Raw genomic sequence first — 108,311 nt, forward strand, 5'->3', positions numbered from 1 at the left:
CAATAATTTGCTGTATCATATATTGTATATAAAAACACAACAAACTAGGAAATATAAAAGATGTTGTTTCATTAGTTTTATAATCATTAAAATAAAATGTATATCTCTTTTAGATTCATAAAACAAAACCTAGCCATCTTGAGCATCTTGACAGTGCATCCAGTACTTCACTGAAAAATATTTCTACACCTGAGTCAATGTGTACCTGAATTAATATTTTCACATCTGTGTCAGTTGTTTCAGCTAGAGTTACAAACAGTGTGCAGCACTGTGAAATAGGAGCTAGATTATCAGGAGCAGCAAAGAGACAGCAGGTTGCAGAAGAAAGGATAACTTGGTTCATCATTAAACGCCGTTAAAAAAGAGAGAAAGTCATTAACAGCTGTGGAATGAAGAGATCAGAAGGAATCAAGTAGATTATAATGAACCATCAAGTCAGTTGACTCCCTCACTGTTGCCTGAATAGAAATGCTGCTGCTTCTGCCAGGCAGTTAGTTTTAAACTTTAGGTTGAGTAGGAATAAAAGGGGGATGAACCTGTACCACTGCACCCTCCCTGGATTTGCCCCTGCTAGGATGCATCTTGTCTGGCCCTGCCAACTTGAAAACATTCGGCATACTGACACTCTTAGTAACCCCTAACCTGTTCTTCTACTACTCTAGGCCAGTGGTGCTCAACCCTTTTTCCCCAGCTGGCCACATGGGAAGTACCTGGCTTGACCATAGGCTGGATGGTGGTTCTAATCCAGCACCCAGGGCCAGTATGGCAGCCACCATCCAGCCTTGTGGAGAGGGTCAGGGGAGCAGCCTGGCCTCAGCCTGGGCCTGCTGGGAGGGAAGGGGTCTTCACCTGACCCCACAAAGGGATGAGATCTATACCCACCCCATGAACCTGGGCCTGTGGGGGAAAAGGGGGCATGGCCAAGGACCTGGGGAAAGAGGGTGGGGCCTGGCTTGCCAGGGGAAAGGGGGCATGGCCTAGCCCCAACTGGGCCACACATGGAAAGAGAGGACATGGCCCAGCCTCATGGGGTGGGGGAGGGGGCTTGGCACAGCCCTGCAGGGGGAAGGGAGTGCAGCCTGATTGGAGGGTTTGGGGTTTGGGAACTTGGCAGGGAGCGGGTGGCTGTATTAATGGCCACCGCTCCCTGCTGCCAAATTTCTCAACCCATGGGAAGCCCCACAGGCCAGATGCAATGGCTCTGCAGGCCACATTTGGCTGGTGGGCCGGAGGTTAAGCACACTTGCTCTAGGCAATAGAATTATGGTTTATCAGGGTGGCCATCCTTCCCAATTCTTTCGTGAAACAAAATCATAACGTGTCCAAGGGCTGAAAGGTCCAAAACATCTGAGATGTGCGTGCCCCAGAGACAATGTTTTGCACACTACACCCCAGGTCAAGTCATAATGTATTGCTAAGTGACATCCTCAAGTAAATAATAAGAACTGAAGAAAATGAAAAAGCAGAAAATAATAAAAAGCAGAAAAAGTGACAGAGGAAAAGGATGGTTTCATTTAGCTAATTCTCCTTCTTCAAGAACTGTATTTAAGTTGCCTGGGAAATGCATGTGGTTTGTGGGCCATGGCTTAGCTACCCCTGTGATAAGTAATTGTGTGGTTTCTCTGTTCTTCTAGCACCTAGCAGGCTGTAGCCTACATAGAAAGTTATGTTATGTGTAGCTCAGCGAGACTGGAGGAATGCTTTGACTGTCCAGGACAGACAAGGTTCTTTGGGTGAATCTGATATCTTTTATTAGACCAACTTAAATAGTTGGAAAACAATTATTAAGCAAGCTTTTGGGTTCAAAAACCCTTTGTCGGGCTAAGGAAGTTTCAGCAGTTGATGTGTGCTCTTCCTGGATGGAATGAAAAGTAAAGAAGCCAGCGGCTGGGCTGGTATGCATACAAGACAGGTAGTCAGTGAAAATGTAGACTGAGGAGTCAATAGGTGAGAGAAAGGCCGGGCGTGGGAGGGGGGGAGGGGAGAGAGCCCATGTGCAAAAAGGAAGCACAGGATTAGCAGCCACCACCACTGCCCCAAAGCCCCTGCTGCCCAGGATGCAAAAAACTGCTTATTATACCTCTGAGACAAAGACACCATCTCCTGCCCTTCATAGTGCTTCAGTTCACCTGGACCTGCCTCACACCAGTAAAACGTTTGTCTTTGCTCTCACAAATGTGAAAAACACACAGGAAATGACAGCTACACAAAGGCAGACATCTCCCAGATGCCTCAGCCCATGTCGAGACACCTCCCTCTCTCTTTCAGCCTTCCAAATGGACACTCTGCAGCTACTCCGCAGTTACTTGGGCTATGTCTACACTATAAAATATTGCCAGCAAAAGGAGTATCAGCACACAGAAGCAAATATCACTTCGCTGCTGGAAGATATACACATGCTAGTGCTTGCAGTGGCACCATGCCTGTTGCCCATGAGCAACTGTGTTGCATGAAGGTGAAGTGCACCATGGACACATTCCCCAGTGCTCCCATGACATCGTCTCACAATATGTACTAAGCAGGGGTGTCAAACTCCTCTGGGTTCCAGACTAGATATGAACCATGAGCTCCTTGTGAACTGGATCCAACCCAGGGAGTCAGGGCTGGGGTGTCAGAGCTACTGCAGTGGTCAGTTCAGCAGCAGCAGTGATGAGGGGTCTGGTAGCAGCAGCCTGGGGTCGGGTGGTGATACTGGCACTGGTGATAGTGGTGAGGGGTCTGGGGGCAACAGCAGAAAGTCAAATTCTGCTAACGGCCATATCCAACATCATGGCAATCTGTGGTAATCCCTCAGCTTCTGGTGCCTGCCAGTAACCCAGTGGGCCAGATAGAAAGGCTCTGTAGGCCACATGTATGACACCATATACTCCCATGTATGATGTGCGAGCAGCACATTATGAGATACTGTAGCTGGGAAGCGGGAATTGTGGGTACTTGGGCTCAACCCCACCTACAATGTCACTCCCTCTCCCCGTTATTTCCTCCCATAATTTGCATGGTATTTTTTTTTGAAAGCCCATAGTGCCTTGTGGTTTCTCTGCCCTCATGGACACCAGAGAGGTGGTCCAGTATGATCAAGTCTGCCCTGCTAACAAGAAACACAATTCTTTGTATTTGCATTTCCTGGATGGGAGAAGCATGAAATGTCAATGCGATGAGACACCAGTACACCAGCTCTGTGCAAGGTGAATCAATTGTTTCTACAACTAAAAGGTTACTAACCACAACCTGAGTGAGGCATTTTCCCACCATCTGAACACTGCTGAGGGGGCATTTTTGGGCCTGGGAGGCTAGCATGGACTAGTGGGAACACATCCTAAGACAATTCTAGGATGAGAAGCTGTAGCTGAAAAGCTTTTGAATGTTGAAGGCAACATTTCTAAACTGGTCTGAACTCATCACTGCCCTCCAGGGCTCTGACACAAGATTGATACCAGCTGTCTCAAGAAGTGGATGTTGATCTTGCTGTGGAAGCTGAAGACACTAGGCTATTCCTGTTCTGTGGGGATAGTTCTGGGTTGGGAGGTCCATGGTTGGAGCTAATATTGTGGTGTGGAGAGCTGACAGGAATGACCTGTGGAGGGTTGTGACTCTGAACAATGCAGAGGAAATAACAGAGTGGTCAGAGAAGATGGGGCTCCAAATTGTAGGGAGGCACACATTCGGATTCTGCCTCCTTTAGTCTTCCAGGACATTAAGAAACCTTGTTATATGGTGAAGGAGGCACTGGTGGGTCACAGTGGAGTGGTTCACACCATTAGTATTAGGGAGCAGCAAAGGCAACTGATGCTGGTGTCTTCAGGTACATAGGCCTGTTTGAGAGGCCACAGGGAGGACTCTCCTTCCAGGGACTATTATATCCATATCAGCAGCACTGAGAAGCCAATAATTTTTCTGAGAGATCCCACTTACCCTTTGCTTCTGTAGCTCAGGAGGCCATGTATGTGCAATTGGACAGCACCAAGGAGAAATTTAACTACTAGCCCAATTAATGCAAAATGAGAGCCAAGTGTGCTTTTAGGGGTTTGGGTTGTAGCCGTGTTGGTCTAAGGACATAGGCAGACAAGGTTCCTTTGGTGAATTTGATATCTTTTATTAGACCAACCCAAATGGTTGGAGAATAGTTATTAAGCAAGCTTTCAGGTTCAAAAACCCTTCGTCAGGCTAAGGAAGCTTCAGCAGTTGGTGTGTGCTCTTCCTGGAGGCATCTGAAGGTGCAATGGAGATGACTCATGGCTAGACTTGACCTTAGCAAACCAGACATTTCTATTGCTGTTGCTACAGGCTCTGCACAACGTTTGTGAGACTGAAGGGGATGTTTTGCTACTGGGGTGGCATCAGAAAGATTGCTTGTTGATTTTGAGCAGCTAGACACCAGGGTGTTCATGAGGCTGTTCAGCTGAGGGAGATCTTAGACGAGCCCTTCAGTTTTGTGTCATGAATTGTGACAGCAGTTGCTTTTGACTCCATATTGCCTTGCTCAAGGTGGGGCTCTCAGTTGATTTATCTCTATGTCAACACCCACGGAAAAGGTAAGTAACAATTTATAAGGAGGGGCTGAGCTTTATGTGTTTTGTCAGTATATGCAGGCTGCCAATAGAAACAGGTTTATCATTACCAAGGTGAAGGACTGTATTAGAGTCCTACTGCAGTAATGTTGTTTCAGACCTGGGCCCACTGGGATTCCAAACAGACCTGCCTGGCACAGTCTCTGTAATGAGTGTGGGACAGAAGGGAAGGTAAAACTCAGAAAGGTTATTAGTTCTCACCTCTCCATCATGGTTACAGAGACAAGTGGTGGTGGGTGGTGTCCAGAGGCAACAAACAAATAAACACCATCTTTAGATATTGCTGTGAAATACCAATTATTTATAATTAAGACAAATCTAATTAAAAAAAACCAACAGCTTATATTACCAGTGGAAGTTCCCTTCCAGGCGGTTGACTAGCTATGTGTCTCTTTTAGCTTCTTCCTGATCCTTGCAAGAACCTCTCATCTGCATGGCATCCTGCTTAGTGAAACAATGCTGACTTTCAGGTTGTTTTTCCTTATTAGCATTTCTGTCAATCCAAAGTTTTTCTGTCCTTGATTGACTTAGTGCTGTCCCTTATAATTGTGGCTTAATGGTGACACCCTATGATAAAACCTTGTCCAGCTCCTTATAATATGGATAGAGAGCAAAAAAGTGCCAGATGTCTTGTTTATATCCCTGGCTTCCTTGTTAGCTGCTTTGAGCTACTTGTGTCAGGGTAATTGGGTCTAGTAGCAATCAACCTGGGCCAGAGTTAGAATCATACAATCATAGAAAATTAGGGTTGGAAAGCACATCAGGAGGCCATCTAGTCCAACCCCTGCTCAAAGCAGGACCATCTCCAACTAGATCATTCTAGCCAGGGCTTTGTTGAGCCTGGCCTGGGTTGAGTTTTCCCTCGTTGAGGCTTATGAGCAATTGCTAAACAAGTAAGCCCATAATAGGCTGGTCCATGATAACCACAGGTGCTGACACATTCTATAGGGCTGCCTGCTTGGACCCCTAGGTCTGGTGTTTAGGGCAATTGCTCCACAGCTGATCAGCTCTGAAACCTGTGGCTGTCCTTCCAAACCCCTCAAAATTTCAGTTTGAATTCTGGTTATAACTTTTGGCTCAAGACCTTGGCTTGTATCATTGGACCCAGCCCTGCAGCAGATGTCCTGGTTCCAGACTTTGCCACAACCATTGGACTGGATTGCTCATATCCCAGTTTCTTTATACTTTGCTCAAGATCTGGCGCTGCTGGTGTTTCAGGCATGACATTAATCAGCCTTCCCTTAATTGGTCTGTAGAGCTCCATACAGTGTCGCTGCTTCTCAAGAGCTTCCTGAACCTCACCTGTCCAACTGAGCAAGAACCTTAGGACCCCATAGCAGCTCCAAGCAGGTGCATAAAGCATGGTTCATTGCTGTAGTGCAGTAATCCTAGTACTAATGCTGACTCCAGTGACTGCTCAGTCTCCAGTGACTAACCTTGGCTTTGCGCTAGCATTTAAACTGTGAGGTGACATCCAGTCAATATGGCCCCAGAACAATGGGTGGCACAACAGTAAGCAAACCTGCTGGTCCTGGCAGAATGCGAAGTATAGAACATGGATGCTCCCCCAAAGCATGGGTACACTGTAACCTAATACACTGTGGACTCAATATACTTTTAAATAGCAGTACAGAATGTGCCTTATCTTGCTTGTTAATACTGTGTGTATATACCGCACAACTTTTTCCCAGAACTTAGCCATCTAAACCCAGAATGCAAGTTTTAAGTGAGGAGGCTGATTTCCATGCCAGAATAGAGGCATGGGGATGCTGGAAAGGCTGCTGGTGACTGTGCTCCCTTCCCTTTACTTTCCAGCCATCTGAAGGAAGGGCAGTCTGTAGCTCAGCATTACTCAACCTCTCCTTGCAAGCTGCAAATTTTGATCTTTAACCCCAACACAGCTACTGTCAAATTGGCTGCTTAGCCAAAAGCTGCTGTCCATTCAGCAGTGACTGTGACAGAGTTAAAGCTTGACCTTCAAAGCTTGCAAGAAGATAGTAAGCGACAGTGAAGAGTAGATTCCATCTCTGTTCCATGCAGCCTGCATTCAGCCATGACTGGAAAAAACCTTTCCTCTTCTTCTTGCCTTCCCAAAACAAAGTGTGTGTCTTATTTAGCAGTGTGTGATATCTGAGAAAATGCAAGTGACACATATTGGTGGGTGTGTGAATGCAGGTTGTTTCATTGCCCCAAAAGGAGACTAGTGTAAACTAACAGCACCCCACTGAGACAAGCCCATGACATGAATTATTATTAATATGAATTTGTAACACAGAAGCACGCTACATTCAGGCAATTTATTCAGTGGCCCTAATGTATCAGCATAGCTCAAAACACATGATCTGGAACAGCAGAAAAACATCTCAAAACTTTACCATTCTTTCTAATTCTTCAGTGCCTTTAGATCAGAAGTGATTCAAACCATTTAGCATGTGGCTTTAATCAATTGGACCAAGTTCCAGTCCCAAATCATCTTGTTTTCATGTTGCGTATCATTCCCTCTCTGTGCCAGATCAAATATTGATCTCTATCTCTTCCTTCTCTGCTTTGAATCAAATATTTATATGCTGTGATATATCTGCCAAATTTTCTTGGTCACATTACAAACAGATGTAGCAACTTGCACAAAAGTGATATTTGGTAACATCATTCTTTGTTCTTGATCCACAAAAAGCACTTCTAAGGATTTACCTTTAATCTCACCCCCATTCAATAAAACACTTATGTCCATACTTACCTTTCAATATAGGTTTAAGACCCACTGATTCGATACCCAAGGTTTGAGGATTGAGCTGAGTCCTGTACCAACACTTCAGTCTATATTTTTTTAACACAGGGGTGAGCAATTATTTTGGCTGGAGGGGCACTTAATGAGTTTTGAGGACCTGTTGAGGACCACATTAATCTGTCTTTCTCATTCCCTCTTCCTCCCCAATCTGACTGGAACTGTAGTTCACCAGGACCTCCAAAGCTCAGCTGTGGATCCAGATGGGGGCTTCTGCTGCAGCGGGCAAGCAGCAGCAGCAGCCGTGGGTGCAGCCAGCAGGGTCCAGAGCTCCAATACAGAACCTGCTGGCAGTGTCACAGCTGCTGCTGCTGCCCACCCTGAGTGACAGAAGTACCTGCCTGGGTCTACAGCTGGTGCTGTAGTCAGGGCCCCAGTCAGGATCTTCCACTGTGTTGAGGACAGCAGCAGCAGCTGTGGATGTTGCCAGCAGGTTCTGTATTGGGGCTCCTGAACCTGCCTGTGGCATCCACAGTTGACACTGATGCCCTCCCATTGCAGCAGAAGTCCCACCCAGGTCTACAGCTGATGTCACTATGCCAAGGGCTGATGCTGCTGGGTGGAATCAGCCCCACCTGCCCACCCAGCACCATGCAACAACAACAGCTGCCAGCTGCCCATGGGCCAGATTCATTGAGTTGGCAGCTGTCCACCCACAGGCTGGATTGAATCTGGTGGTGGGTCCATATTTTGTCCACCCATTTTAACCCAACTGTGCTCTCCTAACAGCCAATAGACCTCTTCTGATCAACTTTATTTTTATGTTGTAGAACACAAGAGTTGCTGTTAGACTGAAAATCTCTCCATTACATTATTTGGTCTTTGACAGTGGCCATAAGAATGTGTTCAAGCCTTCCTTTTTCATGTCCTTGTGACAGGGTACTGAGCAGAATTTGCAGACTCACTGCAATCTGACAGGGCTGTCCCATGAATGCTTCCACCATGACCTCGAACTTGTGATCTCTGGGCTGCCTTGGCATCCATGCCACCCCATTCAACCCTTGAGTAGGAGGATATGTGATATTCTGAGATTGACTCAAGTGCTGAAAGATTACTGTCTTTCCAAAATGCTTGTTTTCCTTATTATGGTAACTCTAGATATCCTTCTTATCCTTATAAATGTCCATTTCTTTTTAGTCTCATCTGAGTAAGTTCTTAATTTGAACAACTTTTAATTGCATAGCCTAATTGCATTTTGTGTGAAAAAGTTTTCCCGTTACCAGGAAAACTATTCTTTAGTCTTTCCAGATCATCATGAAATATATTAAACAATAGGAGATGTAGCTCAAAACCTTTTGTCATTTACCCTCTGAATAAATGAGTCTTTTTTTGTTTTAAACTGGCAGTGAGCTCTTTTGTGGTCATTCCACTTTTTTTTTTAAGTGTTATGTACTTTGTCTTCAGTCTCATATTTTTTCTAATTTAGTGTTTTCTGGCATAGATTCTGATGCTCCTTTTTTAAAAATTTGATGAGTCTTTTCCCTGTGGTTCTTTGTTTTGCACCTATACCTGTTTGAAATAGTGGGTATCAAAGAAAAATTGATTCCCACATAGGAAAATGACAACCTGAATAGTCTCCCTAGGAGACACTTTAATTTAGCATTGGATGTATGGTCTGCACCCACCAGCACCAGGGTAGTGGGGAACTCCATCTGTACCACTGTCATGTCTTTTCACCTCCTTTGCCCCTCCTTCCTCTCCTTGGATGAAGTGTGGGAACAGCTTCCAGCTGGAAGCAACACAGAGACCAGGCAGCTAGAAGCTGTACCTGTATTGCAGGGGTGTGGGGGTGGGAGGAGTGATGGTGGTGTGGGTGAGTTCCCAGCTGCTTGGCCCTGGCACTGGTACAGGTGTGGATAAAGCCCTTCTGCTGCTGATATGCCACTGAAGTCCCCTGTCCTATGGGACCAGAGCTGTTACTGCCTTACAGCAATGTGTAGATGGCCCACCTTCTCAGCTGCTAGTGTTCCAGGGTCATAGCCCAGTTAGCTAATCTGTGCATCTGACATTGCCCCATGACCCCTTCAAGGGGCAAATGATTGATGAGGTTAGGACACTAAGGTTCACCTTGCTTCACTGATTCCTAACTCCCATTTGGCTATAAGGATCCCTGGCCCAACAGATACCACTGGGCCACTTCCTACCTCTATCCTGCATTGTCCAGGAACATGAACACTGTAGCCAATTCTTCAGGTCCTTCTGCACTGTCTGTGCTATATAACTGTTAGTTCCATTATAAGCTCCACCTGAAAACCTCCTCTACACTTGGAGCTCTCCAGCCCAATCCATACACCAGAGGAGTTTCTTACTCTCTGGCTTCCCAACCTAAACTGATACTGTCTTCCTGGCTCACTGGCTTTATAGCTCTTAGAGGGGAAAAGCTGGAAGTGATCTATCTTCTCTGCCCTATGCAGCCCTAGTTCCTTTTACCCTGTGTGGAATTTACAAGCCTCATCACAGGGAACTTTTATTTTTTCCCTTGGGTTGTTTTTCACTCTGGAGGTAAGATTAGGAGTCACACAGAAAAAGAGACAACCTTGATCCTTCACCACAGAATGGAGTTAGGATGGTAGACTATGAAAAAAGCCCTGCATTGTGATGGCGAGAAAATGTTATTTAGAGGTAGGTATCACATTAAAACAATGGTCCGGGGGGTGGTGGCAAGGGTTAATAGATTTCTCAAAGCCTGTTTGTGACAAAGTTCCTTCAAGGCCCACTGTGTCTGAAGCCAGCAGACACACAGGTTGGGAAAATGAAGATATGTACCACACTGTTCCATAACATGAATAGCATGCTGAAACAGAGGTAAGGGATCTGGTGCCAGATCACAGTGCCCAACTGCAGAGCCCTTGGGATTTCCAGTTTTAGTGAACAGACCAAATTAGGAAGCCCAGTAAATAATCAAATTAAGATGTGCGCATGTGATGGGTTTGTTGGAACAAAGCAACATGCCGACAGGACAGAACATGGACAGTGTGATTACCATGGGAAACCAATCAACAGTGCCTGGGAATGAAGAGTCATCAGAGGAGGAAAAGGAAAAAAAAGGAGGGATTTCGCAGAAGCAAAAGGTCTCTGAGAGGGAAACCTGAGGCTACCCTGGACAGAGGGCATACCACCAGCCAGTCTCACCCACCCCACTAGGGGGGTGAGCCTCAACCCTTGACTTCCAGGCTGCTGACATCTGATATTCAAGAAAAAACCTCAGGGTGAAGCGCACATACTGGCCACAATACCTTCCCTCTGTGACAGCTCTAGGACTGATAGATATAGAATTGGAGTGGGTTATTTTGTTTCCCTTGCCTGAATTATTCTTATGTGCTATCACTGTGTTTCAATAAAATTTGCCAATTATCGAATGGAGAAGTCGTGGTTTGCCTGAGGGCTTGGGTCTGCCCAGATCAAGGTATCTGGGTCATAAATCCAGTGCCAACACATGGTACTCATAAAGCTGCATGAGAGTTAGGAATATAGCCCAGTTCTGGGTTACTTCCTGGACCTTCCTCAGATGAATATGTCTATTCAGTTTTCCTTTGTCCTGGACAAGGAATGCTTGGGGGAAAAGGTGATTCAAGACATCATTGGGCGGAGTATTCTCAGATCTCATGGGCTAGGTTCAGACATTACATTTTTATCACTATAAGTGATCAGCAAACAGACTATACCCATAACAGAACAGAAGTTTTGCACACATAGAGGGGTTTAAAAATGCCAGAACTCAGTCTAAGATTTACTCCCTGCCACCAAAAGACAAATGCATGTTCTGCTCTCTATCAATTTAAACTATGCTACTTACAGAAAACCACCTAACTTAGATCGATTACACCTCAGGCTTTTCGAATGCCTGTACCTAGCCATGGGGATTAGGAGTGTTGGTCACCTTTTGTGATTTTTTTTGGAAACTGCATAAAACAGCCTGAGGGTTCATCCAGACAAGCGTGCACATGCCCTTTGCAGCACCTCAAAGGCTTTTGAGGCACCACAAAATGCATGCAGCACAAGTGAAAAGGTTCTCTGCACTGCAAATAGCAGCACGAATGCAAAATTAGATACTGGGAACTCCTGGTATCTAAAAAAACGGGGCAGCACATGTGGCTGCAGCGTGCGCTTCCCAAAACTGGAGCCTGGCCAGCCAGAGCCATGCTTCATGCGCTTGGATCACCAGGAGGTCCCCAGGACCCTAGATAAGGCTGCTGGAGACAGACCAGGTGCTGGCCCCAGCTTCCCTTATCCTACCCACGGTAATCTGCCATGTGCCAGAGCACACATGCAGGGATATTCCCTGGAGACAAGTAGGAGCAGCACAACTATGTGCTGCTGCTATTTGTCCCTGGGGAAATGCACATGCATGTTCATCTGGACATGCCCTGTGTGTCTGTTGGAGACTCTGGTTCCTGGAGCTCTCTCCTACAACTCACCAGGATTTCAGTGGCAGGGGTGAGCAGGCTTGAACAGAACCTGATAGGTGCCTGTACACAATGTGGGGATGTTGCTCCAACACACTTTGGAATGAGCTTTAGTTAAAGTTCTCCTGCCGCCATTTTGAAGCATGGGACTGCTGAATACAAAAGACACTGTGGGCACTTTAATTACAGTGGCTCTTGGAGCCGCTCTAATTAAAGCAGCCCCCCACACCTCCAGAGCACATGCAAAGACACCTGATGTGCTTGTTCAGAGTTCACTTTAGGTTTTAAGTTACTTTGATCCAGGGAAGAAATGCATTTGAGAGAGAGTTTTCCCATTCAGTTGTTGTTGAGCAGTTCTTCTCCACTTGCCAAAGAAAGGGAATGAGGGGAAGTAAGGGACTTGTTGCCCTGCTTTACTGTAATCATAAACCTCTTTCAAAGGCTTTCATAAATAGACTGAAATTTGTGACTGGTGGCACCTTGATCAGATCTATTTAAACAGTGAGGTGACATCCAGTCAATATGACCCCAGAACAATGGGGTTTATTATTGACAGACTTTTTCTTTTATAGGATATAATTACAGTCTCAGAAATTATTGGTATGTAGGGTTGGTTTCTCCTCATTAAGAGAAGGCTTTTGGTTGTGTAGATTGTACATATTTGTTTCATAAGTTTGCTTCTTCTGGTTTTAACCCCAGATCTGTCTCCTGCTTTCACTTTCTGTAAAATGGTAGCTTTGTCCTCCTTATGGTAAGGAATCTGAACTCATGGAACAGTGTCCTTAACCCCCTCTCTATAATCCTGGCATGAGGGTTTGGCAGGATTATGTTATGTTATGCTTTTGTTTCTAGGTATCTAACTCCCTAATTGTAGCAAAATTAGTTAATGCAATGGGTCTCAATAATTTTACAGTGATCTCAGTAGATATACCTACTATTAAGCTTGCTTTCACTCTTCATTATGTTTTCTGGCAGCAGTTTTGGTGGTTTTAACTAATTTATTTTTGATGGATTAGGCCACAAATTACTGTAGGGCTGTCCAACTTCAGAGTGGCTATGGGGTTGCATGCTGTGCCAGTGGTGGGCCCCAGGAAACACCCAACTCTGGTTGAGTTCTGCAGGGGGCCGCATGGGCTCCCCAAGACCCCCACTATATGAGCAGCGCAAGCTCCCCCCACTTCCACTGCCACATGTGTAATCCCTCCCCGTACACACATCACTGATACTATCATGCAGGCAATTCCCTTCCCCCTCAAACTTTCACATGGGCAGCAAGCTCACTGTGCCTCCTGCTGTGCTACCCTGTTCCACAGACCACTGCTGCCATAGCAGCCAGAGTAATGAAGGCAGTGGCAGCCAGGCAGAAGCCCAGGGGACACTTGCTAACCTGGTATGAGCTGGATGTAGCTTGTGGGCCACCAGGCAGACAGCCCTGAGTTACTGTGTATATTTGTGATTGAGAGTGATCATTCTTGAGTACTTATTGCTCGTCCCGGAGCAATGTGTAGATGAAGGCTTCTGGTGTTAGATTCCTTCTGCCCAGCCTGACAAAATGGATATAAAGCTCCCACATATATAATGTGCATAAGAAAAAGTGGATGGTTTATAGGAGCACGTTTCATAAAAGTGTTGCTACAAATGTATTTTTGTATCTTTTCACTCTAAAGGTGTGATCCAAAAGAGTTGTCCATATGTTTCTTACCTTTTCCAAGTTGCCTCAATTATTTGTTTTGGAACAGGCTATTGCTCACTCATTGTCATGTGATTTTTTTCCCTTGGGTTGTATTTATTCTCACTGTCCAATATAAGACTGTGGTGTCTGACATGTGAACTTTATCTTGGGTCTTAAGACAGCTTTTTTCAAAAGCCCAAGATGTAAATTATATGGTTCTCAATGTTTTTAGACTCAGTGCAACCCTCCATAACTTCTGTAAATTAAGTGGGACCCCATTTTAAAAAGAAATATATTTACTACAATGCTTACTTCCTTACAGAAGGGCCAGGCAAAGGAGCAACCATGCAGAGAGAGCCCGAGCTTGCCTTTATCTGCTCATGTCCTCACACATTTTGTGGCACTCTTCAAAGGCTCTCATGGCACTCCGGGGTGCCCTGACACCCTGTTTGAGAATCACTGTTCTTGGGTTACTGATATTTGGGTTTGGGTTCTTCCAGTAATGTTTCATCTTTATTAGATTTTTATTATTTTATAAGATCTTTATTAGATTTTTCATTCTCGCATATGATTTAGATCAATTTACTAACTGGAAATGTACTTTGTACTAGTGCAGGTGGTCAATTGTTTTTTAATTCATTCAGTTTTTATATGATTTTTGTCTAGTGTTTTTAATATATTGATCTTATTAAAGTATCTTTAAAGTTAAAGTCTCTCTCTCTGTCCCTCCACCCACCCTTACACTAGAAAATGTGTCCTGAACCTGAAAAACCTGTTCCAAAGAAAGTTTGATCACAGCTGTTATGTTTCCCCAAAAGGCTTTAGTTTCAATGAATTAGCATTTTTGCAATGTAAACATGCAAGCATAAAACGTATTTCCTCTCACTTCAGGCATAGTATCGTAAAGCACCATAACACCTTACCCCAGGGGACACATTCTTTGATCTTCCATTTGCATTCTTGGAATAAGATTGCCTACTGGAGGGATTTCAGTATTTGCAAGCTCTTTATCAGGGTGCAGATCAGCACCTGTTGGTTTTTCATCCCTTATGCGCTCTGCTGCTCTTCTCAGGGTAAAAGCTTTTTGTCTCTGCAGCTGGTTGTTTTTATTTGGTTGGCTTTTTTTACAAAGAAATAGAAAACACTACACTCACCACCAATATTTCTCAAAACAGCTGGAAACAACATCAAAACCAAACAAACCCTGCTCATAAGCTTTTAATTGTAAGAAATTAACCTGTATTTTTCTACTTTGTGAAAAATACAAAGGAGAGAGAAAAGTCTTATTTAATCACTTTGAGCTTGGACAAGCAACAAAATGTCATGGTTTGTGGTCAGAGACTTTACGTTGTATACTTGAGCTCATGTTGAAATTTCAGGGATCATGTTCTTGGTGGGAGGCTTAAAAAGGCCATCCTAAAATAGATAGATCCTTAGATATCTACCATAATCCACAAATTCATTAACTTGGGCAAGCAGGAAGATTACAAATTCCAATACCATCATTTCTGTCTTAATCTTTTGCTCTGAATAGTTGAAACGTTAACTAAATTTCACACAACAGAGAACCAGTGGGATTTTTCTTTCAAATTAGAAATGTAAATTTTGGTGGAAATTTCAAATTCTTTTAGAAAAGGGCTATAGGAATTGATTACATCCTGGGTGTATCTACAAATGTTGTTAGTTCAACTGAATAAACTCCAGTGCAGTTCAAGCCAGAGTTTATTGCCCCCAAGTGCTGCGTTTACACATGCACCCAAGTCTGCAGCACATTAAGCCAGATTGGAGCAGCCCCACCTGGCAGAGGGCTGGGGCAGGGGGGCCAACCTGCCAGGTCAGGGCTACTTCAACCTGGCTCAACATGTTGTGGGGGAGCTGGCTGGGGCACAAGGGTGCTTCAGTGGGGGGCTAGCCAGCAGGCAGCCACAACACTAAAGCACCCTTGTGTCTCAGTCTGCCCCCTCAGTGTCTACACATGCATTGCGGCAGCGTAAATAATGCCGCTGCAGGATAGTACTTTGTTATGTTAAGAAGTACTATTGTATGGCAGCATTTATTGGTTTACTGTGGCCTAATAGGGCCATAGGTGCACACGCTGAAACTTTACTGTGGAGCTAATTAGACAACTGTGCAAGAAATCTCTCATGTATATGCCCCCTCATGACTTTTCCTCCTTCTCTAACTGGTCCTATGACAGAACTGTTAACTTGAGCAAGTAATTGCGTTTTGATTAAAGAGTCATTAAAGAGTCATTGGAGATATATATATATATATATATATTTATATATATATAAATATATATATATATATATATAAATATATATATGACTAGAACCCAGGACTCCCCCTACAACCTATGCCATAGGTGCACCTTCATGGGCAGATCTAGGATTTTGAAAATAGGAGTACAGATGGTGTGGTGCAACAGCACATATGACACAAACACTTTTTTCTCCAAGTGAAAAGAAACTAGAACCTTTGCTAATATGCTATCAGACCCACAGTATATTATTTAGTGTAGGATCAAAGCAAAAGTGAGTAAAACTTTATTGGCATATGCACTAATTAATGTTTTTAAAAAGCAACAAACTAGGAAAAGTAGTAAAAAGATGTTGTCTTATTAGTCCTGTAGTCATTGCAGTTATTTGTACAACTCTTATTCAGATTCACAAAACAAAATCTAGGCTTCTTGAACATCTTGACATTGCATCCAATACTTAACTCAAGTGTAGAAATGACAGACAGTGAGTATTGCCACACCTGAGTTAAGGATTTTAGCTAGAACTAAAAACAGACTGCAGGACTGTGAAACAGAAGAGAGATATTACCAGGAAAGGCTAACAGACACCAAAACTGCAGAAGAAATGATAGCTTGATTAACAGAACATCAAGACCATTAAGAAGGAGACAGGGACATTAGCACCTGAGATTAGCAGGATTCAGTACATTATGATAACATATCATCAGGGCTGTCCTGGGGGGAGGGGGGGACGAATCAGGGCAACTGCCCCAGGCCCTGTGCTTTGGGGAGCCCTGTGGAGCCGGGCAAAGTGGCACAGCAACTCCGCGCTGCCACCAGCTTCACATCTGGCCACTCAGAAACACCTCCTGCTCCCCCCCCCCCCCCGCCAAATCCACTGCCAGCTTCCTTGCATCCAGGGGCGGAGCCCCACACCCTGATTGGGTCATCTCTACATATCGTTGACATATAATGACATCCAACTGACATTTAATGAAGACAATTGAGTCCTTTAGCATTGCCTCAAGAGAAATGCTGCTGCCCCTCCCAAGCAATTGGTTTTAAAGTTTAGTAGGGTTACCATACATGTGGGTTTTCCCAGACATGTCCTCTTTTTTGGTCCCCAGTCCTCATGTCCAGGCAGGTTTCTAAAATGTGAGCAAATGTTTGGGTTTTTGCTTTGTCTTTGCTTACCCAGGCACTAGCAACTTGGCTGCTTGGGGCTGGGAGCAACAGGCAAGGTGATTGGCTGTTGGGGGTCACATGCTTTGCATGCAAGCCCCAGCAAGCTGCTCTCAGGTAAGTGACAGAGAGAGACAGTATGTGTGTGTGTACACACGTGTGTGCATAAGCACAAGCATGGGAGCTAAGTGGGCAGCAGGGCTGTGGGGGGGCAGGGTGCTGTGGGTTGGGAATGAGGGGCACTGGCAGGGCTGGGGGGGCAGAGTGAGGGGCACTGGCAGGGCTGGGGGGGGCAGGGGATTTAGGAGTGAGGAGCAGAGGGAGGGCATGGGCATATCACATTGCCCCCTCCCCAACAATCAGATACCCCTCCCATCTCTTATCCCCCGCCTGGCTCCCCCCTCTCCCCAACGGGTGTCCTCTTTTTTGATTCTGGAAATATGGTAACCCTAATTTAAGTGAAGCAGGAATCAAAAAGGAGTGTACCTGCAACACTGCACCCTCCACTGGATCTACCCACAAGTGCCCTCATCACTGAGCCCAATCCATGACCTCCAGACCTCCCCTGTAGTCACAATCCAGTTCTCTGGTCTAAAGCCTAATTCACAATATAAACAAAAGCTTTTACTTCACAACAAAAGAATCTGCCCGGCTTTGGGTCACTCACTTCAGGGCCATCATCTCCCTTTATTTCCCTCTGGGAAGCTCCACAGAACAGCTCAAATGCCTGCTAATCTATCTGCTGCAGGCACCTCCCTCAGGAGCTCCTCACCCTTCAGCACGGAGAGCCAGGCTGCCTGCTCTGGCTCAGCCAGTGCCGTAGCAATGAAATTTGGTGCCCGGGGCCAAGACTGTGGCAGCAGCCTGCTCTTGCCCCCATGCACAGATCCCACACACCCCAGACAGTATACGATCTTCAGCATGGAGTGGGGAGGAGGGAGCGAGCATCCAAACAAGAAACCGGCAGAGTGGGGAAGCAATGGAGCAGAGCGGTGGTGCCCCTAGGCATATGCCAATGGCACCCTTTTCACATTGGCGCCCAGCTCCACAGGGCCCCAAAAGTGTGAGGCCTGGTGCAGTTGCCCTGATTTGCCTTAACCAAGGGATGACTCTGCAGCCAGCTGAGCCTGCTGCATCTTCTTAAAGGGGCATGAGCCTCCTGGCTCCCTGCCACAGTTCCCCCTCTTCCCTTTCCCTAGCCCCTAGGTAACAGGGTCTGGGTCCCCTGTTATAGGGGACTTCTGGGCTTCCAACTGTTGCTTTTCATAGTGCACTCCAGGGATAGCTACTCGTAGATGATTCCTGACCACCACTAATTCACCCTTTTCTTCAAAACTGCCAATGAAGGAGCTTCTACAGCTTCCCTGTGCAGTCTATTCCATATAGAAGTTTAACTGAAAGCCATATCCTTGCTTTCAAATTCTATCTGAAGATTAAAAATCTATAAAGTACCTATTTTTTCTTTATTAAATGTATTTATTTCCATAGAAGCCTATTACATATTAACTGAACCTCAGTGGTTTCCTCTATATATGTTTCTTGTAGAAGAACTTCATGTGGTTTCCTTTCACTGGTGATGCATTCCTGCACCGATTGCTTGAGCAATGTATAGTCGTCAACATTAAGTTGAAGAACAGTCAAATTTTCCCCTCATAGAAGAGGTTGCTATATTTAGTATATCAAAATTGGAAAGCATAATGTATTGAAATTGGAAAGATTGCAAGTCCAATTGCCTTGGTAGTAACTTTTAGGTTCGCCTTACAGCTGCTTACAAGAGGCACAAGAAGGTAGTCACTTTTGCAGCTGTGGAAGATAAGGCACTCAGGCCTGACAGACTCTGTAGCCAGCAGGATCCATAGCCTTGCTATCTTCATCAGAAATGACCTGCCATACACTACCATGCACTACCATCATTTGGCACCATTAGGCAATCCTAGGGTGAAGAGACTGGTTGTTTTAAATTAGCTTAGCGTTCTAAATAAATTTTCCACATCCGCTAGATTCTTGTCCTCTTCAGAGGTACCAGATGGACAAAACCATCTGTCAGAGATTAATTCAAACACTAAAATAACCAGAGTATTTGTTAAAAAATGTCAAGTTCCAAGAAAATCTTTGCTTTTAACATTGTGCAAATTAAATGGCTCTTTTTTCTCAAGGGTCAGCATTTATAGTTGCTTGTATAATACATTGCTGTTTCAGAAACAACAGATTATTTCCTAGCTTTGCTTTTTACAAGCAAGAGGTTTCTGAAGGCCTCTGAAATGAGGGAAACTGAAAATGACACAAGGAAACTAGAGAGAGAGAGAAAGGGATGAAGTCACTGTGGAAAGGCAAGAGGGGACTATCAAGTGCCAGTGTTAAGAGATCAGAAAGGGCCATATTCACCTACTGAACAAAAATCTTTGTGGAATTAAAAGAATAGCCACCTTTATAGATAGGGGCCTACTGCACTCAAGGAGGCAGCCAGCTGGTTCTGCAAGCAGATTGCAGGGCCAGCTACAATATTCATGAGTGCAGTAGGGCCTCCCCACACTTTTGATTGGCTGAGAGGCCCCAGCAGTTTCACCCCGCCCAAGATTGCCACATGGCCTGAAACTGCAGTTTAATTACCCTGATTAAGCCATTAATCCACATGATATTAAACATGGATTAATAGCTTCTCTGGGCTTAATCAGGGTGATTAAGCTGTGATTTTGGGCCATCCCCGGGCTTGCTGCAAAAATAAAATAAAGAAACCCAAACTTACTGGCAAGGAGGAAAGCACCTGGGAAGCCCTGCAGTCTTGGAGCCTAGGGAGGAAGGCAAAGGGAGAAGAGCAGGGGGAGGGGAGGAGCGGGGGGCAGGATGGAGGCACCCTAACCCTAACCCTCCTCCCTGCCACTTCCATTCCATTCCCTGTTATTTTGCATAACCCCATCTCCTTTCCATAGCCCCAATCCTTCACTTGTATAACCCCACCTCCAATCCTACCCCGCCATTCCTTTCCCTGCCTCTCATTCCTTCATTTGCATAACCCCACCCACATTTCCCCGACCTCTGGGAATCACTCCACCTCCCTCCCTCCTTGTTCCATTAATTGCATAACCCCGCTCCCACTCCTGCCTGGCCTGCTTCTGTGGGGGATGGAGATATCCATCTGCCAGCCTGAACTGTTGTCTCAGGAAGTCTGCTGTTTGCCCGGAGCCCAGATCCAAGATACCACAGAAGGATTACCAAAACCCATCTAGCCCTCAGGCTGCTTATCCATGTGGGTGCCAATGATACTGCTAGTAGTGAACCTGAGCAGATCAAAAATTACTACAGAGCTCTGGGTGCAAAGTGAAGGGGACAGGGGCTCAGGTGGCATTCTCCTCAATCCTTTTGGTAAAGGGGAAGAGCCCGGGAAGGAGTGGATGCATCCTGAAAATCAGTCCGTGGCTGCCCAGATGGGGTCACTAGCAGGGCTTTGGCTTCTTCAACCATGGGATGTTATTCCAAGAAGGATTGCTAGGAAGAGATCGGCTCCACCTGACAGGGAGGGAAAAGCATCTTTGCAGACAGGCTCGCTAATCTAATAAGGGGGACTTTAAATTAGGTTTGCCTGGGGATGGAGACCAAAGTCCTGAGATAAGTGGAGAAGTGGGTGACCTGGAGGAAGCACAGGCAACAAGGGAAGCACTCTCATTCTTCTTGACAAAGTAGGGCAATCAGCTAGTTATCTCAGGTGTCTGTACACAAACACACGGAGCCTGGGAAACAGCAGAAAGAACTGGAAGTCCTCACACAGTCATGGAACTATGATGTGATTGGAATTAGAGACTTGGTGGGATAGCTCGCATGTCTGGAGTATTGTCATGGATGGATGCAAACTGTTCAGGAAGGATGGGCAGGGAAGAAGAAGAGGAGGAGTTGTGCTTTATGTAAAAGAGCTGTACGATTGCTCAGAGCTCCAGTATGAAACTGGAAACAGGCCTGTTGGAAGTCTCTGGGTTAGGGTCAAAGGGGAGAGCAACAAGAGTAATGTTGTGGTGGGTGTCTGCTCCACCAGACCAGGAGGATGAGGTGATTAAGGCTTTCTTCAAACAGTTAATGGAAGTTTCCCGATGACAGGCCCTGGTTCTCATGTGGGACTTCAATCTCCCTGACATCTGCTGGGAGGACAATATAGCAGTGAACAGGCAAACTTTTGGAGAGAGCTGGGGATAACTTCCTGATGCAAGTGTTGGAGAGGCCAATGAGGGGTGATGATCTTCTTGACCTGGTGCTCATGAACATGGAAGAATTGGTGGGCAATGTAGATATGGATGGCAACTTGGACGGCAGTGACCATGAGATGATTGAGTTCAGGATCCTGAGGAAAAGAGAGCAGCGGAGAAAGGATCCTGGACTTCAGAAAAGCAGACTTTGACTCACTCTGATAACTGATGGGCAGGATCCCCTGGCAGGCAAGTCGATGGAGGAAAGGAATCCAGGAGAGTTGGCTGTATTTTAAAGAAACCTTACTGAGAGCACAGGAATGAACCATTCCTATGCACAGGAAGACTAGAAAGTATGGTATAAGACCAGTTTGGCTTAGCGAGGAACTCTTCATGAGCTAAACACAAAAAAAAGCTTACAAAAAGTGGAAACTTGGACAAACACCTAGGGAGAAGTGTAAGGATATTGCTTGGGCATGTAGGGATGATATCAGGAAGGCCAAAGCACTACTGGAGTTGCAGCTAGCAAGGGCCAAGGAGGGTAACAAGAAGAGTTTCTACAAGTATGTTAGCAACAAGAGGAAGATCAGGGAAAGTGTGGGTCCCCTACTGAATGGAGAAGACAACCTAGTTACAGATGATGCAGAAAAGGCTAAAGTACTCAATGCCTTTTTCATCTAATTTTTCACAGGTAAAGTCAGATCCCAGACTACTGCACCTGGCAGCACAGTTTGGGGAGAAGGTGAACAGCCAACAGTGAAAGAGCAGGTTAGGGACTATTTAGAAAAGATGAAGGTGTACAAATGCATGGGGCTGGATACGATGCACCCAAGGGTGCTGAGGGAGTTGGCCAATGTGATGTAAAACTGCTGGCCATTACCTTTGATATGGCCTCCCACAAGAATCTTTCAAGTAAGCTAAGAAAGTACAGGTTGGATGAAAGGACTGTAAGGTGGATAGAAAACTGTCTGTATCGTTGGGCTCAAAGGGTAGTAATCATGGCTTGATGTCTAGTTGGCAGCCAGTATCAAGTGGAGTGTCCCAAGGGTCAGTCCTAGGGCCCATTTTATTCAATATCTTCATCAGTGACCTGGAAGATGGGATGGAGTGCACCCTCAGCAAGTTTGCAGATGACACCAAGCTTGGGGGAGTAGTAAATGCCATGAAGGGTAAGGCTAGGATTCAGAGAGACCTCAACAAATTAGAGGATTGGACCAAAAAAAATCTTATGAGGTTCAATAAGGAGAAGTGCAAAGTCCTGCATTTAGGATGGAACAATCCCATGTACTGGCACAGGCTGGGGACCCACTTGCTAAGCAGCAGCTCTACAGAAAAGGACTTGGGGGTTACAGTGGACAATAAACTGAATATGAGACAACAGTGCGGCCTTGTTGTGAAGAAGGCTAATGGCATTCCACAGTGCATTAGTAGTAGCATTGCCAGCAGATCATGGGCAGTGATTCTTCCCCTCTATTTGGCATTGGTGAGGTCACATCTGGAATCCAGTGTCCAGTTTTGGGCCCCACACTACAGAAAGTATGTGGACAGAAGGGAGAGAGAGTCCAGTGAGGGCAACAAAAATGGTTAGGGGGTGGGGAACATAACTTCTGAGAAAAGGCTGAGGAAACTGGGCTTATTTAGTCTGGAGAAGAAAAGACTGAGGGAGGATTTAATAGTAGTCTTCAACCACCTGATGGGTGGTTCCAAAGAGGATGAAGCTGGACTGTTGTCAGTGGTGGCAGATGACAGAACATGGAACAAAGGTCTCAAGTTCCAGCGAGGGAAGTTTAAGTTAGCTGTTAGGAATAACTTTCTCACAAGGGGGTTAATAATGCATGGAACAGTCTACCCATGGAAGTTGTGAATTCTCAGTCCTTGGCAGTTTTTAAGATCTGGCTAGACAAAGCCTTGGGTGGGATGATATAGTTGGAGGTAATCCTGCTTTGAGCAGGGGGTTGGACAAGATGAACTCCTGAGGTCCCTTTCAACCCTAATTTTCTATATTCTATGATTTTTATCTGGTGTTGCATATTGTTGTCTATGTTTACTTTTTGGGAAATGCAGCTCTCCAGGTAATGAAAATGCTCAACATTCTCCAGGGATTTCCCTTTAATTGTAATGTGTAAAGGAGCCTCTAGTTGGTTTGGAGTGAGTTGGTAAAGTATCTTGGTTTTTGTGAAGTTGACAATGAGTCCAATCAATTTGTATACTTTGAAGAAGCAATCAAGCAAGCAATCTTCAATAATATAGAGGGTTTTAAAAAGTTAGTAAGAGTGTTGCAACGTGAGAGGCAAAATTAAATCTCCCCATGTAATATTGGGGTCTGGTGTTTCCCCATGATATCAATGGCAGAATTTTTGGCAGTTTCAGATGTGAGCAGGAGCACCAAAGCCGTTTGTAGTTGTGGAAGCAATGGGTTTTGCCTCAGTAGATAATAGAAACAAGCAACTCTCACAAGCAATGATACCATTGAAAAGAAGCTGCCACCTTAGCTCATGCATTGCATGTTATAGAGTGCCCAGGGCTGAAACATTTGGGCACCCCATAGCATGGCAGGACTAGAAAGAAATGAAGTGTTAGTACTCCTGTCTGCAGAAGACTCCAGTTCCCAAAGTTTCCCACTTGGCAGCCTGCACCAACAATGCCTAGCAATACCTGCTCCCCAAAGGATGTTAGGACTCCTGCAAGCAGGTGTTGAAAAAGCCATTATCCTTATACAACTGTAATAGAAAACACAGCTGTGTAGCAGCTGTTCTTTGTGTGTAACTTAACAAGCTCAAAATATTTATTGGTTTTATAACAACGATGAAGAGATACCCATCTCAAAGCTTGGCATGGCCCATCTTTTCTTTCATATGGCATTAGATGTCCTGCAGGCAGGCTTGAACCCTTAACAAGATTAGCCTCAATTGATTCAGCAACATTTTAGTGCCCCATCCCATGGTACCTTCACTTTCTACCAAGGCCTGCAAATTACAAGTAAGCTGTGGCGAATGCCCTGAAGGTTAGTATAGCATTTCTCAACCACAGTTCCTAACTACCCAGATCCACTATCATCCCCATCTAACGGTTGGGGAAGGCACAAAGGGCTTTAAGTGATTAGTCTAAGACCACACTGGTAGTCAGTGGCAAAGCTGGGAAAGTCAGCCTCCTGCTTCCAATCCAGTGTATTTTCCACCAGATCTCTCCATTTCCACTAACCCAGCCCATCAACAAGAATTTTCCTCAATCGACTGGTTTGCTCTGATGAAGTGCAGATTTTTGCTAATATGCCAGGCTTAGTGGCAGGTCTCCATTCTGGGTTAGTTTTCTTGTTCAGGGGCAACCTATCTTGATCAGATGGCAAGAGATATAGGCAAGAGGCATCAGGGGGTTTTGTCTGGTTTTTTTTTAGGGGGGGTTGTTTTGTTTCTTAGCTAAAGGAACTTTTATACCAAAGGGTAAAACAAGCTTAATCTGAGGCACTTGGAGGAAAGGTTCCTAATGTAATTCCATCTTGTGCGCCTCACAAGACAATAAGCAAACAGGGTGGGAGCTGGAGGGTTTTATCCATAGAATCCTGAAAATCACAGAGTCCAAAAAGTGGGGTAACGAACTATCTGTCAAATGTGTAGTGAAGGAGCAAAAACAGGACTTGTGTTTCTTTAAATCTCTTTTTAAATTCATACATTTCAGATTCTTTAAATACAGTAGATTGCCTACACTTTGCTCACAGCTCTGAAGCTTTTTGTCTTCACCCTTGGATCCATGTCACAGACTGTGCTAAGCAAGATAGGTTTTTTATTATTGTTTTAGCTCTCTCTCCACTGTGAGAGCTCCAAAGTAACAGCCAGTTGCATCAAAAGGACACCAATGTTGTTTTTACCACCCTCTGAACAAACCCTACATAGAACAAACCTCTTTTGCAGTTCTTTGAGTCAGTGGGTCCTCTGGAGTAGATGCCATGCACTCTATTGTGAATGACAAAGTGCCCCACACATTGAGTGTCAATTTCAACAAATAATTAACAGCCAAAACTTTCTAGCAAATCTTCATCAATCCTACCATATTGCCAAAATATGTGCCTTGGATAGCAGGGGAAAATGCATACAGTATGGATTCTGTAGAGTTTAAATGCATTATTTAGCAGGGGTCATCTTCAAGTGCTATACAGAAATCTATATGTTTAATCCTCTTAGTCACTGTGGTGCAGGTCAGGAGCTATCCATGTTTTTACAAATGGAGAAATTGTACTAGAGAGGTTATGTAATTCAGGCCTGTGATGTGATATCATGGAACTACTGTCCGAGCCCCCAAGGTCTGGAATAGCCTGCCGCCAGAGGTGGTTCAAGTACCTACTTTGAACGCCTTCAAGAGAAATCTGGATGTTTTATCTTGCTGGGATCCTATGATCCCTGCTGACTTCCTGCTCCTGGGGCAGGGGGCTGGACTCGATGATCTTCCGAGGTCCCTTCCAGCCCTAATGTCTATGAAATCTATGAAACCTAGATAACACAAAGCCTACAACTGTCCGCTTTTTTGCCTATCCCTGCTCTCCTATCACTGCCACGACTAGTGGAACTACAACCAAGGGCTGTGTTTGGTTAATTGTGGGAGAGTTCCCAAAAGAATATTAAAGACAATGCCTAAGAGCCACAAGAATGTGATATACACAGATCTAGGAGTATTGATGTTCCCTGATGTAAGAAACCACCAACTCAAGTATGGATATGTAAGGTAGGAACTTCAAGATCTCCCCTAACTGACCTAATACTTTTCTCACTGAAGCAAACTGGAAAAAAAAAACAGACGATGGCTTTTTTTCCCCTCTCCCAGCCTGAGTCCTCAGTTCCTCACCTTCTGACTCCAGTTTGGAACGTTCCTTGCTTATAAAATGAGCTGGATGCACACTGAGATTTCTCCTTCAGATAATACTGTAGAGTTCAGAGATTAAAGATTATTCAAGTCATGGAAACACTCAGCTGTCAAGAAAATAGAACCCAGTAATTTTTTTTTAAACGTATTTTGGCTTCCATTTTTACTTAATGGAGAAAATAATCACGTATAATCAACTACCAGATCAAATCAGCTGTAATTCCTGTTTTGGGTTATAAAGTCTAGTTATTTGTCTTCAGATGTAGTTTGTCATGTGTTTGACAGTATCTTTTCCATGTCCTGTCTTCTCTGGTTTTGTTCACAGCAGTCAATGTTACTAATATCATTCTACACACTCATTCTTGATTTACTATTGTTGTGCTTGGTCTTTTCCTTGTTATTTTTGATGGTTTTGTATTTAGTTAGATGTCTGGAGTGTGACCCAGCTCTCAGTGACTTCAGTGGGTGCCTCAGCAGGTACCTGACATTTTTTCATTCTCTATAAAAATGAACATCCACAAGGCAATAATCATAGAAAAGATGGATGGTATAGCAGTTAGGTGGTTGGCTAGTATTTGGGAAATCTGACTTCAGTTCCATGATCTGCCATGTATTCCTCGTGTGACCTTGAACAAATCACTTACTCTCTCTACACATATGTTCTCCCTCTGTAAAATGATAGTACTTCCCTACCTGACACAGACAGTGGGAAAAAAAATCATATGTAGAACCTATATTTAAGAAAGGATGGGGGAAAGAGAAAGTGATTTGTGCAACTATCAGTGAGTGTGTGCAGGGTTTTAGAATAAATTTTTAAGGAAAAACTAATGGCAATATAAATAGAAAGAGGGACAAAATGCAACATGGATTTACCAAAGGTAGATCATTCCAAACTAACCTGATATTCTTTGAGAAGATGACTGATTTTTGGAAAAGCATTACATGTAATCTGGCTGGAGTTTAGCATGGCAGTTGACATAGTACTACCATGGGAATTATTAAAGCAGAGAAGAGGGAAATAACTGCAGCAATTGTAAAGCAGGTGTAGCCCGGGTACACCCAAGGGTGTGCCCTGATCCCAATCACAAAGGAGGGGAGAGAAGTGAAGGTGCTGTGGGAGGGATCACCATCACTGACATGTGGTTCCCTCCTTCCTCCATAGAGTTAGACTCTAGACAGGCTCTTAACTACTTACAATATTTATTAACATATAATATACATAAACATAAAACTAAATATCATATACATATATTTACACAGTGACCATTAACCAATAACCAACGTCAAACCCTAAATAACACTGTGGGAAAAAAATCACTTCCAACCACGATCTTCAGGAAAAACAATATATAAACAATAAACCCACAGCTTCACCACCCCACAGTGGGGAACCTGTACTCAATTAAAGGGTCATGCAAAGTGTAACAGGGGAGATGTGATTTTACCCCACATCACGACGAGGGACATGCTCAGCTGGGATGGGCTTCACCTGTCCCCCAAAGGTAAGCGTGTGTTTTCTACTAGGTTGGCAGATCTCCTCCGGCGGGCTTTAAACTAGGCTCGTCGGGGGGAGGGGAGTACGAGGGCAGGGGAAGCTGTGGACCACCAAACCATGTGGCACCCACAAGGACAGCCCAGCCTGAAGAAGGAGAACATTGGGAACCTGAAAGCCATGGGGAGACCAGCACTACAGAACAGGTAAGAAACAAGAAGGTAAGAAACAATAGGCCACTTGGGACTCGGAGCGGGGGGGCAGCAAAGGCACCAGTCGCAGGGCTCAAGTGCCTATATACTAATGCTAGGAGCATGGGGAACAAGCAGGATGAATTAGCGCTCCTGCTTGCACTAAACACCTATGACTTAGTGGGGCTAACAGAGACCTGGTGGGATTCATCCCATGACTGGGCAGTACATAATGAGGGCTATAGATTGTATAGAAAGGACAGGTCGGGGAAGAAACGGGGGGGGGGGGGGGGGTTGCACTTTATGTCAGTGAGCAATATACATCAACCCTCATCAAGACAGAATCCGAGGTTGAGGAAGTAGAAGGATTGTGGGTTAGGCTACATGGGGGGCAAGGAGAAAGGGATTTGGTGGTAGGGGTCTGCTACAGACCCCCACACCAAGGGGAAGAAATAGATGCGGGGCTCCTGAGGCAACTCTCGGAGACCATAAAAGCTAAAGAGGCGGTAGTCATGGGGGACCTAAACTACCCAGACATCTGCTGGGAGACGCAGACAGCAAAGTCCCATCGCTCACGCAGGTTTCTAACCTGTGTACAGGACCTCCACCTGACACAGGAGGTGCATGGTCCCACTAGGGGGAATGCCATACTGGATCTGGTATTGGCAACAGGAGATGACATGATAGGGGACCTCCAGATCGGTAGCCATTTAGGAGACAGTGATCACCTTATAATAGAATTCAACATAAGACGGCGAGTGGGTAAGGTAACTAGTAGGGTGAAAGTGCTAGACTTTAGGAAAGCAGATCTCAATGCACTCAGGCGATTAGTCAAGGAAGCACTGCAGAGTAGGAGTTTTGATGGGATGGGAGCCCAAGAAGGGTGGCTGTGCCTAAAGGAAATGATCCTACGGGCACAAAGCAAGACAATCCCTGAGCGAGGCAAAAAAGGGAAAGGGGCCAAAAGGCTTCCATGGCTGACCAGAGAAATCCAGGGCAGCCTAAGGGCCAAAAGGGGAGCACAAAAAGTGGAAACAGGGTGAGATCACTAAAGATGAATATACCTCCTCTGCTCGTGCTTGTAGGGAGGCAGTTAGGCGGGCCAAAGCTACCATGGAGCTGAGGATGGCAACCCAAGTAAAAGACAACAAGAAATTGTTTTTTAGATATATTGGGAGTAAAAGGAAGGCCCAGGGAGGAATAGGACCACTGCTAAATGGGCAGAAACAATTGGTGACAGATAGGGGGGACAAGGCTGAACTCCTCAATGAGTTCTTTGCCTCAGTGTTCCTAAGCGAGGGGCACGACAAGTCTCTCACTGGGGTTGTAGAGAGGCAGCAGCAAGGCGCCAGACTTCCATACGTAGATCCTGAGGTGGTGCAGAGTCATTTGGAAGAACTGGATGCCTTTAAATCTGCAGGCCCGGATGAGCTCCATCCGAGGGTGCTGAAGGCACTGGCCGACATCATTGCACAGCCACTGGCAGGAATATTCGAACGCTCGTGGCGCACGGGCCAAGTCCCAGAGGACTGGAAAAGGGCTAACGTGGTCCCCATTTTCAAAAAGGGGAGGAAGGAGGACCCGGGCAACTATAGGCCAGTCAGTCTCACCTCCATCCTTGGTAAAGTCTTTGAAAAAATTATCAAGGCTCACATTTGTGAGAGCCCAGCAGGGCAAATTATGCTGAGGAGAAACCAGCATGGGTTTGTGGCGGGCAGATCGTGCCTGACCAACCTAGTCTCTTTCTATGACCAGGTTACGAAACGCCTGGACACAGGAGGAGGGGTGGATGTCGTATACTTAGACTTCAGGAAGGCCTTTGATACGGTATCCCACCCCATACTGGTGAACAAGTTAAGAGGCTGTGATGTGGATGACTGCACAGTCCGGTGGGTGGCGAATTGGCTAGAGTGTCGCACCCAGAGAGTCGTGGTGGATGGGTCGGTCTCGACCTGGAAGGGTGTGGGCAGTGGGGTCCCGCAGGGCTCGGTCCTTGGACCGATACTCTTTAATGTCTTCATCAGTGACTTGGACGAGGGAGTCAAATGTACTCTGTCCAAGTTTGCAGATGACACAAAGCTATGGGGAGAAGTGGACAGGCCGGACGGCAGGGAACAGCTGCAGGCAGACCTGGATAGGCTGGACAAGTGGGCAGAAAACAACAGGATGCAGTTCAACAAGGAGAAATGCAAAGTGCTGCACCTAGGGAGGAAAAATGTCCAGCACACCTACAGCCTAGGGAATGACCTGCTGGGTGGCACAGAGGTGGAAAGGGATCTTGGAGTCCTAGTGGACTCCAAGATGAACATGAGCCGGCAGTGTGACGAAGCCATCAGAAAAGCCAATGGCACTTTATCGTGCATCAGCAGATACATGACGAATAGGTCCAGGGAGGTGATACTTCCCCTCTATAGGGCGCTGGTCAGACCGCAGTTGGAGTATTGCGTGCAATTCTGGGCGCCACACTTCAAGAAGGATGCGGATAACCTGGAGAGGGTCCAGAGAAGGGCAACTCGTATGGTCAAGGGCCTGCAGACCAAGCCCTACGAGGAGAGACTAGAGAAACTGGACCTTTTCAGCCTCCGCAAGAGAAGGTTGAGAGGCGACCTTGTGGCTGCCTATAAGTTCATCACGGGGGCACAGAAGGGAATTGGTGAGTATTTATTCACCAAGGCGCCCCCGGGGGTTACAAGAAACAATGGCCACAAGCTAGCAGAGAGCAGATTTAGATTGGACATTAGGAAGAACTTCTTCACAGTTCGAGTGGCCAAGGTCTGGAACGGGCTCCCAAGGGAGGTGGTGCTCTCCCCTACCCTGGGGGTCTTCAAGAGGAGGTTAGATGAGTATCTAGCTGGGGTCATCTAGACCCAGCACTCTTTCCTGCTTATGCAGGGGTCGGACTCGATGATCTATTGAGGTCCCTTCCGACCCTAGCATCTATGAATCTATGAAAGGAACAGTCCCTCTTTCTTTAATGCAGGAAGATAGGCATCAGTGGACCCCTACCCAGTTAGGGGACCTAGCAATCAAAGAAACCAATAGGATGCTTTTCAGAAATTACTCTGTCCTATGATAACACTATTTACCCATCCCAATAAAACAATTTCAGCAGTATCAACACAATACAACATTTCAATTACAAACTATAAGGTGCAGACATAAACATCTATTCCTTAATATAATCCTTGACCCATGGCAAGATACAGTCTTTCTTTCAGTGGGGTCCCTTGTGGGGGCAGGGGGGAAGAGACTGCTCACTCAGCCCCTTCCCTGGGGTTTACTCGCCTCAAACGTTTTCTCCTGTGGGACCCAAGGACCCAGTGACTCATGTTTCATAGATTCATAGATGTAGGGTTGGAAGGAACCTTGTAGACCTTCTAGTCTGACCCCTTGCCCTGGGCAGGAGAGAAAACTGGGCTAAAATTACCCCAGCCACATAAACATCAAGCCTCCTCTTAAAGACCCCCAGGGTAGGAGCCAGCACCACTTCCAGTAGAAGTTGGTTCCAGATCCTAGCCGTCCTGACTGTGAAGTAGTGCCTTCGGATATCTAGTCTAAACCTATTCTCTAGCAACTTATGGCCATTATTCCTTGTTACTCCAGGAGGCGCTCGGGGGAACAAGGTCTCTCCCAAACCCCACTGGTCCCCCCTAGTAAGTTTATAGACAGCCACCAGGTCCCCCCTCAGCCTTCTCTTGCGAAGGCTGAACAGGTTAAGGTCCCATAGCCTCTCCTCATAGGGTCTGCCCTGCTGTCAGTAATGACTCCAAGATCTCTTTCTGCCAACGTGCTTTCGAGAAGGGAGTTCCCCAGCCTACAGGTATGCTGCTGGTTCCTACTGCCCAAGGGCAGCACCCTGCACTTGTCAGTATTGAATCCCATACTATTTTAATTTGCCCACCCCTGTAACCTGTCCAGGTCCTGCTGTAATCTGTCCTTCCCTTCCAGTGTGTCCACCTCACCCTAAATCTTGGTGTCATCTGCGAATTTAACAGGCTGCTCTTCACCCCGTCATCCAAGTTGCTAATAAAGAAACTGAAAAGTGCAGGCCCAAGGACCGAGCCCTGGGGGACCCCACTGCCCACATCGCTCCAGGTTGAATATGACCCGTCCACCACCATCCTCTGAGTACGACCCCTCAGCCAATTTGCAATCCATCTGACTGTGTTGGCATCAATGCCACAGTCATCTAGCTTTTTAATGAGAATGGGGTGGGAGACAGTGTCAAAGGCCTACTTGAAGTCCAGAAAGACTACATCCACCACAACACCTGTGTCCAGTGATTTTGTGACCTGATTGTAGAATGCAATCAGGTTGGTCTGACAGGAACTGCCCCTAATGAAACCATGCTGGTTGCCCTTGAGCATCATCCCCCCTGCTGGCCCATCACAGATGTGCTACTTGATAATCTTCTCAAAGGGTTTCCCCAGGATTGAAGTAAGACTAACGGGCCTATAGTTGCCCGGGTCCTCCCTCTTCCCCTTTTTAAAGATGGGGACCACATTGGCCCTCTTCCAGTCATCTGGCACCTGACTCATAAAGCTGTGCCAGGGGCCCCGCGATAACCCCTGCCAATTCCCTCAACACCCTGGGGTGGAGAGCATCTGGACCTACTGATTTGAACACATCCAGCCCCTCTAACCCATTTCTCCCTGACCCTAGGCTTGGTGGAGTTTCTCCCAAGTCCGTCCTGAATCTCAGTAGGGGAGTCCCGGTCCCTGCACAAGAAAATAGAGGCAAAGAAATAGTTAAAGAGGTCTGCTTTCTCCTCTGGTGCAACCACCAGATTGCCAAGCATATCCTGCAGGGGCCCCACATTACCCAGGGCCTTCTTCATTCTCCCTATGTATTTAAAAAAGCACTTCTTGTTATCCTTGATCCTTGATGCTAGCCCTAGTTCCGTATCAGCCTTAGCTTTCCTAACAAACCCCCTACAGACCCGAGCAGGGAGGTATACTCCTCTTTGGTGATAGCCCCTCCCTTCCACTGGCCCTCTGAGGTGGCAGGCTTGAGCCACCGCTTGTAGCTTCCCAGCTTTTCTTGCTTTACTCTTAAGTCCCTCAGCACATCTCCCCTTGTGCTAGGCACATGGCTCTTTATATACCATTCAGGGCTCCGTCAGTGAAGTCTTCTGGACCTGACAGTGTTGCAGTCTACAATCAAGTCTGTGGAGCTCCTCTCTCCCTCCCTTCAGAAAAGGGGCGTGACTTCACTCCTCTTGCTGCCTCCTTTTTGGTGGGTGGGCTCCACCAATCAAACAGCAGACTCTCAAGCCTGGGACTCAACCCAAGCTCCGAAAGGTAAGCCTGCTACATAGGTAAGGAGTTAACTAAGGAGGAAATGACAGTTGTCCTAAAAGAGCTGGAGAAAGATAAATGGTGGCATCCTCCAGAAGTAGTTTGGGGACCAGTCATTAATATTTTCATTAGTACCATTCCTGGGAAAAATAAATAAATAAATAAATAAATAAAGGAGAAGGGCATGTGCCTCAGCGGGAGTCCCCCATGCACCTGAACAAGCCGCCTGGGCTCCAACCCTCCCCCTGGCCCAGCCGGGGTCCCATTCACCCCTGCCCCACTCCCTCCCTCACTATGGGGCCTCAATCTGCCCCCGTCCCAACTGACCTGCTGGGTGTGGGCAGAGGGGGTAGGGGCTGGAAATCCTGGATTGCCCTTTACTTCAAAGAGTGATCTTCACCTTAAAAAGGTTGGAGACCACTGCCATAGAAGAACTGGTTCTCACTGAAGTTGATCCTGTGGCAGAAGGCCACCTGTGTTTCTCCCCAAAAACTCTGTTCTGTGACAATGTGGTTAAGATGGGCCCTGCAGAGGGTACACACCTTACCCTATCTCTTTAGGTAACCTGAGCTGGATACATTCCTGAGGGAGGGGGGAAACCTGGTCCCTCTGCCTACGTGACTGACATCACATACCTGGGTGAGGGGCTTGGGCTCCCTGTTGGGCTAGAGACTGCCAGTCTACCCAGCAACCAGTGATGCATTTCAAATTGGTTGGCTGACAGCCAACAGGTGCTGGCCTCCATTGGACCAAGTAAATGAGGTCATAAGGGCTATAAGTTAAGGACTGCCCAGGAGGAAGGGGCAGCAGCCATGAGGAAGACTCAGAGAGAGAGAAGAGCTGGAGCGTCTGAAATTTGCTCTCTCTCAAAACTCATGATCAAGGAACTGCCTGCCTCCAGAGGGAATCTCCACCTGCCTCTGGATGATACTCGTGAGTAAGCTGCCTGATACCTAACTAGATATATAGCTTGCAGTAACTCAGATGTGTGATCAAAGGCTACTCCAGCCACCCTGTTTGCTCTATGGGATTTCTCTGATACTACTCAACTCTGTACCCTATTCCAACACTACTCCTCATAACCAATAAAGTTCTCCTTTGTACCTAGCGTGGGAGACTTCTTGGGAGTGGGTCTAGATTATGCCTCGGGGTCCCCTTGGTTCAGCTAACTAAGGGAGACTGCTACTTGTGCTTCGGACTGAGGGAAGCACCCCAAGTTCTTGAAGTGAATCAAGTACCCCCAAGGGCTACTAGGCCTGTGTTTCCCAGGAAGCACAATGCCAGAATCAAGCCCATCTCTGGGTAGTGGCAGCTCTACCCCCAGGCTAGCAGGTATGCTCCAGGAAGGGGGTCGGCCAGACGTGAGGCACCCCCAGGGAGGCACTCAGAGCCTGGAAGATGGTCAGGCGCAGTGTGGTGAGTCACTCAGCATAGAAGCACCCCTTACTGGCCCACCACAGATCCTAAGAGACTATCATGGTAGCTGAAAGTACCTTGAAAAGTTTGCAGGCACAACACATTCTCTTTTTGTTTGAAGGCAAAAACCCAATTCAGTTGATGGGTACATCTACACTGCAGTCATTCCTGAAACTAGTGTAGGGGAGATGTATATGTCCTGCTTGCACTAAACACCTATGACTTAGTGGGGCTAACAGAAACCTTTTAGGATTCGTCCCACGACTGGGCAGTTCATATTGAGGGCTATAGATTGTACAGAAAGGACAGGGTGGGGAAGAAAGGGGGAGGGGTTGCGCTCTATGTCAGTGAGCAATATACATCAACCCTCATCAAGACAGAATCCAAGGATGAGAAAGTAGAAGGATTGTGGGTTAGGCTACATGGGGGGCAAGGAGAAAGGGATTTGGTGGTAGGGGTCTGCTACAGACCCCCACATCAAGGGGAAGGAAGATTCGGGGCTCCTGAGGCAACTCTCGGAGACCATAAAAGCTGAAGAGGCGGTAGTCATGGGGGACCTAAACTACCTGGACATCTCCTGGGAGTCACAGACAGCAAAGTCCCACCGCTCACGCAGGTTTCTAACCTGTGTACAGGACCTCCACCTGACACAGGAGGTACACGGTCCCACTAGGGGGAATGCCATACTGGATCTGGTATTGGCAACAGGGGATGACATGGTAGGGGACCTCCAGATCGGTAGCCATCTGGGGGACAGTGATCACCTAATAATAGAATTCACCATAAGACGTCGAGTGGGTAAGGTAACTAGTAGGGTGAAAGTGCTAGACTTTAGGAAAGCTGATCTCAATGCACTCAGGCGATTAGTCAAGGACACACTGCAGAGTAGGAGTTTTGAAGGGATGGGAGCCCAAGAAGGGTGGCTGTGCCTTAAGGAAACGATCCTTCAGGCACAAAGCAAGATAATCCCCGAGCGAGGCAAAAGAGGGAAAGAGGCCAGGAGGCTTCCCTGGCTGACCACAGAAATCCAGGGCAGCCTAAGGGCCAAAAGGGGAGCACATAAAAAGTGGAAACAGGGAGAGATCACCAAAGATGAATATACCTCCTCTGCTTGTGCTTGTAGGGAGGCAGTTAGACGGGCCAAAGCTACCATGGAGCTGAGGATGGCAACCCAAGTAAAAGACAACAAGAAATTGTTTTTTAGATATATAGGGAGTAAAAGGAAGACCCAGGGAGGAATAGGACCCCTGCTAAATGGGCAGAAACAATTGGTGACAGATAGGGGGGACAAGGCTGAACTCCTCAACGAGTTCTTTGCCTCAGTGTTCCTAAGCGAGGGACACAACAAGTCTCTCACTGGGGTTGTAGAGAGGCAGCAGCAAGGCGCCAGACTTCCATACGTAGATCCTGAGGTGGTGCAGAGTCATTTGGAAGAACTGGATGCCTTTAAGTCGGCAGGCCCGGATGAGCTCCATCTGAGGGTGCTGAAGGCACTGGCCGACGTCATTGCAGAGCCACTGATGGGAATATTTGAACGCTCGTGGCGCACGGGCCAAGTCCCGGAGGACTGGAAAAGGGCCAACGTGGTCCCCATTTTCAAAAAGGGGAGGAAGGAGGACCCGGGCAACTATAGGCCAGTCAGTCTCACCTCCATCCTTGGCAAAGTCTTTGAAAAAATTATCAAGGCTCACATTTGTGAGAGCCCGGCAGGACAAATTATGCTGAGGGGAAACCAGCACGGGTTCGTGGCAGGCAGATCGTGCCTGACCAATCTAATCTCTTTCTATGACCAGGTTACGAAACGCCTGGACACAGGAGGAGGGGTGGATGTCGTATACTTAGACTTCAGGAAGGCCTTCGATACAGTATCCCACCCCATACTGGTGAACAAGTTAAGAGGCTGTGACTTGGATGACTACACAGTCCGGTGGGTGGCGTATTGGCTAGAGGGTCGCACCCAGAGAGTCGTGGTAGATGGGTCGGTTTCGACCTGGAAGGGCGTGGGCAGTGGGGTCCTGCAGGGCTCGGTCCTTGGACCGATACTCTTTAATGTCTTCATCAGTGACTTGGACGAGGGAGTCAAATGTACTCTGTCCAAGTTTGCAGATGACACAAAGCTATGGGGAGATGTGGACACGACGTTGGGCAGGGAACAGCTGCAGGCAGACCTGGACAGGCTGGACACATGGGCAGAAAACAACAGAATGCAGTTCAACAAGGAGAAATGCAAAGTGCTGCACCTAGGGAGGAAAAATGTCCAGCACACCTACAGTCTAGGGAATGACCTGCTGGGTGGCACGGAAGTGGAAAGGGATCTTGGAGTCCTAGTGGACTCCAAGATGAACATGAGTCGGCAGCGTGATGAAGCCATCAAAAAAGCCAATGGCACTTTATCGTGCATCAGCAGATGCATGACGAATAGGTCCAAGGAGGTGATACTTCCCCTCTATCGGGCGCTGGTCAGACTGCAGTTGGAGTACTGTGTGCAATTCTGGGCGCCACACTTCAAGAAGGATGCGGATAACCTGGAGAGGGTCCAGAGAAGGGCCACTCGTATGGTTAAGGGCCTGCAGACCAAGCCCTACGAGGAGAGACTAGAGAAACTGGACCTTTTCAGCCTCTGCAAGAGAAGGTTGAGAGGCGACCTTGTGGCTGCCTATAAGTTCATCAAGGGGGCACAGAAGGGAATTGGTGAGTATTTATTCACCAAGGTGCCCCCGGGGGTTACAAGAAACAATGGCCACAAGCTAGCAGAGAGCAGATTTAGACTGGACATATAGGAAGAACTTCTTCACAGTTCGAGTGGCCCAGGTCTGGAACGGGCTCCCAAGGGAGGTGGTGCTCTCCCCTACCCTGAGGGTCTTCAAGAGGAGGTTGGATATGCATCTAGCTGGGGTCATCTGGACCCAGCACTCTTTTCTGCCTATGCAGGGGGTCGGACTCGATGATCTATTGAGGTCCCTTCCGATCCTAACATCCTTGAATCTATGAATCTATATGAGCTGGCATTAAACAGTTCAGCTGTAGCAGCACAGGGTGGGAGTGAAAAGCACTTGAGAAGCTACATAAATAATCTGGAATCTTGGCCTCACTAAATATCACGATACTCCAGGTGGAGTTAACAAGTCTAAGGGTAGCTTGGGCACATCTACAGCAGGGGTAGATTAAGGCCAAATTAAATTTGCCAAATTAAATTTGCTGAGCCCATCTGTGGGCTGAACCAGGACTGACCCCCTGTGCAGTATCCGCAGTGGTGGGTCCAGCCCACATGCTGCATACATTTGGCCCCAGGGCTTGCTGTGCATGTGGCATATGGGGCTAGTATGGGGAGTGCACTTCTTGGGGCATGCAGACTGGACCCACTGTTGCAGACAGCACAAGGGATTGGCCTAGGGGGCTACATGCAGCCAGTGTGGCCTGGACCTCCCTATGCCACATACAGCATCAGTGCCAGCCCACACATCTTGTGCCAGCCCTGTGTTCACAGCAAGCCCCAGGGCCATTGTGTGCTACATACACCACATGGGACTAGACTGTCCACATGAACAGCACAGGGGGCTGGCACAGCATGCATGCTGCATGTGATGCCCCACCAGACTAGCCTTGAGCACTGGTTCCAGCACAGCCCAGTCTGGACTGGCCTTGGAGCCAACACACAGGGCCAGTCTCAGGGGGAGCCTACCTGTAGCACATGACTAGTCTGTGTTGCATGCAGGGCATGCAGTGCCAGGTCCAGCTTTCATACACATGCAGCACATGGAGCTGGGGCCAGAGCTGGTGTATGGGGTGGTCCAGCAGCCCATGGGCTGGATCATACAACTCTACAAGCTGGATCCAGCTCGCAGACTGTTTGACATCCCTAGTATACAGCAATAGTTGTAGGACAGATATACATGCTATAATTCAGAAGAGCTCCTGCAGACCTTGCTATTATTGAGCTCTCAGTTAGCAGTATCCATGACTGATGTCTCCTACCATCTGTGACTGGCTAAGAGACCCCAATCCTATCCTTCACAGATAAACATGCCTTTGTCACCTCTCTTCTGCACTCCAGCAATGCAACATCTGGGCATGAAACCATCAGCTTGTAGGAACCTCCAGCTCACATAGAGCACAGGAGTCTATCACTTCAGCCATGTACACTCCCACACTGCATTGAACTTGTGCAACACTGTCCTGGCTTCCACAGAATGGAATCAAATTCAAGGTTCTGGGTATTCAGTGGCCTGAACTCAGCGTGCCTAAATGCCTGTCTGTGGTTGCAGGATAAGAATAAGTTTGTTCCTGAGATACAACAGGACTTCATGCTACTAGGAACAGAGTTTGCAGATAGGCAAACAGAGTTTTCCCAGGGGCTGGGCCAAGATTGGGAAACAAACTTCTCCAGAAGCAAAGGACTGTAACAAAACATCAGCTCCTTCTCTAAGCATAAGGCACTCTTCTTCAAATGACCTTTTCTAAACAGATAGCAGCTCACTGTTATCATGATGATGCCAACCGTGACAGTGACCCTGGGTTGAGTGAAGCCCAGTGAGCACACAGATATGCTGTAGGTGTAATGGGGTCCCTACCACATCACTGCGAGGGAGCCAGGGATCAGCTGGATGGCTCTGCCCTCCTGGACAAACTGATAGTGGCAGAGTGCCCTTGAACAAAATGGCCACCTGTCCCAGGTGCAGCCAGCATGGTGTAGCCACTGATAGAGGCGCCTGGGGCAGAAGTAGTAGATCAGGTGACCCAGAAAGAGGCATATAAGCCCAGGGCCTGAGGCAAGAGTTAAAGTCTGGCCCTGCAGGCAACAGAGCTCCAGGGAGGAGCAGGGCCTGACTGAACAAGGAGGAAGGACTCCAGGCTGCAGGGATGATGCAGCATGCCCCTGCAACACCAGGCAGCCAAAAAAAGCATTTTGGGGCCTTGCATGGTAGTTTTGCCACAGTGTGGTGTTAACCCAGAATAGAGAAGCTTTTGCTTGAGAGAAATATTTCCCTTTGTATTTAAATACCAGAGGAGTGGGTTGTGGCTGTAGGGGTGGAGGCCACTGAGAAGGGTGATAAGGGCCTTTGAAGGGTCTAGCACCGCTGTTAGCAGAAGTACTGTGGTGTGAGACAGCAAAGACTGGGGCAGAGTGGCCCAGAGCCCATGAGCATGGGACTGGAACTGGGACCTGGGAGCCTATGGTCTTGAGACAGCAGAACTCAGGTGGAGGCACCCAGCCACAGTAAAGTGGGTCAAGGCCAGGGGGCCTCAGCCCAGACAAGGGCCTAACACCCCAAACCCCACTGCCCTCTAGGGGCAGCCTCCCTGTCCAATATAACATCAAGGTGCTGCAGGAGAGACAACAGAGTGGGACCCTGAGAGGCCAGAGGAGCAAGCAAGGCAGGGTCCAGACAGCTGCCAGGGGGTGACTTTGCTGCCCCAGTGCTGGACAAGCTACAGTACATCTATGTACGGTGAACACCATGTTGTGTCACTCGCACTGCTGCTCAATGAGAGTCAGTCTGCTATTGCTGCTCAGGCATCTTAACTTCTGTTGTGTTTCTGCCCAAGGGCACGCTACTGCCATTCAAAAAGGATGATGCTTTTCCTCACGTAGGTGCTCCACTGTTATGTATTTACAGCTAAGAAAGACTCAAAAGAGCTAGTTGTGCTCAATCAAGCACACAGTCGGTTGCTATTAAAATTCTCAGTTAAGCATGCTTTCTCCACGTAAAACCTCTCTTGTGTAAACCTCACCTAATCAAAACACAGATTGTACATACAATTCTCTCTAGGGAAAGCAGAATGGGTTGGACAGTAAGAAGAATATTTGCGAAAGAAGCTTGTCACATCACCCCCCCCCCCCCACCAAACTGCTGCAAGATGCTCCGAACCTAGTGGTCTGGAAGGTATATGCAGACTCACGTAAAATCGGATGGCAGAAAAGGCCTCCAGGTGGCTGGTGGCAGTGTCTGTCACAGGCATGAGGCATCAACGAGTTCCTGAATAGGAACACTTTCCTGCAAGAGGCAGCCCAGTCCAGGACTCCGTAGTAGAGGCAGCAATGGACAAAGAAGTGGGAATGGGGTTTGTACCTATGTCTGCTTCATGTTTTCCTGTCTGGTTTATGTTGTGGTTAAATTCAACTACGACCAAAAATTGCACACAACAAGCTCTAACATACTCCCAGTTGGAACTGTTCCCTCTGCAATCACAGTTAAACCCATGCACGTTTTATATCAGATCTGTTTTACTAGCCTCACATCAGCCTTTGCAGGTACCGTAGAAACTCTGCTGTAGAGCCTAGAGATAATTAAACTGTCTATAGATGAAGTAACCATTATGCAGCTCACTCTGAGGCTGAAGTAGCACAGTTCTTGCCCCTGACTAAGCTCCAGCCCTTGCACTTCCATGGAAAGTATGGTTTTAAGACAGTTTTCTTCCCCCTCCTTTTTGCCACTCCCCCTCAAAAAATTTTCAGGAGGGACCATGCACCTAGGCTGCCTTTTAAGAAGTTGAGGCCAGGCTGCCTTCCTGCTCCTACAGGTACACAACCTGCACTGCTCCACATGCAGCTAACCTTCGCTGCTGAGGTCCTTGCAGGTCCTAGAGAGGACACTAAGGTATCTGCTGTGGGAGCTTGTGCAGAACTGGAATTCACAGTACTTTCATTTCTTATGGGTAAATATAGAGTTTATAGACAGTAGCCAAATAATTCAAAATCACATAAGCCTGCTCCCTGTGAAGCATGTATGGTTCTTGTCACCAACTTCCATAGAAACAGGATGAAGCTCCCACTGACTTCCTAAACACCACTGAATATAAGCTCAGCTCTTTTTGCATTACCTGAGAAAACAACACATAGTTACATTCTCCAATTCTGCCTACTGACAGGGACAACGCTGAAATTGTATGATCAACTACAGGCCTCACCTTAACTTTGAATAATTTATTTATTACATTAGCATTGTCCAGCTTCACCCTCCCTCCCCTTACTGTTAGAATATTTTACTTTTGTTTAACAAATGTGGTGTTACCAGCTTTTATACTACTTGTGCCAGGCTGGAGACAAACTGATGAGGTCAGACCTTTGGTTTCATTGTGTTTAGTACTCCTTGCAAATTAACAGTTGAAAATGTACTGAGTAAAGGTTTGGAAAGTAAAAAGCAAATCAATCCAAAATTGTTAAACAAAAATACACTATATTGCATTTAAGCCAGTTTTAAGATTATTGAACGTTTGGGGTTAGCAACGTGTAAAGCCAAAGGTCCAAATGAGAATCTCTTCTAAGTTAGAAGTTCATTTGGTCATTGCTATCTAGAATGCAGAGAGAAATACAGTGCTGACATCTGGTGTTTAAAACCAAGACTTCTGTTATCCAAGTCAAAAGTTAAAGCCTGCTTTGGTTCATTATATTTAAAAAGAGGTGTTGTCCAAAACTGCAAGTGAAGTCGAGGAACTGAACTATGTGGCCCAGGAAGCCTCTTCCAGTCCTAAGCTCTGAGTTCCCCAGGTCGGAACTCAGAACTGCTTCGAAGCAGGCACTAGGATTATTTTTTTAAAGTTCCCCAAAAAACAAACCTCCATTAAACAAACGTAGCTACTACATTTTGTTATTCCTCAGCATTTAAACAATAAGCAGGAACATGCAACAACAGTAAAAAGCACCTTCTTAGCAACACACTAAAATTTGTAGAGTTGAGGTTATTTTGGTCTCACCTACTTTTACGTGTTGGCTACTTCCCCATCTCAGTGTTAAGAAACTGGTTTCCTACTTTGCAGATCTATAGATCACACCAGCTGATAGGTATGGTAGGTTCCTGAATCCACACAAAAGAACTCCATTCAGAGGTCCCCTTTGGGGATGCAAAGGGTCACGACATGAGTCAAACTGTTGGACTGGAGCTCACACTGGCATTTGCCATGAGAGAAAATTTAGGGATTTTCAGTATTATTTAGCAATAATTTAGGGAAGGTGTTCTTTATGTGCAATTTGAACTGCTCCAGAAATTTCCCCAACTTCTGCTGAGGTCTTTTGTGCACATTCATAAAAAATAATACAGCGTAGTTTTGAACATTTGTGTGTCATTTGTAAGTCATAAATAAAAATGAAAATTTGAGCAGGCCAGAAGTACCAACCACTGATTTGCTTTACAATTTTTATTTGGCAGAAATAGGCGGGATGCGCACAAGTAAAGACAACAATTGAACATGACTGTCAATTATTGAACAACATAAAAAATTGTTTTGCATCAATTACAAGGGATAAACCACGGGTTTGACTGAATGCAGGGACATGGAATCCAGGTGACGGATCCCAAATTCAAGACAAAACTCCAGGCATTCCTCAGATGAGGCTCCTAATAAAATAGATTAGATTATTTGCTTTTTTAAGTGCAGGTTTAGGGGCCTGAACAGTTAGCTGCCTTTCTGCTACCAGGATTTAACTGTACATATAGGCACATCTGTGAACACATCCAAGTACAATATAGTTTTATTAGCACCCGTGACAAAATGGAAAAAAAAAGATAAGGAAAAAACTATATATTTTTAGACAGAGGTATTACAAATAATTTCAAATGTGTTGGGGTTTTTTTGGTTGTTTTTTTTTTTTAATTCTTAAAACGGAACAGTATACTGGATTTTTTAAAACAGAAACACTATAAGTCAAATTCTAGCCAATAAACAGCTTAATAGTTGCATGACAAAATTTGTAGAGGAGGTGGCTTCCTTTTAATGATGAACTACAAAGCCAGGTTGACATTTTTACCTATTATTGCTTTTTTACGGCATATAAAGATGGCCTTTACGTTTTTACCTCTTTTTTATTAAAAATGTTATGCTTTTTCTTTTTTAACTTTGTTTTCAAAATTTTGCAACAAGGGTCCCTCTCTGGTTCACAGACAACAAAGCACGTCAGCCTATGCTTAAGATAAAAGTCAATGGGACTTCAGCACCTTAACAGATCAGGGCCCTTGCTGGAGGATAGGTTCAGAGAACCTGAACAGTGACAGCAGAGACCAGAGCTGAACTGCAGGTCCCTTTCTCCTCAGCTGTCAGGGAAGGAATTCCAAAATTGAAGACCTGTTATTCCAGGAAGATAAAATATTTACCCAGGAAAAGCAGACACACTTCCTTGAAAAGAACAAGTTGACATTAAGTTGGTCATAAGGGAGTGGTAAAGGAACAACTTTGATTTTATTTTGCAATTCACCTAGAGTTTTTACTTCAATGCACTAATTGATCAATTCCATTTTCAGCTAAACGAGTGAGTAAGCCTACTGTCTGTTGCCAGAGCAATGTTTTGACTAGTGTTATTGCAGTCTCTGGAAGTTGTTAGTAGCTGCAGAGGTAGATTGCCCGTTTGTGACAGATGCAGGTAATCAGAAATAATAAATGTAGTCAGGATGCTGTAAACTGAGGATACCACTGTCTTTAAGAAACACTTTTGTTTTAAGTTCACAATAATGTATAACAGCAATTCCTCCTATAAGAAAAACACATCTGCATCAGCATTTTCAGTAAGCCTATTTGTGCAGTCTGCTTCCAGTAAAAGTTTGTCCTGGCATAAGAACAGACTGTACTGTCTATACATTCTCTCTCACTAAGCTTGACACAAACTCAAGACAATTTAAGACAAATCCAGTTGGTCTAATAAAAAGTATCATTTTGGAACCAAGAGTTCTAGTTTTTTGTATGTCTTCTTGTCTCAGACCAACACAGCTACCAAGTACACCCCTGAAACATGGAAGATGATTAATTTTAGTCGATTTGGGATTTTAAACTTCACTGCAGAACAAGAAAGATTTTTTACCTCCCTACCTGCCATCTGTCACCTCCAGAGAAGGAATTATACCTGATCTACACATCAAAGAGATACTCAGCACAGCTCACAAAGACACTCTCATGGACCCAGAGGGACAGCCTTCCATCTTCAGCTCCCTCAATGGAAAAATGAAGTTTATTTCCTACCTATGGGGACTTTTTACCATCTTGTACCATCTACACTTTTCCCAGAGCCTGACAAAGACTTTGATCCCAACAGCTCGCAGAAAAGGACAATTTTCTTGTGATTTTCCAGTTGGTCTAATAAAAGGTATCATTTTGGAACCGAGTTCTAGTTTTTTGTATGTCAGCTTATCTGTTCATTTTTATATCCCCCCTTTTCCCTGTTAAAAGACTATTTATACATCCCTGCATTCTATGGACCATTTTACATGGTGCCAGTGCCTCTAATGTTACTTACATTTATTTGGTTGCATATTTTTTAAAAACTGCCCCCTGCCTGAAGAGACTTCGGCTTCAGAGAAGAAATGAAATTGAGTTTTCATTGTGTAAAAAGTGCTGCATGAGCACTAAGCTTGGCCTCCCATGTGGGGGTGTTCTCGGCCATCAGGCAAATATGGATACATCTGTGGTACTCCTGTCCAGCCTTCCTAATGCAGGGCCTTCGGGAATAAGGCACGCACATCAAAGAAGAAATGAGATATACTCAGGATCCTCTATGCCATGGGGAAAACCTGACTATCTTCAGTGAAGTCAGTAAGCACCTTCCCATTGACGTGAGAAGGCAGATGAGACTCTAAACTGTTTTTGGGAGTAGGATAGGAATCCATCTATACATTTCTGCTGATCTTTTCTAAGCCATTCAATTTATGTAGCTAGTCAGTCATCTTTAGTTCACATGACAATGAGCAAGATCACAGTGTCCTGTGTCAGATTTAAGAGATTAAAAGCTATCCATCAGGGGCTGCATAGGATTTTATATCTACAATAAATAGAGTTCACTGGGATTTATTCAGATAATGCTCCTCCTAACACTAACACCAGTAACTTGCTGACAGACAAAACCCTATATCTGTAACCAGAAGCTAAACTACTCACGCAGACCAAAATGTTTAGTTCAGAATTAAAGCAGGTACTATTTTCTTTAGAGAGTCTCAGTGGTGCAAAATACTCAGAAAAGTCAGTCTGAGACAGTATTTCTCCCAATGTACTTTCTACAAAGAGATAACAAATGTTTCTGAGCCAGCCATTTGTAGCAGACACCATAATGAAAAAAGTGACTTCTTGCCCCAATGGCAATTCTGAAATGTTAATGATAAAAAACCCCAAGTACTGTAATATTCACTGGGGCAGAGCACATAGATCCAACATGTAAATGTTTCCTAGTTCGTGGGGTTCTTATGCACAGTTTCAGCAGTTCTTTTGAAAGCTTGTGTACAAGCTTATACAATATATTCAAGGCACAACAAAGTCACTGTGAACTGAGCCTTCCCTGTGATACATATCTGAACTGTGAAAACAAGTCAGAGGTAAGGAACCCCCACTCCACTCCAGTACAACAGCTGGGTGCAACACAGGTTTCTGCCCAAGAAAGAGTTTGGATGGGAGATGGACAAACTACTGTATTGTCTGGTGCGGCAGACCCAGAGAGGCCTGATATGGCAGCTAGATGGCGCAGTCAGACCACCAGCAGAGCTCTTGCATGTTGCAACATATAACAAGGGGCACAGATGCTTCCTTTTTCAGGTCCGACCATGTCCACACCAACAGCGAAGCAGGAAATTGGCCCTACCAGCTTATGTTGTACTTTTACCATGCATATCAATTCCATTTAACTGGATTCACCCTACCTTGCAAGAGGACGTTTAACTTTAGGCTCATAACTAGGGACCTACCGAATTCAGGGCAGTTGCCTCCCAATTTTGCAGTCCAAGTACAGTGCCAGTATGGTGGCTTTCCCCCTCCCCTCCCACCTCTGATTGGCTGAGGGGCCCCAGCAGTCCCACCCCTCCCTGGAGATTGACAGATGGCCATCTGTCAATCTCCAGGGAGGGGCAGGACTTCAGGGGTCCCTCTGCCAGAGGTGTGGGGGGCCGCCATGCTCTGCTATGAACATCTCCCCCCATGCTTCAGGGCCAGGGCTTCCCACCATTTGCTGTTTGCAGCTCCCTTCCCACCTCCCACCCCTGCTTGCTCACGGATTTCATGCATTTTCACAGGGACCTACTGATTTTGTGGTTTCTGTGAAAATCACAAATTCAGTAGGTCCCTACTCATAACCCCTTACAGAGTTATGGGCAAGATTTGGCTGCAGTAGCTGCTTTAGCTGGAGGAAACAGAGCCTAACACTCTGGAAAAATAGATATTGAAAGCCTCTGGCTACGCTACATAGGAACCCACCTAAGCAGGTATTATGAAAACTGTTTTTTTTTTCTTTTTGGGCTTTGGAGGTAAAAGGCATGCCAGAAGAGAACACTTCTACTAGCAAGGGGTAAAAAGGAGTACATTATAAGGATAACCTTTGCAGATTAAAGTGTGACAGTGAGCTACTAGCTATAGCTTCTGGATTTCTTGAAGTTAACCACATCAGCACCTGTATTTTGAAGCCTTGGATCTTCTGTAATAACTACACTAAAATAGTTATACCATAAATTGTGAGAATTAATCTGGAAAAAAAACTACAAAAGATGCCCCATAAATCAGATTTGTCTTTAAGTCCAGCCATAAGAACCCCTGGGTTTTCTATTCTCAATAATAACTAATAGTTCTTTCTCTACTTCTGTGCATTTCTTCTGTCCTTACCATTTCTAACAAACACCTCTTTGAAAATAGCTCTTCCCCAATTAATGGATTTCAGATTTTAATTCTATTGTACCATATTATTTTATTATGCCTCCTATGTTTGGCCTTTGTGAAATAGGGCCAGATTCTCCACCACAGAAGTCCAGCAAACTTTGCTAATGACTTCATTGAGAGCAAGATTGAGACCGTAACTTGAATTTTAAGGACCCACATTCAGGTAAATCTGTTTTGAGATCAGTAAATCAGTTCCTTCCATTTCATGAAACTTTGCAAAATGGTTTCCATCAGGCATTTTAATCTGTAATGCATGAGTTATTACCATCAGTATAAACAGGAACTCCATGAGGAAAAGCACCCACTTGTCTCTCACAACTCTTGGGAACATAGTGCTGCATTTCTAGTTTCCAACCTCTTTTTAGAATCCTGTGCAATTGTTCAACAGATGGAGGCGTCTGCACTAAGACAGGGATAAGTTTACTTGCCCATAAATCTATTTAATTGACGGTATCATACCGGATTCTCACTCATGGGGTTTGTGTACAGCAATGGGCAGGATTTCTCTAATGTTTTTGACCCTCTGAAATAGTTTAAAAAAAACAGGCTTCATGCATAACTTTTCCCATTATAGTCAGGGACATGCCATCAATGACTATTATTTCAGCGCCTGAACAAGATCAGAAACAAGTACTTCCAGCAAAAAACTGGGGATTTTAATTCCTGCAAAGTAAGCAGCTTCAGAGATGCCCCAAAACAAAACTGTCATAGGGAGGGCACAAATTAGTCTGATACTTAGGAAAGGAACAAAAAAAGTTTTAAATTTTCAGATAATAGTAAGGATGAGATGGCCTCAAAACAGGCACAAAAAGCTGTCAAAGATATGCTCAAAAAAATCCCACTGCTTTCAGAACAAGATGGATTTAAATGGGGGACACCCTGAAAGAAAAATCTCCAGAGACCAGAATAAATTGCGTTCAAGGCTTTGCTTTACTGAAAGAATGAAGTCAATTCATCTCTAGAGATAGAATCTAAGCAGTGATGCCTTAACAAGCCTATGCAGAGGGCCATCTGGCTGCCTTGCGGATGTCTAAAATTAAAATATCCCTGAGATTCTAAAAGCTCAGTCACATTGTGAAATGAAGATGCTGTCACCAATATATGATCTCTAATGTAAGAAACTAAGAGATTTTCACACTTTTCACAACGAAGAGTATTTTTCGGGGCTAGCTGCAGGCTAGACTTACAAAAGTCTTGGGGAAAAACTGTAGACTCTAAAAAGAATGTACTCAAAATGTAATAGTCTGGGTAACCTTTGAGGCCTGACATGTAAAAATGCTTAACTCAAGCTGAAACAATCAGTTGCACTCAGCAATGACTGATTTCTTTCCAAAGTAAATTATTTTTGGAAGCTGCTGAATCTTTATTTCCTGAGGAGATGGAGAGGTAAGATACCGCCATGAGAAAAGCAAATGAAAGGAAAAACCCACCAAAGTACTAAGATAGCATCAAAGGTAGTGGGAAAATATGCATGCAAGTGCCAAGAGAAAACAGCTCAGCATCACTCAAAACACCAAACTGCTGTTCTTGGAAAGAGCGCGTGACAAAACCCAGAGGCCTGAAGACAAAGTGATGAATGGAATACAACAAAAAATAAAAGCTATGAAGCAAAGTGCCAAGAATTGCCAAGCAATTCCAGAAAGCTTTAAGAAAGGAGGCTGCAATGGAGTTAAGGATTCAAGCAAGGAGATATTCTTGGGTTCCAATGACTGGGTAACAAATAAATTTGAAGGAACAGTTGGCTGAGAACTCAGAGTCAGAATAGAGCTTAAATTTTCCACCAGGCTCCTGAGGGGAGATCTTTCAGTAGTCAAAGAAGCCAGAGTGGAAGGCGCCTGGTACAGATGCCGGGCATTTATTGACCATTCATTACAATTACCCCTAGAGCCTCGGTAGATCACTTTTGCCATGTTTCAATGCTGGAAGCAGTAAATCCAAGAATAAAAATCCTGTAGTAATAGTACATTTTTAAACAATCCTAATAACCAGCACTCTAATGGAAAACAACAAACAAGAACAAAAATTGCAAAATCCTCAAAGAAATATTTTCATCTTGAGTGCCTACCCAATTATCCAACATACCAAGCACTTATTAGAAGAACGTTTTCCTTTAAATGGTATTCACTGTGTGCATCTACACATTCATTAATGCGCAGTGGTTACTGCATATTTATTTAATACTTGATTATACAAGTACTAAATTAAATTCACGGTAACCAGAGTTACTGCGTAGTAGTGCTGCTGAACATCTTTTTAGTGATGCTATTGTGCAACAGTGTAATAATACTGTGAGGTAGCATATTAGCACTGTTTGTGCTGTGATGCGTTACTGCGCAGTTAGTGTCTCATGTATACATGTCTACTGTGACCAAAAAGGTGTCAAACCCTGCTCATTTTACTCACACACATAATCCAAGAAAAGTGAATGGACCTGCTCATGCATATATAGCAAATCAGGATTTATCTCAAAGAACATATTGCCCATATTTGAATGAGAAAAGGATCCTTGGTTGAGCTGAAACAATATGGTCTTCAGCGAAGATTCTGGTGTCTGGACACAAATTTTGCCTTGACATATTTAAAAAACTGAGGCACCAGGAAAATTTTCAAGTTATTACAGCAAAAAAAGCCAATCATCATCAAGACCAAAAAAAATTAAATATATTGTGGAAATACATTGCTGCCCTCAAATGAGGTAGGCTGCCCCACTTCGGGTTCTTTAGTTTTTAACCCAGTTTTCACTTGCTTCAGTAGTCTTTCCCTTTGTCCAGGTTCCTGAACTGCCACAGCTGGTGTTATTAGTAGGCTCAGAAATTCTGATTTTAATTAGAAACTTTATTCTGAAATACATTACATAGTTTACAGGTGGTAAGAAGTGGTGTCATTGAGAGATATTTCAGAACACTATGCTGAGTAAAATGGTTGTCAGATTTTCCTTGGAAAGTTTCCAGTTGTTGTTTTTTTTTTAAAAACAAAGAAAACCAAAATATCTTCTTACAGAGCAGAGATGCAACTTAAAAATATCTGTATTTAAAGGTTATTACCACATTTACCTTATGGAAAAAGGATATGTTTAATCAATTCAAATAACTGCACATTTCAATGCCACATTTGGTATTATGGATGACAAATTCAACTTCTAAATAATCCTTGAATTGATAAAATTAAAAAAAAGAAATGTGTTCATTTCAATGACAAAATCATCTCTGATAAATAAGGCACAGTCAGAAACCTCTGAAACTATAAGTGACTACCAATTCAATTTTACTGTCACATATTTCTGTTTTTCTTTGATAGCCCAAAACAGTTTTCTGTCTGCTGCTGTAAGTTTTCAAGAGGTCAAAGCAGCAAGGCAACAAACAGAGAGAAAACACGCAAAAAATGTTTGGAGTTTATGATGGCTTAGAAATATCTGTAAAGTAGTTCATTTTTATAAATGGAGCATTCACCTGATACAAGAGAAGTGGTGACCATCCAAAGAAAAATACGGGTGTGGCATTATTTCTGCAAGTAGTGTCCAAGCTACGTATCGATTCCCAAAATTCCAGAAAACATCACATCTGGCACAATTTAAGCTGGAGACATCATGTGCAATGATGCTCTTAAGTGTCAATCGATCTTATTTATCAATGTTCCTCTCTCCACCACAAGCCAAGTATTACACACATGTAAAGGCTGCCTACTTTAGATCACAGCTCAGGGAATATTAACTCCATTTAGATAAAGAGTAACTACTGCCATCACAGTTTGTGCTATTTATTAAACAAAACAGTCTTCCAAAATGGTGCTAAATGAACAAACAATTCATATTTTGGTTGGAAAAAGCTCAAGAAACCCATAAGATGTGGTGATGTTTTAAGATACTGGAACACATTTTTAAAAAAATATTTAAATTTTCAAATGTGAGGGTTTTCCCCACTCAGATCCTTAAGATCTGATGTGGCCTTTATGATCTGTGAGTTTTCAGATTCACCTTATCTGTAGGTTACTGTTTTCAATCTTAAATCAAGGCAAGTAAAGTTAGGTATTCATTTTAGTTTAATAAGCTTCAAGCAAAAAATCACCAAAATTGGGTTTTTTGACTATTTGTATCGTAAGTTAGAAGATAATGTTATATGTTGTTCTGTGAAAAAAATACAAGCACTAAAAATACAAAAGTTTTAAAAAAACCGTTTGCAAAGCTGAACTCATATTGCAGCTTTGAGGTAAAAAAATTCTGTAAATGACACAGTCATGACAAATGTTGAATATAAAATACATTCTAAAAGTACTTTACAGAATGGTTGAGTTTCCTTATCAGGCATAAAAGCTGAGAAGAAATGAAGTTATGATTAGCAGTTCACATACAGAACACAAAGCAATAAGTTTAAATCAGACTATTTTGGTTTGTGTAGCCCTTTATTAGCAACTAAAATAGAAGATATCTGTTGTACAACACGGGTAGTAACTGACTATACTGGAGATTTATTATATTCTAATACAGGATCATTTATAAATGCATTTTTATTAAAAAGCTTCCACCCCTTTTTTCTGTTTACAACTTGCAAAACTATTCTGAAAGCTGAGTACATGTGCACAGGTCTGCAAAGAGTGCAAATTTAGGATATGGTAAATGCTTTACATGTTGTACTTTTAAGGACTGTCTGCCACCATGCCTTTACAATCATCATCACCTTTTAAAATCACAAAATATTGACAGACACCAGCCTTTTTTCCATTGTCCTAAACAAGAAAGCATTTTTAAATGAGTTGAAACTAAGGAAGGACTACACCTACTAGAAAAGAAGAGAGTTCTATTAGTTTGAGGTTTCAGTATACCCAAAGACCAGGAACTGTATCTTTGCAAGGGCTAGGCTGGGACCCCGTATAGAGAGTGTGTGCAGGTGCCATCCCTGAGTATTCAAAGTTTCAGTGGACCATCAGTGCTCCAGCTGCGTAACTCACTGAGCTGTCTTGCCAGTTTCGACACTGGCTTGATTGGGCATAATTCAAAAATGAAAAGCTCATATTCATTCCATTCTTCTGGAGCTCATTGATAGCCTAGGAGAAACAAAAAAAAAAGTGTAAGAAAAAGTTATTTGTGAGATGTTTCAAGCAATCAGGCTTCTCCTACTTTCTAGCTCTCAATCCTTCCGCTCAAGCAGGACTCCATGAGCTCCTACACCTTTGCTCAAAAAAGCTAAAATGATTGAACACACAACATCTTCTGAGAAAAAACCCTGTTTTGTAGGGGGCTAGAAATTTAAGCAAGACAGCCATAACTAAGGAGAATGACAGAGCTTGATGTCTTTGAGGCAGATGGGCCATTAAAGAGAAAGAAAAACATGCAGCAAAAAAAGACATCTGAAGATGTAACATGAGAAGAGGAAGACGTGAAAGAAAGGAATATTAGATTTATTTCTAAATTCCACTTTAAATACAAAAGATCATACTATTTTTGGAATATGTGCACCACCATAATGTTTAACTTTATTACATGCATCCTATCCTATACCTGTCAATGCAGATTTAATCACATGCTCCCTCAGTAAAGAGATTACTCAGCATATTCTCCAGAGATCAACCTCCAAAGGAATAAAATCTTCTCTGATAAAAAGCAATGATATACTTCTTAATTTTATGTAACTTATATTTTACAATGTAAGGCTAAATTTGCTAGGGTGGCTTCAGCTGATTTGCACTATTCCAACAATGCTATGAGCACCAATGACCCAGCTCAGTCAACTAGCTACACAAGGTTTATCTTGGCACTGCATCACTAGAGGGGCACAAAGCACCCAGAGCATACCAGCTGTGAATGAGACCGACCCATAATTGTTCCTTTTAAATTTAGGAGTTGACCTTTGCAAAGCCACATTGTGTTACTGGACAATCTCCATTACATTTGTAAAATCTGAGACACAGTCAGACCTCAAGGCACACATAATCGCCAGACAGAAAATACACAGACAGACTTTGGGGTTTTTTTTTTGTTTTGTTGTTGGGGGGGGGGGAGGAGGGGGATAGTTTGATATTAGAATGAATTCAGAAGTGAAAATTGGTACTTGTCACTAGGACTGAAAATTGAAGTGCCAAAAAGAAATTAACTATCTATTCCCCATTTCACTTTAGTGGAACTGAGTGCCTTGTTTCCCCTCAGGCTCTTCTGAAAATCTTAACCCTGGAAAAATGCACAATTGACAGTGTACCATGCTAGAAAAACAAAGACAGCTGAGAACACTTGAAAATAAACTGGATTTGGACTTGCAATCTCAGAGCTACCAATTTTGCTTAAAAATTTAAACAAATTTTAAAAGACTTTTTTTTTTTTAAACAGACAGTTGTACTCACATTTAATAATACCCCAATGGGATGTCTTCCACATATTGTATTATGGTATTTCTTCAAGTAATTGCTAAAAGATACAGGGTCTAGCTGTTCTATAATGCTCATACCCTGAAAAAGAATCAAAAGCAATGATTACTATTTTCTTAGAAATATAGGCACTTTACAGTTGCTATCTATCACAACTACATGAGGTTCCCCTCCCCTCCCTTCTCAAATGCTCAAGTCTGAATCAATGAAGTCTCATGCAAATGAGCAGCATTTTGTACTTGTATATAGACAGAGGTTTTGACAATGATCTGACGTATGTGGAGCTATCTTCATATCTTCAGAAATGCACTGTGAATGACTGTCTTAATACTGCTCCTAATGCCTACTCCCACACTCCTATGTAGCTCTGCTCCCTGAGCAGCTTCACTCCTGATGAGTTTTTTTTGTACATCAAGGCCCAGGCAGGCAGAAAATCTACGTGAGAACAAAGCCTATTCACCTACACTAAACACTGATGTATATGCAAATTTAAATAGGATCATACCAGTGTTCCAGGCAAAGACAACTCTTTCCTGTCAGTATATAATTCAAATCAAATAAATGAAAGACAGTTTAAAATAAATCTAACCCTGTTATAGGCAAAGATTCTGCCTCCCACGGCTATTCTCTGGCAGCTTCTCACCAGACAGTATTAGATATTGTGCTTCCTTCCCCTTCTGAGAACTGCTTAATCTATTTGAAATCTGCAACAGGTTACTGAGGTCCAACTGCTGACAGACTCAGTAAGAGTTATACACTTAGGCTAGGGACAGACATTACACATATACTGGTTTAAGTGATCAGAAATTGGTTTAAATGTGTAACAGAACAAATGTTCAGTGTACATAAACCAGTTTGAAAATGGCTGAAACCAGTTTGAGATAAACCTGGTTGAATGTAGTATCAGACTTAACTGATTTGGGTCAAACTGGTTTATGCATGTCTGTCCCAGACCCCTTCCTGGTTTAAGTTAAATCAGAGTTCCCCAGCAGCCCAGATGCTTTGTAACCTTGGGCAGGGCTCTGCTCTCTGCTCCAGCCCAGCAGGGCTGGCTCCTCCCCTCTGCTCTCTGGCTACAGCTTCAGCAGAGAATGCAGGTATAGTGGTGTCTGCCTGGCATCCTCCTGCTCAACCCCACCACCACCACCATTCCCTGCTCAAGCAGGGATTCCCTCCTCCCCTCTGCCTTAGAAACCCCTAAGCATTAGTTAGTATACCACATACTGGCTACAGTCCGTGCTGTGGGAGACGGAACAAAGGCAGACAAGACAGTGTTGGCTTAGGGATTTTTGAAGCTAAATGAACAGGTAGCTGGTAATGTCCCTCCATTTCTTCCTTGGAAAAAGTTGTTTAAGAAGACCTTGAACTAATAAGAGATGCCTTTGTTTTGTTTGATGGTATGCTAAATGGTAACAACTGCCTGGGTAACTCCCTGCTGTGTAACTAAATGCTCTGTTATCAACTACCTGCTGGCTCCCTGGCTGGTCAGGAGGGAAACCCCTCCCTAATCAGAGCATCCTGCCAGGGCCTGGCAATGCCCCCCCCCCCCCCCCCCCAGCTCAGCATTATAGAAGGGAAGGGAGGGCTGCTCTGGTGATTACAAACTGGTTCAGCCTAGCCAGGTTAGACTAACCTACAAAAATGGAATCAATTCAGACTCAGACTTTTAGAATGTCTGTCCCTAGCCTTACTCTATTATCTGTACCTGAGAGGAAAAGAATAACTAAACACTGTGTCATGGAGGGGAAAAGGGGTTCACAGTGAAGAGAGATCATTCTTTCATACAGAAAGTTCTCTCAAGTTTTGCTTTTGTATATGAAGGGATGGGAAAAAAGTGGAGAATAAGAGGAGAATGTGCGATTAATAGAGCCTCTCAAGTTGCCACCATAACAAAGTGTTAAGAAGGTGAAGGGCCTTTAACAGAGCTGAAGGGAAGGGAGATGAGTATGCTGCTTACATGTACAACTGTTCTCTTACCCAAAAGACAATTAAATTCTGCAACTGTCTTGTTGTTTTCAACGGATTTAAGATGCACTCTCTGGCCCTTTCACTTCCAAACTCATGCCAACCTAGCCTCCTTTGCTGACACAATCAAAGTACCAACAAGAATATAGATTGTAATCAGCTTGCCTTACAGTTGCTGAATGGTGCAAACTTTTGCTTACTGCTGAACATTGGTGACAGATTATTTGAAAATAAACTAACTCTGTGGCCTGTCAATTTTACACATTGTACAGCAGTATAAAGCAGAATCAAGCTTAAATCCATAGCCACATGAAATGAAACATTCCAACTGCAATCATCCCAATTTTAAACAACTGGAATATAGTTGCAAATATAATAAGGAAACCATTGTTTCATGAATTGTTTTAAAAATAAGCATAGTACACAAACTGTATTGAGCCAAGAGATTTATTTCACAGCCATGAGTCACTGTAATGTCCTTTGCACAGACAATTTAGCAACTGTCTCAACTAAATGGGCATGGATTTATCAGAATGCCAAGTAAGCAGATTTTGATGGAAGAAACAACACTGTGGAACATTTAGAGTTATGCAGGTCACTAGTGAACACTAGTAAAAGCTGCATTCTACTACAGGCTACACATGCTACATGTTTTATAGGGGAAAAAAATTAGACATAGTTTAGAGAATTTTTTCAGGTAAGCAATTACTGATTTGGGGTGCCTCAACTCCTCTGTGCTCTACTCATCATGCCAGGAGGATATCATTTTTACAAGTGTTGGGCACCCACAATGTCAATGAAAAAAATGTGAACTGAAGGTATACTGCATCTTTGAAAATCAGGCCTCAAAGTACCCATAGTTAGCCACTCTTAATTTTGGACCAGGCTACTTGAGAACTGGACAGTTTGCATATTAAATCTTAAAAGTGAAAGAGATGATGAGACAACATGTTTTAATTAGCAAAATTTTCAAAATCACCACCACAATTCAACAAGTAAAATGTCTCTTTTCTTCAGTATTAAGGCAGTGATCTAGCAAGATTTCAAAAAAGGAAAAAAATGTTATATTTACAAAAGATCATTTTTTTCTTTCTATTCCATGGGTATACCTCCACTAAGTTTGATGGAAGTATCAAACATACAAATGTAACAGAAATGAGGAATCATGGAGAAGTGTTTAGTCATGAACAAAGGGAACTACCTTTCAAACATTTTTGCAGAATGCTCTGTATGCCCTCCCATTCTTACTTCACAGGATTGTGGCAAAAGGTATTTAATTAGGGGTCTCCTTTAGTCAAAGCAAAACAAAATCTTAGATTATTGTTAAGTGGCTGCTAAAAATGCAATGTGGTGTAAACTGTATTCTGGCTATGTTAATTATATACATGCCCTTATAGCCGTGTCTACTTAGGAGAACTGACCAAAATAGACATTTCAGAAAACCTGCCCCCACCCACGCCCAACATGCACCCTACTGAAGAATTTTTAACAGTCACTGTACTCCAGCATGCTTAAGTGCATGCTTTCTGAGCAGACGAAGTACCTTCCTCATCAGGAGGCAATAAAGAGGAAGTCTTTAGTAGTAAAAGTTATCATCTCTGTCAATAGGAAGCCAGTCTTCTTCCAAAACAGAAGCTTTCTTCCTTGCATCTATTTGAAGAGGGCTAGAGGATCTAGCTGCACCTTTGCTTCTCTATCACTGTGAAAGAACTCAGGGGTGACTGATGCCTCCTTGGGCACCATTTGTGGGTGGGCCTGGGCCAAAAGCCCCATATCCGCTCCTATACTTCTGTGCCATGGCTTAGTGCCCCCGCAACACGCTGCCGGCCCATGTGGCAAAAAAATCTGCTGTGTCCTGAGCAGTGCCGAGTCGGGGGCCAATCTCAGGGGGGTACGTGCCCCCTCCTCCCCCACATTCCCCCCTACCAGTTGCCTATGAAAGAACTAGTACCATATCTGAAGAAACGTGAGGTGGATGAAGGCTGGATATGAAAATGAATGCATTCCTACCAAAAGCTCAGGAAGTGTGTGGTAAGCCACTGGCAGGAGGAGAGTACTGCAACATCATCCTCAATTCCAAGGATGCACAGACTGTGCATCTGCTACACACAACTGCTGAGAAAAAGCTTCCAGAATTATTAAAGAATAAAATCTACTCTGAGGGTCTTCATCCTATTAATAGGGGGGAAAAGCCAAACCCCAAATGGATGAGATTTGAGATAAGAAGCTGGCTTACAAATATGTTGGAACTCCTCATAGCAATGGTTCAGACATGCCACAAATCAGCCCTGCACTGTCCCCGAGTGCCATTTTGATCCCCTTCCTCTACCAAATCTTCTACTTTGCTTTTTTCTCATTGACTTGTGCTCCCTGCCTGATCTGCTGCTGTGCTCTCTGCTTCCTGCCCTGTTTGCCACTACACTGCCTGTCCTGTCCCCAATCTGCCATATGGCAAACACAGAGGCTGCCTGTGTTACTTGCAGCCCATGCGCCACAGTGTTCACCTCTGCCCTACAGGAACAGATTATCATGTATTTAAATACATCTGAGGTTGGTTAGAAGAGAGAAGATGAGCATTAACAGACCCAAATCACCATAGTGCAATGCAGTAATAGTTTTAAAGAAAAAAAATCAAAATGAGACTGAAAATGACTCTGATTAAACAGGGTACAGTACGAATTACTTCCACCAAATTATCAACTCTTTGCCACATACCTACTAGACAATTCAAAAGTTTGCTGTCTGCAAACCTGAATCACAGAAATTAACAGGGAAACCTGGTGTAAGCTGCCATACCTTAATTACCATTTTTCAAAACAGGTCTTGTCTTAATTGACACAGTGAGGAAAAAAAAATGCTGCAAAGATCTAATTACTACTCTACCACTCCTGATGGGAAAAAAAAAGTGAATGGCAGGAAACAGATGCTTGTATAGACATGTAGAAAAAGATGCTCCAGGAATATTGCCAAAGGGGAAAAGCGAGAATAACTTCAACAGGCAGCATTTAACAGCTTAAAAAGCTGAACAAGATTTGCAAAGCAACAATTTTCTTTTGACAGCTATTATAGAGCATTATGGATCTCAGGAGCAATTTTGTGATTTAAATATGCTAAGATTTACATTTCAAGCAAAATTAAACCTTTAAAATCAGTCTTGAGATTTCAGCATAAAACTCTTCAGAGGTCCATCAGAGTCTCCACTTTTTTATTAAACAGGTCTTTTAAAAATGTTTAAACAATTAAAATAAAAACAATTAAAAAAAATAAAAATAAAGTCACCCCCCCGCCACCACCCCCGGTCTTATTTCTGTAGTTAAAGAATCAGTTAGCATAAACTCAGATTTTTATGCACAGGTGAATTCTCAATACAAACACCCAACAGCTAAGAACTGTGCTTACACTGAGTTACCCTTTGCCGTCTTCTTCCCTTCCCTATCTCCCTATCTACTGCCTGCTAGGGCTGTGCGAAATTTCGCCGGCCGTTCTGTTCTGACGCTGTTTCGACCAATTTCAAGGTTGAAACAGCAAAATCAGAACAAAACAAAGGCCATCGAAATAGCCTTGAAACAAAATGAGGCTGGTTGAAACGTTTTGAAAGTTGAAACGTTTTGACCATAGGCTGGGGATGGGAAGTCAGTCCAGTTGGGCTGACTTCCCATCCCCAGCGCAAGATCCAGCAGGGGGCAGGAGGCAGCCCAGCTGGGCTGCTTCCCAGTGCCCTGCACTAGATCGCACCGGGGACGATTTTTGTCTCCCAAAATCATAACTTTTAAAATAATCCCTAGCTATTCTGGTTGCAAAACAGTGTTGGAAAACAGAGTGTAATAAATGCAGTGATGCCTGCTTGAGTCTAGAACAATGGCCTCAAGAGGTGTTGAATATCTCGCACACAAAAATCAGTTGCTCGCAAGCCTAGCAAGCATTGTTTAAAATTGTTACGTTATTAACACTTCCTTGCTTATTAAAACATATTAGAAAGGAAAGTGCAGGTCTGTGACTCTTTGCCCTCTATCTGTTTTAAGGGACATCTTAACTAGGCCCCCAAATACTGTAGATGGTCAAAGAGAACTGCTGCTTTCTACATCTAGTCAATAACAAGCCAAGCCCATGGAACCCAGCAGAGTATCCGAGCTTGATGGGGCCAGGAGTAGGTAAGCCAAGCTAAAGAGGTCCGGTAGAGTCCAAGTGTATATTCAAAACCCACTGAAGTCAGGCCAAGCTTGAAAGCATATCTAGTCATATTTTGAGCAGCTATATAATTTAAAACAAATAGCATCTATTTTGCTGATTCACAAAAGTGGAGCTACTTTTGACAATGGAATTTGGAAAAAAGTACCTTCAAATATTTTCTCCCTGACTACAGACAATTGGGGCTGTCTCAAGTTCCAGAATGCTGCATTTTTTCTCAATCCTAGACAGCAACATGCTCTGGTTAGGCAACCTCCAGTTTTCTGTGCTAAGGCAAAGAAGAGCTTTCCCATTCTTCCACCCAGTATTGTTTCCTTCTTTTCTTTTTGGCAAGTGATGGCACACAGCAGTGTTATGCCTCAGGGAAACAGGATTTCACCTCCACGAACCCCTCTCTTACAACACAGCTGTTTTCCTTCTCTGCCATCCCGAGCAGTGACTGTGGCCAGAGACACTTTCCTCAGCATGACAAAGAACTCCCCACCTGTACCTCACAAAGTTTTAAGTATTCTTTTCAACTGTTTTCCTCTAGAGAAGAATCTGTCATTTCTCCAAAGTATAGACTACATGGTAGTCAAACTAATATTTTGTAAATTCCTTGGTGCTCATGAACAAGTAACTTCATTATGACAACTACAGGAGTTCAGAGAAATATACTGGGAATCATTTAGTATATTTTCTGTCTTTTATTGCTATATAGCAGCTGGTAAATAAAGTCAGAAGCTAACCTATATGACCATCCAACATATAGCACTTGCACTTCACATGGCAGAGTGAGAACTTCTAAATATGACTTAGTTATTTCCCCCAGATAAAGGCACATGTCTCAAATTCACAAAGGTTCTTAATCCTGCTGTATGTCACAAACATACAGAAACCTGAAAAAAGATGTTCTTCCCTCTGTGAACCACTAACAATGTCTCAATAACATTTTCTGAAAGGCTGGAGCAGATGTTCTGCATCTTCACAATGCTAAACTTGGCAGCATCCTTGAAGTCATTTTTCTTAATTCTATTGCTCCCCTGAGTAATGCGGATATGTGAATCTAAGAGACCCATGAGTATTTAGCATAAAAGGCTCCAAGTCTCTTTCCAAAAAGTTGATGCTGGCTGACTAGATGCTTCAGAACCTTAGAAAAACCCCTGTAGAATTTTGTTTGATTTCCAGGAAATATTGGAATCATTCAAGTCTTGCTTGGATGACAAGCATTTTCAGTTTCTGTACATAAAGCATAACAATTAAATCCAGATGCAAGTAAATACATGTTGGTTTTTAGATTAAATCATTCCCTTCTACATCTAGGGAAGAGAGAAAATGGGCAGTCCCAATGGAATAGAAATGGTTTTGTTTTCTTAATCTGCGCAATCTCCACATTTTCCCCTCCACTTAGAGTAATTAAGCCTGTTGAAACCATCACCAACACTACAGGTAAGATCCCTGCCAAATTTAACCAGCACTACTACACATGTGAGCTACCAGAATATTCTGTTTCAAAGTCATAAAGCTCACTGTTTCTCCTACACACATGTACATTGAAGGAATTTCAGGCAGTCAGGAATACATTTATTTTCAGAAGTAATATTTGCAAGATTCCACCCACAATACATTGTGCACGCTCAGTAAAACGTACAATACCAGCTGCCAAACTACTGAATGTAGTACAATAGTTAAAAACCCTGTTTATGGCAAGTGAAAGGAGAAAATGCATATACAGCATATCTGTTCCTGAATATTTTATTAGATTCTAGAAAGGTTCAAGAGACATGCACAGATTATTTTTTTCAGACAGTCAGTTCCCCCAAATCTGAAAACTTACCATTTTATCTAGGTGCTCAATGGATCTATAAATTTCTCCTTGGGATTCATCATAGTAACTGTAACGGAACCTTTGACCTTCAAACAAAAGTTACATACAGAATAAAAAGGGACAAACTAAACTGATAGCTAAAATGCTCCCTACTGTATCAGAATCAGATTTATGATATTCATAAAGTAACAATCTTTCTCTGTTATAACTTTCTACTCCACTGAGAGAATTCCAAACATTAGCACAGACACTCCCCAAAACCACTTAGGAACACAGGACTGAGAGGCATCCTGGGCCAGGGAGTCCAGTCCCCTGTGTTTCAAGGCAATCATTATGCCTTTAAGGGATACTTATACTTTGAAAAATGACTATGTATAAAATGCCACTACTGGCACAATGTGTTAACTGCCTACCCATGTCTTCACATCAAAATTCCCTCAGTTCACAAGTAAACAGACATGTCTGACTGCCAGCCCTGAAAAAATCTGCAACCTGAAAAAACAAAGTGTTCTCTTCTGCTTGCCCAAAAGCAGCCATGATAAAGATAACATCAGAATTTTAAAAAGAATCCAGGTCATCCTTTCATAGCTCTACTGGCTCCACAATTCTGAGATAAGTAAAATTAACAAAGATGACCTGAATGCAAAAAGGGATGCACATCTTGGGTAACATGGAAAGTAACAAAAATCATTTGTAACAAAAATGACTACAGGTCTAGAAAATGACTTGCAAGTAAAGGTTGGGAGAACTTTAGGATTATTTAGTCAGGAGAAGAGAAGACTGAAGAAAGATTTGGTATCAGTCTTCAAATACCGGAAGGATAGTTATATAAAGAAAATGTTAATAGACTATTTTCTGTGGCTGCAGGGGACAGGATAAGGAGTAATGAGCTTATACTGAAGCAGGGCAAGTTTAGGTTGAAAATTAAGAACTCTCACTATAAGGGTGGTTAAGCATTGGGACAGACTATAGAGAGAGATGAGAGATTTAACTACAGGTCAGACAAACAAACACTTGTCTGGGATGTTTTAAGACAGGGGTGTTCTTGCTTTGACCAAAGTGTTAGACTAGATGACCCCCCAAGATCAATTCCAGGCCTCATTTTCAATTATTTATGTACAATTTTTTTTTTTTTTTTTTTTTTTGAGAACTACTTTTCACCTGTAACCAGACATTAAAAAAACAAACAGGTAAAGGTACTGGGTAGTTCATAGAAAGACATGGAATTCAGGATTCCTGGATTCTATATTTGGCTCTGTCTTCAAAACCAGTTGGATAATCCTAGGCAATTCATCTGTCTCCAGCTTATCTATTACAAAATGGGAGGACCACTGATTTCTATGGATTTTTGTAAAGCCTAATAAATTAGTTTGCTTATACATATTATAAATCATTCTGATATCCTTAACCGAAAGACATTACAGAGCAAGGCGATATAAAACATTTTTTACTGGGCTATAAAAGTGCAGAGAAGTATAGAAGACCCAGAACGCTCCACCACTTTCCCCAGCCCACTCAAAACTTGAAGACTGACAAATTATTTTGCCTAATATTTTTTATCCTTACAGAAAGCAGAAAGGCATTCAAGTTTAAAGTTTACATTTAGCAAAGATATCTAAACACCTTCAATATGCTTAAAGAAAGGACCTCTTCAAACATAGCTACAAATTCTTATAATAGAAAGGTCTGTAACTTACCCCAATGGCAAAAGTCAGAAGAAACCACAAAGAGGTTACTAGGATCTGCTAGGTATTTACTAAAGAGTTTTCCAAATTCCTGTTCTTTTGACTCACTCAGTGCTCCGACCAACACAGGAACAATGGTAAACTCATCCTTATGGCTTATAAGCAAAAGAAAAAAATGTAATTTAAAAATAATTTCTAATAAGGTTATTATTTGTAATACAACAGCTGAAATTATACAACCCAAACACTTAAAAAGATGCTTTCAATTTGAAATACAGGTAATTTGAAGAGATCTAAGTAGTTCCAGTACTAAGCCTTCTCCACATTCCCTTGACAATTTTTTGTGGTTTTACAATCTCTAAAAAAACAAAAAATCCTGCAAAACACATAGTTCACCTTTGCTGGGAGATATAATATCCTTAAACAACAGAAAAAAACACAACTGTAGAGAAAAAACAGACAAATGGACTATAAACAAGACTGAAATACCCCTCTATAGATAAGCAGCAGAACTGACCCACACCAATGTTTAACCAAGCCAATAGTGTCAAACTCACCCTGCCCCCAGGCCACATCCAGACCACAGGGCTCCTCACAGGCTGGACATGGGGACAGAAGCGGTGCAGCAGTGGCAGGAGCAGATGTGGGGGTTAACACAGCTGTCATTCACCCCTACCACCAACAGGCATCCAGCCTCCATTGGGGTCCACCAAGTTTCAGTAGTGGGCCCCAACCCTCCCCCACCCCGTTTGCCCCACATAACAGCTCCATGTACTAGAAGTGGCCTGCAAGCCTTAAGTTTGACAACCCTTAATTCAGCCATCATTACAGAGTCAGCACAAACCTCAGGCACTATAGGCCCTGTCACCCTGAGACTTTTACCCAAAGAGCCAAACTAAGAATCAACCAAAATAATTTTTCCTGATTTTTCAGTCATATTATTAAAAACTGTCCATCTGTAACAACCATAGGTATAAGTAAAACAGGCTGCTTGCAGATGTTTAAAAAAGAAAACCAAAAAACGGCACTTTAAACTCTGTGAGTTCCCATGCCAAGCCCATCACATGCCCAGAAGAGGCAGCGTGTTATAGTTGGACCCAGTCTGCCTGATGTCTGTATAGACCAGGCATTTTAGTGGGGCTTTGTTCACACTTTTATCTAATAGCTGACTGAATTAGCTTTAGATAAAGGCTCCAAAAAGCCCTGCTGAAGCGCCCAATCTTTAAAGATGCTGCAGAGCCGGGTTGAAGTAACACACTGCATCTTCCAGTAATGCATTTTTTTTGTTTCGTTTTTTGTTCTTTAACCTCTGCACACGTGCACATACATACGCTCCCCCACAAGAGGTGGCCCTTGCCAGGCACATCCACAGCTGAGGAGCTTGGGGAGGTGGGGGTGGAGCTGCTTCTACACAGTCCAACCCCACAGGCTGGACTCCATCCCCCAGACTGCTGCATGGTGCCAGGCAGGCAGGTGGGCAGGGCTGCTTCCACCCAGTGTCCTCTGCGGTGCCAGCAGCCCATGCCACCTGCCAGCAGAGATGGAGGCTCAAGCATGGCTCACCCAGGGCCTGCCACGTGGTGGTATTACTCAGGCCCCAAATAAAATAATTGGTGGGCTGGATCCACCCCTGAATTAAGCCATTTCTTACATATCTCAGAACAGGCATACTTCCACTTGTGTGTTTAAACAGCAGGATTTTGTTTATTCCATTTGAAATACATACCCCCCTGAATATTTATTTTTAAACTTTGTTTCTCAAATAAAAATTCAATTTTAGCCTTAAAGCAAGGCAAAACAAAATCTAGGACCAGTAGAAGTTTTCCCCCCACAGCACTCCTATTCAAACAAGTGTAAAACATGATTCTTGTATAGATTATACAAATTTGAATACTCAGTTGTTTGCTCTTCTCCCAGTTTCTATCTGACCAGGAAGTCCCAGCCTCTAATCCATATTTTGCCTTGAATTTTTAATGTAAAATATTACAATTTTTCCCACTAAAGAATTATTTCTTCCTTCTGCAAATTACACGCAATTCAAATACCTGACTTCAGTCATTGCACAGTTTTTTGCCCAAAGTACCTTTCCATGGCTTTAGCAGTATAAGGCAAATGCATTTCAATACTGTGTTCATCTTCATCTGTCTGTAGAGACATACGCTCAAACATTCCAGTCTTCCACAATTCTCCATAAACTGAAGAAATTTAAAAATAATAAAATGCTTCATTCAAATAAAATCCTACCAAGCAAACTATATCAGAAGTGGCACAATTAAACAAAGGCACCTGCATTCGGAACTATGACCATGACATAATTTTAAGTAATTTTCTCATTATAAGCATAAGTTGCTTCTAACCTGTTAGAAAATATATACGTCAGTACCTTAAAAACTTAGCACACGGTAAAACAGCAGCATTTTTAGAACCTTTCAGAAGCTTTCTAGAAATAACATAAATCATTGTACAATTTAAAACCAAGTGTCTGCTCATCTGCATAATCTCTCCATTTCCAGGTTTTCACCAAGCATACAATTAGGGGGGAAACAGATCAACTGAGATTCTACTGGTTGGATAAGAACACTGTACTCTACCTGTTAATGGAGTTAAAAGTATAATAGTTGTACATTATTGATATTTTCCTCAAACTCCTCCCTCTGCCTATTCTGTGATGGAACAAATGACAACACAAAAAAAACCCAAAAAACTTTCCACTCTACATATAATACAAAGCACAGATATGCCTTGTTCCAGTTCCCTGCAGAGAATTCTCAAATTAAAAACAGTCAAATGACAAGGACAATATTTGCCCAAAACTATTTAAGTCTCTTAAACAGACCTTATATATTACTTCAGTCTGAAATGTTCCTATTCTATAAAGTAATAAAGTACCACAGGTCTTCTGCAAGTAAGCTGAGCAGTAGTTTATCAAATCTTATGAACTGGCATTCATACATGCAGACATTTTGTTCTCTCACTTGAATCTAAGTCAGTTGTCAGGTACTTTTTTCTAATCAATCTGCAAAAAACCATATCTAGTAGAACTATGCAATGGGATGAAGTGGAGTAGATCCACCCTACTGTAACAATTTTCAATTCCGAGTTCCTCTCACATGATTTGTTTGGGTGGGAATAAACAAAGGTGAACAGTGTTTGGGAACTCAGTCTCAGAAGCATAAAAAGACATTTGAGATCAGTAAGGAAGTACCTACTGATCTTACAACAGGTAGTCCTGTCGTTAGATTTTTGAGCATTCCTGTTTTTTTATGACACAGAAAGTCTCATGCCTTGCATATAACACATTAAAACATAACAGAGCTCCAAGAATTGTACTCTACACTGAAAACAGCAGAAATCTGTATTAGTTTTACAATTGATGATTTCTGTGAGAAAAAAAAAAAATCAAACTTCCTAATTTCTAGCAATCAGAGCAGTTTAACATGATTATTACTAAACTCCTCAGGGTAAGGACAGTGGTCAGAACATTGGAGTTTTGGTCTATTACTGGTGCTCTTACATACTATCATAATACAAAGAGTTAGTCACATTGCAGCAATCCGTAAGACAAAAGCTTACTGCATACTTACTCTTTTGATCAATTCGAAGATCATACAGCGGTGTTCTATATATGTCCACACTGGAAAGTGCACATCGGGAAAGGGGCACATGATGGGAAGGCCCAAGAATAAAAATTTTCCTACTATAATAAACAACAGAAGCATAATTAATACAAACACGCAAATCAGATTACATTTCTTCATGAATCTGCACTAGTACAAGAAATTAAGATCTGGCTGACCTTTGTGTCTCCAGGGCCAGATATGAGAAAGGTAAACCTAACGTGACAGCAAAGTTAGCTGCCAGGCATGTGTCCTCAGTGGAGAAGAACAACGACAGTTTTAACAGCTACTCAAAGCTGCTTCTGATTAGCTTTGAGTTTTTCCTGAAGTTAAATTTAAGCCAGCTCTTTCCCCAATGGCAAAAGTCTCTCCCAAGCACAGTTTTTCATTCAGCTGTCTTACAGGTACCATTTCTTACAATACTGTTGATAACTGCAACCTCTATTTTACTGGGGAAAATCAATGAGTAATCATTATTTCAATTAGGGGTCAATCTTTTCTGCCATGAGGTTATGAGAAGTCTCTGACATTTTTATGTGCTTTATAGACAGTGTCATATAACTTATTTTGCTTTTGTATACGAAAAACCTACAATTGCTTCAGGGAGGGGAGACACTGACAGGTTTGGCTTGTTTCTTGCACACAGAGTGGTTCAGCAAAGCAAAGGAAAAAAGTGGCAAAATGCTACATTGACTCGCTTCAAAATTTATCCAGAACTCTAGCACACCTCAGCCATTACATCGAGGGAGTGGAACTTGTTTCTATGAAATGACAGTGCAGAAAACATTCCTGATTATTAACAGATTTTCTTTAAAAAAAACCCAACACCCTAATTTTGTTCAGAATATTTTGCAAAGAACAAGAATGTTAATTATATCAGCCTTTTGTTATTTTTTTTTCTGATCATAGGCTGACAGGAAAGTTGGACGGGAAGGGACCTCACAAGGTCATCTAGTCTAGCCCCCTGCTCAAGGCAGGTTCATCCCTGACTAAACCATCTGAGCCAAGTTAAGGTCCCTCTAACTTGCTCTTGAAAATTTCCAAGGATGGAGATTCCACAATTTCTCTATGTAGCCTGTTCCAGTACTTGATCACTGTCATACTCTCCAACTTAAATTTCCCCTGCTGAAGCTTGAGACCATTGTTCCTAGTCCTATCTCTTACAGTCACAGAGAAAAGCTCATCTCCATCTTCTCTGTAATCACCCTTCAGGTATTCAAATTCCCCCTCAGTCTTCTCTCCTCCATACTAAAAACCCCTAGCTTTTTCAGCCTTTCTTCCTAAGGCTTGCCTCCCAGGACTCTAATAACTTTTATTGCTCTGCACTAGACTCTTCAAACTGTCCACATTCATCTTGAAGTGCGAGGTCCAAACTGGACACAGTATCACAGAATCATAAAGCCAGAAGAAACAGCTCAGGCTCTTAATAAAACTCAAATCTCTGAAAAATGGCAAATAAAAAAAAAATAAAAAAAAAATAAAAAAAGAGATCAAACACTACATAAAAATCAGAGGCAATTCCCAGTAAATTTCAAAGTAAAATAAATTCTACATAAAATACTCAGGGAAACATATCTTTAAATATCCTTTCCCTTTTACTTTGGCCTCATTTTCTGATAATGGGTATATTTTCAAAAACAAAGTAGTAAGTATTTTCATTAATGCTGTTACAGAGGACTATTTTAATGTCTGAAACGTGAAAGTAATGAAAAAAACACAAAACTATTTTGAAATGGTTAGCTAGGAATTCGACATTCGGTAACACCATCAGCTTGAACACTGCTGTTAGGAAATGTTTCCCACTTAAACTAGTTTATACATAGAAGAGATCTATTAATGCTACTTACGTGATGTTAGGATCCACTTGTTTATAAGCATGGGCTGCACAAGACCCACAGTAGGTATATCCTGCATGGCTACAAAATAATTTTTATAAAATATTAAAACATTTGTGTCTAAGAATAACTATATAACTAAGCAATTTAAATAAGAATGTACTAAACAATTACATAAATAGCAACATCTAAAAAAAACTGGCAACCATTAATCAGGACTGATAATTATAAAAAAAATAGTTTTGGGTACATGTGGGATGTACTGTTACAGAGCATTCTAAAAATGTATTCTTTAAAGTGATACTGTTTCTCAAAGAAGGTGTGAGATACCAGTGGAGATTCAGAGTAGCACAAAGAAACAGTTAACCTGAAAATGGCAAATAAGTCATGCACAAATCCTAAGAATAACTGGTACATGACATCCTAAATAATACTATATGTACACTATTATCCAATTTCTATTTATATATGATCATTTATAGGCATTGTCCCTCTCAAAGAAAGACAACCTTCAAGTTCTAACCAAGCTGTATATTATTTATATACTAGCAAACTGCCCATCAAGAATGACAGATGAATTTCAAATAACAAAAACAAACAGACAGATTTTACTTTTTACATTTACTAAATAAACTAAACATTTATAAAACTTAAATAAAATAGGCTGAACATTTGAAGATACCAATCCCTTCCTGCACTTGTTTTTGTTCCAGCAGGCTGGAGGCACACCTGCCCAGGCTGCTGCCTGGCCACCACTTATACGCCTTTTTGCTGGGCAAGGGAAAGGGCAGGTGAGCTCCGAACCTTGCAACAACTGCCCACTCCCTGGGGCTTCCTCCACGCCATCACCGGGCGCCTCCTTCTCTGCTCAGGGCTCAGGATGGGGTCACCACTGCTCACCCACTGCCTCGCTCCTCTGCCCGGATTCCACTTTTCCTCAGCTGGCCCCTCCCTCTGTCCTCCCTGCCGCCCTCCCAGGAGGGGCTTAGTAGAAACAGCCATAGCTCCTGACTTTTTTCCCAGTTCTGGAACTTGGGATCATCCAGACACGATCACTAAACAAATGCTAAGGTTTAGCAAAGAAATTTCTCTGAAGACACAAATGTTCTCTCTCTCTCTCAGTTTTCAAGCTATTTACATTTAAAGAGCGTTATGGACAGACAGACACACAGACAGATGGACTACGCCCTTCATATTTATAGAATGATATCATAGCACAGTGGAGATCAACATTTTTGGCTGGCATGCCTCAAATTAAGTCCCACACCCTCCACAGTGATGTTTTCACACATGCTCTGGGGGGTGGGGTGCTTTAATTAGAGTGGCTCTGGGCGCCGCTCTAATTAAAGCACCTGGAGTGTCTCGTGTATCAGTGTCCCTGCAGTTCAAAATGGCCGCGGGGCACTTTATCTAAAGCTCATCGAATGAGTTTTAGTTAAAGTGCCCCCACTGCCATTTTGAAGCATGGAGACACTAATACACCAGACTTGGAGGCTAGATGGAGCACAGTAATTACCACGCACCAGCAGACTAGATTAATCAAGTCTGCTCCAAAGCCCTATAATTACAATGCGATGGAACAGCTTGTGCACTTGTGTACAGGCACCTCAAATGCCAGTCTGATCCCTTTCCCCAACCAATCCATCACTCTGCTTCTGTTCCCTGCTCTATGCTTCCCACCCAGTCTGTTGCTCTTCTTTCTGCTCCCTGCCCCATCTTCCACTATGCTGCCTGCTCCTTCCTTGATCTGCCACATGCCACACACAAAGATTGCCCATGCCACTTGTGCCACAGGTTGTCCATTCCTCCTGGAGCAAATCCATGAGTACCTGGGTCTTCACGTCTAGCAATATACTACACTTCTTCAAGACTTCAAGGCAATAGTGAGGAAAGAACAAAACAAGGGTGGATAGATGTGGTACTGAAAGGACAATAGGTAATGAGGAGTAAGTCTGGAGGTAATTTAGAAATATGCTCTGGCAATTAAAAGGATACATCAACCACAGAATGAATAAATGTAGGAAAATCAATTAAAATTAGCACAAGAACAGTGAAAGCTAAGGAGAAATTAACTAGAAGGACAGGGGGAAAAAGCATTCCTCATCAGCATCCAAACCATGACTAGGCTTATGAGAGGCATTTCTCCATGCCTGATTTTCCAAGAACACGTTATTAGTTATTTCTTATTCTGCAGGTGGAAAAGCAGAGGCAAAGGTAAGTGAAACGACTTGCAGGTGGTGACAAACAAAAATCTGTGACAGAGCTGGACAAAAAACCCAGATTTCTCGTCTCAGTTTTGTTCCCTGTCCTCTAGACCCCAGTGTTCTAAGTAGGACTTTGGTCCAGTTTCTTACAATCTCTCTTGTGGTATCATTATAAATAAAGAAGGCATGCTTAATTTTTAAAAAATAAAATCACTGTAACTAAATTATCCTGATGTTCCATGGTGTCTGCCCTACCATTTTCTTTCTGCTCACAGCACTGACCTATTTTATTCTTTCATCTTATGCCTCATCTACCTTTATTAACTTTAATTTGATCTTAATATATTTTTAGAAATAGCTCCCATAATGTTGCCATCGTTTTTTCTAATCTATCCTGTAAACAGAAAGCTACTTAGGGCTGGTTAGTCAGTCTAGAATTTACTATCTTCTCAGAACCTTTAAAAATACAGTTAGGATTTTTTTTCCTGCAAAACAGTTGAACAGTTGAGACTTTTCCTTTTCACACCTCCTGTGTTGCTTTGGTAATTTAGACATTTGCATAAGTGTTTGTGAATTTTGCAGTAACTGGCAGTTCTATCAACATGTTTATATGGCTCAGGGCATCTTTGATTTTAGGGTATGACAGCTACAAAACCATACTGTAGTTGAAACTTCTTTCAGTATTTGTTCATGGCTTGCAGCAGAGAAAACAGTGAATTCTTTGATCTTTGCATGCGGCTAAATTTGAGTCAAATTCATTCGCTACTTCCAGAGACATGAAGAAACACAAAGAAAATGGGGTTACTAGGTTTATAAGGTTTGAAATCACCCTCTCAAGCACAGTAAAGCATAAGGGCTTTTACAGTATTAAATAAGGGTTATTTTGCAAAGTCAGTAAAAGCTCCGTTAAGTGGCACCTTACAAGCTGGCATATTCTATTAACCGGCATGCCAGCTTGTAAGGTAAAGTGAAACCGAAGTGCCCACTGTGGCACTTCCGGTTTCTCCAAGCCCCCATGGCCTGGGGCATAGCAGGGGCTGCTGAGCCCCCTGTGCTGCTGAGCCCCCATGGCCTGGGGCATAGCAGGCTGTGTGGGGCCCACCTCCCTGTCCTGCAGGGCCTGCAGGAGGGGCGGTGATGCTGTGCAAGGACGCCTGTTCGGGCCACTCAATTAACCGGCATATTTTGTTATCCAGCACCCCCCATTCCCGGGGGGATGCTGGATAACAGAGCTTTTACTGTAGCAAGGTTCATGGTCTTGTTGGAACACTGAAAAGACAATTACCTCATGTATTTCCTAGAAGTTTAGCATTAGCGTTACGTTTTTTTTGAAGAAAGAGGAATATTAGACCATGGTTTCCAGGCATTTTCACTGTCTGAAGAGAATTATTATTTGGACTCAAATATATCATAATTTCATAGTTCTTAGGGATGGAAGGGACCTAAACAGATCATTAGGTCCGACCCCCTGCTCCGGGCAGGAACAAGTGCTGGGGTCATAACGCCCCAGCCAAATACCTATCCAGCCTCCTCTCAAAGACCCCCAACATAGGAGAGAGCACCATCTCTCTTAGGAGTCGATTCCAGAGCCTGGCAGCCCTAACTATAAAGTAATGCCTCCTTATGTCCAGCCTGAATCTTCTCTCTAACAATTTGTGGCTGTTATTCAGGCTGGGTCACATCAAAGATCAACCTTTTTTTAAAGCCTGATCAAATTTTATTTCAACGTTTTGAAGATATCTTTCAAATGCCAATGCAGACCAGATCATGTCTAGAGCCCAAACCAAGTTTTAGAAATATTTAGAACTGCAGGATTTGTTTTTTATGAAGAGAAAGAAATGATAGCAAAGGCAACTTAAGCCTGAATTGATCCATAATTCAAACAGCACTTTAGCAAAGGTTGTTTAAAGAATTTAGATTGCCAATTTCATACCAGTTATACTACTATATAACTATACTTGCAGAGCTGGCATATTCCCCATGAGGGGCCTACAATACAGACCACAGTCCCTAGCCCAAAAAAACCTCAATCTTCATACATCATTATAATGCACTCCTTGAGCTTGTTTATTGGCACAACCTTTCTGGGAAAATTAATGTTTTAAAGCATAGACAGACAAGGTTCTTTGGGTAAATCTGATATCTTTTATTAGACCAACTGAAATAGTTGGAAAAATTCTTAGCAAGCTTCATCTGAGACTGAGAAATCAAGGGTATTTGAACTCAAAAGCTTGCTAAGAAGAATTTTTCCAATTATTTCAGTTGGTCTAATAAAAGATATCAGATTTACCCAAAGAACCTTGTCTGCCTATGTCCTTAGATCAACATGGCTACAACCTATATCCCTGTTTTAAAGCATAGCTTCTTTGTCCAGACAAGGTAATCATTTATTTGCACAAATTTTATGCAAGTTTCATGATACTATAAATACTTAAAGTCCACAAAACATGCTCTTAACTAAAACCAATACCAAGGCAGTGTTTCCCAACCTTTTTCGTCCCACAGCATACTTATCTATATAAAAAAGCACAGCGGCACACCGGACGCAGAGCTGGGGGAGATGGAGTGGCATGTGGCCAGCTGGACACCAACAGGGAGGAGTGGTATGAGGCCGGCCAGCCAAAATTTTGGGCTGGAGCCAGGCTCCCTATCTGTCCATGTCCACAGCAGCAGCAGGTGGGGGGCGTGGCTCCAGCCCAAAATGCCATAGCACACCAGTTGGGAAACGCTGCTTTAAGGAATGTCAGGATAAAGAAAGGGTTTAACATCCTTAAAAACTTCAAACGCACAGATTTCATACTTACGGCGCAATAATGGCTCTAGCAGGTCTTTTTGTAGATTGTACTTGAGAAAGCCAACCTTCTAGCTGTGCATTCAGCTGGGGTCCTACAAACAAACAAACAAACAAACAAAAAAGAATATGCTGAAGTAATGGAATGCTCTAGCACAATTTAAAATGTAACTTATTACAAAAAACAAATCATCTCTAAAAACACCACCAATTAGATTTTCAACCACCCAAGACTGAATTGAAAGCTTGCATTTCAAAAGCAGGAATAAAAGCAATGGGAGCAACATGACAGTGTGGTTTATGGTTGCATTGGGTATGGTCAAGCCTCCTAAACAGTGAAGTTTTATTTACTGCACCAATAGTGCAAATCAGTTTCTGCTTCCTGCGCATCAAACAAATATGCATGCTGTGCCAAGGGCCACTGTTTCCAATGACAAATTCACAAGAGGATGGTAATACACACTCAATTAATTTACTTGACTAATCATTTAGGGCAGGTGTAGGCAACCCCCAGCATGGGTGCCAGAGTGCGGCACGCGAAGGCTTTTTGCTTGGCACGTGCACCTTGAGGCATGTGGTAGGAAAGGGGCCGGGGCTGCGCTGCCACAACACGGATTGGGTCCTTCATGGGTCCTCTACCGTGTGCCCCTGGCACACCAACTTCTTGCAAGTCCAGGTTGGGGGTATTTTTGGCACTCTACCCAAAAACGTTGCCAACCCCGATTTAGGGCATCTTTACCTGTGCTCTGATGGTGGGCAGAGGTGCTTTAATTAGAGCAGCTTGAGAGCCACTGTAATTAAAGCACCCGCAGTGCCTCATGTATTCAGCGTCCCATGCTTCAAAATGGCAGCGGGGGCACTTTAACTCAAGCTTGTTCAATAAGCCTTAGTTAAAGTACCTCCACTGCCATTCTGAAGCAGGGGAATACTGAATACACAAGACAAGCTGTGGGAGCATGCTAATTAGCACACTCCAACAGACTCAATCAAGTCTGCCCCTACGTGCTGTAATTATAGTGTGACAGAGCATGCATCCTTCATGTCTACAGGCACCCCTTCTGTCTAAATTTCAAACTGATTAAATAGGACAATTATGCAAGTTTGAGAGAGCAATATTAAAAAAAAAATCCTGTGAGGTCAGGATTTTTGCAGTTTTTACTGGACTTACTGCATGGTTGGGATAGATTCAGACAAGCTTTTGGGCACCACAGTACCTTTCTTTGGGTCTACAACATCACTTCAATATTACTAAAAACATGGATGTTACTCACAGGCCTCGCACAATGAATTTTAACCCATTTAATGCTATTATAGGATACTAGTAAAAGGCTAAAATAGTTGATTTTTAATAATCCATAACCAACTACAAAAATTAAACTAACAGCAAGTTGATAGTTAGGGAGTCTGCAAAATATATGAGACTGCCTAAAGTGAGAAAATGCCATACCTACTTTATAGTACAGGTTTCCCTTGCCAACCATGGTTTTGCCAATCACAGTTTTGAGTATCCACACTTCAGAGAAGGCGGGGGGGGGTACAGTTGGAAAATAGTCCCCACAGTCCCCCTGGCCCTGCTTGTGCCTCTCACTTCACACCCCCCACCCAACCACCACAGCCTTGCTGGTGTCCCTTAACCCCACCCACAGCCCCTGCTCCCCCAGGCCTGCTGGTTTTGTCAACCACGGGAAACTTCAGGAACCTAAACCCCATGGTTGGCAAGGGAAACCTGTATTTCATTTGGGCAAGTTCAGTATAAAGTCAACGATCCTACGTTATTAACATTGAGAAGATGTGGGTGCTAACCTTGACAATTGATTAACACAGTGGTTCCCAACGTTTTTTTGCTGCGCCCCGCTGCTGGGAGCAGAGTGTGGCGGCAATGGCTGTCTGGGGGGTGGGCTCGGCATGTGGCATGGCTTGTCTTTTGTGTCTGGCACCACTGGTATTGCCTGTGCGACCCTCATTTGGGTTGCAACCTGAGGTTGGGAACCAGTGGATTAACATAACATTATTCCCTTCATTTTTTAGGACCCAGTCCTCCAAGCTACTGTACTGACAGGTGCTAAGAATGCTGATCTCAGCTAGTCCTTGTAGGTTATAACAATGTCTTCAGAGAGTATACTGACAACATTAAGAGAACATATTTAGCAAATGTATGTTACAGTACTTCCTCTGGGGAACGTCTTAGCTTACAAAGCACAAATTTCTTATAATGAATTTTAAAAAAATGCACTTTCTGCTGCAAGTCTTCTACCTGCTATTGTTACAAGCTGCCAGTTACCATAACCACCCCCCCGACCAAAAAAAACAAACCCTCAAGAAAAATTTTTTAAAGTTTCCCATACAGATTTGACTGCACCTTATCTTACTTTCATTTGCAACTACTATAGTAGTTCTTCCCTGTGTATGCTTCTTTCACAAAGCCCAAAAGGAAAGAGAAAAACAACTAAAACTACAAAAATTGGCAGGCACTCAGAAGCACCAGAAATTATATTACAATCATTTCTTGAAATTCTTCCAAATTTCAGATTAATAGATTTTTAAAGAAGTTATTTAGCCCTCTAATGATGGCAACTCACAAGACTTGGTAAGGTCTTGAAAAATCCATCTAATGGCAATTCGGCAGTTCTCTTCAGGAAGCATGAAGTCTAAGCTTTCACTGCTATTTTATAAGGAAAAAAAATCACTACCCCTTCGGGTTGTGAAAAAACATCTTCCATATGAGGAAAGGAAGTAAGCCAATGCAGCATGACTTTTCTGAGTCCACAAATATTCAAACAGGTCTGCTGCTGTGGATAATTATAGCAAAGCAAAGCATGATACCACTAGAGCTGGTCACTTCCATTGCTGCAACCAAGTCATTTGGCCAACAGTGCAATTGAAAAACTGTAGCAGTTTCACTACTGAGTATTGTCAAGCAAAGGTAAACCATCAATTGTGTTTGTCCGTGTGTATGTACCAATCTAGCTCTAGAAACATCCTGGATATCAGTAATGTCCTAATAAACAGTTGCCAGTCAATACTAAAAGATCCTGGTCAACTGAGATTCTTGTCTGGGGTACCATCTCCAACATTAAACTTAATAGGTATCGCTATCCATATCACTGGAGTAAAAAAAGCTCCAGTAACCTGGGTCAGTTAAAATCAAGTGATGTAAACTTTTTCATTTTTGTTAAAGAGAAAGTTTCCCCAAAATCCAAGTGGATTTTCAGAAACCAAAACCAGCTGTCTGGTAAACCTCCAGGGTGCCATCCTGTAGTTCAGGCTTGTCCAACACGTGGCCCACGGGCCACCATGCAGCCCGCCAAGTCATTTTCTGTGGCCCACGGTGCTGTGACGGGAAACAAAAGTAAACACTGGTTACTTTTGTTCCCACCCCTTGTCCTTCCCCCAGCCCCTCAGCAGCTTCCTAATGGCTGCTGAAGGGCTAGGGAAGGGACAAGGTTCCCACGCGCACCGTGTCAGCTTGACATTGCCGACTCAGTGCTGCTCCTCCCCTTCCCCCTCATTTCAGTGTCCCTTCCTCGCCTCACCCCTCCCTTCCTCATTTGCATGCCAGCTCCTCCCCTCTCCCACACTGCAGGGTTTCCATTCCTAGCCCCACCCCTCCCTTCCTCATTTGCATGCCGGCCCTGCCCTACGCCGGGCCCCACCAGCCGCGTGGGCTGGAGCAGGTCACAGTGCAGTGCGTGGGCAGGCGCAGGGGGCGTGGATGCCAGCTCAGAGGGATGCTGCAGCCGGGCCTGCGGGAGATACTGCTGCCGCTGTGGCTGTTGGGGCAGGAAGCCAGCGCCGCTCCCACCTCCCCACTTCCCCCCATGCCCACAGACATCACACTGGGGGTGGTGAGTTGCAAGCCCCGGGGAGTGAGGGACCCCTGCTGCTTGAGCTCAGGCTGTCCCAGGGGAGAGGGAGCAGGGAGGTGTCCCTGCACATCCCACACCCCCCTGTAGAGTTCCCACATGTCCCCCTGGCTGCTGAGCCCAGGTGCGCAGGTGTGGGAGCATCCTCGAGGCCGCCCAGGTGGCAGGGAGGACACGGGGGGTCAGGCAGCACCCCTTGAGCCCTGTGCCCCCAGGCTGTGGCCAGACTGGACAGGCCGCACAAGCGCCTGCTCCTGCTGGCCCACTGGGCGAGAAAAAGTTCATGATCCAGCCCCACATTCAAAAAGGTTGGACACCCCTGCTGTAGTTAAAGCAACCACAGCACAAGGTGGGCCACATTTGCTTAAATAGCTATTTCATTCCTGAATCCTTCAACGGCAAAACAGAAACAACCAAAATACTCTCCTCTACCAGAATGATTACAAGTAACAGACTAAGTAATAATGGCTAAGGAGTGTATATCCATTAGCATCTGAAAAAGAATCTGTCCACGTTACCGCCACAACTGTGCACTTACATTTTCTCCTATGCAGACGTGTCATAAATTGTAAATTTATACAGCACCTAATTCTTTCTGGGTGTTATTGTAACAAGAAATATCATTCCGAAAGAGAAGTATGACGGAGAGAAACAAACATAACCTTTTGTCCTTTAAAAACACAGAAGTGGCATGGTATCACAACCACTTACAGTCCTCTCCCAGTTTTAAAGCCACACAATACTTTTAGTGGAACAGAATATTAAGACTAATATTCTAAAATTCTACATCCTCTAATCAATTAAATAATTCTTTTTGGACACAAGTGACCCCTAACAAATTTATAGTTAACATGTTAAAAGAACAGCTTCTATCAAGGTGTTACAGGCTGCAGTCCTTGAGGCTATGGTCAAAGGACATCTTTGTAGTAGACAAAGAGACAAGCAGTTTTTGGAAGCAAAGAGTCACTGTTTAGTAGAAGGTGCTCTCTGGAATTGGATAAACTTAGAGTGGGGGTCAACATACATAATATTCATAGGCAGTAAACTAATGATAGGATTTTCCTCAGAAGCAGGACAGAATATTTTTGCCATTGGTGAAAATAAAGCAAAATAGATTAAGGATGGTTCCTTTTCATATGACGTGTGGCCAACATATGGCACCTGTGCCACAAGTGGCACACACAGCAGCTACCTTGTGGCACATCTGTCAAAAAGTTTGGCCCCCCCCAGAAGCGCGTGGATGACCTCTATCTGATGCAAGAAGTCTACGGACCAACGAGAGGTAAAGCGCTGCTCGACCTGGTACTGGCAACCAGGGACAACCTAATCAGCGACCTAACGATCGAAGGGAAGCTGGGTGACAGCAACCACAAGCTGATCACCTTCACCAATCACTGTAAAGCTAGCAAGTCAAGTCAGCAATGCAAGAAGTCCTCAACTTCAAGAAAGCTGACTTTGACAAGCTCAGGAGGCTTGTCAGTGAGGCCCTAAGGGACCATGACCCCAAGGGGAGGGGAGTTCAGGAAGAGTGGTTGCTCCTCAAGGGAGCAATCCTTGATGCACAAGCTAAGGCTATTCCATCTCAGAGGAAAGCCAGCAAAAGGGCACAGCAGCCCGCTTCGCTCAGCAAGGAACTAGCAGATATCCTGCGTCTAAAAAGAAAGACCTACAAAGAATGGAGGACGGGATCCACCTCCAAGGAAGAATATTCCGCACAGGTCTGGACCTGCAGGGAGCAAACCAGGAAAGCCAAGGCTGCGACAGAACTCCAACTAGCTATTAGTATCAAGGACAATAAAAAAGTTCTTTTTTAGATATGTGGGGAGCTGGAGGAAAAGCAAGGGCAACATTGGACCCCTGCTAAACCACATGGGACAACTGACAACTGATGCACAGGAAAAAGCCAGCCTACTAAATGGGTACTTTTTTGTCGGTCTTTTATCAGTCCCACGGGACACCCATGCTCACTACAGGACAGGGAGGTCTGGGTGAGGGTGATCCCCTGCCCTCCATCAGTGCTGACCCCATAAAGGAACACCTTGAAAGGCTGGATACCAACATTCTACACCCAGGGTAACTCAAGGAACTGGCAAGCATCATACACAGATCTTTGAGAACTCCTGGTGCTCTAGTGAAGTGCCCGAAGACTGGAAGAAGGCCAATGTGGTGCCTATCTTCAAGAAAGGGAGGAAAGTGGATCCGGCAAACTATAGGCCCATCAGCCTGACCTCTATCCCGGGGAAGGTCTTAGTTTATTAAAGAGGCCATCCTTAATGGACTGGCCGACGTCAACATCCTGAGGGACAGCCAGCACAGGTTTGTTGTGGGTAGGTCTTGCTTGACCAATCTGATTTCCTTTTACAACCAGGTGACCTATCACCTGGACAAGGGAGGGGAGATTGATGTCATATATCCTGACTTCAAAAAAGCCTTCGATCTGGCGTCCCATGATCACCTCTTGGCGAAACTGGCCAACTGCAGCCTTGGGTCCACCACGATCCGCTGGCTGGGGAATTGGCTCCATGGTTGGACCCAGAGGGTGGTGGTTGAGGGAAGTCAACCATCATGGTGCCCTGTGACCAGTGGGGTCCCCCAAGGCTCTGTCCTTGGACCTATTTTGTTCAACATCTTCATTAATGATGTGGACATTGGAGTCAGAAGTGGACTGGCCAAGTTCGCCTATGATACCAAACTATGGGGTAAAGCATCCACACCTGAAGACAGGAGGGCAATCCAGGCTGACCTTGACAGGCTCAGGAAATACGTGGACAAGAACATGATGGTGTTTATCACCAAAAAATGCAAGGTTCTCCACCTTGGGAAGAAAAACCAGCAGCATGCTTAAAGGCTCAGCAGTTTTATGCTGGTTAGCACTACAGATGAAAGGAACTTGGGGGTCATGATTGACCACAACATGAACATGAGCCTTCAATGAGATGCTGTGGGTAGTAAAGTGAGCAGAACGCTGGCTTGCATCCATAGATGCTTCTCATGCAAATCCCGGGACGTCATTCTCCCGTTGTACTCGGCCTTGGCGAGGCTGCAGCTGGAGTACTGCATCCAGTTTTGGGCTCCACAATTCAAAAATGATGTGGAGAAGCTTGAGAGAGTCCAGAGAAGAGCCACGTGCATGATCACTCCCACTCCCTCTCCCACTCCCCACCGCCACCAATGCTGGCTTCTTTGGCTGCTCACCACTCCTCCCCCCACCACTGCCGGCTTCTTCACGTCAGGGAGCCCCAAAAAATTGTGGGCCGGCCCTGCCTATACATAAGCAACTGTGCCAGTATGTCTGTATCAAGAAACAACATTAACAGGAGGAAAAATCTCTTTCATCAGTATAACTTAAACCAGTTCCCCAAATGAACTGAACTAGACCAGCAAAAGGGTTTTTCACTGGTATAGCTATGCCTTTGCTGGGGCTATTACAGGCACTCCTATGTTGGTTATGGGTTTTCACATTACTAAACACCACAGGTATGCCAGCAAAACTTAAGTGCAAATGAGTTTCAGTGTTAGTAAAACATATTTTAAAAATTCTTGTTGAGGTAATATGGTTTTTAAAAGTGTGGCTAGAGCAAAAGTTTTGGCTAAAACTGATTTTGAAAATTATTCAAGGCTAGGTAGTTACCTGGATTTGAGAACTACAGTTACAATCTAGGTAGAAGTATACTTTTTTGAAAATGATTCCGCTTGCCCCTCCATGTACCAATAAATCAGATCCTGGATTAGATCCAGATATTCTGTGAGCACCACGTACTCTTACTTGTTAGAAAACACTGAAAGCATTCAGAATCTCACAGGACAAGCTCACCAACTTGTTGGTTGAAGTCCATTTTGTCTGAAACTGTATTTAAAATTGAAGTTTATCTGGTACTATGTTAAAATCAAATTCAAATATTCTTCAAAGACTAGTGTAGATGAGGCTTTAAAGGTGATCTAAAATGAAAAAGTGCGTTTCAGATGCTTTAAAAAATGTCTACAATGAATTAAAAAAAGTAAAAGACTGTGGGGGTGGGGGGGAAGATCTGCTTGGGTTTTTACATTAGATCAGAGGCCTCGTCTAACCAGTTGGGTGAGATGCTATAAATGACTGGATCAGTAAGAAGATTCATAAATACCAAGGTTGTGGAACCTGAATGAAATAGATATTTACTCTGTCAAACTTGTTAGACCTGTTTCAGTTAAATACATGTTAGAAGTCTTATACGCAATTGAGTCATCAGATTTATTTCTTAAAAAGTATACTACTCCCATCCTTTCAATCAAAGTGCTCAGTCTACTTCTGCAGGTCAGACAAAACAAGGAATACCAAGTTTGACAGTTTTGCTATTTTTACAAAGGAAAAGCAGGACGAATTATTGGAAAGGTACTTGTATATGCTTCAGAGAAGCCTAAAGTAGCAAAAAAAAAAAAGCTCCCAAAAACCAGGGTGGGGCATAAACCAGTACTTTCTCTTGGTTTAATCCTTGACACATGCAGACCATGGGAACAGTGAGCACTTTGTAGTTCTCTAACCCAGTGGTTCCCATCCCCCGGGCCGTGAAGGGTTGGCTGCTGGTCCACAGGAAGGTTGGCTGCCAGATTGGAAGTCTGGAAGTGACCGGCATACAATATGCTGGTTCATGGCTTGCCAGTCTATGGTCACTTCTGGTCCATGGTTTGCCAGTCCGTGGTCCAAAAAGGTTGGGAACCACTGCTCTAACTATCCCTAGGCAAACAGCAACAGCTTTAAGGGAATCTGCACCCATTCCTCCATTAGTAGGCAATAAATGATCTAAGTAAGGGGTGGGCAAGGGCCTTTGCAACTATAAAGCAGGATGCATATATCAAAACAGGAGGCAAAAAAGCCAGACAGCATTGCTTCTTACTTCCATCAGACAGAGGCCCAGGACTAAGTTTCTTATGTATCAGACATCTATTAACCTTTCCAAAGACAATGAAAGGTGGAAGCCCCAAGAAAAAAAAAAAATGGAAGAAGTTTATGGACCTCCTCCTTCTGAGCAGCTATTGGGAGGAGGTATGTCTGCAGACCAAGTCCCAAATCTGTCATTTGAGTCACTCCTTGAGACAGTTACTCTCTTGGAACTGGGCATTGATGCTGGCCTGAACTATCTGAAATAAAGTTATTTATGCATGCTCTTTAACTGTCCCTCTTTCAGAAATTCTGATCAGGTATAAATAAAACAAGTTACACTCAGAATACACCCATAGTGAATCCTTTATTCCTCCTTCATTAGAAAGCAAGGGCTTTGTCATGGGCTACTTCTCGGTAATGCAGTGATAGTCAAGTTAGTATGGAGCAATGATGTCCAAGGAGAAGACAATACTTAAGAATAAGAATAATGAAGCATATCACTGCAAAGGTCAGACAATACAAAGATTAAAGTCCTCCAACAATATTAACATAGCTATATTGCACAAGTATTTTGGACTAGTTATGCTGTCAATGTATACCTTGGCACTTGGAATACAAACAGCATGTCCAAATTCATGAGGCTGTTGAAATTCCCAACCTCTGAACTTCATTCGTCATGCTCCCACAGTTGTAAACCCATTTTTAGCACTAGAGATGCACAAACTGAATGCCCTTATTTTCATAAGGAATTAAAAGTAAGTAGAGATGCCAAGATACAAATTTAAATGTGTACTCTAACAGCAACAAGCAAATAACAACATTAAAACAATGATAAAAACCTTAATTATACTTAAACTAATTACACAAATCAGCTTCTTACTACAGGTGTAACACTAAATCATAATGCCATGAGATGTGACTGTGTTAACACATTCACGAATGACAAAACATTCATCCACACTATAAAGCTTAGATCAATGGTTCTAAACCTCTTTAGACTCAAGTCACTACTTGGAAAATGACAGCTCCTAACTTTCACTTGTATCTTGACTACAGAAAAATAATAGAGCAATTCTTCTGTTGCAAAGAACTCAAAAAGATCTCAACAGGTCCTAGTTGCAATTTTTGGGTTTACTTTGTGAATCGTGTAGGCGATCCTTTAAGAGGATCTTGTGACACCCTGGTTAAGAATCACTGCCCTAGATATAACGGCCATATTTAGAATTGGACAGATGTTAAAATAGTCTTGCGTTGAGGCATACAGTGGGTTTTTCACAAACTCGGAGGTGGTCTAACTTTGCTCCCATTGCTGAACTATCATGTTTCATGTCAGGGTAACTTCACTCATATATTACTCTGGAGAGCTCACATGCAAGTTCTTTCCCAGGTTCTGAAAAGCAATTATAGTCAACAATAGCAAAACTGAACTGAAGAGAAACCAGGCAGGCATGTGCCCAGAGTGAAGAGGTTTGCGTTATTAATTCTCAGGCCTGACTACTCTTTCATTTAGGAAAAAAAAAAAAATTGCCAACAACAGAAAAAATAAAATTCAGCTCATCCTAAGAACACACCCTTCCACAATTACTTGCACTTACTTTTTTTTGGTGCCCTTTGAGAAACATGGTTTAACTTTGAACTGTTACAGGCATATCAGAGGATCCAGGCAGTTACTGCCAGATGCAGCAAAGTTGAGTATTCTTCCAAATGTCAGGATATCTTTCTGACCTGGGATAAGGATGTACAATAGAGTTGAACTTTTCTTTAAAGTTATCACAACAGCTAATGCACTTTCTGCTGCATGAGAAAGCATCCACTTCAGTGAGAAGAAAAAAAATGCTCTGCTGTGTTGGCTAGTCACAACGGAAGACATAGTGTTCGGTTTGTCACATCAGTAGGAAAACTGGGAGAAAGTTAAATCTAAGGAATGTATCTGTATAAAATACCTGTCACAATCCAACCTAGTAGTTGAGACAGACTTAACTTTTATTCTTTTACTGGGCCTCTGGTGCTATCTGTAAGTCACTGTACAGTCAACAGATAACTTCAATATTGGTCTCAATTAAGTATGGTGAATTCTGATTGCCATTTTGGGGCCACCCTCATCAAAAAGAACCAACAGGAAGAGAATGCAGTGCAAGCTTCTGCTCTCACTAGGGACCACTTTCTGCCCTCACTATAATAGCAAGAGCAGTATCCAGAGCAGAGTCAAGGCTGCATGTGGCAAGTAGGTGGGAAAGGAAGCAGGCAGTGGCAAATTGGCTGTAATAAAATCTTATGAATAAAATAAATCTTGACAAGAAAAAGCACCAGAGAAAGATTTACCTATTCTAAGTTTTGCTTTGCCTGCATCCAGGAACTGGGCGACTTCAGTTCTCCCTCACAGCTATCCCCTCCCCCTAGTAAAATAAGGGATTGTCCATTAATACCAATTTCCATGTTCTGAATAAGTCTACCCACTTTCCCCAAACATACTGTAAACCAAAATGTAAACAATACCTTGCATCAAGGGCCCCATCTTTCCTGACTTCTCAACCCTGTCCATAGTGCCATAAGCCATCTTGTACTTCAGGCTTGAGAAAATTCTCCATGTTTTGAGCTCATTTATTCCCAGCAGACTCCTAGCAACCACAGACAGCCTCCAGTATGCCGGCCTGGGCCATGCCCCTCAGAACACAGCAAAGCACCTAAATGAAGAGGAAAGGGATTGTGGATTTATCCTACCAGACCATCCTTCAGATTTTATCTTTTTCTGCTCAGCTTTATTCTTAATGCCCAGTTCAGTGGCCTTCTACAATCCCTTTGGATACATATGCTGATCACAAAGACAAGTTGAGTTCCACCTGGATCAGTTTTTCTCACCATATCCCAAATGGACACATCAAGTTGGTCTTGAATTTGCACCTGTAAAAACGTCTAAATCAAGCCATGGACCAATGCCGAGAGCAGAGTCAGGATCTTGTCATATGGGGTGGGAGAAGGGTCAAGAGCAGCAACTGGTACTGCAGGTGTGGCTACACCCCTGCTCCCAGCTTCTTTTTCTCCTGGCAACCAGGGCAGGGATCACCTTGTGGGAGCAGCAAACAAACACTTTTTTTTAAGTTTCTTCATCAGGTAAGAATCTACCTCTCTTGTCCATCCCCTTCACCCTTGCCCTACATGCTCAGTACCATGTCCCCTCCCCTCCCATGGGGGGTAGGGGGAAGACAGACTTCAATACTGCTTCTGCCTGGCTCCAGCCAGGCTGCACAGGGAGCAAGACTCAGCAGGGGTAGCAGAAAGGAACACCTAGGGGACCAGGCAGGAAGGAGAAACCCACCCACTGCCACAGCTGCAGCAAACAGGGACAGCAGCAGTGATAGGTGGGGGAGAAGAAGGGAAGGGAGGGGATAAGAGAGGAGATGCCACTGACTACCAAAGGGAAAGGAGGGGGAGAATTCTTACTTGCTTCAAGGCTTTAAAAAGAAGTGACTAATGCTCCCTTGGCATCAACTGAAGGGGGGTGGCTGCATTTACACCACTGCACCTGTTCTGGATCCACCCTGACTGATGCTATACCCAAAACTAGTTAGCTGCTCAGCGTTCACACAAAGAGAGGTATGCGCCTACTAGTACTTGCATCAATTTCTGAGTAATACACAAGTGAGAGTTTTCCTATTGCTCAATCTTCTACCAAATGTAAGGAGACACTCTATGGCAGAATGAAATTCAGATTAATGACTGAAACAAAACTGTTGCCACTCTTAGTCCCTCTAGAGCAGTGGTGGGCAATTATTTGGGCTGGAGGACTACTTAGGGAGTTTTGGGGAGCTGTTGAGGGCTGGGGGCAGGGAGAAGAGGAGAGGGAGGAGGGCAATTGATCCTATGTGGCCTCCCAGCCACAACCAAGAGCCTGAGGGGGTGCCCCACACCACTCTGCTGCAGTTTGTGCTAAGTTAGGCAGCATGTAGATTCCTCTGGCCCCCGCATCTATCTGCCACCCGGCCTGGCTTCCTGTTGGTGCTGCACAGTCCTGGCAACACAGCCACCAGCAGTTGCACCACACCAGAAAAACTGAGGACAGCTGCCTCAGGCCGAGCCTCCCTCACAGCTAGCACGGACTAGCAGTGCAGTGGTGGCAGAAGCCCATCATGGCAGGCAGGCACCCAGGATGGCTTTTTGGTGCACTACATTGTGCCCCTTCCCATGCAGACCCAGCTGCTGGCCACCACAGTGGCAGGATTGCGCAGTCACAGTGCCAGTAGAACACCAGGCAGGGAGAGGGATGGGTGTAGGGAGGAAGAGGGTGGAGGAGTCTGTGTGCTGCCTGACCTGGCCCTAGATGCAACAGAGTAGAGTGCACAGGGTGCAGCCCTCCCACCCTCAGGTGCTGCAGCTGGATGGGACAACTGGTGGGCCAGATACAGCCCACAGGCCATATATTGCCCACCCCTGCTCTGGAGATAAGCCATAGCAGACTGTACCAGTTCAATCAAGACCAAGTCCATTTCAAAAATATAAAGGCAAACAGTTTCAGAACATCTTAGCTGTGGCTTACCGGTATGTGCAAGGAACTATGATAGAGTTACAATTATTGGCTGTCACAGGAAGATAGACCTTGAATGTTTGTGTGGAGATAACTTGCATAATACAGTGCCCAATGCTTCCGTTTGGACTCAATCTTTCAATATGCAGATCCATAAAGAAGTGTCCAAAAGGCAATTTTCTCTGTATATTAAGCATACTAAATAGGGATACCTATACTATTTTCTCCAATAGTTAAATAATAGGTTTCTGCTATAAAATCATGTGAAAAATTAATGTGCAAAGGAAAGCATCATTGTTCCTTTTTTAAATGAGTTCTGTAAAGGGCTTGAGGGATTAGAAGAAAAACAAGTTTTAAACGCATGAAATATCCTCTCAATAGCCCAGGATTGTGTAAAGATGGGTGTGCAATGTCACAATCATACTAGTTTCCAGGAACCTAAAAAGATGGCTGCTCTATTTCCTAGAAGACTAAAAATTCAAGAGTAAATAAGCAGAAAACAGGAGATGAAAGGACATACGTCTTTTCAAGATGTCATTCAAACCACAGATGTTGGGAAAACAGTAAAAGTAGAACTTCCAGAGCATATTCCAGTAGAACATGCAGTTCAGCAAGTAGAGCTCACCCACAAGAGTATTTACAGTATTGTAGCAGAATTTTTTTAAAGGATTAAATATTCATGAATGAGAACGTCCCATGTTATGCTAGACGGTATTAAAAAAGAAATACATGATATATCCTGCTGGGCTTGAGGCATCAGCCAAACAACTGTCTGAGATCACGGTGAAATTTCTGCTGTGGCTAAACTCTTTAAGGATCATCCATTATAAAGATTCTTGCTACCTCCTCCAAGGGACCTGGAACTGGTCACCAGAAACAATTCATATAATACCAGTATGATCAAAGATGACAGTTAATTTAAAGCCACATGCACAGGCCCTGCATATAGCCTCCTACAAATGTTAAGGTTTGATTAAGATTTCTCATGTAGATGTGAATATTTATGCAAAATCTGGTGAGCACACATTGGGCCATTTGAGATACCATACCACATGTGGGAAAGGCAGGCAACAGGGGGTGCAAATGGCTGGGGGGCAGGTACCAAGAAAGGGACAGGTGGCAAGGGGGTAGGGGCAAGTGGCAGGTGCAGCAGGGGGGGCCAAAGAAAAGGCCTTTTGCCTCGCTGCTGCTGCTTTCCTTGGTGCAGTGGAGACAAATTTAAGACAACTCCCAATAATTAGATTAAATACATGGAAAAGTATAATTTTATTATAGGTGTAATGTTGTTATCATCTTCCATGTATAGAATATAATTATGGGGGTTTCACCTTAAATCCAAAGTCATCTTGGATTTCAGTAAATACGGTAATTGGAAACATGGCTACCAATACACCTGCAACTTAACTGCAATGCACATGAATAAGGCAACACATCAGTACCTGTGTTGAAGAGTAAGAGAGTTAGACACGTAGTGAAAATGGAAATTTGAGCTTCTTGAGTTGTGCACAATATAGATAACCCAACAGTTTTCCATTCTTTGTCCTTCTACTGCATCAAAAAACAACAGGGCAACTTGCACATGCTTTTGTAATAATGGCCTGACAGACTGCTAGAAGCTGTTTATGAGGGATTCTAACCACAGGCTTTTTTACATAAGAACACTGACCAGAATAGCTGTGGCCAAATAAGCCAGGGTGAAATACCTCTCTATATTGATGTACACCAAAATACGAATGGCTCTCTCCAGTCTAGCTTAATCTGCAAAATGGATTCTAAAATACCTACAGTGCTTTGAATTCCAGAGAAACAGGCTGTGAATAGCTTTCCTGTTTAGACAAACACTGTGAACAAGTCTCACCTATAGTGGATTAAAGGTAGGTTGTAAAAATAGCTATTGCAAATATTTAGACACATCTGAAGTAATTATGGTATTTTGTCCTTTTTTGTAAGAAAAGGAAAATATATGCATATGGGCTGGCAATATCACTTTTCATGTTCTGGTAGCGCAAGATATTACTATAGATTCTACAGAATGTCAAAATCTATAAAACTGTTGTGTTTTTTTAAGGAAGCATATGCACTATAGAATGAGAGCTGGCATTCAAAAACATAGAAATTATTTGGTAACAGAAAAGTAGACTGAAGCCTTAGGGATATGGCCTCTATTCTTTAAATAGCCAATGCCTTTAGGGCTAATTTGAGTGGTACAGTAAGATTAGAGACTTTTTACAATAAAACCTAATTGACAGGCACCAATATAAAATATTAGCTAGAGTTTATGCTCTAACAAACTACATTTAGACCCCTATAAAAAAGGATCATTTACAAATTATAAACATTTAACTAGAGAATACTTTGATAATATATTGGTATCTATTCTGTATGCTGCTTTATTTGGCTGGGAACTGACATAATCTAGACCTACAACACCAGTAAAAACTACACTTAAACTGTACCCCCCCCACTAAGAGTGTTTGCTTATACAGCTCTGAGTAAAATCTATTCACAGCACTTACTTATAACAAGGGAGTCCGTCTTTCTTTACTTCAGAATTTATAGTGTTCTACGTATTCCTGAACACTCACTAAGCAAGCTTTTACCAGCAAACCCTTCCTGGTCAAGTCTGTTTCTACATAGCTTAATGTATTTCCTAATCTGTGCGTTTCAAACTGGGACCAAACCACTTAACATGGTAAATCCAGACACACCAATGAAGCACCACTAGCACCAACCTCAAGCAGGTACAACTTGCATTTGATCCTCTGAATTGCTGGGAAAGGGATGGTGCACATTTTGATTTCTCCTCCTCACTGGCTGGCACTATTACTGGGAAATCAATGAACTGCAATCAGGGTTCTAAATACCAGTAATAAATACTGACCAGATTTCACTGAGAGTTAAGAGCAAGAGAACCTGAGCTCTAAGACTGTAACACTACCTTCTTTGCATGCTGCTTACCTTTAGAAAATACCTAGGGCATCTATACACATGCTCTAGAGTAAGAGAGGGGACGGGGTGTTTTAATTAGAGCAGCTCTTGGGAGCTGCTTTAATTTAAAGTGCCAGCAGCACCTTGTGTATTCAGTGTCCTGCACTTGAAAATGATGGTAGGGGTGAATTAAAACTTGTTCGACGAGCTTGGTTAAAGCTTCTCTACTGCCATTTTGAAACACAGGGACACTGAATACACATGATAGAAAGGCTGTTTGATTGAGTCTGCTCTGTTGTATTCCAATTAAAATGACTTGGAGCAGGCGTCCTGCACGTGTACAGGCACCCAAAGAGGTCATAATGGGTAGGGGGGGGGTTTTGTTGTTTTTTTTAAATAAAACCTTTGATCCTGTAACTACTTTCCGCATTCATCCAGGAACATAAATTTGTTTTACCATGAGCCAATAATTTTGTTCATATCTTGTTCTTCTCTTTTCTTCTTTTATGACTCACAGATGGGCAATTCAATACTCTGAAATATTTATAACAACATAGGAGGACATATGCATGTGTTTTAAGTCTTCACTCAGAGAAAGAAGTTAGATAATCCAGCTAAGTAAATAGTGATGTCCTGCGACTTGGCCTGATTAGCTATTGTCTCTCAATATAGCAATAGCCTCCTGTAATAATCTGCCCTAAAATAAGGATGAACCTTGAGGGAAATAAGCGAATATTTTAAATTTAGTTGACAAACAAATATTCACCCCCTTCCTTCCATATGCAAGAATAATTGAAGACAATAATTCAAAGGACATAAACCAAGTTTAACACAGTGGGCCGTATGATTGTATTAAAAGGACAAATCTTTGATATAAATCCAAGTTCTGGCCAGGCAAAGAACCAGATTTGGCCACAAGGGACAGAAAATTGTATTTCAAAAGACAAATGACAATCAGCATTACTTTCAACTAATAAAATATATAATTCTATAATTACTGAGCACTAGTATGACATATTAAAAGATCTACAAACAAAGCAAAAGTTGATGTATTCTTAAAAACCTTAAGCACAGACTTGAAAAAGAAAAAAAATACTAGAATTTTGAATTAAAGAGATGCAAAGAAAGATCATTTAGACACTAGATGAAGTTGTAATTCAGATGTTCAAAACTAAACATAAAAGCAATAACATCAGATTCACTGATAGATGAAACAATATCTGAACTTCTATAGTTGCACAAACTCACTAAAAATAAATGCCTCAAACATACCACAACCTACACTCCTCAAACATACCACAGCACTCCATGTGCTGAACCCCATCTCTTGAACTGCAAACAGCACACATGCAGGGTAATTAGCTTAGACACTTTCATGGTAGAGCTTCAGGTGTAGTTTGTTCAGTATTTTGTTTTATATTAATGTTAAAATATAGGGGCAGGTGGAAGGGAGATGAAAGGAGGAGTAGCTGGCATGGGATATATTGCATAGCACAGGGGTTTTCAAACTTTTTGCATCAGTGTAACCCTGGTGGCAGGACGCCGGGGGGGGGCCGAAGGTGGCAGCAGCCGCCACATACAATCTTCCCCCGCCCTCTACGTCCAGCCAGGCACGTGGCACCTGCACGGCAATATGGGATGGTGTGTGGCAGCCCTCCATCCCCACCCACCCACCTGCACATACCCCCTAAGGCCTTCTCAAGTACCCCCTGGGGTCTGAGTACCCCCAGTTGACAACCCCTAGCATAACATAATGGATAACAGTATGTTCCCATAAACTTTTTAGCAAATTGGTAGTCACCACCCAGAGTCTAATATAAGCATGTCAGGATGAATTTTAAATTAGTTTACTGTTCCCTTATTTAAAAATCTGAAAACTTTCAAGAGATTTTGCAAAATAAGGGTTTCTCCTCTTCCATGTTTTTTGGATCTTGAACCTAGGGGAATGAATGAATGTGTGATCTGTGGCTGTTTTGCAAGGTAAGCATAACCCAGCATTTCTAACTTGAAGTTTGACAGGTAATGGATTTTCTTTTCCCCATCTGGTCTCCTGATGCTATAGAAGTGATCTGTTATTTTATGTTCTCTAGCAACCTGCATAAGCTAGAGAATAATGAATGACAGACAAATTTTTGGTTTTAAATCCTGCCTGGGATTACTGGTAGAAATGAAAATCACAAAAAGGTACTGGATAAGGATGGTCTCTTACGTATTATTCTTTAATGTACTAGACTTAGGTAATACAGCATCAAATCTTACAGTTCAGTGGTTTTGTTTTTACAATTCTAAAATGGTGAGAAATTAATGAACTAGAAGTAATTTAAAGAACTTTCTGAAATTCTTTATTCAGTATCTATATATAGTCTGAATGGTATATTGAAATGTCTCAAAACACCCAAGTACTTCTCATTATAAATTTTAAACTGATAACCAATTCTACATCTGGCATGGTCAGTAATATTATTAAACTAGACCCTTCATAGCCTAAAGCATATTTATTTTCAGTTTGATTTACATTTAGTAAGCATGTATTTAGACGTCAGACCAAAAATCTCCTATAAACTACACAACAAAACCTCCCCTTACATGAGTATCCCATTGACTTCCTTAGTGAATAGCTATGCAGACTGATTGCTGGTTAATCTTTGGTGAGTGGATGGAAATGAAAGCGAAGTCTAGGTTTGCTAAAACGTGAAGAAAATAAATTAAATTATGGAGCAGGCAAGAAAAGTGGATTCTGTTGTGAAGCACAACTTGTTACTTATACACCTCAGGGCATGTCTACAACATAAGGGCTGTGTCAGGTAAGTGCCCTTGAACAACCCAGGTTGCTCAGCAGGGGGGAAAAAGACAGGGTAGGAGTAGGAACTCTTCCTAGAAGCAATATATTCTTAATAAAGTAAACATGATGGCCTAATTCATTTCCCTTCTCCCACTGTCTGTCACTCACCTTCAGACTTAATTTTTCAGAACAGAAACTACATCTATCCAGCTTCTTTTATGATACCAGTTTCCCAGATGGCTCTGAATTTCCTCTAGGCTTAGAGCAGGTCAAGTTTAAGACAAACTGAAAATTTTACTGAAACAAACATCAAAATTCTCTGAAGTCCACAGCCCTAGGAGCAGCACAAACTCCAACAGTGTCATCTACTTCATTGTGACAACTTAATGCTGCTTTTGAAAGAGTCATGGGATTAGCAAACCCACCATGTTCATTTTTCTGCTTTTCACTGCAGTCAATATGGAGCCTACCCCCAGCTGGTCAAGACCACAAGCATCATGCTGCAAGCTGCACCTAAATAGTTGCTTTTACACAGATGCTGTTGTAAGGCGTTTTGAAATTCTGAGGGTGTACCTCAATGTCCTCAATACTCAAGCAATTAAACTGCTCTAGTGGTTGTTACCTGATGCTTGTGGAACTGCCTGTCCATCCTTTTCAAGCTTGTCTGTAGACATGTTTTAGTCCAATGTGGCAGATTAGAAGTGGCTCTAGCTGTACACATTCATTCTTGCCTAGCCCAGCTATAGAAAGGGCATAGGTCCAGCACAATGAGATGAGCAATGTCTGCTTTTGGATCCACTGTTTTACACAGCAAATTGCAGACAAAGGAAATTAAAAAGTAGTGAAAGACACTCAGAAGGTGGAAGCAGCATCTCTGGGCAAGAAAACCATGCAAGTTTACATGGCAGAATGGTAGTTGTGCTCACTGTATATTCCCTCTATGCTGACCAGCAGTTCCAGAGAGGGGGCCCCAGGCATAGAGAAGAGACATTTCATAACCCGCATCCACATGAGGAAGATGACCACAGAATTATGGAGGCTTGCCCTGACACTACAGCACCAGATATGTGGATGATGAAAGCCATCTCAGACCACCAACGGGCTTGTTACCAGAAACGGACCACCTCAGATTGTTACAGGTAGGCAGTTAACCAGTTTGGTGTTGGTCAGCCAACTGTTGATGTAGACACATTGCTGTGAGGTTATTGCTATAGCAGCATCCTCTACCCATAGGTAAATCACAACAAGTTCTGAAACAACAGTTGGGATTTCTAAATTGTAGTGGTGCTATTTGGACCACAGATCTGCCTATTACAAGCATAGGAACAAGAATGGATACTAATTTTTCAGATTGACTGAGGCCTGCCTAATGATAAACAAGTTCTAAACACCATCATGAGATGCACCAGTAATGTGCACGCCAGCAGGGTGTTTAGAAGATCTGCTGCTTGCTTGTTTGGACAAGAAGGAACCATATTTGGGAGGAATAAGGGCATCACTAGTGTTTCTGTGCCCTGACTAATTAAGTTGCACATCAGGATAAGAACAGCAGATAGAATACTGGTGTGTTTTATTACAATTGTGACTAATAAAACACACACCTGGGTGACAAAGCAAGAACACTGTTGCCTACAGACCCATTCAAGTGCTGCTAAGCCCAATGCCTGTGATATTATTTTGGCATTCTGCATTACATTTATGAAGATAATGGACACTATTTATCTGCTTGTACTGGACTGCAAATGGAAGAATGCACCTCTGATAACTGAGAATGAGTCAAAGACAACAACAGAAATAACAGTGCATCTTGTATGCCTATATATTTGCATTGCAAAGGGAAAATGAATGGGGAAATATGATGCTATGTAATGCTTCCATACACATACCGGTTTTTCCACTCTGGACTAAATGTCTTTTTAAAACCTTTGTTACTGCTATAGCATCATGCAAGTACTTGGGGAAAATCTGAGACAGGAAGTTATAGCCAAACATTTTTATTATAAAGTTGGAATACCTAAATAGTACAAGAATACTCCAAGAATCAAAACAGGCAGCCCAGATGCCAGATGATAACACCATGTTACATGCCCCAATCCATGCCATCACCCAAATAATGAAACTGCACATCAGCAGCACATCTATTCACTTTACTTGAAGGAAGCACAGAGTGTGAAAGAACACAGTACATCTTCCCAGATACGCTTCCATTCCAGGAGTGCACAGACTGACTGCCAGCAGAATTATCCAGTGTCCACTGTGTGTCTGACATGTGATATCATGAAATATAAGTTTACAGCCTGCTGGCCAAAGCAACCATTCTCTTTGTAGCTGATATTAGTGTTCGAGGGAGTCTGCAGTAAGTTTGTTCTTCATCTGCTGCAAGTAGAGGAGTTAGAAACTGTTACTTCAACAGCTTAAAATGCTTATCTAAGCTGTGCCAAAGTCATTCCGCATTTCTTGGTTGTCCCTGATCCTCTTTTCCCCCCCCCATCACCTGTAGGTTTAGGGTTTTCTCCAGAAGAAGCACGGGGGATCTGAATTGGTTCCGCAGAGGTGGAAGCTCCTGCCAAAACAATGAAATAGGAAGTTATATTTAAGAAAGAATGTAAAGAGACAGATGCAGTTCTGTTACAAGCCCACAAAATGATACTCATTACTTCACATCTTTTAGCTCATCTCTACACATCTACTTGTTTAGCAACAACTGTATTCCAATTTACCAGTTCACAGAGTCAAAAAATAAATAAATAAATAAATAAATAATTTTTTTTTTTTTTTTTTTTTTGTAAAAGCATTGTGGCTCTGGTTGGCCATTAGATCAGTGGTCTCTTATCAGCAACAGTAGCACTGGAGGATGTTAATTTGCTGGAGGTCCCAGACCGCAAAATATAAGAATGTTTCTGGACTTCCCGCAGAAAACTATCTGTATGTATCCACCCACTATTTTATTGGCTGATAACTAATAAGCATATGAATGACCAGAGAAGGTTAGTAAATAGAGGAGCTGGCCTGGGAAGATTCTTTTGCCCAAGAATCTCACTGACTGTCTTGAATTTCTCCTGTACCAGAAATTCTTAAGCACTATTAGCCAGAAATTATGAAATATTAACAGGAAGCTGAACCAGCAGCAGATATCTGAACAAGCTCCAGGGTTTTTCAACCCTGTCATAACAGTGTACTGAGACCCAAGAACATAAAGGAGGCCAAGCACCAAGGCACTTTTCCACTCAATACTGCCAGCAAGCCTTATAATACATTCTATATGGGACATCACTTTAAATGCTACTAACTATAACAGTTATAAATGGAGCCAGCATTTGGATTCTAGATGCTTGTTAAGCCTGAAATCCCAACTTTGAATAAATGTGACAACAGCAACCTATTACATGTCTTAATGGGAATAATGTACTAGGTGTATATTTAATTTTTTTCTCTGCTTGGAGCCCATCTTGGATAATATATGGTGGGAGAGGGTAGACAAGGAAGCCAGGAAAGTGAACAGCTTCTACCTTCAATTGCAAACAAAGCTACTCCACAGCATGGAATACCATCCATAACAATAATTGGATTGATTATAAAACAGCACAACCCTCTCACTTATGTTGCAATTTCCTCCACAACAAAAGTAGTGTCTGTCTTACCTGGCTCTGGCTTTGATGCTGGTTTCCTCTCCGATCCATTCCTGGGGGCTATCACCAAGAACAGCCAGGAAATTTGGTCCGAGAGCATCTTTTAGCCACATGGCCTGTTCCAGGTCCAAGGTCCATTTCTGATCCGTGCCTCACTACCAAGGTTCCCTCCTCTGCTGCCTCCAGTTGTTGTTTCCTCATCTAATAATCAGACCCTGCTGCCTTAAAAGTCTGTCAAGCATGATAACAAACTTTGACAGAACACTCCACATTGCCCTAGGAATTAACTTCCCCATCCACCTGTCCCCAAATGTCCACTACAAGGACATGCTATATATTTAGTTGGCATCCTTGCAATAAGTGCCTTTGCAGCCTTTAGTTTACACCCAACATCAGGCTGCCATTCACCGGATGCCCTCTTCCTCCAGCTTCTTTTAAAGCAGCATCTTTATGTGAACATTTCAAGGTACATTTCCGGAAGTCACATTCCTTCATACACTCACATCAGAAGACAATCAGAACCATGGTGCAAACATCTGGCAAGATAGCAGAATGCTGGGATGAGGGTCTCTGGGGCATTAGTGCATAAAGGTGGAGGTGAGCTGATCTGTACAAAAATGGAGCTGGTAGTATAAAGCAAGAAATTTAAATGCTGACCAAGTATACATAAGCCACAGGTGGCTTCTGGTGCCTAGGATGAAAGTGAGAAGCAAACAGAAAGGCTGTTATGCCTGGAGAACTATGGAAAGGCACCGGAAGAGTTCCAGTTTGAATTCCATAACCTGTGCTTCAACTGCATCCTCACTGCAAAGTAGGGGAATTAAGAGCTTGCATTAATGGAATCTATGCTGTAACTTTGCTTACCCAGCTAAGGGCATATGTTCAGAGACCACAGAAATCACAGTAAGGGCTTGTGTGTGGACAGCATGGGACTTTCATCTAAATATTAGATAAGAACTTGAGTCAAGTCAGCAGGGGTCACATAACCATTTTACTCCCATTTTTTTTTCCTTCAGTTCTGCTGAGCCCTCCTTAACAAGCATCCAAAAGCCTCCCCGTGTCCCCAAAACCAAACCAAATGAAATTAAAGTACCCTGCCAGCAGGCAAACAAACGGCAGCCTTCTTGCTAGTCTGAAAGTTATGACCTCTACTTCCACACACTTCATTCATTTTTATGAGGTAAGATGTCTAGCTCTGGTTGGAATACATAACCCTTTGCCCTCAATTTTCTTCTGCTCATTTAAAAAAAACAAACCAAAAAACTTCAAGTGAGAAAAAAATGCGAGTGTTCTATACACAACACAACCATTAAACATGTTTGTGTTTTACCTAGTTAAAAACAGTCACCTTAACTGGTTACAAGTAACATGATTTGGTTTCTTCAAGCAGCTTTTCTGCTATCACAGCTATTTATATGCCTTCACTGAGTACTCTGCTTATTTTTCCCTAAGAAACATTTGGAGAGGTATTCTATCTAGCTGTTCTTACTAACCCTATTCAGGGAAGTATACAACAGTATGTGGAGCAGTATTTTTGGATGCCTTTACTACAAAGAATTGGATGGAAAAAAAATCAGAAGAACTAGACAAACTACATAGTTCACTGGGGTGTACAGTCTGACCAAAATGCACACACTGAACCAGTAGAGAGACAACCATGAGCCTCCACCAGCTGCTATAATTACTAAGCTTTAACTGTATTGTGTAAAGACATGTTTTTCACCCCAACTGTGCAGCTGTGGTCCAGTATTATACAAGAGTAAGAAAACTGAAGTGTATGACCATTACACTGGAAATCTATGTACTAAGGAAAGATATGTTCAGTATGTCCACAGGGGTGGTTATTAGCCGTACTAATCTAAATCAGGAAGAAGACAAGGACAGTTTCTAAAGGTGACACCCTGCTCCAACTCATTCAGAGGCTTGAGGTTTTTGTAGGTAATAATGTATTTCATTAAATAGTATGAATGGACTGGCAGCAGTCCATTTCACTTGGTTGAATACAGCATGGGGAGTGTGGGAAGTTACCATTACCATGAAGCCTTATGTAGTCTGTGTCTCAATGTGTGTTTAGGAAATGGAAGACTGAAGCTGTATGTTTATTCAAGTCATTTACTACTCTAGGTGTCTAGGTAGACCCGGGGCCCAGGTCTACCTAGACACCTAGAGTGGGCAAGTCTACAGAATGTTATCATTTTTAGACATAATTCAAGCATTGTTCCTGTCTGGAGTGGATCACCTCTCCAAAGGTCTGTAACTGAAAGATTACTACCAAACAGTAGATGAATAGGCAGATGGTTATAGGAAACAAAACTGAGTTACAAGCTTCTTCACCAAAGTCAAGTTGTTCATCTTATATTTCTGCTTCTCCACTTGTCTGTTTCCTCCGATCCTTTGGATTTGCATGTTAAAAGATATGGAAGTTGGATCCCTGAGGAATCTTCTGTGGGGATGGGAAAGAATTATCACTTGCTCATATGCCAGAACAGGTTTTATGGTCCAATTCAGTTTAAATAAAAAACAAAAACAAAAAAAAAGAGCTTCCCTTCCTTCTCTTGACAATGAGAAAGACCTTTCACAATCTTTCTGCTCATCCCACCCTTCAGCTCCAATTCCATGAAGATTTTATCATCATAGCAATCTTTCTTGTGGCTGATAGATCAGATTTATGAGGCAAGTCCCTTAAGAAAATGGCTGCTAAAACAAATACAAGATATATCCAAGTCCTTGACATTCCATAAAGGAACATGATAGAGCTCCATTTCATATGCCGATATGTCACTAAGCTATTGGCAGCACTTCCTGTGTCTCTTAGTTCTCCTCTCCCCTTCTCATCTCACATCTACTTTTCTCTCTTATTCTGTTCCTCCACATAGGGCAGTCAGCAGAAGCAACGTTCAGTGACTGGCTCAGCACTTCATTAACAACACTAAACGAGGGTGAAAGAGAAGCCAGAGATAGAATCCTTCCTTTCTGCTCGGGGTGCACAAAGAACGAACATTACAGAGCTGGATGACAGAGGGGAAGAGTAAAGCATCTTACATCTACAGTCCCACACTTATTCAAAAGGCCAAAAAGGTTAATGTAAAGAAACAATTAAATTAATTTGATTTTACTCTGCTGTGCCATCAAAAACGTGCCATACACAGAAGCAGAAGAACAATTTATTTTTCTTAAACATAGGTGTGAGGACTGTGAGCAGAACTCCAATGTGGCATCTCCCCTGGGCTACAAGACCCTTGGATCTAGATGCAAGAACCCTGCATTATCACCAGCCTTATGTTCACTGTGAGTTTAAAGCACATTTTCTTAAAATCCTGCACACATTTTTCAGCTCTGGATTACCGTACCAATTAAGAAGAAAAGAAGCTAGTGTAAAATATCTGCTTGCGAGTTCCCACATCATAGAGCAGTTGGGTTGGTTTGGAAGACACCTCCAGAGGCCATCAAATCCAATCCCCTGCCTGAGGCAGGGCCATCCCTATCTAAACCATAAATTAAAACTCCTCCTAGAACTGCCATGAACCCCAACACTTAACAGAGATAGAACTCCTGAGCCTGCTACAGAGGCGAACCTGGGCAGCCAGCATCTTGTCTCTATAAAACACGGTCAGTCTCATGCAGTTTCATTTCCAGCAAAATGGTTGGAAAAACCAGTGGGGGCCTTAGTGACAGGTCGGTCCTTTGCAGACAGCTGTCTCCCACCCACATGCTTGGTGGGGAATCCACCAGCTTGGGAAGCAAAGGGAGTCCCCACCTCTGGCAGGACTCATGTGGCAGGGGAGAGAGAAGGCAAAGTGGCAGAAGGAGAGGCACCAAGTTTGGGCCGTGCCACAGGTGCAAAGGCACCTGGAGCCGGCAGCAGCACCCTGCTCCAGCACTGCCAGGTGTACAGTAACTATCTTATTTATATAGCACTGCACCTAGACTCTAGGCACCCCCTGACCAACTTTTAGTATCGGGCCCCCCTTCACTACAGATAATAATAATACCACCACCATTTTTGGGCCCTCTTTGTATCCAGGCCCGAGGCGGCTGCCTGGTTTGTTCATGCCTGTGCCTGGCCTTGTATTTATGTGATAATTTCAACCCTTGTACAATCAACAACAGAAAAAGCGCTCAAAACCCCGATCATTTGAGGCAGCTCATTGATGCAGCACAGGCAAAACCCATGTCACTCTCAGGGAGTCTTAACCGACTTTGGGGTCCACTTCGAAGACCCAGTCACAGGGAGCAAGATCAAGTACAGAAGACGGCTACTTATTTGCACACTTTTTCAGCAAAGCCGATCACTTCGGATTTCAGACCTGGCATCGCTGCCCTGACCCCTCGCCCCGGAGCCAGGAGCCGGCAGGGGGCAGCGGCGGGGCGGAGCCGAGCCCGGAGACGGCAGCAAAGCGCCCGAGGGCAGCGGCCAGGCCTCAGCGGGGTGCATGCGCGGGGCCGGGGCTGGGCCGGGGCCGCCCGGTGCTGATTCAGCCTGCCCGCCCGCGGGCCCGACCGCCGCCCTGCGCCCTCCCCCCGGCGCGGCCCGGCCGGTGCTACCTGAGGCGGTGTACCAGCTGCCGGCGTGGCTGGCCTCCCGGCAGAGCACCCGGTTGGACATCTTGGTGCCGGAGCCGCCTATGGTGTTGAGGGGAGAGGGCAGGAGACGGGCCCGGCCGCGGCGGCAGCGCTGATCCCGCTCCCTCCTCCAGCTCCGGCGCCGGCTCCTCCTCCCCCGGCAGAGCCCGGGCCCCGGCGGGCGGGGGCGGCGCTGCCGAGGGCGGGGCGGGGAGGGGCGCGGCGCGCTGCCGAGGGCGAGGGAGCGGGGGCCACGGGCGCCTGGGGACAAAGCCCGAAGCAGCCGCCGGCAACGGGGTGCGAAGACAAGGAGGCCGCGGCGGCTGCGGGGTTTGGCCCAGCTCGGCTCCCGTGGAAGTAAGGACGGCACCGGAGTGGGCCCCTATTGGACGGCAAAAGGAAAAGCCTCGCTCTGATTGGGTGCCCTTACCCCTATCGTGTCCCGCCCCTTAACATCCCCGTTTGACAGACCTGTGGGGGGACGGCGCCCTTTATTGGAGGAGAGCGCAGAGGGGCGGGGTCCGCCGGCATCGCCCTCTTGGATTGGCCCGCCGCGTTGCCGTGGCGATGACTTCTGGCCTCGCTGATTGGCGAGCTTGTGTCTCTGTGGTGAAAGGGAAGATTCCAGGGGCCAGTCAGGTGCGGCGGGGGGGGCGGGGACAAGGGGGAACCCGAGCTGCCCCCTGTGGCCTCCCCTCCCCCCCACCTTCCCCCAGCCGGAGTGCAGGGCAGGGGGAAACCCTCGCTTTGCCTCGGCTGCGTGCGCGCATGCGCGTGGGGAAGGCGGGCTCGGCCCGGACCCACACAGCAGCCGACGGTAGGGCGGTGGCTGCAGCCGCCCCGGCTTGCCCGGCTGCCTGAGCTGCTCTGGGCACTGCAGACTCACAGTACGTGTCCCTAAGCACAGAACCGGCGCCCGTGGCAGGGACATGCAGGGAGTGGATCATGGCTCTGCCCCAGGCCCTGTCGCTGCCCTGCAATAGCAGCTGCCCACCCCGTTCCCAGACACCGCTCCCTGCCCGCCTTCAGCCCCAGACCATCCACTCTGCTGAGTTTGCCCTCCCTGCAGGGGTCCCAGCCTGGCCTCCAGGGCGACGCTGCCCACTCCCTCCACGGGAGATCAACTGCCCTGCCCCCTGCTGTACTGGGCCAGGTCAGCACCCCGTCCTACCCTGCACCAACTCACCCAAAGTCTAATAGCCCTCTGGTCCAAGGCTACTGCAATTATATGAAGGGAGCAAAGCCATTGCAAGCAAACCAGTTGCTCCTACGAAAATGAAGCCTGTTTAGGGCAACCTGACCTTATTTTGCCTGATTTTCAACACGCAAAATACAGTCAAAATACTCTGTTCCAACTTCCTTATATTGGCAATTTGTGTAGGAAGATGCCTGGGAAGAGGAACTGAGATTTGGGAAGGAGGATAATAAAAAGGTCATTCCTTTTCTCTTTCCCTCCTCCCCCCTCCCCGCCCCATGCATTCTGTATGCCTAGGGCATCCATTGGAGCAAATGTGTGGTACATGCTTCATTTTAGCTATAAAAGCCAGGGGGCTGGGGGGGTTCATTTTTTATTTTTTTTTATATGTAGTCACAGTTGAAAATAAATTGAGTTAAATGATAAGGAACAAGCTAACAGTACTTAATCAGCTGACAAATTCAACACAATGGTTTCAAAATTAAAAATAAAATGTATTTCATTCACTCCACTGATATAAACTTCTGCACGGAATGTGCCTAAAAGTCTAAAACAGGTAAAAGAATACTACATTGCAAGTCCTCAAAATCCCCATCTCTTAGTCACCACTTGCACAATCACAGCTAATGATTGTTATGCATTGTTATACATCCTCTCTGTAGTAAGCAACTGTTAATCCTCTGGATTATGGTATACGTGTAAAAGGTCTAGTTGGGTGCCTGATGAATCTGCTTATATGGAATCCTGCAACCATCATACTGAGACCTTCAACTAGAGGTGCACTGATATATCGGTTGCATATCGCAGGAGTTGTCAACTGGAGGTATGCATATCCACAGGGGTACCTGAGAAGGCCCTAGGGGGTACGTGTGGGTGAGGATGAAGAGCCACCATGCATGATCCCACGCTGCACCATCCACCCAGCCAGACATGGAGGGCAGGGGAAGCTTGCATGCTTGCTTGCTGGGGGGGCATGGCACGCAGCTGCCACCACTCCACATTCAGCTGTGTGCCATTCCCCCCTAGCACTAATAATGTCACCAACAAATATTATATGCCTTCTGGCCAGGGCCCCAAGATACCACGTGTATGCACACAGCCACATGCATGCCTACGGTCGGGAATGCAGCCAGGCAACATGGAGAGCAGCACCCTGCAGGTAAGTCTGTGGAGGGGACCGGTGTGGGGGAGGGAAGAGGCATGGCGGAAGATTGAGGCCCTCACAGTGAGGGAGGGAGTGAGGCAGGGCCTGGTGCCCAGCCAGGGCAGTGAATGGGACCCGGGGCTGAGGCAGGGATCAGGACAGAGCCGCAAGTGGCTCACCTGGGGGGGGGGGGAAGCTTCCCACTGCTATGCAGGGTGGGCGGGGAAGCTTCTCACTGCTGTACACACTCCCCCAAGGGAAATATGCTGGGGGGGGGCATGTGCCTCCCCAGATTTGCGCACAGAGCAGGTGCGGGCTGCTCACTGGGAATGGGGCTCTCCACTCTGCTGCCTTTCCCTCGGGAGCCCCATGCTGGCTATGCGTCTCCTGTTTGTCCGGCAGCACTTGGGGCAGCTACTTGTGCCTCCTGCTGCCAGGTGGGCAGGGGATGCACAGCCAACAAGGGGCCTCTGGGGCAAAGGCAACAGAACAGAGTCCCAAGCCCACAGCGGGCAGCCTGCATCCACCCTCGCCCTGCTCAACTCCACTCCAGTTAAAAGTGTTCCCGTGCTCAAAAATGATGGTGGTGGCACTTGAACTCAAGGTCATTTAATAAGCTATAGTTCAAGCACCCCCAGCACCATTTTTAAGTGCCAGGACACTGACCCCCTGGACGAGCCACCCACGGCTCTGTCCCACTCCCCACCCTGGCTCCAGATCCCATTCACCGCCCTGGCTGAGCAGCGCCTCCAGTACTTGCCCTACTCCCTCCCTCACTGCGGGGGCCTTGATCTGCCTCCCCCATGCTCCTCACATCCCTTCCCCTCCACAGACTTACCTGCAGGGCACTGCTCTCCATGCTGCCTGACTGCATTCCTATAAATCAGTTATCAGATTGGTATTGGCCAATATGGCTGGTTAATAAACGGTATTGACCAAGAAAATCTTTATCGGTGCCCTCCTACCTTCAATGCATATGCCTAGGCAAGAGGACTGGAGGCTGCCCAAGACCTACCATCCTCCCTTTAGACTGCTGAGACAGAATCCAAAGGCCAGACCGAGTCCAGACATTCAGTGCCTCAATGGTTCTGCCAGAGAGCAACAGATAAGAACTGCTGCTGACTGCCTAATTCAGCAGTTCCCAACCTTGGGGTCACGGCCCCATTTGGGGTCACAGCGATAAAAAATGGGGTTGCAAAGACACTTGACAGAGTTGACTGATTATGATGAAATCATAGGAAAAGCAAGACATGGCAGGTTCCCCTTGCAGGCTAGCAGAGTTCCAGCCTGCAAGGGGCTGCTTTGGCTTGTGGGGAGCAGGAAGAGGGCAATCAGGCAGGGGGTGCCACATGCATGTGCACAAACACACATGCACGTGGTAGCCAGGCAGCGTAGACAGCATCTCCTTCCAGGTAAGTCTATGGGGGATGGAGGTGAGGGAGGGAGTGGGGCAGGGCTGGGGATGCTGCCCAGCCAAGCCTGTGCATGTGGCCCAGGCAGGAATGCAGGGCCCAGCTGGGGGAGCAGAATGGAGCCACGTGTGGCTCATCCAGGGGTGGCAGAGGGGCTGGCTCCCCACTGCTATGCACACTCTCTTGGGGAGAGAGGCATGGGATGGCACCTGCACCCCAGATTTGTGCATGGGGTGGGGCCAGATGCATGCTGCCCACTGCAGGCTTGGGGTTCCCCACTTTGCTGCCCTCCCCCCCAGGGCCTCCGTGACCCAGTGGGCAGGACCCTGTGCGGGAAGGCAGAGTGGGGCAGGGAGGCTCAGTGCCACTGCCGGGAGCTCCACACCAGCCACTGCACCATGGTGAGGCACCCCCTATCCATCCGGCAGCAGCAGGGGGCACAACTCCATGTCACCACCACTGTTGCTGGGCAGGCAGGGTCACCTCACCATGGCACAGCCAGCATGGGGCTCCCAGCAGTGGCACCAAGCCTCCCGACCCCACTCTGCCTTTCCACAATGGATCCCACCCACTGGGCCACAGAGACCCCTAGGGGGAGAAAAGCAGGGTGGGGAGCCCTTAGCCCACAGCAGGCAACTGACATCCTTCCCTCCCACCCCAACAGCTTCCATTCTGGCCGTGTCACCCATGGGGGGAGGGAGCATTGATCTTGTCTGCATCATTCTGAGGTTCCAAAAAATTTCCTATGTTTAGCTGGGGTTATGCTAAGGAAAAGGTTGGGAAGCACTGAGCTAATGCCTCAGCAAAGGTCCATTTCTGTCAGGGTGTTGTCCCTTAGCCTTTCTCCAGTCAAGGAGTACCTACAAGGTGTGGGGGCTAGGGTTTTGAGGCATTTTATACTTGCCTTATTCTGGATGTTGCAACATTGTCGTATTTTATAGGAGCTACCCTGCCATTAGTAACCCCACCACATTGCCACCAGGCCCTCCAGTCAGATGGAGTTTAAGTCTGATCTAGGACATACTTCAAAAGTAGGGATGTGTTTTCTCATATTTCCTCAACATCCATATCTTAGTCATATCCAGAGTCCTGCTACTACTTTGTCCTCTGTTATATTCAGTTCCTCCAACAGGAAATTTGACATGCAGATCAAAAACTAGAGGAAATGATGATGCATAAACCATGGAGGAATATTTGCAATTGTTATGGACAAAAAGTCCAGGACAATGGTTCAAACAGTTTGCCATCTTGGATTCTTTCAGTGTCCCTAAGATAAATAGCAGTATCCTATTAAGGCTATCACAAACTTTACTTCTTTAAGAAGATATGGGATAATTCTTAACTTGGTCATACCATAAAAATCATGCAAAGGTGTTAAGACTCTCCCAAAATCAACCCCCAACCTATTGACAGGCATTCCAGCTGTCCATAATGTCAGATAAAATTCTCCCGTTCTGTAGTTAATGCAATCTAATTCTGTGTGCTTCGACCCTCATCTTCTAAGAACCTAAGAATGACTATAACTAACTTCTAATGGAGACCTAATATTAGATAATCCATCATGAATGCTAATCATAAAATGGTTCCAGATTTCTTCTAATAGGACAAGTGGGGTTCTACTTCTTTCTTTCCTTTTCTCTCTATCCCCCTTTCTTCATCAACATACTGCAATTCTGACTTCTTGCTTCAAGTATCTTTGCCAGATACTTGGTTGATATCAGTCCAGTAGTATTCTTTGAAGCCAAGATGTCTGCTAGTTTTAAATATAAATATCAGGTGCTTTTTTTTTTTTTGAGATGTACAAGCTATAAGTAGACTTCCACCTCTGGTTCTTGTACAGCTGTTTTACAAGTCTCCATTATCTATCAACCAACACTGCCAGTGGCATAAGATTTTTCTGACTGCTGATAATTTGGTTTTCCTTTTTCAGTGGGTGGTAGCCACATCCATGTTTCCAAATACATTACTGCCTAAATTGATAGACCGTTGGGCCTGCTTTCACTATCCCTAAACTGCTCTAATTTACTTTCAGAAATAATCAGTGATTTGCAGGCTCTAATGACTTTACCATTTTGGATCACTATCCTTTCCAAGCCTTCCTTCAGGCCTTCTCCAAGTTTTTTACTACTTTTCTAGAAAGGCAGCAGCATCGCTATATTGTTTCCCTAACAGGTGCTTAATCAGAAGTTGAAGCTGCCCAATCTGTTATGTGTCTTTGTTCCAGGGTCCCCACCATTCCTGTAATTAAATATGATACAGGCCTGTTATAGTATATGCAGTTAATTCAGATTCCAAGGGAGTAGACCATAATTTTCCCAAAACAAAGGCAAATCATTCAATTTACAGAAGCTATAGTTTGCTTGGTTTCACTCTGCCTCCGGCTTCTTTCTTGTCCTTTCTGTTTCTGAATCAGCACAGTTTCTACGGCTCTATCACATCCAAATCTCCACTCCCTTGGCATGTAACAGGAACTGTGGGAGGGGATGTACAAAGCAGCCTGCCTACTAATCTGTTTCCATCCCTTCCCCCACCTAATTCCTCATCTGCTCTGTAACTGGACTGCTGCCATGGAGACACCAACAAACCTCCAAGACCTCCTCCCACAAAATAGCTAGGAAGAGGGAGAACTGGGAAGAAGAGCACAGAGAGCACAGCCATTGGAATGGGGGAGGAAAAGCAGCATAGCCACCTAGGTGGGAAATGCAGCACAGAGAGGGGTAGTGTGGTGGGAGAAACCTCCCTAAGGTCCGTTGTCTAGCTGTAATTTGATTGACAGACAACGCGGGTAAAGAAAGACAGCTGTTTATTTGCTCGAGCAAAGACCATAAAGCCAGCAAAAGGCAAAATGGCCCCCCCTCAAGGGTGAGGCGATCTTTTATACTTCTTACAACAAAGCAAGACTATATAGTTAACAAAAAGCAATACTTGGGGCGGTGCTCTACAAATCTTTGTAACAGCATATTTCTATTAAGCTGAACTAGCACTTTTTAAAAGCTAAAAGTTAAGTAACAGTAACATTATGTTAGCAAAACCTTACACAGTAGAAGATACTTCTCAAGGACACAACCAGTAAGCTCAAACAATGGTTTCTCTGTTTTATCTTACTTCTTGCTGTAGCTGATTTTTTTTAGCACACAGACACAGATTCACTTTTTAACTCAGAAAATGCTTGTTGCAGTTAAAATGATTACTTGACACAAGCAAAGGCCTAGCTATCATTCTGCCTTGTGGTCAGCTGCATTACTAGGCCACAGGTCATGCCTTGTATTCAGCTGTAAAGCTAATACTTCTTAAAAATCCAAATTATTGTAAACCTAACAGTATGCTTTCAGAAAACTATTCTATTTCAGGGCAATGACAAACCTGCAGACTACAGTAGTACAGCAACAGCAGCAGGGATGAAGGATTGCAGCTACCCAGGCAAAGCAGACTGACAGTTCAGGAGGAAAGAAGAACATGGGCAAATTCTGGGGCAGAGGCAAATATTTTCTCCTGCCCTTCAACACGAGCACGTGAATAAATGTATATAAATAAAGAGTTGCAAACAAATTAAAACATTTCATTTGAGGTTCTAAACACTACTTATAATCTAGAGTCTTGTTTTTAAGCACATAGAAAACCAGAATTTGAACCCCGTTGGAGAAAGCCTAGGATGAAAGAGAAGATTTGCAATATGCCCTGAAAGTCCAGGTGTGCAAGAGAAGGGTTCTAAGATTGAAAGCCTTTTCCAAAAACAGTGGTCCCAGCACTCCTCCAATTTCAACTCCCCATTTTAAAAAAGGGGCAATTAACTCCAGTGCTACCAACAGAAACACACAAGGAAATGGGTCCTGGCTGCCTCGGCAAACACTTAACATTTCCACAGCATCCACTTCTCTGTCACTTTCTATAACACTCAATTAGTATTCTTGTAATTACATTGCTCCATTGGAAAAGATGCATTTGCTTTGTTATAACTAACTAGAAGAACTCTTCTGCTGACTTCCACAATACTGGCAGTTACGATGGTGACCCCAAATCCCCAACCTACATTACATAAATTTTAGTACTGGGAGTATCAACTTCCAAACAAAT

General features: G+C 43.9%; 1 protein-coding gene and 2 long non-coding RNA genes across 9 annotated transcripts; 2 read left to right on the forward strand and 1 right to left on the reverse strand.

Moving 5' to 3' along the window:
• The first annotated feature begins 18,599 nt into the window (after positions 1-18,599).
• On the forward strand, positions 18,600-33,969 carry LOC132244562 (uncharacterized). 2 transcript variants are annotated; one of them, XR_009456136.1, is made up of 2 exons: positions 18,600-27,579; positions 32,649-33,969. It is a non-coding gene; the product is annotated as an uncharacterized LOC132244562 (long non-coding RNA). The 2 variants fall into 2 exon arrangements; XR_009456137.1 differs by having other exon boundaries at positions 32,676-33,969.
• A 17,305-nt stretch (positions 33,970-51,274) lies between these two features.
• MEMO1 (mediator of cell motility 1) lies at positions 51,275-100,797 on the reverse strand. 4 transcript variants are annotated; one of them, XM_059716178.1, is made up of 11 exons: positions 100,469-100,557; positions 95,936-96,124; positions 94,789-94,857; positions 73,355-73,436; positions 68,359-68,427; positions 66,479-66,591; positions 64,978-65,089; positions 62,907-63,049; positions 61,219-61,295; positions 53,226-53,330; positions 51,275-51,935 (listed from the first exon to the last, which is right to left on the reverse strand). In XM_059716178.1, exons 2-11 carry the CDS (start codon positions 96,021-96,023, stop codon positions 51,804-51,806), a joined length of 990 nt encoding a protein of 329 aa, XP_059572161.1. In that variant the 5' UTR covers positions 96,024-96,124; positions 100,469-100,557; the 3' UTR covers positions 51,275-51,803. The 4 variants fall into 4 exon arrangements, with proteins under 4 accessions (XP_059572161.1, XP_019356144.1, XP_019356143.1 ...); XM_019500599.2 differs by lacking the exon at positions 95,936-96,124 and having other exon boundaries at positions 100,469-100,797; XM_019500598.2 differs by lacking the exon at positions 100,469-100,557 and having other exon boundaries at positions 95,936-96,126.
• Positions 100,798-100,859: 62 nt separating this feature from the next.
• Positions 100,860-107,799, forward strand: LOC109286430 (uncharacterized). 3 transcript variants are annotated; one of them, XR_002094454.2, is made up of 4 exons: positions 100,860-101,125; positions 102,344-102,504; positions 102,751-102,840; positions 107,588-107,799. It is a non-coding gene; the product is annotated as an uncharacterized LOC109286430 (long non-coding RNA). The 3 variants fall into 3 exon arrangements; XR_002094456.2 differs by lacking the exon at positions 100,860-101,125 and adding an exon at positions 101,157-101,373; XR_009456159.1 differs by lacking the exon at positions 100,860-101,125 and having other exon boundaries at positions 101,165-102,504.
• Positions 107,800-108,311: the final 512 nt, after the last annotated feature.

Source organism: Alligator mississippiensis, chromosome 1, assembly GCF_030867095.1.
Source record: "Alligator mississippiensis isolate rAllMis1 chromosome 1, rAllMis1, whole genome shotgun sequence".
NCBI classification, from domain to species: domain Eukaryota; kingdom Metazoa; phylum Chordata; order Crocodylia; family Alligatoridae; genus Alligator; species Alligator mississippiensis.

Coding starts and splice junctions, on each gene's coding strand:
- MEMO1 (XM_059716178.1), bottom strand. CDS start 96,023: ATGCTCTCGGACCAAATTTCCTGGCTGTTCTTGGTGATAGCCCCCAGG. Junction 61,296..62,906: donor TTCTGACTTTTGCCATTGGG/GTAAGTTACAGA, acceptor TTTTGTTTGAAG/GTCAAAGGTTCCGTTACAGT. Junction 51,936..53,225: donor CCATTGGGGTATTATTAAAT/GTGAGTACAACT, acceptor TGTTTCTCCTAG/GCTATCAATGAGCTCCAGAA.